This window comes from Centroberyx gerrardi, chromosome 18, assembly GCF_048128805.1.
Source record: "Centroberyx gerrardi isolate f3 chromosome 18, fCenGer3.hap1.cur.20231027, whole genome shotgun sequence".
NCBI lineage: Eukaryota > Metazoa > Chordata > Actinopteri > Beryciformes > Berycidae > Centroberyx > Centroberyx gerrardi.
In genome coordinates this window covers 12,112,969-12,256,475 of record NC_136014.1, presented here as the reverse complement: position 1 = coordinate 12,256,475, position 143,507 = coordinate 12,112,969, and the positions used below count along the sequence as shown (strand labels likewise).

General features: G+C 42.9%; 9 protein-coding genes across 11 annotated transcripts in view; 5 read left to right on the top strand and 4 right to left on the bottom strand.

Moving 5' to 3' along the window:
- LOC139926140 (tyrosine-protein phosphatase non-receptor type 14-like) overlaps positions 1-29,027 on the bottom strand; it is a 38,758-nt gene extending 9,731 nt beyond the window's left edge. The window contains exons 1-14 of the mRNA XM_071917737.2: positions 28,574-29,027; positions 17,137-17,562; positions 14,675-14,850; positions 7,179-7,276; positions 5,859-5,926; positions 4,952-5,022; positions 4,752-4,839; positions 4,012-4,100; positions 3,736-3,823; positions 3,410-3,492; positions 2,897-2,957; positions 2,037-2,115; positions 930-1,399; positions 1-720 (exon numbers count right to left, since the gene is read on the bottom strand). The exon at positions 1-720 is cut by the window's left edge and continues 609 nt beyond it. Of these exons, the coding sequence (XP_071773838.1) occupies positions 1-720; positions 930-1,399; positions 2,037-2,115; positions 2,897-2,957; positions 3,410-3,492; positions 3,736-3,823; positions 4,012-4,100; positions 4,752-4,839; positions 4,952-5,022; positions 5,859-5,926; positions 7,179-7,276; positions 14,675-14,850; positions 17,137-17,310 (2,265 nt within the window). The 5' untranslated portion in view covers positions 17,311-17,562; positions 28,574-29,027. The remainder of the gene's footprint in view (positions 721-929; positions 1,400-2,036; positions 2,116-2,896; positions 2,958-3,409; positions 3,493-3,735; positions 3,824-4,011; positions 4,101-4,751; positions 4,840-4,951; positions 5,023-5,858; positions 5,927-7,178; positions 7,277-14,674; positions 14,851-17,136; positions 17,563-28,573) is intronic.
- An 11,184-nt stretch (positions 29,028-40,211) lies between these two features.
- Positions 40,212-41,071, top strand: LOC139926148 (pro-opiomelanocortin-like). Its single transcript, XM_071917753.1, has 2 exons — positions 40,212-40,331; positions 40,508-41,071. Exons 1-2 carry the CDS (start codon positions 40,212-40,214, stop codon positions 41,069-41,071), a joined length of 684 nt encoding a protein of 227 aa, XP_071773854.1.
- A 974-nt stretch (positions 41,072-42,045) lies between these two features.
- efr3bb (EFR3 homolog Bb (S. cerevisiae)) lies at positions 42,046-84,040 on the bottom strand. 3 transcript variants are annotated; one of them, XM_071917750.2, is made up of 24 exons: positions 83,901-84,040; positions 83,319-83,458; positions 69,660-69,736; positions 67,472-67,599; positions 66,461-66,611; positions 63,350-63,471; positions 62,504-62,653; positions 59,142-59,276; positions 56,942-57,020; positions 56,242-56,377; positions 55,353-55,514; positions 54,814-54,925; positions 54,400-54,451; positions 53,356-53,528; positions 49,169-49,244; positions 48,471-48,632; positions 48,213-48,344; positions 48,054-48,121; positions 47,659-47,786; positions 46,708-46,799; positions 46,447-46,495; positions 45,913-46,019; positions 45,754-45,803; positions 42,046-45,574 (listed from the first exon to the last, which is right to left on the bottom strand). In XM_071917750.2, exons 2-24 carry the CDS (start codon positions 83,323-83,325, stop codon positions 45,469-45,471), a joined length of 2,454 nt encoding a protein of 817 aa, XP_071773851.1. In that variant the 5' UTR covers positions 83,326-83,458; positions 83,901-84,040; the 3' UTR covers positions 42,046-45,468. The 3 variants fall into 3 exon arrangements, with proteins under 3 accessions (XP_071773851.1, XP_071773853.1, XP_071773852.1); XM_071917752.2 differs by lacking the exons at positions 83,319-83,458; positions 83,901-84,040 and adding an exon at positions 82,116-82,209; XM_071917751.2 differs by lacking the exons at positions 83,319-83,458; positions 83,901-84,040 and adding an exon at positions 77,253-77,417.
- Positions 84,041-89,864: 5,824 nt separating this feature from the next.
- On the top strand, positions 89,865-104,437 carry LOC139926162 (adenylate cyclase type 8). Its single transcript, XM_071917773.2, has 20 exons — positions 89,865-90,026; positions 90,829-91,572; positions 92,640-92,789; positions 93,203-93,333; positions 93,707-93,818; positions 94,699-94,826; positions 95,984-96,142; positions 96,701-96,935; positions 97,598-97,777; positions 97,957-98,057; positions 98,941-99,142; positions 99,714-99,821; positions 100,275-100,432; positions 101,308-101,389; positions 101,614-101,772; positions 101,928-102,074; positions 102,328-102,420; positions 102,612-102,726; positions 102,952-103,154; positions 104,222-104,437. The coding sequence occupies exons 1-20, from the start codon at positions 89,871-89,873 to the stop codon at positions 104,435-104,437; spliced, it is 3,579 nt and encodes a 1,192-aa protein (XP_071773874.2). The 5' UTR covers positions 89,865-89,870.
- Positions 104,438-109,623: 5,186 nt separating this feature from the next.
- Positions 109,624-123,666, top strand: parp1 (poly (ADP-ribose) polymerase 1). The gene is made up of 23 exons (XM_071917771.2): positions 109,624-109,811; positions 110,850-111,012; positions 111,795-111,910; positions 112,180-112,394; positions 114,576-114,666; positions 114,815-114,931; positions 115,380-115,556; positions 115,796-115,958; positions 116,221-116,361; positions 116,525-116,764; positions 116,893-116,958; positions 117,120-117,252; positions 117,759-117,954; positions 118,222-118,350; positions 118,941-119,024; positions 119,654-119,776; positions 120,034-120,162; positions 120,338-120,436; positions 120,622-120,774; positions 121,011-121,138; positions 121,269-121,330; positions 121,919-122,033; positions 122,795-123,666. Exons 1-23 carry the CDS (start codon positions 109,689-109,691, stop codon positions 122,874-122,876), a joined length of 3,045 nt encoding a protein of 1,014 aa, XP_071773872.2. The 5' UTR covers positions 109,624-109,688; the 3' UTR covers positions 122,877-123,666.
- adorb1a (adenosine receptor B1a) lies at positions 112,645-113,586 on the bottom strand. Its single transcript, XM_071917742.2, has one exon. It carries the CDS (start codon positions 113,533-113,535, stop codon positions 112,645-112,647), a length of 891 nt encoding a protein of 296 aa, XP_071773843.1. The 5' UTR covers positions 113,536-113,586.
- A 955-nt stretch (positions 123,667-124,621) lies between the features above and the next one.
- Positions 124,622-134,760, top strand: lin9 (lin-9 DREAM MuvB core complex component). Its single transcript, XM_078289823.1, has 15 exons — positions 124,622-124,673; positions 125,652-125,684; positions 126,232-126,323; positions 127,194-127,307; positions 128,089-128,219; positions 128,461-128,586; positions 128,827-128,984; positions 130,543-130,676; positions 131,089-131,217; positions 131,888-131,989; positions 132,091-132,171; positions 132,292-132,417; positions 132,844-133,026; positions 133,413-133,510; positions 133,738-134,760. Exons 1-15 carry the CDS (start codon positions 124,643-124,645, stop codon positions 133,841-133,843), a joined length of 1,644 nt encoding a protein of 547 aa, XP_078145949.1. The 5' UTR covers positions 124,622-124,642; the 3' UTR covers positions 133,844-134,760.
- A 154-nt stretch (positions 134,761-134,914) lies between these two features.
- mixl1 (Mix paired-like homeobox) lies at positions 134,915-136,788 on the bottom strand. Its single transcript, XM_071917732.2, has 5 exons — positions 136,692-136,788; positions 136,216-136,436; positions 135,851-135,962; positions 135,272-135,492; positions 134,915-135,190 (listed from the first exon to the last, which is right to left on the bottom strand). Exons 1-5 carry the CDS (start codon positions 136,786-136,788, stop codon positions 134,915-134,917), a joined length of 927 nt encoding a protein of 308 aa, XP_071773833.2.
- A 3,852-nt stretch (positions 136,789-140,640) lies between these two features.
- Positions 140,641-143,507, top strand: part of acbd3 (acyl-Coenzyme A binding domain containing 3) — a 10,560-nt gene continuing 7,693 nt past the window's right edge. The window contains exons 1-3 of the mRNA XM_071917735.2: positions 140,641-140,943; positions 142,697-142,838; positions 143,448-143,507. The exon at positions 143,448-143,507 is cut by the window's right edge and continues 81 nt beyond it. Of these exons, the coding sequence (XP_071773836.1) occupies positions 140,664-140,943; positions 142,697-142,838; positions 143,448-143,507 (482 nt within the window). The 5' untranslated portion in view covers positions 140,641-140,663. The remainder of the gene's footprint in view (positions 140,944-142,696; positions 142,839-143,447) is intronic.

Genomic DNA, 143,507 nt, shown 5'->3' with positions numbered 1-143,507 from the left:
TTTCTGGGTAGGCATCTGCATGGGCAACTCCTTAGGCTGCTGAGGTGGAGGCTGGGGCTGAGGCTGGGGTTGCGGCTGAGGAGTTTGGGGCTGAGGCTGGGGCTGAGGAATGGGCTGGGGCTGAGGGGGCATCACCTGCTCTCTTAGAGTATTCCTCCGATGGAGAGGAGCATTCATGCCCTTCATCACCAAGCCCTCCATCCCTCCTCCTCCTCCCCCTCTCATGCAAGTGATCACCTCCATGCTGTGTCTCTTGCCCAGGGTGGAGCGGTGCTTCGCAGCTGCCGTTAACGGTTCGCTAACCTCCTGCAGGGACTGGTGCACCACGGCCGAGCTGTCCGGCTGGAAGGTCTTGACCGACAGCTGCACCATGCGGGTGACCAGCTCCGGGCTGCTGCCCCCGATGCAGCGGTGCCGGTGACTGGCCAGGTCCGGCGTGCTGGTGGCCGGGCGGAAGGAGCCGGAAGGGTAAGGTGGCGGGGGGCGCGACATGTGGTTTCTCAGCATGTTTGCCGTAGCCGCGTAGCATCCCGCGTTGGTGCCCTGCTGTTTGGTATTCGCCAGCTCCGGTGTGCTGACAGTGTGAGAGATGGAGCTTCCTACCCCTCCACCCCCACCGCCAACTCCACCTCCATTAACGCAGGCTGACTGACAGGGGCCTTGGCTGCTCGCTGGTCCTCCCTGGTGGGGGCCATGGGACACTGGCTTACTGTAGCTGATCTGCAGGGCGGACACAGTCACAAAAAACAATATGAGATGTAGACAAAGAACAAGATGCTTCAATATCAAACACATAGTACAATTTATCCAAGGCATCTTAGAATCATTTCAAAATAGTGCCAACTAGGCTTTGGCCGATATTGCGATATTTTGTGGATATTGCAATATTTTCCCACGATATCGAATATCTCCCGAATATCCACCAGTACCTGTGGTGTGTAGGGTGCTGGGCTGGGTCCCAGGCCATGATAGGGGCCCCTCTCCCTCATCTCCGGCTGGCTGTACACCAGAGCCTCAGGCTGGCGGTAAGCGTACGCATTACTAATGTTCAGACTGCGCAGTGATTGGCTGTGCAGGTCGTGGTGTGCGGGGAGCATGCGTCGCTTCTGCCGCATGACAGCATCGTACTCGGGCGTGGGCCGGTAGGACGGAGCGATGATGGCGCTGTGGCGGTGGCTGGGGATGTAGTCGGGGCGCATCAGCTCGCTGCCCGGGATGCTGAGGTTGGAGGAGATGGGCGAGGGCTGGACGAAGGTCTGGGAGTGGTTGAGGGAGCTCAGGCTGGGGCTGCTGTACATGCTGCCGTTGGGTACGGTACCGTTACGGAAGCCGAAGTCCACCGGGCAGCGGTCCAGACTGGTCTCCGACTTGTAGTAGGGGTCGTCATGGAAGATACTGTCTGGAGGGGGAAAGAGGGAAGAAGTAAATATAAATAAAGTGGTGAAAAGTGTGTGAGAGAAGTTTCTTTTTTTAAGGATTTTGAACTTTGGGGTTTTGTTCCCACAACCACCAACACAGTGGTATGCATGTTATTCTTCTGACAATTTGACAAGTACAGCATTCTCTCATGTGAAATTATCTCAAACCCACACGCAGGCAGACACACATACTCACAAGTCCACACAAATGGAGTATGATGATTGAGGTCACACTCCAAAATGATCTCACACCCACACATAGTAGCACACCCAGAATGTTTTTCCCCTTGCTCTTTTTTTTTTACTGTCAAGCCATCATGAAGCTCTTTGGATTATAAGGCAGAGTGAGTGTGTGAACAAGTGAATGAAAGAGTGAAACACAAATGAGGTCAGTGTTCTGCACTCCAAGCGTTGAACTCTGATTGGCTGGGAGATCGTTAAAACACAAATAGGCTGTGAGTCACACGCCTGATGGGAAAGGCACAATTAGACCTATTCAAATGTTTCAAACTGTTATTATCAGGGAGACTTTCTTAAATCACACTGTGGTGAAAGCAGTGGGGTGGAGGGGTTGAAACCTAGTGTGTGTGTGTGTGTGTGTCAGTGCTTTACACGTACCTTGAGAGCTCTGTGTGTCCTGATAATGCTCTCCATACTGGGAATGCATTGACTGGAAGTTACAGGACTGGGGCCGCGGCTAAATGAAGACACAGTAGATGCAATACTTCATTATACTTTGCATATTATCATTATCTGCATATATCCTCCATGACTCATGGCAACATGGCTCTACTCAAAATAATCCTACAATGACATACACCCTGAATTTCTTCAAACTAATCCTTTTCTTCATGAATAATATTGTTCCAGAATTTAAATTTTATTTGCCTTACAAAGTAAAATCATGCAAATTGCTCCCATGTGAATTTCAATTTCGTCATTCTCTCTGCAGACATCTACACAGCAGGTGCCTGCCACCAGCCCAGCCTTATTCTAGGGTTATGGTGACTTGTCAACCACCAACGCCTGTGGTTCTCCAGATAGACATCTGAGCGCTACAGCGGACTGACTGAAGAGCTATTGTGCCACATTTAGCCGAGCCATTGTCTGGCCAGCAGGGAGGGAGACGCACAAATCATTGCCTTCATTGTCGCACCGGAAGTCAGACCATGCAACACCCTTACAACTTTCCAACAACACCCACCACACCACCCACGCACATTAAAACCAAGACTGTCAGGCACAATAAAGAGCTGCCCCAAGTGGGAGACCAAGGTCAAATCCCTGACCACGGCCATTTCTGTCCTCCCTCCCAAATTCTCCCTCTGTCTTCTAGCTTGTGGTCTCATGTATACAGGCCAGAGGCATACGGGACTTCAAGTTTGGAGGCTGAAGCTCAAACCGCTGCGCAACAATTTTATACTACAGGTTTGAAATCATAGCAAAGAGAACAAATGCCTCTGAGGGACTGACAGTACCAGAGAGAGGCGGTGGGTCCAGGTGGGTCGCCTCCTGATTGGCGCAGGTGAGTGGGCGGGCCTATGGAGAAACAGACACATAAAGTGACAGTACAGTAGAGGCACAGTGATGCACGAACAAGTAGTTGCAGAATAGAAAGGGGAAGGCACTTCTATGGACAAGCATTACAGAATCCAGATATAAACTGCACAGGAATGGCCTTTTTTTCCTGATCAATCCAAACCAGTGACATTCAATTTCAATTTCAAGTGGGTAAACCATGAACTCCAGACCACAAAAAACACCACTATAAACCAAACAATAAACTCAATTTTCAGAATTGCATTAATTTTCTTGAATTTCTTAATTTACATTAATCTGATTCTACCAACTCTTTGTATTATACTTTTTGTATAGCCTTCAAAAGGTGGGTAAGCTTTATTTGACCAAAAATGGAGGTTAAACTACTTAAACAACTAATATGTGTTCTCCACGGCCTTCAGCTGGCCTGTCTGGGTGGCCTCGAGACTTACTCTGCACAGATCTTGTTCTGTTTGTAGAACTTGTGTCTGGCCGTGAAGAGGCGAGCGATGTACTTGGACATTTCCATATCCTCCTGAGGATAAACACAGAGGAAACAAAAACACAGATATTTCAAAATAACATACCGGTTACACTTGTAGAGAATCAAGAAGGAATTTGTTCATGTGTTTGTCTGGGCGCAGGCATATCTGGTATTGCGTTTGTGCAATTTTTCGTTGCGCTTCCCATCGGAAAAACCTTGTGCAACGCGTGTTTGTGCGTGTTTGTGTGTGCTGCGTTACCTTGGTGCGAGACCATGAGCAGACACAACACTCACCGTGTGAAAGATGATGGTGTCGTCTTTACTTGTTATCTCCACTGTGATGGCCGACTTGTTGTGTGCTATGGTACCAATGTCCTTCCATCTGTCACGCACACAGAAACACAGGCACACACGCACACACACACACACAAAAATACACCCACGGATTAAATTTTCCCACACAAACTAAATTTACATTGTAAGACTTCTCAAGAAGGAAGTCCTAGATCACCAATGAGGTCAAGGGTCATAGAGGCTATGGAAAAAGATAAAGATGAGAGGAAGACTTGCCTGTGGAGCATGATGGATCTGCCGTTTCGGTGTTTGACAAACACTCCAATGAAGGACACGCCAATGAAAATGTCATTGGTGTAGTTGTCCTGTGAAAGAGTTAAAAAAGCAATTGTATGGTCACAATAAAGTCTTCTCACAGTCAAAGGGTTTGGCTGCTCTGCAGAGGTGTAGTTTGCATTTCCAAGTACAGTTTGAGTCTATTTACTAGTTCTAAATAATACTGACTGAATTATTATTTTCGTTTTGCCCCATGATATTTATCTTTTCTGATGGGAATTGGTCCTATTAACAAGGCCGAAGTGGCCATCTAATAGTGTGAACAACTATGACAGGGTTAACCATATGCCAAGGTCTTCTCAATGGCTGTATATGATCCCAATTAAGCATGTAGCATGTACGGGAGATTCTGAAACAGCATCTGAGACAAGGAGATGGAGGGCCCAGATGATCAGTCAAAGTCTGTATGGTGGTTATTAGCATTGACCTTTCCCTCTGCGAGATGAATGGACCCAATCCATTCCAGGAAAAACATCCCCAAACCATTAAAAAGCCACCATCACTGAGGGGAGGAAGTCTTTACATTGGTGTTTCATTTACTTGGATTATCCGGTACAGTATGTTGTGTCGTGTGTGTGTGTGTGTGTGTGTGTGTGTGTGTGTGTGTGTGTGTGTGTGTGTGCGTGTCAGTGGCGGGGGGATGGGGGGTTAAGGGCTGGTGAAGTATGTAATGTATCTACCTTAGCAGCAAAGCTCTCCTGGCCAAAGCCATCCAGTTTCTCCACCTCCTTGATGTACAGCAGCTCTGCTTCAGCGGGCTGCATTCGACTGGAAAGCACAGACACACACCGGGCACTGAGAATCTCTTTCTCTTTCTCTCTCTCTCTTTCAGATGTGCACACACACACACACACACATATAAAGCAAAAGCCTACAGTACCAGTGACTCTTGTGCTCCTCAGCCACTTTCTGAGTCCACTCCTCCAGCACCTCGTCTCCATGAGGCCAGTTCTGAGAGAGAAACCAAAGAGAAAAAGGGGGGAGTGAAGAAGAGTGACGGAGAGGGGATGGAGGAAGAGAGGGATTGGGAGAAAAAGAGATGAAAAAGAAGCAGCGATTAAGAAGAAATGGGGAAGAGAAAGGGAGGGAAGATGGAGGAGGGGTGACGGGGTGAAAGAGAGAGTGAAACGTTAAGTCTCCATGAGAGGGGGAAGGCGGATCAGATGACACTCCAGCTACATCCATACTCCCTCGCTCTCCCCCCCGTCAGCACCCACTCACTCTAGCCCTCCATTAAAACACTCCATCGCTGAAAGAGAGAGATGGCCTGTGAATTAACCTCAGACCTTCTTCCGCTTTCAATATTTCTGCCTCCTCCTCTACCCCTCCCCTACACACTCTCTCTCCAGCAGACTGTCTTAAATAGTTTTTGGAGCTAAACTGTAGCCGGTGACCATGTGTGTCCGTGGTCGTCACGAAGCAAACAACCATGTAACAATTTGATTTTCTGAATATTGTTAGTTTATGTTGTATTACCTCATAAATATTAGATTCTCATCTAACTTATATAAGTGCAATACTACTTGTTCAATGTCACACCTGTATTTTCTATATCCATTTTCTCTTTCTCTTTTTCTCTTTCTGTATGTCTCTCTCTCTGTCTTTCTTTCTCTCTCGTCCGCCTGTCAATCAGGTGCAGAGGGAGGAGGTACACAGGTGACACAAGAATGTATGCCTCCAGGCTACATATGAACACACACACACACACACACACACACACACACACACAAACACACACAAACACGCACATATACAGCCATTTTAGGAGTGAAGGTTTGAGGACTCACCACTGGGAAGAGCACGTACTCCCTGAGGAAGTCCTGAGACATGAACTGAGTGAAGTCTCCAAAGTCAGCTAGAAAACACACACACACACACAGATTTATAATTGAATCTTTCAGACGAAGAGCAAAGCAAGCCCATCTCAAGAAAGCATTTTAACTATGTTTCAGTGTTGTGTACATTCATATTTTAAGACAGTAGAAACTGTATAGTTTCAGGCGATGAACATTCACACTGATATGGATTGACTAAACCTCGGCTATTACATTTGCTGTTCAAAAAACATTTAAAAACACATATAGGCTATGCGGTTCCTCCTCTGAAGGCCTCTGTACATTAACATAATTCATAATTTAACACAAGAAGCTAGCATATGGGCTATTTTGGGTCTGCATGTTCACTTTGTAAGAGTGTAAACAACTTTATCTAAACTTTGATGTGCTAACTAGCTAAAAGCTGGTCGCATATTGTGAAGTTTTTTTCCCTGGCCGTTTTTTTGTGCATTTCTAGCACTTAATTTTTTTTTTTGGCATTTGGCAAAATTGGCAAAATTGGCTGCATAAGGAGACAAAAACTCACAAGATGTTACCAAGTGCTAACGTTAGCTTGTTAGCCATCATTTTATCTTTTTGACGTCACAGCTGTGCGACATAATTCCTGGTCAGGTTAGCACTTTAGTGACCTTGAATAACTGTCGTCTGACAACAGAAACAGTGACACTTTTAACGTAAGTTGCTCTGGATAAGAGCATCAGCTAAATGGCTAAAATGTAAATGCCTCTATCTACAGATAAAGGCTGCAACACAGCCACTGTCTGCCACCTGTGCACCATCTCCATAATACGGTCGGTTCAGGCTTTGGATAGGGCCTGTAAGTGCATCCTTAAGTACTGCTCTGCTGTCTGTCGGACATGGGGAGGTGTAGCGGAGGATCCTCGCCTCCCGACAGATAAGGGTTTTCCTGATGCTGCTAAAGCTAACCTTGGTGGTAGTGATAAGCTAACTGTCTGTTTACATTCCCCCCGGGGACACAGACAGCACCCAAGAGCAAGACTGAGGAGGTGGAGTGTGTGTGTGCGTGTGTGTGTGTGTGTGTGTGTGTACGGACTCTGATACCATAGGAACTCAAGTGGACTGGGCTCTCCTAGTGGTATGCAGCCATATTAGGTAGTGAAGTCAAGATGACCTGAGAAAGTGTGAGTTTGCGCTCTCTCTTGTGCTGTCTGCCTCCCTCTCGTACTTTATTCACATGGGAGTTAATTTGTTCACGTGTGCATGTGTGTGTGTGTGTGCATGTGTGTGTGTGTGTGAGTGTTATCGTGTTACCTTGTACTGCTAGGCCAGCTAGTCTGATCCCCTGCTCTACTGTGCAGTGGAGACGTCCGTCCAACACCTCCTTCTTCACCTGCAGGTAATACTGATACCTAGGCAGAAAGAAAGAAAGAAAGAAAGAAAGTTTAATACAAGTAAACAATGAGGGTTATGCAGAGTTGCCAACTTTTGTCTTCTTGCTGAACAGACTTTTCCAATTTATGCACAAACAGTATATGCCTGCTAAAGTGTGACACTGGCGTTGAAAATTCAATAAAACTATAATAAAACAAACTTTTCCATTTAAAACTGCATGTCAAAGCCTTAAATACCAGCTAAACTGGTATTTACAAAAGAACTGACCAAGTGGGTGGGAGCATTGACACACTCAACAGCCTAAAAAAACACCAGCATTTGTTTGGTGGCTTATGTTTTCCAACATGCCCCACTTTCTTTGAGTGGTAACATAAAATCAGTGCACTTGGAAAACATGATAATTTGAGTTGAACACATTTCTCCAAAGAAAGTAAGAAGTGCTGTGCATCAGAAACTGGAGCGTTGCAAACATGCAGTGAGGCGCCACAGAGAGCCCTATTCTTCTGCCTCTGGTTTGTGCAACAGAAAGTATGCGTCAAGACGTTATTGGCAATAGTATTGCCAGTTAAAACAATGCCAGAGAACCCGGTTACAACATCCAAGTCAGGAATGAGTGAATCACCACCATTTGAAATACTAGTGACTCATTCTTGACTTGAGAGGAATGCCAAATGTATACCAGTAGGGGCTAAACAATATAATTTCACAGTTCTGCAAATGCTCAGCTCAACAGCAGGCAAACTAAATGGAGCTGGATGTGGAGCTGAGGCTAATATGGACTGAGTTTAATCTTGCAAATTCCAAGGTAGGCCTGACACAAGCTGGACAAACGAAGGGGCTGGGTACGGCTTTATAATTGCTATGCTAATGTGAGGCTAAGTGCAGTGTGGTTTTGGCCAGTGTTTTGCCCAGGGTAAGCTGATATGACACTGTTCAGGCTGAGCCCACTGCAGCCTTCACAGATTGCGGTCAAAGTCTCAAAACCAAGTGGCTGAAATATACTGCGCCTCTTAAGGTTTCCAGCTCCTTTTGTCCACTTTTAGCCCTGGTCCAACTGGATGTTTGTCTTTTGAGGGAATGGTGTGGCCACACAGGAGCAGAGAGAGGGAGAGGGAGAGAGAGAGAGAAAGAGAGAGAGAGAGAGGGAAAGAGAGAACTGTCAGGGGGTGACCAGGCTCAGCTGCATAAAACTCACACACCGTTTCCTGTTTGTTGCCATGGTGACCACAGAGTGAGTCTTTCCAATGTGGGCTGCGAGACACCTTTCCTGACGTACACACACACACACACACACACACACACATGGCCAGGAAGACTTCTGAGTGGAAGCACACATCAGACAGCCCATGCCAGAGTACACAAACTTCTATGGAAACCACTGAGCTATACATGCTTAGTCACTCACACACAAAACACACACACACACACACACCAGGTTTGGAGTTAATTCATTCCCACTTCAACCAGGATTTTCTCCTTTACTCCTCTTTCTTCTCTGTGATTTCAAACCTGCTCTCTCCCACTTTTTAGCCCCCTTCATACTTCCATGCCCTCCTTTACCTTCTCCCATCTTTCATGTTCTTGTTCATATTCTCTCTCCCTCTCCCTCGCTTCTTGTTCTTTTCTTTTTTGAGCTCCACTGTGCGTACTCCGGGCCTATAATCTGACCCCGCCCTCCTCCCTCACCCTGTCATTACACCGGTTGGCTGAGCCGCCATTCCGTTCCCGTGGCAACCCTCTAATTAGCCAAACCCAACCACCGCGACTGCAGGGGGGGGAGGAGCTTGATGCGGTCTGGGGGGGGAGGAGCCTAGCGGGACACAAAACCTTCAAATGACTGTGGACTTTTGTTTTTCCTGACTCTCGATGTTCTCCCAGCGTCCTCCAGTTGGGGTCCCGGGAAATGTTGAGGTTGACAGTGGTTGGTTCTCATTCTGAGGCTGAACGGTAACAACATGATGATGTTTATACATATGTGAGGCCCGCGGTGGAGAGGCGGGCGGCAAACTGTTGAAATGACTAAGAACAAGTGAAAGCGAGACTGTGAAAGGTAGTAAAGAGAAGTCTCAGCATGAATGCGGCCACAAAATGTCTTTAAAAAGACATTGTAGGAAGAGCTTTGAATGTACGCTCCCATACATTGTCTCACTGAACATCATGGTCTGCAGTTCGGTCAGCTACTCGCATGGTTATGTATTGTAGCACAACAATAGACGTAGCTTATAACCATACAAATCTAAGCTCAGCCAACTACAATATAAAATCAGATAGGCCTTTAATGGCGCTGCGGGCTTTGGCCGGGGTCTGGAAAATGTTTGTGCATGAATTTATCCGACCCACATATCGTATATGAAACCCACATGTCGCATATAAAAAGGTTTCATTCCAAAAAGCTATACGTCCATTTTGAGAGAAGCCGGTCCCTCAATATTTGAAAAATGAAGACGATCCCATCCTCAAATATGTTCATATTTTGCAGACAGTGTGGTCTTAATATAGCTGGGTTTACGTTCTTGTCAACAGTCAATTTGTAAGTGTAAATGTAATATTTTTATAGTCAGGATTAGTACTCATATGATGTAATAGGCCTGTATTGGTTCCGACTATATTAAAATGGGGCAATAAGCCTGAAGCCTGTAAACAGAATGATCCCCACCCAGTGTACGGACAACATGCATTAACTTGACACAAACACATTCCTCACTTGAGTTTCACAACTTTATGTGTATTACAGTGTGTCCGTCACACAGACTACTATGCTATGCTTGTACGCCTATACACACACAGCCATAAAGACACACCTGGCGTGCGTGCCAGAATGACATCACGATGGTGTAATAACAGGTGAACATACATACACAGACGTGAGGTAGTCCGCTCCTGTGAGTTACTGCTGACTTGTACCATGGCAGAGTGCGCTGCTGGCACTGCAGGCGGCCACACATGCCTGACACAAAGAGCCCTTTATATGCCCACGCATGTTCAGACCCTGCTCAAGACATGCTGCCAGATGTCCGAGTGGCCAGGACAACAAGCCTGTGAGCATGTGTGTGTGTGTGTGTGTGTGTAAATGCCTCAACTCCCCCTCCGCCTCTCCAATGGTACGACCCTGACCACCCCCTCACCCCCAGATGGGTGCAGACGGGTTGCGTGGGTGGCTGGAGGATTTCACTTTGAAATGTGTTGAATCAGCAAGGGGCAGAACAGAGTGCATCTGTGTGTGTGTGTATGTGTGTGTGTGAGTGATAACTAGCTGAACAAAGCTAGGATTTCAAGGCTGTTGGTGCTGGTAGCCTTGGGGTCTGCTGAGGCCAGCTGGCAGCGGTCTGGTCAACAGCTCTCTGTTCGGGTTCCTCACTCTCTCCTGCTCACTCTTCCCCTCCAGCATATCAGGCAGATGGAAGTGACTAGGGACGGGACGATGTGCTTGTGCTCATGATACGATTCAATACGCGATATGGGGTTCACGATTCGATACAACCACGATACGATGTGTTTCTGAGCCACGATAGAATGTAAACAACAATTTTAAAATGTTATTACAAAGCGCAAATAATATACTTTGGATGGAGAGGTTGTGAAATTGTGATGGTCAAGCCGTCTCACGTATTGTCACATTTTTGTATTGCGATATATTGAATTTCGATATATCGTCCCATCCCCTAGAAGTGACACTGACTACACCTCACACCTTCTGCAAGGTCTCTATTCTATGGGAGGAATGGGTAAAGAAAAAAAAATTTAACTATTGTGTTTTAAAGAGAGAGGAGGTGGAGGAGTGAGACGGTAAGCGTTTCGGGAAGGAAGGAAGGAAGAAAAAGGAAAGAGAGAAGGGAGAAGAGAGAGAAAGAAAAAGACAGAATGATGTTTCTCTTTTCTTTGAGGTGATACATGATATCTGGTTGTAAGAACCGTATAGGAGGAAGTCTGGGATTAGTGCAGGCAGCAATTCAGAGGTGAAGCGCTGTGCGGCTGACTGGATGATAAATACACACACACACACACACACACACACACACACACACACACACACACAGAAACTCCTCCCTCTCCCTCACACACTATACAATAAAAGCAAAGTGTCCCCCACACCAACACACTCCAAACACACTGTGTTGACCCTCCAGCACCTTACACACACACACACCCCCCCCCTCCTACCCGTTAGCCCTTGCCCCGGGTAATTTTCACAGCTGCATGGAAGGAGGGAGGGAAGGAGGGAAGGAATGAGGGAGGGATGAATGGATGGAGAGGGAGCGAGAGGGATGTAGTATCAGGTTACACATCAGTCAAACGCTAAACTTCAAAGAGCGGAGCGCGTTAGAAAACTCACATGCATTACTGTCTCCGTCTCTCTTATTTACTGGAGACAGACACATCTCTCTGCTTCTCTTGAAAAAACACAGCTATCAAATGCTGAATGAATATCAGCAAAGTGATATGCAGTGTTGTGGGTAATGCATTACTTTGTGGTATATTAGAGTACTCAGATTACCTTTGTGTGGCAACTAGTAACTAGTTCCTAAATCTACTTCTAAATCTTGCAATCTGTTATTAGTTACTTTTTAAAAATCAGAATATCACTTTAATTTTTCTTTAATATTGTCACATTTTTGTTGGCACAAATAAAAAAACTTACCGTTTACTTATGGAAACCGCAAACAGTGTAACACTGGGCACCACGAGCATTATACTTGTTACTTTTAATTAAGTGAATTACTTTTTAAGGTAAGTAACAAAGTTAAGTAACTATTTACTAAAAGTAACTGATATGTATGTGCTGTCGATGTCTTTGCACTGTATGTGAGGTCTTGTTACCATGCGTCAATATGTACTGTGAAGCTCTTTAAGTTATTATGCCACCAACACAAAATCCTGTACTATTATTAATTTTGTTTCTCTCTCTCTTCTTACTCTGTCTTTACACATATGCATAAACATACTTTTGTATGTAGACAGGTAAATATGCAGGAGTGCAAACACACACGCGCGCACACAGCAAGATAAAACCACATTAATAACAAGGTACAAACCACAAGCCAACTCTTGCTGCCAAACTTTTACTTTCTCTGTCGCCACTTGTCTTTCTCCTTGCCTCCATCATTCTTCCTCTCCATCCTCCCCTCCCCCCTTCACCAGACCAGGTGTGTAGGCGAAGCGATGACACAGGTTGTTGCTATGCAAAACCCCATGACACCAAGGATCTGCTCCGCTGGTTTTGACCCAGATGAACCTTCTAATAAATAATCCACATTTTAAAAGGGGCTTGTCATTCTTCACATTGTCCATTCTCAAACTGATTGAAGGGGATCACAGCAGCAAAAAACGGCTTTTAAAGTGATAAAGTGTGTTTTGATTGTTTTGATTCTGGTTTTGTTCATTTTGGTTTTGCACTCTACCCTCTTATATTTATTCAAAACAAACCGCTGTTGTTGCTTCAGTAAACACCGCATCACTTCCTGTGCAGCAGAGGATTTTTCCCGGGAAAAGAGGGACGCCCTTGCAGATGTTTAGAACAGCGAATGCAAAAGCTTTCAAGAACTGACTGTAGGCTGAATCACTATTGTATGGTATGAACCGGCAATAGAGAGCAGCTATATGAAAAAGTTGCAGATTATTACTTTTAAGATATTTTGATGTGGTAAAAGCCTTGTTCAGGCGTAAGTAATTAAAAAATAAACCTGTGTTTTGACCTATTAAAAAAGTTTTGAAGATTGTATTCCAATCCAACTGAAGTGATTAAACTGGACCGGGGCTGCCTCTGCCTCCGGGACTGTGTATGTTCCTACAATGTAGAGTATTGTGACTAACTCTTCTGACAGGGCTGCAGCTGGCTTCTGAGAGGATTCTTGGGGGCAGGGGGTGTGTGCGAGGTACGTGTGTGTGTGTGTGTGTGTGTGTGTGTGTGTGTGTGTGTGTGTGTGTGTGTTTTGTAAGCCAGACATTGCCCCCCCGTCCCTAGCACTTCTGCTGGGAGGAATGTGTGGTCCGCCTCCTACGCTGGACGGCTGTGCCAACATTCCTGACTAACAGAAAGAGAGAGAGAGAGAGAGAGAGAGAGAGAGAGAGAGAGAGAGAGAGAGAGAGAGAGAGAGAAAATGTGGGGCTGGAGAGATGTGGAGAAATGAAAGGATCTGGGCCCGATAAAAGGAGTAGGGGTAACACTATGTACAGGGATTGAAAGAGAGAGAGAGGAGGCTAGAGAAAAAGAGGGGACCATTGTTCCCTAAACTTGCCCCTAAGGCCCCACCATAACCCCTCCAACCCCACACACACACACACACACACACACACACACACACCGTAAAAGCCCGTAGGGGATTCCTGGAATACCAACCCCTCTACCAGAGCAGACCACGGCCTCTGTGTAACGAACCTGCACACACTCTCTTTCTATCACACACACACACACACACACACACACACACACAGTGAGTGGAGGCTGCTGGTCACTGATACGTGATGATTTTATAAATTCAAATGTAAGCACAGAAATAGCATGTGTAGTCTTATATAGAGGATAGCCTCTTATACAGAAAATACTAACAGAATAAATGGTTAACAAACACACACACACACACACACACACACACACACACACCTAAACCACTGGCTCCAGCGTCAAACGTCAAGCTGTGACCTGCAATCGACCTTTCCCACATCCAGTCAAGCAGCAGCCACAAATTCACCAGCTCAGTGCTAGCAGACCCATGGCGGGAGCACACTGCATGTGTGTGTGTGTGTGTGTGTGTGTGTGTGTGTGTGTGTGTGTGTGTGTGTGTGTGTGTATGAGAGGGAATCTGAGATGGCAGACACCGCTGTCCTGTCTACACACTGACCCCTGGATGCCCTTTTCACAGCTAGCTAACACGCTCACTCAATCTCTCTCTCTCTCTCACGCTCACACACACACACACACCCACACACACACACACACACACACACACACCTTGGTATGGGGAGAAAATGGCTGCCGATGATGTAAATCCACTAGTGTAGTGTGTGACCTGCTATATTCAAAGATCACATATGTTTTGAAAGATGAATCACTAGTCTGATGCATTCTCTTGCTGCAGCACGGCTTCAGGCAGAGCCAGTATGACGCTGTTACCATGACAAATTATCTAGTTCTGACATGATATAAGGTTGTTTTTCCTCAAAAACTACTCATCACAAAAACATTAATTTGAACACAGTATGTTAACAATGCTTTCAACTTGTGTGTGTGTGTAATTTATAACGATGAATCACAAGGAAGAAGAAGCGGAGTTTCACAGTTTCACAGTTTACAACAATAACCAGCTTTTAAAAAAATTCAGTGCAAAATGTTGTTGAGGAAGGGCCTTTTCTACAAAAAAAAGGAACAGTGTGAGGTGTAGGTTTCGGGATGCAGACTGGTGTAGTGTTTTTTTTACCTGGTGGCTTCTTGCTCAAGCCGGGAAACATTGGGCACGTAGAACATGACGCCGAAGAAGAGCAGCGGCTCGTTGCCAAACTTGTCCAGCTGCTTCTTGAGGGGTTTCTCCAGCTCGACCCAGCGCTGCGCCGGGGTCTGGGTCTTTCCCTGGAACCACAGCCCAAAGTAATGGGTCTGCAGCCGGGGGGAGAGATGGAGGGAAGGGATGGAGGAAAAGAAGGTATAGGACAAGGGAAGAAGAAAGTGGAGGTGGGAGTGTGGAGGGAGGAAAGACAAGGGGGGGGAGGGGGTGGAGTGAGAGATGAAGAGGTGGAAAGAATGAGTGGGAGAGAGATGGAGGAGACGGTGGGCAGACAGAGGAGAGAGAGAGAGAGACGGGGTGAGGAGAAAAGAGAGAGACGGATGGGGAATGAGGGAGGAGAACGGAGGAGAGATTAATAAGCAGACAAAACACAGCGAGCAAATATTTCTCCTTCGAATCTGATCAAACCGTTGACGTCAGCAGCGTAACTCTAGCTCCATCGATTACAATCCTGCTGAGAGTCACTTTGTTAAAACATTTGGACTTTTTTAATCAACATACTGCTGATGGTTTAACCAACAGTGTTAGATATCTTGACCACACACTTACTGTTAGACGTGATATGAATGTGATGACAAAGTTGAATGAAACTAAAGCGGATTAAATAATGTAGGTCACAAGAATTCACATTCTTTGGCTTTGTGTGTGTGTGTGTGTGTCACTGGTGTCTCAAAGAAGGTAAGCACACCTGTTTTGACCACATGATTTGACTCTACTGTAATGAAAGTCATAAAGCAGTCCAGGTGCAAGGACATTAACACGCCCATACACTGTGTGTGTGTGTGTGTGTGTGTGTGTGTGTGTGTGTGTGTGTGTGTGTGTGTGTCTAGGCACCCTCAGCATCTCCACCTTTGTCTCTCATGCAAACACACACAGACACACATACAGGGCCTGAGGTGCAACAATAAAAATTAAAAACACAGATGCATATGGACACACACACACACACACACACACACACACACACACACACACAATCCTGAGATAGCGTGCATTCAGGGGGCAGACAGAGGCTGAAGCGGGGGCGTCACACTCCCTTATTTATAACATCACTGACACCTGGCAAATACCACAACACTATGTGAGTACGCACACTCCACCGCCTCTCTCTCTCTCTCTCTCTCTCTCTCCCTCTCTCTATCTCTCTCACTCTGTTAGCAGACAAGCAGTCGAACACACGTATTCGTAAAACTCAATCGCGCTGTCCTCCGCCGTACACACACACATTCCTCCTTTGATCTGTGCTCTAACTAACTGCCCTTTCACACACAAACAACTCCACACATGTGAGTGGTCACAAACAGTAAAAACCCACGGAAAGCTACATGTAGTCTGTGTTTTTACTGGGAAGTTAGCAAACTAATGAGAACAGCAAGGAGAGAAGAAGGAGTACAGCGGTAAGGAAGAGGAGAATAAAGTGAAACGTATGGAGAGAGATATGGAAAAGCATACAGTCATATAAAGAGAAAGAGAGGGGAGAGAACTGAAACAAGAGGAGGAGAGTGACATTATTAATTATTATTATTATTCAATAAGAGAGAAACATGGGAGAGACATAAACAGAAGAGGAGCAGAGAGGGAATGGAGAGGAGGGGTGACAGTGGAACAGGGGGATGAGCAGTATCTCTTTCTTCTGCAGTGAAAAGAGGACAGAGGTACGCCACGCTTCGTTAGAGACAGACAAGGACCCGGCAGGAGAGAGACAGCCGAGGGCAGGGAGACACACACAGGGTCTGGGGAGAGACGCGTGGCACACACACACACACACACACACACGATCTGACTCTCTTCTATGAATGTGAATATTTTTGTGTGTGTATGCGCTATGGTTCTACCGTTACAGGCTTTTGAGGAACGATACTCATGTTTTGGCCGATAGTGAAAGTCGCCGATACCCAATATCTTGTGCCAGTATTCAATATTTTCAAATTTGACCATTTTTATACCCCTAAAATTACAAGGATTCAGTGTTTCCCCCAGAATTGTATTCTTGGCAGGGTGGAAAAGCCAACATTTAGACATTTAGCATAGACACTAATATTCTCCACTGAAACCCAAACAAATTAAATTCTTTTAGGGTTAGCAGCTCTTTAATGCAGGGTGACCCGTGACACCTATTCATGGGAAACTCTGGGATACCTTACTGCATTTAAATAAAGAATTAAATAAAAAAAACTTTTAGATAGGTAGATAGATAGGTTTTAGATAGGATATAGACTTTTTTTTTTGGTCAAGGAGGAACCTCCAACATTTCTGGAGACATTGACTGGCCAATATTTTTAAAAAGCCCAATGTCAGACCATTAAACCTGCAGACCAATATATCGGTCTAACCCAATGGCATGTAGTTGTGTCACATAATGAATGAATTCTCCTCACCTCCCGTAGCTCCAGCCTCTGGGCCACCGCCTCCAGACATTCCTGTCCCGTACTCTCCACCGACAGAGTGCATTCAATCACATTGTTGTCCAGCAGGCGAATCCGCGTCACAAAGTAGTTCTTGCTCAGGACGTTGTAGCGGCGCGTGCGCCGCAGCTTCAGCCGGAAGGGCATGGCTCGCAGGAGGTCACAGTGGGGGTCGCGGCTGAGTCAAAGGTCAAAAGTCACTTGGGAGCGAGCGAGGGAGAGAGAGGGAGGGAGGGGCGGGCTCTACAACCTGGCCGCTGCCCTCCTCACTCTCGCACGACGCCAGCCACACCACCGGGTGGAGAAATGCACCCTGGGCAGGCGCTGGCCCATTCCCAAAGATGTCCGGAGAGGGGGGAGGAGGACGACGACGACGAGGAAGAGGAGGATGAGCGGGTGCTGTAGGGAGAGATGCAAAAGAGGAAGATTAGCTGCTAAACATGGAACTCTCAATTCTCTGCTGAAAACATCTAAAGCCTTCTGGATAAAGAGTTGTCATTACTCCCCTCTTCTTTCAGACGATCTGTTTTAGGAGACGACAATGCAGCGGAATACAGCGGCAGGCGGCAGCAGCACGGTGCTCAAATCAGTAAACACTCCCCATATCAAACCCTCCCACGCCTTTCCCCATATAATCATTCTGCCCAACTCCCACAAACAAGCACAAACAAAAAAAAAAAAACAGACAAGGCAAGCAGAATCACCAGCGACAGCAGCGGCAGCAGCAGTGGTGCTGGTGCGCTGGGAGCAGACAGACAGCTTTATCCTATAGTTGTGGCAGCTGCGCTCCTTCCAGCCCCGTGCGGCCCGGCGTCGGGGGAGCCGGGAGACAGAGGCAGAGATGTGAGGCCGCGGATGAATGGACATCAAACGGCAGAGCGCAGACATCCATCTGAACCCGGCAGCTGGCTTTGAGGAACTAATGGAGCTTCTAAGTCTCATATCTGCCTGTGTGGGAGGCCTTCCCTTTCCTTTTTATCTCCCCTCTCCCTCTCTCTCTGCCCGAGAGGAGCACGGTGCCAGACATTGTACAGTGTAGCAGTGTGTAAGATCACACACGGAGGGCAGCGCGTGCTTACACACACACACATACACAAAAACACATGGGCACTCAGGACAGCCTGATGTTATCTAGTGCCAAAAAACTGGCAATTTGAATAAAGATTGTAAACAAAATACTGTAAATATAACTGTTAATGGCTGCAACTCCACAACATACAGTACAACACTTTAAAGAAGACAGGCAAACGTAAACAAACACACACACACACACACACACACTCTCTGTGGTTTGAAGGTTGAGACAGGTCTTCGGGGAGCCCTTTGAATACATCCCTGGGTTAGTCATCAGTTCTTGGCTTTCATGTCTCTGATGAGTAAAGGGGCTTTGAAGGAGATCATCACACACACACACACACACACACACGCACACACGCACACACACATATATACGCCATATGCACACCTACAGTACATATCCACACCAAAGAGAGGCCAGCCTCAGGCTTTGGAAAAATATTAGCTTTAATCTGAGTGATTTTGCCACCAGTCACTCGGGGATTTCTTTTCTAGCATAATGCTGATGTTGTGAATGGGAATGGAATCGAAATAGCTAAAAGTGGTGTCAGTTTTAGGGAGGTGGCCTCTTGTAGCCTTGTTAGACAGGAACCAGACCACAGATTCAATCAAAAGGCTCCACGCCTCCTCGGCAAGGGAAGAACAACCTCTCTTCCATACCAAAACACAAGCCACTGACAGAACTGGCAACCCTCGACTGGCAACCCGGCACAAAAAACAAAGGGGGGGTGTTCGGTAAGGCCTAATAGAGAGGAAAATGGAGAGCGAGGGAAAGTGCAGGAGGAAAAATAGGAAGTGCAGATTTGAAAGAAACATCAAACATGAAGAAAAAAGGGATGCATGGGAGAGCAGGGAGAGAAAGACACAGAAAAACGGTGTGACAATGCTCCAGTGATCAGGAGAGAGCAGGGTAAGAAAGGGGGAGGAGAAGGAGTAGAGAGGGAGGAGGAGGAGGAGGAGGAGGAGGAGGAGAGGTGGGGTGGATGTGTTGCTTCTTGTCCTGAGTTCTGGCAGTGTGCTGTTGATAGTCAGCTTGGACCCCGGCCCAGATTCCTCTCTACCCTGACTGGAAAAACAGAGCACACCTGACACAAGTATGCACCACAAGGAGGGGAGGGTGTGTGTGTGTGTGTGTGTGTGTGTGTGTGTGTAAGCTGAGTGAGCGAGAGAGAAAGGAGAGAGGGGGGTGGGGGGGGGTGGGGGAGGACTCTTGAATGAAAGGGGGGGCGAGAAGCAGCAAAGCGCTGACTTACAACCGCGATGTTTAGTATGATTCGCATGGCGCTCTCCAAAAGGCTGCCGGCACCTTCGGCCTGACTAAGACTCGCCTTTGTAACAGCCGTTCCCCCTAATGGGGCCTGGAACGCATTCCTCCCTCCTGAATCCCATCTGAGAAAGCACTCTGTAATGTGGCATCATCTTATTCATGTGTTTTTTATTGGGCGTACAGTCATGCACACACACACACAGAGAGAGAGAGAGGGAGAAAGCCACGGCAGAGTGAATAATTAGACTACAATGGGGTGAGTAAATCAGCTTTGTTTCGCGATTGGTGGACTTTGACCTCCGAAGCCGTCACCTGACCTGAACTTGCGGTCTCTCTGGGTCCGCCTACTGGCCTGGGCTTAGGGGAAGTGACATCACAGGCGAAAAAAAACACCCCAGAAAACGTTCTCACGCACACAGTCCCGCTAAATCACTGTCAACAAGTACACAGACACAGACAAACACACACACACACACACACACACACACAAAGACCCAAATAAAGACGCATACTTTCACTGTGTGCCGTACAAACATAGACATGCATGAACACAGCACACCACAGACACACAACACACACACACACAAACACAACACGCCCACCAAGCTCTTCAGGGGTTAGCCAAAGGACCAGACAGCAGTTAGTGCAATTCTAAACTAGCAATCAGTGGCATGGTTGGGAGTGTGTGGTTGAGTAAAACCAGACAGACAGACAATAGGTTGGGACCGAACCCACTCCTCTGCACCGGCTGCAACGCCGAGCGCTGCTGCGACGCTGCCGCAACATTTTCCCTGAACCGTCGTGTTTATTTCCAGCGTGCAAAAACAGCGTATACGTTTATGAATTTGCACGTTGTAATTTTGTGGCGCGGCGAAGAGAGAGGGAAAACTGAGGGAAAGTAAAGTTGTTTTTTTTGTTTTTAATGTAGCGGGGCTGAAATGGATGTGAAAGCGTTCCCATCTTTTCTCGTTTTCCCCTACTCTCTCTCTCCCCCCCCACACACACCATCCATCCATCCCTCCCTCCCTCTCCTGGCTGAGCTCCAGTATACTGGTGGACAGCTGCTGGTCGCTCAATGTGGCGAGGGGCGAGCTGGTGGAAACAAATAAGAGAGAGAGAAGCCTTTATGTTCCTCACTCAACTCTGCGTGTGTGTGTGTGTGTGTGTGTATACGCTTAAACCACATTACCACAAGTGTATCATTTTGTTTATCGTTGCTTGCAGATGGATTCTGTAATGATGAGAAAAAATGAGACAGTAAATCAATCAAGATGGAGGACATTTGTGATGGAGCCGCAAAGTCAGTCCATTAAAGGTGACCACCAATAGAAAATTAGATAACACTATGTAGTTTTATGTGAGTACTGCATTAACAAGTGTGTACTCCCATATGTGACCTGCAGGTAGACAGAGGCAAACAGTGTTGTGAGTTCTGTCAGCCTGGCGTCAGGTTAAGTTTTTTTTTATCAAGATCTTTGTGTTTGTGCGTCATGAAATGTCAACATGACATATTCAAACAAAGTTACTCATTTATTATTCAAGTTGTAATTTGTGATTCGATGTTGCGGTTTGCCGCCTTTGTTTGACACAATGAGACGTCTGTCATCGTAGAAGCTGAGCAGCTTGTCAGCCTGGCAGGCCAGGCCGGCTTTTTTTCAACCTCCAGCTGAGGCGACAAGTGAACAGCTGACACAAGAGAGACGTAGAAAAAGCCCGAAAACAATGTTGACACAAGTTTCCCCCCTCAGGGTGTGATGTTTTTGCAGCCCGCCGCCCCTCTCTCTCCCCACTCAGGTGTGGATTCAGCAGCACACACCACCTGAGAATATTAACCAACCAAAACACGCTGTGACAAACACTGCAGCGAGGTAGTGTTACACAGCCAGGGACAGACAACACTACAACTGCAGGATTTATGAGATGACTGGTTATCAAAATCATGAACGAACACCTAAAATGTTCGGCATTCATCAAACAGCCAACACACACTGGTATTTGGCGTTGGCGCGCTTGATACTAACACATTACTGACAAAAAGTTGTAAACACAACGGCATCCCAATACGCCAACACAGGAGCAGAGCTGCTGATCTGGGTGCAGTGGGTGTTCTCTCTCTCTCTCTCTCTCTCTCTGTCTCTGTCTCTGTCTCCCTCTCTCTCTCTCTCTCTCTCCCTCTCTCGGGGCAGCCAGTCTGTCGCTTTGCTCCATTCACATCCACACAATAGCGGGAACAAAACAGCACTTTGTCGCCTACTGCTAAAACCATTAGACGCAGGCCGCCGAGAGCTGAGGACGCAAGTGTAGCGTGTGTAACTCAATCAATCTGATCTCTGCTGCTTGTCTCTGTCTGCAGCAGCCCCCCCTCCCCCACCCCCCCCCCCCCCCCGTCCTCCTCCTCTCTTGTTACACATGAGCGCTGTAGCAAAACAAACGGGTTAAGTGCTTTACAGCCCATTGCTGCTCTTCCTCCAGTGTCCCCTTTTTACATTCCCGACCAGGCCTGGATCAAATAGTATTTGCAGCCAAGACAAATAATCATATTGTGATTATTTTGCTGAATATTGCCTCTGAGATATGATTACAGTATACAGACACAGATCTTTCAATATTTTAGATTTTTCAGCAGACAAGAAACATTTTTAATCAAAAACGGAGATTTTGTTGCTTAAGATTTGTTCTGTTTGAATACAATGAAACTTTTTCAACAGTGTGCAATTTCATATTTTAGGCCAGAAATTTGTCTCAGCGCCAGAATACCATGTTTAGGAATCCATTTTGAGAAGCCATTACTCTGATCAAATAATTGCAGCCTCTTGCGCTTTGGAAATTGAAGTAGTTCATATTGCAATTTTCAATTTTTTTTTATTAACTGTGCAGCCCTACTGGCTATGTAGAGGGACTTGGACTATTTGACCCTCAGAACGGGGTCAAATAGTATTTCTAAACAGTTCTTTGCACTTTGGGGTTTGGCACTTCAGGACCATTCAGATACTGCAAGATCAGCAGAGTTTCTAATCATCTGTCAAAGCGTCAGTCACTCATTGTCTTGTCCTGTGCAGCAAACCCAACCATCTGGTACTCCAAGCAGGTTAAAACAAACACTAAAGACTCATTTGAAAATACCATTACCCCACGTCTGCTCCGACGCAGCCCGGCTCGGTCTGATGTTTCCCCAAAGCTTCTTAGGACTTTGATCCTCTTTTGCCCCGCTGGCTTACCATGGAGCTAAGACGAGCTGAGCAGTAAGATGTTTTGGGGAAACAGGGCCCTGGGGTCGAGACATTCCTCCAGACCGGCGGCCAAAGCCTGTCAAAGTAGCAGCGCTGATCGCCCAGATCAGAGTTAGTCTTCTCAGACCGAGTGGGAACACAGAGAAGTGATCCTGGGAGCTGACCCAGGATCAGGCTTTATCAGCCTGGTGTGCAGAGCCACACCACTAACCTGACTAACACACTGGCCAGTAAGACACCAACTCTTGTAGTTTTTTATTATTGGAGCAAAACAAGAAAAAGCAGTGTAGCCTAGAATATACACAGGCTAGCTCATGCTGGCACACACACACACACACACACACACACACACACAGCATTGTTCTTCCAGACTGCCTAAGGGACAGCGGGACACACCATCAGGACCCTCTTTGTTATCTGACACTTTGGCCATGTGTGTTTCTGTCTGACTCAGAGGATTGTGTATATGTGTGTACGTGTGTGTGTGTGTGCGTGCTTGTGTGTGTGCGTGTGTACTTTCAGACAATTCGTGTCTGTTTTTTTCAAAGACACATCCAAGGCCACAGAATATTACCGGTGTCACATTCTTCAAACGGGACAATAGACTTTGCTTTTACCTTTCCTCACCTCGAAGCAACAAACATAAATACACACTCCACAATACACATACATATGCGTGCGCGTACACACACACTCTCTCACACACAAACACAAGCAGCTGCAAACAGATGGTGGAGCCAGGCGGCCAGACAGTGTCTCTCTAACAAGCGCATCTGCTTTTTCACTTTCCATCGCTCTTCTTTCCCTCTCTCTCTAGCTCACCCCCTGAGACAAAGACACACACACACACACACACACACACACACACATTCTCTCTGGTGTATGAGAACACAGAGACAGTGACAAACACACAGAGCAGAGCATTCACACAGAGGTGACGTTCAGACAGCGAAGGAGCCTTGTCTGTAACACTACATAGCTCTATATAGTCACACACACTCTCGCACACACATACTCATACGCACACCTTTGCTCAGATTCAGGGGAAGGGGGGGTCATGAGAACTGCACACTGAAGATAAACAACACTGAGAAACTGAAAAATTGTATGTCAAAGTGAGAGTAGAGTTCTGCCACCTCCAGCATTTCAATTTACATTAGATGTTAATATGGCAGCTGATGAGCTGAAGCATGTTTCTGCCTCTGTACATCATTGCCACTACATCACTATATATCAGTATATCAGGTTGAAGGTAGCAGGCATTTAGGACTCAAAAAAAGACTCTGTATACTCACTATCCCACTTCTGAAACTACTGATTCTGATTCCAATCAGGTGACACTATCAATGCTACCCTGTCCTGCTGCACTGGGTCAGTATTCAGATGTTATGTGCATTGGGAATACTATCCCAAGCAATAACATATATATCTGTCCACCTTTTACTGTCTGACTAGATACTGAGTAACATCGAGTTCAAACATGATCTGTAAATAATCATTAGCGTTTGCTTTGGCCTGCTTGGAGTACACTCTCTGTTATATGACAAAATCACGTATTAGGCTGCAAAGTTTGATTTTTGCTTACTATTACCAATACAGAATATATTTGTTAAGCAGATAGAAGGATGTGCAAAGAAGGGATAAATTCCACTTGTACTGCAAAAAATGGGCAATTACATAATCTTCCACCGCTGCATTATTCATAGTAAATGCCCAACAGTACATGTGTGAACTTTGCCTGTCACCAAATACCATAAAGCGTAAGAGGAAAGAGCAACTAGAAGCATGTGTTTTCAAAGAGTGTATAGCGCTGTGCCGCGGGTGACGGTTACAGATAGAGAATGGCCAGTGCTTCAGCCTGGCATAGCCATCTAAACACACTGTCACTTGAACATGGAGAGGAGGAGGAGGATCAAAGAGGGATACAGTGACACTGGCCAGAGACTGGTTTTCCAAACCAGGAGTGACGCAGCGCTGCCGACTCATCCTGTGGCAGAGGAAACAGGAGATTGATGTCATGGAGGGAGAGAGAGGAGGGTGTTATTGAGAGGAATAGGGGGAGAGATAGCAAAGCTTGTGTGCCCGTGTGTGTGTGTGTGTGTGTGTGTGTGTGTGTCATGCACATGCATCAGGGGGGCAGGTGAACCCCCATTTTCCCAGCAACAGATTGAGAAAATAAAGACCTAGATAAGAGAGAATGGGGCGAGAAAGGGAGGAGGGGATGTGACATCGGTCTTTCTCAGGCTCTTATCATGTTGGTACAGTTGGCCAGGGGAAAGGGGGAGAGAGAGAGGGGGGATGAGGGGGAGGATGGAGGGGAAGGAGTGAGGAAACATGGACGGCGAGGCTGATAGCGGCGGCTCTCCACCTCGACAACAGAAGCATGGGACCGTCGGCCCCACGGCCACCATGTCTGCTGCAGCCAAACCGCTGTGCTGTTCACATTTTCCATGCCCCCTCCCCTCCGGGAACCACATCACACACACAAACACACACACACACACAGCTATACACACAGATACAACTATACACACACACACACACACTTACTCCCAACCACCAAAAGCCGCTGACTGCTTTCTCAGCGCTGAGCCCTCAGGCACTAACACAGGAGCTTCAATAGCATCGGGTTTATAGACCAATCAAAGGAGCAACACATTGGTTTTGCTACTGTTTACATCCGGCAGTCTCTAACACGCAACATAATGTTTCTGTGAGGAGCACACACCCAGCGTAGGGAAAACTCACACACTTGAAACACAGCGTTGAACTCGTGTGCGCTCTACTTGACGTTCTTTGAGAAAAACAGAACAGATTTTAAAAATGCATACACACTCATGCAAATACACCTCTTTCTCACAAAAAATGTGTGAGTGTGTGTGCATGTGTGTAGGCCCATATATGAGCATGTTATGGGGCATGTCAGAAAGACATGTCTGTGATGTTTGGGGTGAGCAGAAGGAGGGGGGGGGGGCTGACCTGCCATGGGGGCGGGACAAGCAGTGATTGACAGCTTGTCCGTAGCACCTGGTGGGTGCCTGAGGTGGAGTGTGGGAGAGTTGGGCAGGTTGAGGCATGTTCTCCCCTCTGTTGTTGTCTGCTGGGCCGCCGCAGAGCACAGCACTTACACAACGCAGAGATCCTCTCACATACATCTCTGCAAGGCTGCACACACACACACTACACACACACTACACACACTAGATCAGAGTTACTGCTTACAGTCAGGGATGTAGAGGAGAGTAAACCCCCCTAAACTCAGCTTACCCACCTTTTTATTAGCAGAATAGAGTTTACCTGCTTTTTAAGGCTGGCATACGTCTTTATGACCTGAATTCATAGTACACATCATAGTAAGTGCTATCAAACTTTTTTTTAAAATTATGTTTTCCTGAAAGTCTAGTTTATTTTTGTTCATATTGGTAGTTGCTTGCCTGATTACGGCTGGCCACTGTGGACAAAATTATTATGATAATCATAAGAAATTATTCTAACATCGATACATAATGATATCTGCAAAATCACATATTAAATAATCGAATTGATGTCCAAGGCACTGAACTGCATGGTAATACAAAACTGTTAAACTTTATTTAACATTATTACATTATTTAATTTACTGTACAAGAAGTTAACACAATTAGAAAATGTAGAAGAATGACTGTTTTGATCATAGTTTCACTGTTATCTCTCTACCTACAATACAGATAGTCATGGGATTCTGGACAAAATCATATCTAACAGTAAAAATATTCTCAGATTTGGGTCCGAGAGACAAAATCTAATCAAATGGGGGTTCGTGGCTCTAATGTGTGTTGTAGGCTACAGAACAACAAGGGAACCAGAAGTTAACTTTTAAGGAATTCTATAAATTTCTCTGCCTTTTTGTGTGATCCTTGACAAACATTTACATGCATTGAACACTGGTGCTTTGCATTTTATATTTGTCGAAATAAACAAAACTTCAGTCAAACAGCTGCAGCAGTAACAACAATCACTGCCTCCTAGTTTTCTCCTGCTCCTCCTGTCCTACAGCGCTTGAGTGCTTGAGCAGAATTACAGGAATGTTTGCCCCACATAGCAGATCCACACTTGTCCTTTTACAGTTGTAATCAAATGGCCATCAGAATCAAATGAACACTCACTACACAAACAATAGACACTTTTCCTTATCTAGATCCTCCATATAGTTTGGCTCACGTTATGCGGTAAATACATATTATACCCTTAACATCCTTAACTTAAATGTACAGAAAAGTACAGTAAGACATGCCTTTGTGACTTAACGTTACAGCAGCACCGACAAACTTTCATTTTGTTTTCAGATATGGCTCGAATTCCTCTGAACGTAGGATACAGAGGGCCAGAAACATTGGCACTGGCTGTATGGAAGTAATCAGAAGCAGATATTGGACTTTCACCACTCTGTCTCCACTCACACACATGCAGGCCTGGCCATGAGGTGATGGAGAGCAAGCAGCAAGGCTGCAAAGCTGCAAGGCTGCTGCCATTTTCTAAGTAGCCTACTCTTACTTTTTGTCCTTTAACTTCTCCACCAGTGTTTTAAAGCTGCTGTATACTCCCAAGCCACTTGCTCTGGCACCATATAATTTACACAGCATGCCTTTGAGCTTATAAAGACAGCCAGATGTGTGTGTGTGTGTGTGTGTGTGTGTGTGTGTCTGTGTGTGTGCGTGTATGTGTGTGTGTGTGTGTGTGTGTGTGTATGCGGCCTACGCCTCCTGCAGCTATGCTATATTTGCCCTTACCGTACTCTCCCCTTTTACAGTAATGGTGGTAATCCAAGGTGCGTGCCCAAACAGATCTTTTACACAAACACGCTCATGCACACACACACGCACGCACACACACACATGCACGCAGGGTGTGAGTAGGCCAAACAGTTCAGCAGCAATGTGCTAATGTCATCACCAGGGGAAGTGTTAGACAGAGAGGGCACACACAGGGATCACACACACACACATACACATACATATAAACACACACACCATGCTACCAAGCTCATTTAACCCATCATGTAAAACTGTGTGCACTGCTCTGCCTTGTTTTCAGAGGGGAATTCATAACTGTGTGTTTTCAGTATTAAATGCATGTGTAACTCTCTCTCTCAGTCTCCTTTTCTACCTGGATGACTGATTATCATAGTCCACTGAAATCATAACTAACAGTGCACACACTTTCCACTAGTGCAACAACATACTTAAGTCGTTCTCTGTGTACCTAACAGGTCGTATACAGGCCTAATAGCTGAGTCTGGTCTATGTGGGACTTCAGGTAGACTCAAGACCCCTGGCATGTCCTTGTTTTGCTGGTGGAAAGCTGCTCTAACTGGAATCTGGGGATCCCAAGGGGTCCTTGACAGGTTCCATGGGGAACCCCAGCCAAATTAGGAAGTTTGATTTCACTATTACTTCATAAACTATATAGAAATTTATAGGGATGGCTGTTGTGATCAGAGGTTTAACTCTCCCCACTGCTATCCCACCTATAATTAGTTCTCTATAAAATCATACCCGACAATAAATAATCATCTCAGACAAAACCTCATCAAATGGGGGCTGTGTGGCCTGATGTGTCTATGTGATGGAGTGGGGGCTTTACAATGAAAATGAAAATGTTTGGGATCCCCTGCCCTACGTGGCCAAGGCATATGGCCTTCATTTCAGCCTGGCTTCACTCAGACTGCAATCTACGACTAGAATTAAAAGTGTTTCCCCCCCTAGTTAAGGACTGTTTCAATCGCTCGAAATAATCCTTGCACAAACAAGATCAAAACAACTCTCTGTTATTGAAGCTCTATTGCAAAACAGCTCACCCTTGATCCTGCGCTACATGCCGATGTCTGCTCCTCGCTTGAAGAAACTCTTCACCGCTCGACGGAGTTGAGCCTCAAAATCCTTTAACGGTGATAATCCTCAAACAGTTGTGGGGTTGGTTTTTTTTTAGTTTACGTTCCCATCAGTAAAACGGAACTCGAGACGCTTGAATCATACATACGAAATCAACCTTCTGGACAAAAAAAAAAAGTCGCAAAGGCAAAAGCAGTCGCAACCCCAACCCCTGTGCCTCTTTCAGCTCCCAAGTTTTCTGCCTGTTTTCAGAGGAGCGACCCGTACACGCAAAAGACAAAAGTACAGACGCCGAGGATTTCCAACTTGGCCGTGGATAACAACGACGTGGTCTTCTTCTCTCCCTGGGACCCTTGGTATGTTTGTAGTAGTGGTCCCCCAGTCCAATGGAGGCGTCCAGGACAGAGGAGAGAGGGGCACATGCTGCGTTCAAGTGCTGTCGAACATATTGGAATTACGAGCTGAGGATTCACACGAACGAGCCAACAAAGCGGGGGATTTTCTACGATGCCCGAGTTGTCGCGATATGACCTGTAGGGGCCAGACAGCATAGACGCAGTGTCAGCAGCGGATGGTAAAAGTGATTTATTATACAGTTACTTTGCCTAATAAATGAATCAAAACATCAACTGCATGCCTGATGCGTGTTTTCCCTGTCCATTCGGCCACATCAGCACAAAGTAGTTCTGTGATGCTTTATTTATAAACTAAAACAACAGCTAGTGAAACACTGATTCTGTTATAGTGTCCAGTTTCTGTTATTTGCGATCAAAAGCAGTTGAATGTGCGACAGGTCGTGTTTACGCCTTTAAAGCTCGGAAGTCGTAGCTTTCGCGGGGTCCATGAATGCCTCAGCGGGTCCAGATGCCTCCTGAGTCCCGTCCCCTCTGCTCTGACATCAGACCGGAGGAATCTGAGGAATGCGAGGCTCCTGGGAGAAGTCCTCCTGGTTTAATGGTTTTTCAGGGGCCACAGAGGTGACTAAACGGCGAACAAAGGAGGTCCCCTCAGATATTTATGTCCCCTTTTGCCTTTTGGCCGCGGATGAATTACAGCCTCGCTGCATTTGCATACATTTTTAACATATAGTCAACGTAAAGCATTGGCAAGTATGGAAACCACATATATAAAAAATATTGTCTCTTTTAACCATATAAGCTATTTACGTATATTTATAACATATTGAGGAAATATACGTCAATATTATAAAAATGTATTATTTCAAATATGTTGTGCATGCATTTAAATACATGGTACAGAAATACATGGAATATATTTAGATGTATCTTGTCCCAGGATATGTTATGCAAGAGTGTATTTTGATACATTAGCATATCTCAGGAAACATTATTAATGAATATATGTATTAATATTTAAAATATTTACATATGTGCTCATCCCAGGATACAATAGGTTATACATAAATATATTTACTTACGTTCTGAAATAGCTTGCCAAGATATGGTAGTAATCCTATAATACATTTTCAAAGGAGATTATACAAATATCATAGTAAAATTCTAAATCCCTATGGAAGTATTATAGGAATATTTTAATGATACCTATAGGAGAAATACCCGTAGTACAATAAGGTCACTATAAAGTCACATTGTGTACCACAGAAACACTAAGTGTGGTGATTTTTCACTGGGGATAGTTGTCAGCCACAATAAGGGGGGAAATAAAGGAAAACGTGCTCACTGTAATGGCAGCAGATTATTGTGACCCCTTAAAGTTTTACACTTTAATTCATCCATTCATTGACAAATTCCAAACAAAAGATTAGGGCAAATCATACATAGTTAACATCAATCCTGCTTTTGGATCTATGGTGGACTCATGTAATGACTGAAGCGTAAAGGATGGAGTGGGTTCAGCCTGCAGAGAGAATCAAGAACGATTTGAACTCTCAGCACTATAAAGACAGACCTGCTTTTTTTTTATTTGTGACCAAATTGCGGCCTCTTGTGGCCAGCAGCCAACCTACAACAGCAGCCGTTAGAAAATGCTCAAACAATCTAATAAAAGCAAACATATTATAAATTAAAACAATTTAAAAAAGTAATAATAAAGGGTATAAACAACATAATAGTAAAAAAATAATAGGACAAAAACCATCACATCAAAGCAAGTTATAAAAACAGGCTTTAGAAAGTGATTTAAAAGACAGTTGTGATTGTGCCAACCGAAGCTCCTCAGGCAGGTCGTCACCTTTAATCTGAAGCCTGGACTTTGGAACAGCTAGAATGAAATAATCGAAATAGTCACACATGATGCATTGAATTTGCTGCCTTGAAAATAACCTTAAGGAAGTTATCTTGGGCTGTACGGTGGATGTGTCAAAAATCACTTCAAAGATCTATCTAGGGGGATCAGATGGAGAGTATGGGGTGAGAGAAAGAGCCAGTAGGCCTATTGGAGAATGGAGTGATCAGTGATGTGAAGAGAGTGAAAGGGAAGAAGTGAAGAGAGAGAGACTTTGAAGTTTGATGTTCCTACCCCTGACACACACACATACCACCCAGCCATAAAACACATCTCTACAGAGCATAACGGCCCCGAACGTGCTTGAAAGCCATCACATCATTCCTAAGAGAGCAATAAACATATTCCACCCTAAAGTGTGCAGAGAAATTCAGTAAAACACACATAGATCTCCTATGGGCAATATACACAGGTCCCAAAAATAAACATTTCAAGAGTAAAAACGTGCCCCAATTTATCACAGAGCACCGTTAACAAGGACATTTGCATGTTAGCAGTGAGAAAACACATGAACATCAGTCTCAATTTGACTACAGAAAGGACGTTCATTCCCCGCCTCCAGCTCAACCTGTGATCGCTCTTGGTCCCATGGAATATCCTCCAGAGCAAATGTCCCGACCTCTTAGGGAGTGGTAGCTGAACCTGAACCCTTTTTTTGAGATTCCTGACCTTCACACAGGCTGCATCTTTTACTGCCTGCCTGCCCAAACTGGCCGAGGCTCAGTTTGGTAAAAGACAGCAGTTTCTTGACAGCTTTGACAGTTTCTTGACAGCCTCCACTACAAGGAACTTAGACATAGACTTAGACAACATTTCCCTGGTGAACCCCGTCACCCTGGTCTGTTGTGCAAGCTGTGGAGCACAGATTATATTCAACATAATGCAGGAACATGTAAAAAAACAATTGGATAGTGAATAAAATGAAAAAAACACGTATTCTTTAAGGCAGTTTAGTCCAGGACCCAAATAAGAAGTCCTGACTCATCGTTCAAGAGACTAATTAATATGTAATTCTTTTTAGCCTATAAACATAAGTTGATCTAGTAATAGTGAGGGTATAATGGATATTTCTTCTTCTAGGGTTTTTCCCTAATGATATGCATTTGCCTCTTTTGTACCCATTTGGTACTTTTTCCAATAACTAATCATAGAGTTTTTCTTTGTACTCCTCCAAAAAACAAATAATAAAACTACGACACTGTCCAGAACACTGATTTGTTGTGCCTCTTCATCTGTAGTCCATCTGCAGTTCAACATTGCTGTTCCCTCCTGAGTCAGATTAACACCAACAGAGTCCTGCATCTGTCTCCTCTAGTTGGGCTGGTTTGTGATGTTGCATGTGAACCCTGAAACTAATCCCCGGTCTGTACTGCACTCTGACAGTCTCCTCCTGACAGTCTGCGATCCTCTTCACCCGCCACACAGAGGCACTCCACCATCACAGCTCACAGAGCGAGGCTGCTGTATGAAGTGCTGAGAGAGAGGAGGAGGACACAGAGCCAACACAATCAGTGTCATAATGCCGGTGAATCCACATGGAAGCATAACAACAATAGTAATAATAATTTTCATCAACATCATCATTGGCTGTTGTGGTCAACATGCCTGTTCAGTATCACATGGATTTCAGGAATGGAGAGAGGTGGCGGTCTCCATCTTTAAAGGCAAAATACACCCTAAAACATTTTAAAACGGTGGCAAAAAAATTGCTGATGTACCTTGTATTTCTGTGCCCATTTTGTTGTTTGTCGTTCAACAACAGGCAGAGACGCAAATTTCTCCATCAACCAAAGCCTCAACAGTCCAGAATGCATTGCAGTCACAAGACCCTGCGTTTGAGCCACTGCAGCCCAAGACAGAGAGAACCACCCAAAGCTATAAAAAGTGTGACCGCAAACAGAAATCGAATCACAAATCATACCATCATAAATCAGTGAGTGAACTCCCACCACCAACTGGTCCTGTGCCTGGAGGATACCACCAGCTGCAACACAACATCAAAGTTAAATACCCATCATCTCCTGTCTTAGCAATAAATAGCTTATGTAAATAACATCGCTGTCAGGTGAAAACACTGTATCTCCAAAATGTCAACATTCCAGGAGCTAAGAAAAACAGCATTGTTTTTTGGTTTCGTCAGCCCAAGAGGCCGGAGAATTTTCTCAACCCTCTGAGTGAGCATGTAATCCTTCAACTGAGTGAAAACATGAAAGTCACCAAAATTGGAGTTACATTGTTTTCACAGGACAGCGGTGATTAGTGTTCTACACTGTGTCACAGACCCTAATACCTGTGTGGATCTGCTACACCTGTAGGAATGAGCACCAGCCTCGGGCGCTTCGTTTTCACTCCACATCGTTCTGCCTAAACAATACAGTAGATTGATGTGATGATAATGAAGACATGCACTTAGTTAAATGCTAGTGTCTTTGATAGTCAGTGAGTCACACCCTGCAAAGCGTTGTCAGTTGAGATAAGATAGTTGACAGATAGACAGATAGTTGTTTTGGACTGGTGTGCATTGGATTGTATCATTAACCCTAACCCAAGATAATGAATAAACTCTGTCTATTTTCAACCTTTATTTATTCAGGAAGGGTTTGCTCTTTTCCAGGATCCTGCTGCTTCACATTCATGCAGTGACTCAAATTCACACCTAGCAGCTGCCCAGAACAACCGCAGCCTTCTGCTGTCGGCTGTTACCGACCCGCTGCACTGCAGCTGGGGCTTCAGAAGTTCATGAATGCCTCACCACTGGTTGTTGGGAGAGAGGAGCGTGTTACTCAAACACTTTCAGATTTTCTCAGGCTGTCTGGGGATTCAGACCGTCCACATTCCAGTCACAAGTCTGCTCTTATACTGTTGGGTTTAACCCATGTTGAATCCATCACTGTGGATTAAACATATCATAATCTACAGTATTCTGTGATAAGAAGTAATAAGCAATAAGGAGTGAGCGTACTGTAACTAAATTTAATCTTCTAATATTGTAACAAAGGCCCTTTTCCCTTTTTTTCACTCCATGATGAAGACATCAATCCTCAAAGGTTTTTTCATTTTTCTAGCCTTTCAACAAAAGTTTCCACCTGAACCACCTTAGTTCTTTTTTGTTCCTTTTTCCACTCATTAATTCTATCAGGCCTGCTTCTTTACCTCATTTCTATTATTTTCATCATTCACACTGTCTCATGTCATTATTTCTCTTCAAATACTCTGTGTGGGCGTACTCACAGCAGCCATTTTTCACAGGACAAAATTATTTAGATTAATACAGTATGCAACAAAATAAAACACAAGGAAACACAACAAAGACACAAAAAAGACACAAAATGGCATGTAGGAGAGACATAACAGACCCACTTAACCTATATAGCCTCACTTACCTGGCACCACCAACATTAGACCCTCAGTGAAGTAAAAACTGTCTTATTAGGAAAATCATTAGCAAACCTTATTAGGAATGGACAATAACATGGACAATGACAATAAGATGGTAGTATTTTGTAAAAATGCATTATGACCTATTGGCCATGATTGTGTACTGTTAACCAGACAAGTACCTTGGAAGTTACATAATATAAGAGTAAAAGCTTTAAATATAAAGTTTAAATCTGTCTAAGCATTTCATATATATACATTCAAAAAGGGCACAGTATTTCAAAAGGCAAAAACATCGCAAAAATGACAGTAAGAAATCACAAAATGTAAACAGGACAGTGAGTATTTAAGATATTATTGTGATAATGAGACATTCATTTGATAATACAGTCTTTGCAATATATTTGGATCCCTGTTGCACTTCACTGTGTCACTGCACGTCACCGCAGATCTCAGAGACCCGTCTATTTTTGGCAAAGTTAACAAACATCAATAGGAAAAATTAACAGGTACATCCACATTTTGAAGTGCTGTTGCAGCTCATCAGCAGGGGTGAGATGATGTGAAAGTGGGCGGATAGCTCAGACCTTTGTTTACTTGTTCTCATTTACCCAAACCGTGTACTACATGCAGAGATGGGCAGTATTTCTTACTTGTATTTGAAATACGTATTTCAATTACTTTTGAGTATTTTGTAATTGGTATTTGACGGGGCTGAAAAAATTCAAATGTAATTTGTAACAAGATACTTTAGAGTGGAGTAATTTTATATTTTCAAAATACTCAAAATACTTTCTCCATGATTCATAAAACAAAAAAAAATTAATGTAAATACATCTTACCAACCAGTGCAGTGGACTGTCCGTCAAGGTAAACATTTTATCTGAACTGCAATAACTATATAAAATATATCTTACTTTTTAGAATGTATACATGTTGAACGGCATAGGTAAAGGCTAAAGATGGCTGAGTATTCTCTCTACAGTGTGATTTGTGCGTATCCTTTTTACCCACAGGTTTTATACTGTGCATGTTTGATTGTTAAATTACAGAAGATTAATAAAAAAATGAAGCAGGCAGTTGGCAAAAAAGCTCTGTTGAAGCATTTAATCCAAGTATTCGAACACAGCTTCTTGTTATTTCTAGTGATTTCTTCATTTCAAGTCCAAGAAGAAAGGTTGAACAGTAAAGTGAAATCTGTCTGGCATTTTGGGGATACCGTATACTGTGTGAAAATGGTGTGAGTGTTCTCGTGTGCACGCGTGGATATGTGTGCAAGTGTGTTTATGCCTGGGTAAAATATGTACATGCACAGTACAGGCATATGCATAAACAGTAGCATTCTACTTCCTGTTCTTCCTTCCTGTATGGTTCAAACTCTCACCAGAGCCTTGTGTACATTAGAAAAATCTGAATGTTCTGCCATTTTGTACAAATTCTGAATGCCCAATGTTACAAATGTATTTTCCTGTATTTTGAAAATACAAAATTCATGTATTTTATCTTGATACATTTTCTGGCTCCAGTATTTTTGTATTTTATTTTGATACATTTATTTGAGGGGTATTTTGTATTTTGTAACAAGATACATTTTGATGTATCTTTGCCCATGTCTGACTACATGTTACGTCAGAGCGATTCAGAGCCAAGCACTATTACAGCTGAAATCTCAAGAATTATTCAAATGCAAAACGTCTGGCAGAAGAACCTGAAAATAAGATTCAGTTCAGTGATGTTTATGGACTTCTGACATCAAGAAGTCTTGTTTTTGAATATAATCATGTCGGGATACATTAGACATCCATTGAGTACATAGAGTTCTCTTGATAATCATGATAACAGCCATGATAATGATAATTATGATTACCTTATTGATTACCATATTATGAACAGACATATTTTGACTCTCTTTACATCTTGAATATTCTCTTTCTCTTTAATCCAACACTTCTGTTTCCTCTAATAACACATTATGTTTTCTGCAGGGACACTATAGTGTGCTGAGGCCCTGGTGAGACATGAGATGAGACTGTATTTTCAGAAGAGAGATAAAAAATAACTACTCCCTGCAGGTAGATAAGTTACTGTATGTCATGAGGTATAACAGATGGAATGCTGTAAATAAGGACCTCTGTATAACGGAGCCCACCCTAGTTTTTGACTACTCAAGGCCATACCACTTTCCCTGCAGGTCTGCAATATTAAATACAACAGATGTTTCATAGTCAAAGGACAGCTGGATCATCTGCCTCTTTTATTCAACACTTTGTGAGGTTAAACAATTATGTATTCAAATGGTTTCCCGCTCCTGACATGGAGGAGCAATGTACGAAAAGGTCTATAGTTTCTGACCTATTCATTTTATATGGCTGAAAATACCTGCAAATAACTAAAGTGACACTTTACATTTACTTATTCCAGTGTATTAACCTATGGGAAAGTATTGTAAGTACACAATATTACTGTGTAGGTACTTCTCTCCCTGATATATAATTACATAGTCATTCACAACGGTGTAACAACACTGTTTTAATGAAGCCATTCGAATGGCGTGTTACACCGTTGTACATTATGTATTAGGGAGATTTTTATCAAGTACCTACACAGTAATATTGTGTACTTATAATACCTTCCCATAAGTTATTCATGTGTATAATCTACAATAATCTGTCTCTGTCATTTTACATTCAGAATAATGAAAGTATAGAGTCAAAATCTCAGCCAAGTGTCACTGTCCATATTTATAGGGAGCTCACTGTGAATGGTTTGATTAATCAGTGTCTCTTACAGCACAAATTGTCTACTTTGTCCTCAAAACATCCTCATTTTATCTACTGAAAAATCTATACATCAGTAGAAAAGTGGAAGATGGATGGGTATTGGAAAAAAAGTGAATAGAAAAATGGTTTCCTTTGCAACGGTGTAACCTTTGCATGGGTTAGAGAGCACATTGTGTGCGTCTGTGTGTATCTTCTTGCAGTATTTGAAGTGTAGTAATGACATCTAACCGGTGAGTCAAGCCTTCCTAATGAAGTTTCCGTACATGGGTACAGCCTCACCTTCCAGATGGGAACCCACGGAAAACTATCCAATCAGTTAAATTGATTTGCATGCTTCTCTCCAGATCGCGGATGTGGCTCCCAGTGTTAAGATGTGAAAGATTAGGACTGACCTTTGAGGGATTTACTACAGTTTGACGGTAGATTAACACTCAAACACTGGCCTCTCTAAATGAGTTCTGTCTTGTTTTCAGTACACGGCAATGTAAAGATGCATCCAGGAAAAGCACCTGAGAGACAGACCCACAAACATCTTAACAATCACTCAGCCAAAGCACAGGAGGCTTATAAGTTGTTACCCAACCAGAGGAGGAAGAGGAGGAAGGGAGAGCAGAGGCAGCAACTTAACAGCGAGTCCATTAATGCTTCACTTGTTGTCTGGTGACGTGAGCCGGTCCGTTGATTAAGAAAAGAGTGCGGGGGTGGTCTTTACCTACCATTTACACACTTACACACACACACACACACACACACACACGCAAAGACACATAAACACATGTACAGAGCGCCCCTCCCCATCCAGCAGGCGAGATGGAACAGGAGCCCCCTTACCTCAATCACACCCTGAGGCCTTGAGACTCCAAGCACCGTACTTCATGTGTCTATAAAAAGAGCTCCCAGCACCGAGGAAGCAACAGCAGACCCTCTCCTACAGAGCAACTCATCACAGTGGAGAGAGAAGGCAGGAGAGAGAGAGAGAGAGGGATCACTATCTGAGAGTGTCGGCAGTCTAAAAGATCTGTGGAACAAGACAAGGGGGGGCAAAGAAGACAACAAGAGAGAAGAAGAGAGGTTTTGGAAAAGGTAAGCAATGTTATTAACTTGTCTGTAGATTGTTGCTGTTATTGCATGGATCAGCATTGTGTCTCATTGTTGGCAGCTTCTTGTTTTACTGATTTATTGATTGACTGACTGATCATTTTCTGATGTGTGCAGTTAGATTTGCTCTGTAAAATATCATCCAAGTAGATTTGCATTTCAAAATGTACGTCAGCTTCCAGCTGTCTCACAATAGGTGACATTTGACCATAATTGCTCTCCATTCAGACTTGCATTCACTCATATAGTTTACAGACTCCTTAAATAACTTTATAAAACAGTAACAGATGATAAGGTTTCAATCTATTTTAATTGCTGTTCACAGGCTTCTTTATCATAGTACGTCTGTGGAGAGCAGAGCTCAGCTGAGTGAGTCATACTGTAGGAAGAGTGTAGGCTCGTCTCTGCCAGACTTACAGAGAAGATGGCCCACCAAGGAGTCAGTCATTATGATAATAGAGGGAGCACAATGAGATGTAATTCCTCCTCAAAGGGAAGTAAATGAGCTCATCCTGTATAAATCAGTGGAACGCCAAGATGAAAAGTGTTGACTGGGTATCAATTCTGTCGAGGACACTTCAAACTTTTCAAATGATCTTCTCAGTGAATTCAATGGAATCAAATAACCGGTTGGACATTGAACATTGGACGTTGATTAAGATAAATTGGTCAGTGCTACATCCTAAACTGAGTCATTCAGAACTAATTAGAATGAGATAGGATGCTAATGTTCCTCCGGCAGGATGACTGGAACAGTTCAGCGCCTCTTATATAAAACCCTCTAGAAGTTGTCACTAATTGAATGATTTAGAGGTAATCTTCCTCAGGTAGAGGAGGCGAGAGAGAAGAAGAAGAAGCGGTAATTTGCAGACACACGGCAACAAAGAGGCGAGGGGAGGCGTTTGCCTGGTGGAGATGCGTCATTATTAGAAGAACTCATCGAAGGCTGCCGTCTATTCAAAGCCTTCAATTGCGCATCTTCCTCAGTATTCCATTGAGTGTTTCTGAGTATGCGTGGGATGCGTGAATATCACTTCATCACTATTGTGACTATATGTATGGTGTGTGCATGTGTGTACCATACACATCATTTTGTTTCTACATTGTATGATTGCACCTAAGTACGAAAGTGCATTGATTCGTTTCCCTGAAAGGCCCAGCAGTGGCACAAAAGCTAATGAAGCAGTCATTCAATACAAATCCTCATTGGCCATCACGGCCTCACAAAGCTCTCCGCATCACCTCTCAATAATCGTCTGTACATCCATCTATGAAAGGGCAGTATAGCCGAGGAAATTCAAAACCTTTTCACAGATTTAATGAATGAATAAATTCCACCATCGTCATTGTTGTTGTTTGTCCTTGAGCAGCTTTAAAGGGACTTTTGCTTTTTGTTTCCTGATCATCTTTTTCCAGCAGGGGCTCTGCGTGAAATCCTGCACCCCTTGGCAAAGTGTACCACCAGTACTAAAAAAGCTGCATTAATCCAGACTTTTGGGGGCCTCTAACAGCTTGGGGTCCACTGAAACATGCTCACCTTTTCCCTTGCTTTCAATATCATCTATCACTTTAATTCTGTATAGATGGGGGTGATGATGAACGGGAAAACCTGTTAACGCACACAGATGTTCGCAATGATGCCTCGAAGAGGAATGCTGATTTTTTTGTACCTGGGTTTACAGTCATTGTTCAACCACGGCATGCAGTGACAAATCCACTAATTAACTGACAAAGACACCAGCAGTTATATAAGGAAATAGTGAGAGTGTTATGCAATCGTGATGATCAACAGACATGCATTTCTTCACGCGGCTGTGACAAGCCATTCCTTCCTAATTTGCGTGTGATTAAAGAGGAATTTTTAGCACTATGGTAAAATATGCCACCAGGCCGCATCCAGACCGTACTGATGAGAAACTTAAAGAGAAAACCATAAAAGAAAGTCAGCAAAGGTATATTTCCTTACTGTTTTCATTCCCATGTGCAGTAACACAACAGGAGCAGGGCTTTGTGTGTCACTGCAAGGTTGGCTGATAGTCATGATTGTCTGTGTGTTCCCCCCTGCCACTGTACCAGGCTGAAGATGGTGTGTGTATCCTGGCTGTTAGCGGTGGTGATGGCCTATGTGTGCACCCCTGGGTTTGGGGCGATGTGTTGGGACAGCTCCATCTGCAACGACCTGAGCTCCAAGGACAGGCTACTGGTAGGTCTGACTGTCAGCACCATCATCTTCATTGTCACCTTCTTTGTTTTTAAAATCATTGCCATCATTATCATTCACAAAATAATGAGCGTTATAATGATGTTAATGATCTAGCAATGGACTCAATTACATTGCGTTTCAAACTGTTGCCTGTGTCTCCGTCTCCTTCCGCACAGGACTGCATTCACCTGTGCACATCCGTGTTCCAGGCTGAGTTCCCAGAGCTCGGGTCCTTGTCCCTGGACTCCCAGGAACACGACTTCTTACTGGGCATCCTGCTGTCCACCCTGGCCTCCGGGGAGAGGATCCCGGAGCCCACTCTGAGGGCCCGAAAAGACGAGCCGCGCTCCTACTCAATGGAGCACTTCCGCTGGGGAAAACCCACCGGCCGCAAACGCCGGCCTGTCAAAGTCTTCGCCTCCTCCCTGGAGGGCGGGGACTCTTCTGAGGGTGCTTTCCCCCCACAGGCACGCAGGCAGCTGAGCAACATGGAGGATGAAGAGAGGGACAACCTGGACGTGGAAAGTCACCAAACCCAGGGATTGCAGGGGGTGAGGTTCACCCCCAAACCAGACACCCTGTTGAAGGAAAGGAAAGACGGGACCTATCGGATGAGTCACTTCCGATGGGGGAGCCCACCTACTGCTAAGCGTTATGGCAGTTTTATGAAGCCGTGGGAGAAATCTCAGGGACGCCTGGTCAAGCTCTTCAGGAACGTTATCGTGAAGGACGCTCAGTAGAGGAGAAGGGGATGAAGGGGGGAAGGAAGGAGAAGGGGAGAGGGAGGGTGAAGCCAAGAGAGTCTAATTGCAATTGCATGTCCTTAAAACCCATAGCTCTTCAGTTAAAATTACAGGAACTTGTCAATATCATAAGCATGTTGTTGAGTTTCTTTTTTTGGACCACAAGTAATTTTGATGCGACAACCTTAACTTAAGGTAAACAGATGGTTTAATGTTAAAAAAAACACACTGATGCACCCACCTACTGCTTTGATCTTCATGGCCTTGACTTGAATGCTTTCTGAGGAATATTGTTTCTTGTGGGCGACACACAACGTCATTACTGATCCATTCAATCAAGGAACTGAACACTGAATGCCATTCCAGGGTAGGAGGTGGGTGTGAGGAAGATTATTTCAAAATTAGATTTTTCCTGTTTATTTTCACAGAGGTATATGTTGCAACATTTTGTAATTGAATACAATATTAAAGATCATACTGTTTGTGGCAAACAATAATGGTGACTGTCTGACTGATTTCAGATGATGAGCAAAGTCTGAAGAGCTATTGAGTATAGATGAGATACATCAAGCAGCTTAAACTAGCCACCTTGTCCAAACCTTACAGTCTATGGTCCAAACATGTTACAATTTAATTGTAATACACAACATCCATGAGCAAAAAAAAAAAAAAAAAGTATAAAATATAAAAATATGAATTAAAATTATAGTGGTGATAGCTGGAGAAAGTTCATAGTGACTTATGGTTAATATATGTGATGTGGGACTTAATTGCACTAAACATGCTCCATATACTGGTGGTGAGGAGAGAAACTGACAAAAATGGAGGAAAAAAAAACAGGATGAGACTGAGAAGATAGAAAGCCTGAAGCATAGCACCAGCATTATTGAGTTTCTAAGCTGATGAGTGCTGACAAGTGTTTGGATGCTATACTCTGTTGTCGGCTGCAAAAGGAGGAGAAAAGACACCGCTAAGATAAGTATGTTGAATTTAATTCTGACAAAACATCCAATCGAATGACAGACAGGGGAATGAAAACCAAGAGTAGCAACAGGTGGCAAATACATACACAATACAGGCATTACCCCAAGTAGTGTCTGACAACAACACCCACCACACACTGTCCATTACAGGCAGATAGAGAATACCACTATGACCACTGCGGAGGAGACGAACAACTGCCTCGAATACTGCGGTGAACACTGCAACAGGAATGATTAGCCAGTCATGTGTTTGTGCATGCAGTCGAGTCTGAGACTTTGTGATCCATGACAGTCTCTCTGACAATTAGTTGCCCTGTGTTTAGTTTTGAGTGAATATTTATCTAATACACAGGATGATGATGCTTCCACAGCATTCTGTATCTCATGCAGTTGACTTTTATGTCAATTTTTGTTAGGAGAAACATTTTTTTTTTTTTTACCAGGATTTCAGTATCATCAGTAACAAAATATTCAATTACAATGAACCAAATCAGAATTTAATGGTTACAGACAAGTTTATTCTCACAGATGGTCATAGAACTGTACAGCACAGCAACGTCACTAGCATGCAAAGTCGGGTCTGACACTCATAAGGCATTTTCTCCATGTAAAAGCTGCCTTTGTCACTAGGTAATCCAGTTTTAAAGTGCAAAGTTCACAGAATCAATAGATTTGACCTACAGCACTACATTGTAAACAAATACATTTACCAGACATGTAAAATGACAAAAGTAAGATTGGATTACTGTCCGTTAACATTATGTTACACTATGCAATGACAACAAGCGGATCAATAGATTTACACGTCTTCACTGCCAAGTTGCAAGGTGCTGTAAGACAATTTACAAGTGTGGCATAACATAGGTGTCACTGGAAAGGGTTAGACAGCTGCACATTGCTCTTAAGATACCTTGTTCTTCATCAGAGTGGAGGAAGAAGTCATTGGACTTAACTGTAAACTGTGTTTGAATAGTTTTACTTGGGTAATGATTGAATATGACACACACACACACCATATGCACGTGTGCAAACACATCTGCATGAATGCAACACTTCACATACACACATATATACAAATACACATGCAAACACACACACACACACACACACACACAGATAAAATGAGTAAACATGAATGGTGCTTAAATGCACATGGGTCACTGGGCAATCTGATACACTGGCATGTATGGACGTAAATATACACACACAGGACACTATGGTAACAAACCAATAAAACCAACATAGAGCCAACTGGGCCGTAACACAGGACCATCGGGGACAATCCAGACACCATTACATCCATGACACAGGATGATTATGGCAGCGACACTCGCCACGCCCAATGGAGTTAATTCACAGAAGCACATGAGGGGGGGGGGGGGGGGGTCTCATACAATGTCACAAAACTGAACGGTCACTGCACCATAACAAGAACAGAAGGTACGAATCAAAACACACAAGAGGATCTGCTACCTACACTTGGGCCTAGTTAGCCTGAATGTTATAATCTCTCTCCGCATTGTCCTCACTATCAGTATGCTACCAGAGCAACAAAAACACATCAGGCTAATGCCAATTTATTGCCAATATACTTTTTTATACCTGTGTGTGTGTGAGTGCATGTGCACGCACACACACAAAATGGCTTTGAGATTTATTCAAATCTAGTTGTATGAAACAAATGCACTCCTTGGAGGCTGCAACAGCAGTTAAGGTATAAATACAGAGTGCAAACTCACCCCAGCATGACTAAGGATGTAATCACTAAATGACGACAATAGGGGGGAGGGGGGTTGAAACTATAGATGATTGTGCTAAAAGCTGTCTAAAAAAAATGTGGCTAGTAATGAAGTTGAAAATAGCAGTAAAATTTGTTTTCCTTCCAAGATGATCAGATGGGCTCATTAATATTTTGGAGGGATAGTCAAACCTCACTAGTGGGATCCACTCGCCTCGCAGGCGGGCCATGTTTCGACACAAGTTGCAGATCTCACTCTTATCTTGATCTGATGTCATGCTGGTTAGTTATTTGAGGACAAAATTTTAAAAAAGTATTTTAATACTACGTAAGTAGCTTTCTCCCTTATCTACGGCCAGAATCAGTGCAGTGACGGTCTAAAATTAGATTTAATATATATACACAAAAACACTCCTATACATCAGCTTATAGATTTATACTATATTTCTCTGTATATACACATTTATATGGCAAGGAAAAAAATAAAGGTTCCTTGAATGACTTTCTGCTTGTGTTTGATCTGGTAAACATCATGGTAAACACTTCAGATCATCAAGTGTTTACAGCGGTTATGACTGTGTCTGCCGAGTGTGTTTTAGACTGAACGACACTGCCTCAGTCTACTTTGAACTTGAGTCACCTAATAAGGCACACTCACTTTGGGAGAATAGCACACAGGTCAACAATTATCTTTCTTTTAAATCAAAGCTAAAAAACAAAATACCAATGTGATAATAATATTAATCATAATAATAAAAACGCAGTGGGGGAATGCCCCACATGATACAAAAGCACTTATGGCTAACAACACTAAAAAGGCAAAACAAAACGCTACATTAAAGCATTGAGCACTAAACACACGGTTTAAGAGCTGAGAGATTTGGGTGAAAAAGAAATTAGTTTCCATATATTAATCAATATTACACTCAAACATAATTTACAACATTTTTAGCAGTAGAGTCCACCAAAAATACACTGTCAAGAAAATTAATGCATCTACGCTCTTCCTTTGACCATAAAATCATGACAATAAAAGAAATGCAACATATAATTTCACAAAAAAAAATTATGTTCAATCTACTTTTGAAAAGCCATTGTCAAAAAAAGACGATGTGGTGAATTGTAGTGCCATGAAAGATCATGTTTCCAGTTATAGGGCATGCACCAAGTCAACTCAGCCAGAGAGTGTGGGCCTTAGAATATTTTATCACTCTTTCACTAAATTTCCCCCACAGTTCTTGGCAATGTCTCAATTGAAAATAATCCTAAGAACCAGTTGGTGGAAGTCAAATAGGCATCTAAGGACAACTGAGGGAAATAGGATAAATTAACAGTTTGCGTTGCTGCTGCATTCATTTACATTTGCCAGCTTGTTTTGTCTGCGGTCACAGGGCGAAAGGAAATGTCAATTCAGGCAGTTAGGGAAATGAAAAGGTGGCCCGCTCTTCAGTTGGCTGCACACGCTGCGGTTGTCCCCCCATTCCCTGTGGTTCTTTGATTCAGCGGTGAAGTTGCCTTTAGAGCGCAGAGTAAGGATCAGTTTGCCCCTCCCCGACCCCCATGCCTGACCTCAACCGTTAAGATAGGGAACCTGCAAAACTGACACCTGATCAGTAGCTTTGGGCAACTGCACCTTACACACGTTCAGTGACTTTTGCAGTGAACTCTCTGGGCTAGTAAACGCAAAGGTCAGGAAACTTCATCTCGTAGACGGGCACAGATCGACTCTGGCTCTGGCCGTAACCCGACGAGATGGTTCCAGACGGGCTGGGCGGCGGTCTGCAGGGAGCAAGGGGACAGACCACGAGCAGCATCGTCATTGTCAACACCATCATCATCATCATCAGTGTAATCATCAACGACTTCGAGTCAGCATCACTGTCATCAATGTCATTATCTCCTTTTACCGTAGCATCAAACTCTATTGCCTTCAAATATCTCACAGCACTGTCTCTTACCTGATTGTAATCTCGAAGATCTGATTCAGTTTGCTCTGCAGTAATGTGGCCTGGACAGGACAAAAAGAGTCATGTAAGACAATAGCAACAAGTTGAAACAAGGGAGAAATTTGTTTGAAAAAGAATGTAGATGAGAAGACAATGATGTTTTTGTTGTACCCTGGCACCACAGTGGGCAGCTATCTCCTCGAAGGGGGCCTTCTGGAACTTCTCCACCACTTGCCTCCTGCGCTCCCTCTCCTGCTCCTCCATACCCACACTGTCCACTGGAGGGAGACAGACGTTATTTAATACTTTCATTTCGATGATGCATTAAATGCTTAAAGCTACAATCCGCAATTTGTGTTCAAGTGCACCTTCTCACAGCTGTGCAAGGAATGACAACATTATATATCCCCGTTTTTTTTTGTGTATTTTTCCTGCATTCAAGCACCTGGCAGCTTATTTCCAGCGCAAATCAATTTCATTTCAGTTCGAGAATTTGGAAAAGAATGTTACCTGAACAGGTATGTTACATTATTTTCTTTGGTCTCTGCTACACTAGAGGCGTGGCTGTGGCACTTCGCCTCACCACTGCCTCCAATACAATGTTTACAAAACAAGCACAGAAGTGGAGTGATGCAATGGGTGCAACTTCATCAATCACGGATTGTAGCTTTAAAACCACAAATGCTGATAAGTGAGTTGACATACCGATGGCATTTTTCAGGGTTTCAAATGTAATCTCCTCTGCTGGTGTCCTCTGTAGAGCAACAGAACAATGAGTGCAACAAGTAGATTTATGAAGAAGTTTTGCAAATAGATGAGGTGAATGCAAGTGTGTATTATGTAACATGAGAGAAACAAAGCTTTACACACAAGTGCTAAATTGCCCAAAACAACTGTGCGATAGATATTACAGTTATAGGCCATGATGTTCAAACTCAATGTCATGTCAATGGTTTTAGCGCTCACCTCCTCCTTCTCCGGACTGTTCCGGGACTCCACCTCCACCTGGAGTGAGATGGTTTCTCCGATGCTCTTTCTCTTGGACAGACGGTCCTCATCTGAAAAGACAAAGTTTACAGTGTTCAGCGAATTCCATTTATGTACCCCAAAGGACAACTCATGTAAGATGTGCGGTGTATGTCAAACCACAGATGATTTTTGAACAGGTAACATTCAGGCTGTAGAAGAGGTAACACTTGAGCTTTTGCGGTTTCATTCCTCCAATTTAATGAGATGAAGACTCAAACAGGGCGCAGATTCATAAACAGTACAAATTATCTCTCTCTAAAGACTGAAACTAATTCTATCCAAGCAGATAAACACTGTTTTTCATCAAATTGTGTCATTATATGCCTTCATCAAGGCTGCAGGGTGGCCAAGTGGTTACAACAGCTCTGTAGCAAGCAAGTCACGCAGAGAAATATCTGGATTTTTATGATTACTATTAGTAATTTAACTGGTTGGATTTTTTATTGGTTAAGAATATAAAGCTAGACTAATATTAGTTTTGAAATTTTACTGAAATAATTAAATCTCAAAACACATTTGTTTTTAAAAAGCAAGTGCAAACATTTCCACGCTCACTTGCTGAAGTTTCCTGGAACAAGACACTGAAGCCCTACTAGCTCCAGGGGAGCCCCTCAGTTCTGCACTCTCAAATTACACATGGGACTCAATAAAACATCACATTATGTAATAATAGCACCATGATGAAGGCACAACATAGCTGAAACATGTTGGTGAGTCAAACAGTTCTTTACCTAGAGAAAAGAGCACATTTTTCACTGTTTCTTGAAAGAACTCCCCCACTTGACCACATTTGACCAGTGAACACACAACAGCAACTACTGGCCTTCTGGTTACACCTCCACTAACATTACATTACAATATATGGGGCTCATCATCAGGGCTCCTTACCAGTGTACTGCGGGACATAAGGTGTGGCCAGTCTGTCTGTGTTATACCCACTGCCTCCCAGGACCTCAGTGATCTTCGACTGCAGGAACAACACGTCCCCTTCTACCTTCTCCAGCGAGGAAGGCAGCCTGGGCAGGAAGGGTGTGAGGAGTAATAGGAGACAAAAGTAGGAAAGAGTCAGATAAAGGGGTCGGCCGTGAAGGACCGCTTACTCAGCAATGCATAGAGTACAGAGATCGGAGAGGTCAGCGGAGGAATTTCTTACGAACACATGAATTCCAATCTGCTTCATCAGAACAGCAAAGTTCAGACAGACAAAAGGATAAGACTTGAATGACAGGTGTATAATATCTAGGTTTAGGAAGAATGGAGGACTGAGTGTGGCTGGTACGTACTTTGGGCTCTCTATGAAGACGTCCTCAGGCAAAAGGTAGGGACTCTCTTTCTGTCTCACCTCAATTACCTGAGGGAGAGAGGAGAAAGGCAGTTTATTAAACAGAGTTTCATGATATTCACACACACACACACACACACACACACGCCCAGGCCCTGACCTCGTGTATGTGCTGGCAGAAGGCTGGGACAGTGGTGAGCTGGCAGATGAGGTTGAGGTAGGCGGCAGCGAGGGCATGGACAGCACAGCGGTTATAAACGGGCAGAGACTCGTCCGTTGAGAGTGCCAGGTCCTGCAGCGGAAACACAGGGAGATCAACCGGAGATCAACTAGTGCATGTGTGTCTATGACTCTGTCTTTATATTTGCATGTTCCCATGAGTGTGCGTATGCATGGCTGCATGCCCATGTATGGATACCTGCAGGGCAAGAGCCAGGCGGATGAGGTCCACCACCACCTCCTCGTTGGCCAGCTCCATGCTGAGGAGAGCCAACAGGGTGAAGAGGGTCTCGTAGTGCTGCCGACCGCTGCTCTGCTCCTTACAGCCCAGGTAGATGTGTCGGTACAGCTGCTGACCATGCTGGGGAGGGGAGGATGCACAGGGAGACAAGTGAGTCGAGAGACAGAGAGAGAGACAGAGAGAGAGTCCTATTTCTAATTTTATTTACACTAACTAGTCCAAGTTAGACAAATTTTCTTTAGTGAGAGATTTACATTACATTCTGTGCAAGAGGTTGGGAATTTTTTTTAAAACAGGAAAAGCAGAGAAATGATGACAGTGTAGACAACAGGGCTAGGCATCCAAAGACAATACAGCACCATTTTTTGGTATTGATATTGATATCCATTTCAAAGCATCAAATGGTCTTGAAGGGTATGAAAAAGCTTCAAAATGTTGGGATTATTTCATTCATTTCATTATTTTTCATTGCAAGCAGCATGTATCAATTTAAACAAAAAATAATTTACTCTATTGCATAGCAGAGCATGAGATTACTCAATAAAAAGGTATCAAAAAGTATTGGTTTAATACCAGCACTGAATTTAAAGTTTCAGAATCGGTATCCATGATACCCAGCCCGGACAGAGACGGGGATATGGAGGAAGAGGACATACCTTCTTCATGAATAGGTTGTCCTGTCTGGAGCACTTGTCAACTTTGAGCTTGAGCACAGAGATGTCGGAGATAATGCTGCACAGAAAGACACACACACACCAATTATAACTAAAGTGCAAGTTAGGTTTGGTAAAGCTGACTGGCCCAAGCTGATTACTGAACCGATTACTTGTTTCTACCGTGCCAAAACTCAACCCAACTGACACCCACAAGACCACAGAAACAAAGATGGAAAACCACCCAGGGTCCAAACAGACACAGACAGCCAGACAAACACACACACACTTAATTCCTTTGTTTGAATCCACTAAATTAAATTTGAATTTACATTTATAGTGCATTAAAGCTGCTCTAGACAACTTGATGGCCTCAAAAGGCAATGAGAAGAAACTGTTTGAAATTTGGGGAGTGCATATAATGTGACATCAGTAAGCTGCACACTCCTCAGACCTAAATTTCATCTTCTTTGCTGCTGGGGGTGAAGAGATGGTGAAGTTAATGCTTTACAGCAGGTTAAACATTGCTGGTGAGTCCAGAGCTAAAGCTCTTAAATAAGTTTGGTGATTTTAGACCTGTATATAATTTGTCTCTTACATACCTGTAGTACTTGGACCCACAGAGAATATTGGGTGTTAATTTTTTGGGTGTTTTCCCTGTTGGTTGAAACAGAGAGCTCTGTTGCTAGGCCTCTTGCTGCTAACTAGCAGTCCAAACGGGGTTGAGAATATCTCCAAAAAAGCCAGTCTGTGAAAACGATATGGCGACCAAGCAATGTATTGACAGTGCGAAAACTAAGTGAAAACAAATGTGTAGAAATTTATGTTAAAGCATAAAATTAAAATAATAGAGAAATCTGTTTTGCATAAGCATTCATCCCATTTGCTTTGTTTGGGCTAAATTGCCATACTAGCAAAAAATGTGCTATATATGTCATATAGATTGTATTTAGTGGTTCTGAACAATGTTTTCCATTTAAACTTTTTTAAAATTTGTCTTTCTTGTTAACAAAGCTGAGACCAGGTCCCTTAATGGGACTCGATGGGATTTTAGGGTATAGGATGGACTGTCCACCAGAATGCTGGTTAATTTATGGATGACAGTAGAGAATATAAATCATCCATTTCCAGTCACTATAACTGAAAATCCAGAAGGTACAGTTTCAGTGCAGTTTTCCAGTCCATTTTTACTATGGAAGTTAATGGAAAAATGTGATGGGAGGGTGATGATTTATATTGTCTCTGAAACGTCAAGAACTGGACTCTAATGTCATCCATAAATTAACCATATATCCCAAACTGTTGAAGTATTCTGGTGGACAGTCCATCCTACACCCTAAAATCCCATTGAGTCCCATTAAGGCACCTGGTCTCAGCTTTGTTAGCAAGAAAGACAATTTTTTTTAAAAAGTTTAAATGGAAAACATTGTTCAGAAACACTAAATACCCTATGGAGCCTACAAATGGCTTTTTTGGTGATATTTTGACTCAGGAAACAATATTCTCCACGGGTCCATGTAAGAGACAAATTATACATAATGTCCAAAATCGCCAAACTTGTCCTTTAAGTTTTGATTTGTCACCTCCTGTGGGCGTCTCAGTTAGGGAGGATGGGACGCTCTTCTCTACTGCAGCCCCTTGTATCTTACATACAAATCTTGTCTAGTGTAGCTTTAAATAAAATTCAGATATTGCAGAAGTTCAACATGACTCAATGGCAGCTGCACAAGTTGCAACATCATTTCCGCTGCGCCGCAAAAGTTTTTTGTCACAATAAGTCATCTGAAAGGATAGAGGACACAGGGTGAGTCTGACCCATTATAATAACTTCCCTTCATATGCTTCAATTGTCCCTGCTCTACTAAATAACAAATCTTTTACTTCTCTTCAGGTTTCCCAGACAGATGGGGGTCGGGACCTCCCAGGGGGGGGTCGCAGGATAATTTTGGAGGGTCGCAAGATGATTTATGGGATAGGAAGGAAACATATATCTGCTGTAGAAATTTATTATTGTGTAATTTATGCTCATGTTTTTTTCTAGTGAAATACTGTATAGTTTTCAGCCTGTAGGAGCTCCTCTGATAATCAAATGAAACGACCTGAAAACAGAAAATCATTCTTTTGTTGAACTGTTCACCACTCGGCATATGCAGCCTGTAAAGGGGGTTGCTTTGTTTTAAAGGATCACAGGCCAAAAAGTTTGAGAACCACTGTCTAAATATACAGACCTCCTAAACTGAATAGTGACTTCATTTAATCATTTTCTGAACACCTGGCTGTTATCATGCCTCTATATGATCATATTCTTATTCTTGGTGATTTTAATATCCATGTTTGTTGTTCCTCTCACCCACTTGCCTCAGAGTTTATGTTACTTACTTCAGTCTCTTAAAAGGTACTACACACACGGGACATAGACCTAGTACTGTCTTCAGGTTTTACACCAAAGGATGTGGTAACAACAGATGTTTCTGATCTGAATCAACTTCTACTCTGATCTTCTGCTGTAATTCTGCTAACAGGTTCTGTGAGACCCTAACCCTAACCCTAACCCTTCACTGCTGTAAATAACCAGACTGCTTCTAGGATACCTCCTGGCTCCACTGTTGTGTTAGTTGATGGCTTTAACAGAAACTGCCTCTCCATCTTTGATTCAACTGCTCCCACTGGAGAGAGAAATTTGAAAGTTCAACGCTGGGTCAATGACCATGCACAATCAATTAGGAGACACTGCAGGAAAGCAGAGCGTATCTGGAAAACAAACTAGGAATCTCTCTGGACATTCTTAAAAGCCTTATGACTAAATACCAAAGAGCAGTTTGAGCTACATTATGTTACTTTGTCATGGTAAAATAGAGATATTCAATCTAAATAATGTGTTGGGGCTCACCCAGAGAAAATGCACCCATCAGCGCTTTATGAGACCACTAGTTTGTCCCATTCCAGCCCCTGTGGTCGGGCATGATCAGTGGCGAATTGCACAGGAAGTGATGCATTTTACGCATTAGGTAAACAAGGAAGTGGAATTACACTGATCTGCGGACTATTTTGGACTGTAGTAGGTACGGTGTAGCATGGCAGAGGCAGATCTACACGACTGGCTTCTTTGCCTCTGTGTTCAGCTGTCCAGAAAAAAAAGAATCGGATATTTTGAAAGTCTTCAGGCAAAAAAGGAGAGCAATAAACAGCGCAATAAAACAATAATAATTATCGCCACTGCCTTTACTCAATGGAGAGAACTCAAGGAGCGACAAGGAAAAAGAACCAATGCAACAGCAGAGATAGCTCTTTACTGGATAGGTTAACTCTTATTTATTAGTTATTTATTCACAAATTTTGATTGTTTTAAGCATTAGTGAATATTGGGACTAGGAGGTTACCTCATTAGTGCAGTTTAAATATGGCTATGTCTGTAGCCTAGGCACTAACCATTGTAGTTACCATAAGGATAAATTGTTAGCCTAGTGTTAGCAGTTAACCTGTAGTTACCATGAGTAGAAGATTTTAGCAGCTAAGCAGTACAGTCACCACAAGAGCCAGTTGTTAGCCTAGCAGCAGAAGCCACCACATACTGTTGTTGATATCTGAATGAGTTCCACGTGTTTCCATGTGGAGAGGATGAGCTGCTACAGAGAGAGCTGCTAAAGCTGCAGAAAACATAAACTCCATGCGGTGGCACTGGCTTCTTTATTAATGTTAACCTAGGATAGCCAACGCTAGTTAGTATTTGGGCCCTGCACCTTTTCTCATCTCTGTGTAAGGGTAAGTCCTTATTATTATTATCCTATATATCCTATATACATATAGAGAGAGAAAATTGTCTCTCTCTTATCTGCAGTTAGTACAGAATGCAGCAGCAAGGCTCTTAAGTATATCTAGCAGATGTCACTATATTACCCATATTTTAGCTTCTCTACACTGGTTGCCAGTAGATTTTAGAATTGATTTTAAGATTTTACTGATCACCTTTGTTCTAGCACCTGGCTACACCTCTGACATTTTAATCCTCTATGGGATAAATCACAGCCTGAGATCCTCAGACAGGGCACTGAGATCTAGGCTGAAAATGAATCGGTGATCAGGCATACTCAGTAAGGGTTTGGAAACCTATTAATGCAGAGAATGAACATAATTCTTAAAGCTGTTTGGCACACACACACACATTCATTCACACACGCTCACACACAGACCTTATGGTGGAGAACTTGGGCCTGTTGTCGTGTCGGTCGATGAGGCTGAGGAGGATGGTGAGCACCAGCAGGCGAACCTCTGGATCCTCCGTCAGCGAGAAGGAGAGCAGCGGCTCCAGGAAGGAGCTGGGCAGCGCTGTCAGCATGTTGGTGGTCTGGAAGCCCGCTGTCACCTGACAGACAGATGGACATAAGCAGTATTGGGTGTACAACGTTTCAGGGATGATGAAAATGCAAGTACACGACAGCTGGGTTGCACTTAACGTCTGAGAAACAGCTGTAAAAAACAAATAAATAAATACAGAGGGTTGGGACAGGGCTGTGAATTGTGACCAAAAAGTCCTACTTTTTAATAGATATGCATTTCGAGTAATATACATCAAACTGTGGGAGTTGTAAGAAAAATCACAGCTAAGGTGTGAAGATTTATAGCTAAGGTTTAACATAAAACATTTACTTCCTTTTTTAATTAGAAACTGCTCAATAAAGACCAGACATGATTTGTAGAAAATGATTTTCTCTGTAGTGCTGTACACTGTGATGAAGTTTGATAGGGTACAGCTATGGGTGAAGTGTCTCACCCTGACTGATTGGACTGAATTTGTAGCAGAATGAAAGTAGCAGCACTATTTTATTGATTCCACAGTGGGGATCCTTTACCACTGAAACACCACAGTAACGTACAGTAATGCACAAAGCACTCACCTAGAAAGAACACACTGAAGCAAAACAGAAAATAATCAGTACCTATGCTATGAAATCCCCACAAGCTGTATAGACTTATCTGTCTGTCTCTCTCTCTCTCTCTTTTTGTCTCTCTCTCTCTCACCTCTGATCTGTCTATCTTGTCCCTGCCATCTGCACTGGTTTATAGTTTATCTGGAAAAAGGACAGACTCCAGCACACTATTCTCTCTATTTCACATTTGTGTGAAAATAAAACACTGGTTGAAATCAACACCATCTGAAAAGTTTGTGGTTCCTGCTTCAAAACCCCAAAAAGTTTTGAAACCTTCTAAATAATAACATGAGAATCGAGACTTACCTGGACCAAGGACTTCAGCAGCATGACCTGAATCATCCTGGTACCCTCGGGCCTGGGGATAAAAGACTCAAATTTAAATCCTTTTATTCACCAACCATTTAGGCCTAAAATAGTTTGTTCACAGTGCACTGTTGAGTTGAGGGATGGAACGAGGTAAAGCAGAGAGTTACATAAACACTAACAGTGAAGTGGCATTCAGTTCTGAGAATTGGCATAATAAGATGACGTCAATTGGTTTGTTAGTGTGTGTGTGTGTTGGGCAGATATAAAGAAAACAAAATGGAATATGTGTGTGTGCGCGTGTGTGTGTGTGTGTGTGTGTGTGTGTGTGTGTGTCAGGAAGACATATAGAAAAGGGACTGTGTGTTTGTGTGCGAGCCCATGTGTGCATGTGAACGTGTGTGAGCGTCTCACCCAGAGGCTGTGGAGGCCAGAGCAGGGTGAACCCCGGGGACAGGGATCTTGCCCATGATGAAGAGCATGACCTCTGACCTCTGGTAGGTTGGCAGAGTATTGGCAAACGAACCTGAGAGAGAGAGAGAGAGAGAGAGAGAGATGAGTGACAGAGGGAAAAGAGGAGAATGTAAAAAAGACAAAGAAGGAGAAGAGAAGAATGGGAATGAAGGTGTGCAAGGGGAGAGAAACAAAAAACACACACACACAGTCATGCATATCCAAAACAGGAAAACTCTTGTAGTAATTATTGCAGTTAAAGCAGGCAAGGTAGATACACACACACACACACACACACATTAACTAACTGATAGTCATGCTGACAGCCTCCTGCAGACACACACACAAACGAACTAACTGATAGTCCTGATGACAGCCTCCTGCAGAGACACACACAAACAAACACCACCAACTAACCAATGGTCCTGATGACAGCCTCCTGCAGAGAGAGAGACACACACACACACACACACACACACACATAAACACCACCAACTAACCAATGGTCCTGATGACAGCCTCCTGCAGCTGCCTCTCCTCGTGAGTTTTGATGATCTTGGTGCCGATGTTGCTGCCGGCGTCATAGGAGCCGGTCAGCTCATAGTCCACACTCAGACGGAGCTGCCGCAGCAGGGTGTTGAACACCTCCAGCACTGTGGGGCCTGGACACACACACACACACACACACACACACACACACACACACACACACACACACACAGGGTAAATAAATTAAAGGCACAGTTAACCCCAAAATGAAAAATCTGTCATGTCTGATCCGGTTTACAACTCAACACCCAATTGAGAGTTCTTGGTTGGCTAGTTGTAAACAGAATCATCCCATTTCCTTGTTTCAGCTGCCATACTACACAAGAAGAAGTTACCGTTTCCTCTACCCAGAATAATGCTACATGACGAGGTAAATAAAGGCCTTTTGGACTCTCAGTGCAACTGTGAGTTCAAAACACTTGTACTGTTTAGAGAAATTTGATGGTCATTTTATGCCCTTTTTGTAACTCTACCCAAACAGACCACATTCACTTCAATTGGGGAAGAGCTGAGATGGAACACACACTCGCTGTGTGTTTGATGGTCGTATGAGCTTCAGTGGAGTTTCAATTGACAAAGGGGTGAGTAGATAATAACAGAATTTTCATTTTGTGGTGAAGTGCTCCTTTAACAAGTTGGAAGGAACAGACAGCATTCTCCTGCAGTCACAGTGTTTCACATACGCAGGCAGGAATGCAAATTGAGTATGTCTGCATGTGTGTCTGTAGCTCTGTGTGAGTTTGTGTGGTGTGTGTGTGTGTGTGTGTGTGTGTGTGTGTGTGTGTGTGTGTGTGTGTGTGTGTGTACGTGTGTGTGCATGTTGTGTGCGTGTCTTCTCACCTACAGAACCGCTGGCTGCGATGGCTGCTGCCTCCAGCAGGACTTCCACTATGCCAGCTCGCACTGTGGCTGAGTTCTTGCTGTTGGCGTCCAGATGACCGAGGAGCTGCTGAATCACCAAGTGAGAGTGCTGGGACTAGGAGGAGAGAAGCAAGGAGAGAAAGAAAAAATAATGAATGAACGAGAAAACAAATGAATTCAAGACAGACAGAATGAAATCCCATGACAGAGGCAGAGTGAGAAAGAGAGGGAGAGAAGTGGAGGGCGAGGGTGGTTGGTAAATTAAATCATTCAACCAGGTAGCAAGCTAAAAGCTGGAGGCTGGAAATAAAGCACTTTAGTGTGACTTGCATTTTTCAGTCAGCTCGGAGTTAAGCTAAGGCTGTGAGTAGAAGGGTCGATGAGCAGGCCCGAATGCAATCTGCAAACATTTCATGAGCTTTTTTTGGCTGAAAATCTGTGAGAACTCCATGAATTTTGCAGAGTGTTTCTATCGTCCGCTTCTAAGGCGTGTAACGACCACTTACACTGATGAAAACATGGTTCTGTGTATATGAAAACAAATGTTTCGGGATTTCACAGATTCCATTTGGACCTGGATGTGAAGTTAAAGAGGTGAAAGGGAAAAAAAGGGGGACGAAGAGAGAGAGAGAGAGAGAGAGAGAGAGAGAGAGAGAGATGGAAGCAGTGTGTTCCTTACCTGGATGGAGTACATGACGATCTTGAAGCAACGCACTGCAAAGGTCTTCCCCTCCCATAGAGAGTGGTTATCTAAGTGCCTGCAGGGAGAAAGAGAGGAGAGGGGGATGGAGGGTACAACAGATGTAATTATACAGCGTCAGTGGTGACAGAGAGCAGTGAGAGATAGACAGCAAATACATAGGGGCCCAAAGAGCCACAGAGATCAGGGCTCTGCAAGTAGGTACGTTTTTACATTTAAGAACATTTACTACACAAAAAACAAATGTAGATGTATGATTTGTGAAAAAAACTGCACATATACATACTCTCCATCTCAGCTTGCACATGTGCTTTTTTCTATGTAGTCTGAGCACATTTCTTAGTAGCTTATGTTACAAAAATGTAGGGTTGACCAGTCAATCGTGTATAATGACGTATGATTAATGACATAAGATTCCACAATTACTAATCGTACAATTCAGTGACATAGAAACATTTAATTTTGTCTTCCTTGGAGTTGAAAATACTCAGGTTGTTGGGATAAGATACAAAAAGTACAACAAAATCAACGCTTATGATCGCAATCGCAATATCTAGCAAACAATCAGGTTTATCAATACTGAACTGGTAGCAGTGTGGAGCCCTGCACTGTTGTAGTGTGTGGAGACACAGAGAGAGGCAGGGTTAGAGAGAGATAAATGACTGGTGCATGAAATGGAGAGAAAGAGAGAGACGGTGATGGATGGACAGGGCGAGGTGCTGAAAGAGAGGGTTTCACATGGCACACAACAACAGAGACAAATTGAGGGGAAAAGTGAGACAAAAGTGAAAATGGATAGATCAAGAGTGTTTTAAAGAGAGATCAATTCAATATATAACTGCACAAGAAGAAGGTAACTAGAGATGCATACACAGGGAGTCAGGGCTAAGAAAAAAAAACAGAAAAAAAGCACTAGTGGGTAAAAAATCACCCAATCGTAGATTCTGAATTTAACCATGCATTTTTTGAGTAAACCTAAATCTATTTTGCATTTTTGTTGGCTTGTCATGCTGTTATCCACATAACTTTTTCACATTTGGCTGTGTCTCTTGTCAATAGATTGCATAATGTTATGAATTAATACATTTGTAATGCTAACAGGCTAGCTAGTTTAGATGTATATTGCTGCAAGTATCCAAACAGAATGTGTAATATCTACAGTATTGGCCAACACATTTAATCTACAGTATCTCAACAAAGGTACAGCAGACCTCTGAAACCATTTGCTTTAACGGTCGATGAAAAAAGTGACACTACGGACAGCCAGTGCAGAGATCATTTACAAGTAAAATACTGTAGAGAGCTATTCCCACTGCACCACCACCTTCATGGAAATATAGAGGAATAATTATATACATTGGCTGAGCTGCTGGGGCATGAAGCCAAGAGGGACAAAGGATGGATGGATATACAACAGAGAGAAATAAAAATTAACAGACAGCTCAATAAGGGAAGGGAGCGGCAGAATGTTACAGCTCAGAGAGATACAGACGGATGAACACACTGTGAAAGGGAGAGGCAGAAGACCGATAACTGAATGAATTGCGGAAGGAAAAGCAGAGTTGAACACATTCAAATGAGAGAGAGAAGGAGAAAGCGAGAGATGGATGGAGGGACAGACGGCTGAACAGAAGTAGTTAATCTCACAGAAGTAGTTAATCTCACAGAGTACCAGGGCTCACAGAGAAATCCAAACTTAAATAAATAGTGAAAAAGAGAGGAGTGGACGACAACAAAGATGGCTAGATCAGAGAAGAAGAGAAGATCATGAACAGGAAAAAGCAGGGAAAATGCAGGGAATCTGCAATGTCCTGGAGTTGAATAGGAGTTGTGTGTCCTGAAAAACTACAACTACAAAAACATTACATCCCTGCAAGGCAATGATGCACTCACACCAAATCACTAACAAACATGTCACCTTGTTTTGACCTACAATTGTGGCTCCACCCTTGGGCCAATCAGCGCAATGTTGAAAATCACGCAACGCGACACTGAGATGCATCAGTCCCTGAAGTTTGAGATATCATGCATGACGGACGCACGGACAGACGAACAAACGAATGGACGGAGGAAAAAAAAAAAAAAAAAAGGACAGAAGAGACTAGCAGATGCATAAAAAGAGCAAATCACAGAGAGAAGATAGGCGTCATGCATAGAAGAGTTTGCGGGGCGGTCTCACATTAGCACGGGCGTGACGGCGTTCTTGATGTTGCCGTAGGCGGCGCGTCCCAGCAGCTCCCTGAAGCAGCGCTCCGTCAGCTCCACCGGGCTTTCCTTCTCCTTCTCCGACGCCTGCAGAGGAGAAGGGGAGCGGCTGGTGGGGAAGGATGCAGGTGAGGGAGCAGATGAGGAGGAGGAGGAAGAGGAAGAAAGGAGAGGAGAAGAACAGGGAGGAGGCGAGGAGACGAGAGGGAGGGAGTGGAAGGAGAGATGGGCGATGGGAGGGGGGAAGAGAGAGAGGGGATGAGGGAGAAAGAGAGAGAGAGAAAGAGAAAGAGAAAGAGAGAGAGCACAGGCAGGGGTTTGGAATCAATTTGCGTCAATAACAGCAACATTTCTACACAGGCTCTTTTTGTTACACAAAAACACCCATTGGACTGCTGTGTCACTGCAGCTTTCTGCCTGAGGTGGCTGCTCCCTCTCTGCTGTTTGTTTGCAGTGAGAGTTAAGTGACTGTGGTGGCTGCTGTGTGTGTGAGTGTGTGTTTGTGTACTGCACATCTGTTAGCACTATGCGGAAACATGCCCATGTCTAAGTGTGTATATGTGTGCGTGTGTTCATGTGCTGTCTGCACACACTGGGTCCAGCCTTTCTTTGTTCTCATGCATAGTTAAAGCCTCTGTCATAACTCCATCTTGGCCATGCCTGCCCTCGGGTATCCTCCAATGGCATTATTTATTAACAACCTTACTCTGTCTTCTCGCTTGCCGCTGCTGATGAGGTCATGTGACTTCCTGTCTCTGGGTGGCTGCTTTACTTCAACTCAAAGCCAAACAAGCTACCTGAGATTTAAGGGGCAATGGAAAAATAGCAAACCCAGCTAAATGAAGGATCTACTATACTGGTTTAACTCAATACACAAACATAAACAAAAGTATTCTCACATGATGTTATTCTCACAATGCAGCAGAGAGATGATGTTGGAAAACTCAGGCCAGTCTAGTTCTATGCGAGTTTGATAAGATCAAAGTTAAACTTTCAATCAAGGCTTTTACCAGTGTTTTATACCAGATTATATCAACAGAGCTTTGGCCAATGATTTGGAGTCTCACATGGAGTGTTTAGCATGGGGAGGAAGCAGGATTACCAACAGTTAGGGCTTACTTGGGATCAGCTACAACTAGCTGACCTCGTATCAGCATTTCTGGAGTATTTTAGGGGTGCTGTACAAATTCTGTTTTCTGAAGCAAAAGTATTTAACACATGCTGTCAACTATTGTGATTGTCACAATGGCAGAGAAGTCATACAGATGAAATATTAAGTCTTTGGAGCGTGTGAATACATGTTGGAGGCACAGTCTATTAGATTAGTCCATTTCAGTTAAAAGTTCCTGCTGAGGCAATGTCTGGAGCTAAAGTTGCCAGGGCAACAGAAAGTCTTTGCAAGCCATTACAGATGGAAATAATAATGATAATCAATGCTGGTACTTTTCCTTTAACTGCAACACACAGAACAGTGTTCAGTTTTCCAGTTAGGAAAGAGATTAGGGCTTTAGTCAAACTTTGTAGAAAAATGTGTCAGAACTATCTAATTTAGAGACTTTCCTAAAACTGCGCCTGAAGTTAATCTTTAAATGAACTTGTACATGTGCATGAGGATTAATGTTGAGAGAAAGGCACCATCTGCTAGTTTAATTAGACTCTGTAGTAACTGCTGTGGTCTTTGTGGCCTGAGATAATTGGCTGTGCTCAATGTGAGCAGGTATGGAGGATGCACAGCAGGGGCAGGCCTCATAACGCAGATAGAGGGGAGAGAAGCTGGGATGGCAGTGTGTGTCTCTGTCTGTCTTCGTCTCCGTCTCTCTCTCCATCTGTCTCCCTCTCAATAAGTTCCACTTCCCTGATTCTATCTTGATGGCCCCCCTTCCCGGCGTGCCAATGTTCCTCTCCTTGTTCCCTCCCCCTTTTTTCCCCCTCACCTCCACATCTCGGCACTGACGTCAAAGTAAATCGCAGTATGTGGAGTCTTGCCCAGAGTGGGTGGCTCCAGACTCCGCATTACCCTCTCTCGCTCCATCTCTCTCTCTCTCTCTCTCTCTCTTTCTCCACTGCATTCTTTCCTCACTCTTGCATCCTCTATTTTTCTGTAACTCCCAACCCCTATTATTCTCCTTTTCTCCACTTCTTGCTCTCTTTCCATCTGTTCATGCTCTGCCCCTTTCTCTTGTGTTTTTTCTCTCCATCTCCCACTAACTTTGTCCTTGGATGCTGCGGGTGGGCGGACAGATGCCCATGAGGCGAGCAGGGCTGTCAGTGGATTCACTCAGTGATGACAATGATGATGAATGGCGTGGGTGACGGTTGGCTAGATTGCCAGGACAAACAAGGCCTAACCTAAAAAACGCAGTACCAGTAAGCTACAGTGCAGGGGCTCTGGCCCCTTGCACCGCAACTCCATGACCAAGGCAAGGAGGTTTTAACATGGAGCCTCTATGGGTCATCACACTTCCTAAAGTTATGTTAAATGGCACTGACTGGTCTGTTATGTGAGGGTCACAGACATGCTAACAACTGGGCCTGTTATATTTAGCTACTGATCTGCCTTCAGTGGAAATCATCTGCTTTCCACCATTGGCACATATTGTGGCACAAATAATCTTTATGTTTGTTTTAACCTGCTTGAGTAGTGTTTACCACACAGTTACATAAATAGCTACATTGTAGACTATAGTATACTTTCTGTGATTGACAGCTTACCTGACACTATGGCTATGGTTACACTTGTCATTTCAATATGACTTTTATCGTCCAATGACTTGCATGATGCATCAAGTGACAGGTCTGGGTGCAAAAAAAATAGATTTTTTTCTCACATTGCTAAAATATCAAAACCAAACAGGGTTTGAACCGGAATGAAATGCAACACAGTGGTGAGATGCATCATTCCCACAAATTTCATCAAAACCTGATCTGATCAGTGGTTTCTGAGATAACGCATGGGACGGACCAATGGGCGGATGAGTGAAAGAATGAACCAATAAATGATAAAGACTGATCCATAGTCCCCGCCTGATTCCTTCGTGGGGGACAATAAATAGAGCCACAGGAGACACGTAACAGCCATTTTCAGGCCAAGTGTGGACATACAGTGAAGTGATTTCATAAAATCCGATCTTGAGAATCAGATTTCAAAAGCCATGAGGAAATGCCAAGTATTACTATAGCCCATCTGAACCACCCTGATGTAATAATCCCAACCCATCTGCTGTTGAGAGTAGGTTAAAACAAACACTATCTATTTCCAAACATTATTTGCCCCAGGTCTAATGCACAGCAACATATTTAACCCTATCAATTGTCATTTGCCTGGTGAGCCCTCACCTCTCTGTACCCTCTCCACTCTGCAGGTTGAAGAGCAGAGAGGGGACGATCTTGTCCATGTGCTGGGGGTCCCAGATATTGGCCTGCAGCTCGTCGTTCACCGTCTTCCTCACCACGCCCTGCAGGCCCTTGATTCCTGCCATGCGGATCCTGGAGGAAACAATCACTCACTCAGGATCAATCTGCCAATTTATCAGACAATCAGTGAACAAGATGCATGCATGAACCATTTGTAAAATAATGTAGAATCCTTTGAAGATGGATGGTGGGGGTAATTTGAGTCCATTCCAGGATCAGTTCCAGTAGGTGTTGTAGGTTCAGAATGGCTTTTATTTTGATGTTTATATCCTCATATGTGGGCAATTGTACTATTGTAGTCATATGTTTTCTGGGAAGGCTGAGCAATAAGGACAGATGAGGAATTGTCATTGTATTTACATTTTTCAAGCTGTGGGAACTGACACAGTTATATGAATGTAAAAGAAACACTGTGTTTAATTTCTTCCATGCTCATCCTCGCAGAGTCCAGAATTCAACTGACTGGTAAATTAATCAGTAAAAGGATGAAAAAACTAAAAATAACATATTTAGCAAAACATGTTCTTGTCTATTTTTTAGTTTGTATCCCTTCCAGACCCTGCAAGGTCTCTGCTATATTTAACTGCTCAAAGACTTATAGACGCTTGGTCTATTTTCGGCAAGATATGAAGATTTCACTTTGCTTTGTTAAGAGGATATGAAGGAAATGTCCAGCAGCAGTCTAAAATAAGACTTCTTAAAGTGGTCTAAACTGAGCAGCTTCCTCGTGATTCTGCATCCTGCTCAATCAAGCATCTGTCCACTCACTTGGTGCGGATGTCAGGATCCTCGTAGCTGGAGTGGCACATCTCACTGAAGCGCGACACAAAGAAGTCATAGCTGCGGTGGTACGATGGCGTATCCTCTTCTATGTTGGCAAATTTCACAAACTGAGAATGAAAGGAGAGAAGCGAGAGAGCGAGGCGGAGGGCAGAGAGACATAGAGAGGAGGGAGGAGAATACATTTTCATGTCAACCAGAAAGTCACAGATAATGGGTAAGCCTAAACTCTAGAGGGCTAATATGTCTGCTACTCAAAAGACCAAGAAATGTATTTAGAATTTATCTAAAATGACCCTAAATCTCCATGATGAATATCTCCTAAATGAAATCACAGCCAAACCATAGCATCAAAACATTTCATTAGGAGTGAAAAGCACAGGGCAGAGGCAGGCCCTCCTACTGGGTCAGAAAATGTCACCATTTAAACACGCTGACATTTAGCTTCACACCACTCTCCAATTAATAAATTAACAACTGGCTCTCTCTCCTGCTGTACCTGAAGCGAAAATTATATGATGAACCTTCAGTTAGAAAGCTAATTACATCTATTCTGATTTAAAAAAAACACAGGCTGAATGAATGCAGGCGAGCTAAACACAGGGCTAAAAGGACGAGGGCTTGTGTAGCAACCAGAGATCTGAAGAATCCACTGGAGAATCCATTTCCTCTGTACAAAATGGGTGTTTTGACTGAAACAAAATGAAGTATCCTTGAGTAAATGAAATGAAATGAACTCCCAACTGCCTCTGTGGAGCTGCTCAGCACTCATCACTCCAAGACTGCGGTAATACTGAGCCGCTCCGGTATCGATGTGTCATTGTAACTCTCCCTCCGCCTGCAACTACTCACATCAGCATTTGCAGAAGTATGATTAAAGCCTTGTGTCTCTCCTCATCACGAAGCCATCCTTAAAGGAAACGGTTGAGTTGACTGAAACACTGATTCATTCAGAACGTGAGGCTCGTATTGAACAGCTGGCTCGTGTTGGATGAGGCTCTGCGGCGAGAGGTTTTAGGTCACTGACACAGAGTGTGAGAAAACCTGGCTGGGCTCGAGTCCTGGGGTGATAATCTCTCTTATCCTCTCCTTTCCCCTCTCTCTCTGACACTGGTCTGCTTCAGATGAGCCACGCAGTGCAGGATGAGGAGGATTGAAGCGGGCAGACTGCTGCGAGGTAGTTACTACAGATGCATACCGATGCACACGGAAATACATTGACCTATGTATTCCATGTGTAAGTATGTACAGGGACATATGTGTGTGTGTGCCTGCTGTGTATGTGTGTGCATGTTAGGGCTGCATGATTACGGCAAAAATTATTATTTTGTTCAGTCTTCTAATCTGGGTTATTAATTACGATTATTAGTCTTGATGATTTGAGGAACAAAATTATTTAACTACACCTTTTTCAACATCTTGACTATTTTCAGCTACAACAGGCACTCTAAACGCTTCAATTTTGCAGATAATCTACTATTATTATTTGTGGAAACTAGCATTATGATATAGAATTTATTCACGATTAATTGTACAGCACTAATATATGTGTGTGTGCATGTGTGCATAGTCTTAACATTTGTCTTAAATACACAAGCATGAGTGTGTGCAGGAGGGATTCATAGCAGAAAGATTATGAGCGAGGGGCTGGTGTGTCTCGTCAATCTGTGTAGATGACTAGAGAGCTTTGCCAGTGTGGTCTGCGGCTAATCTGATTTCCTTCATGTGTCCTCCACTGACCCAGCCGATAGCACTGATAGCTGCTTCCCACATCAGAGGAACAGATACTCATCACTCCCTCTCTCTCCGTCTGCCCACCACTCTCTTTCTGTGCTCTGCCTATCTTTGTCAAACACTAACACAGTGTCTCTCTCAATGTCACCATCTCTTGTGCCACAGTTCTAATATCAGCACAGTAAATATGCCCTGTCAACGTTTAATTAGATAATCTTAAATTTCCCCCTAAATCCACTGAAGTGGGTAGCTTTTAAGGAGTTGCTAAAGCACATTCGATACATCAGTGGGTAACAGTTTGAGTGTGTGGGTATTTACCTGAATTTCTATCAGTATAACAAGCCTTATTACCTTTTTTATGATTCTAGTGACAAAATATGATTGTTTGTTGTTGATTGTTTTTCTTTCTAAATTGTATGCAATTTACAATGTTTTCTGTGTTTGGCTTTTGCAGTAAATTGCGACCATTTGTCAAAATTGCAAGTCCTTATAAAGACTATTATATAACTACCTGACATCAAGTTGCACAGACATAAATGCACACACACACACACACACACTCAACTGCCTGCATCTGTCTCTCTCTCCCTCATTTTCACTAAGCCAACAACTCTGTTCCATGACCTAAAAAATTAAATCCACCACTCTTCATTTTTTTTCAATGCTTGCCACCAATTTTAGTACACTAGTCTCTTATCACAGTTGTGTGATTTTGTTGTTATTTGGAAAGTTCAGTCATTCTACTGATGTGCTTTGGGCTTCAGGTGACATGTGAAGACTGCTACTTATCTTTTGCCACAATGTTGCATGGGGTGCCAAACACTTTACCACCACTTTTCTGAAATTGTTTTGGGAAATTGTTTCAGCAGCTGAGAGGTTGTAGAGAACAGTCATGAAAACAACAGATCAACACGCTGACAAGATTAAAGTTGGTTGACGTGTGGTTTGATTGGACTGTTACATGCAGTAGTGTGTAAGTGAAATGGTGATTGGCCAAATTGCAAGCACTCTGTAGAAATTAACCACTAATGTGGCAATATTGCAATGACTGAGCAAAATGTCAAGTTCTTGCAAATATTGAGAATTAGGCTAACAACAGCTGAGGTATTGAAACACGGCCTCTCGAGACACTTTCATAAAACAGTGGTCGTACACCATAGTACTACACTTATTAACTATTATGCAGTCACAGGTGTGCACTTGTCAGATATTCTACAACAGCTTTGAATGTGATGCAGCCAATCAAAAATGAGGACCAAAACTACCTTTTTTTTTTGTTCGTTTGTTTGTTTGTTTTTTTAACCACTGCAAAAGCACAAAATCCTGGAGTTAGTCTTTAGTAGTAATATAATCCTGGATACTCACCGAGTTGGTTCCCAGGATCTGCAGGTTGGGCTTGTCTGACTCCAGCAGCTTGCGCACCATCTTGAGGAAGCTCTCCACAAACAGGTTGATGCTCTGGCAGTGGCAGGCCATCAGCAGCTGGTCCAGGGCCTCCATGGCTATGCACACATACCTGAGTAGAAGGAGAGAGAGAAGCATGGACATCTTAATGACCCCAATTTATACCGGGTGTTAAATGCAATCTGTATCTGGATATCTTATCTGGATAATTAAAAACACACATTAATGCTAAGTGTGACTGTAGACTCTGCCAGACCACCTCCAGAGGCTCGCATTATGATCGGATCTCAACACATTTACACCTGGCAGTCAGTTACAAATGCAATCTGTAGAGTGTGTTCACATGAACAGGAATCACCACAGCGTCTCCTACTAGAGAGTCGCAGAAGACAACCCCTTCTGTGGCAAAGGAAAAGTAACTACAGGCTGGTGACCCTTCACCTGACATGTTTGTTTTTGTTGACAAGAGACAGACTGGCCACCTCCCCACATACTTTGTACTGTGTGCGTGAAAAAAGAGATCCGATCACAAAGCGGACAGAATGCAAACGAGAACGCATAAAAATACCAGGTGTAAATGCAAGGCCGTGATTGGATTGTTCATTATCCAGAGACCATATACAAATTTAGATCGCATTTTAATACCAGGTGCAAATGAGGTGTATATGCTTTAGTAGGATGCATGTAATATGTTAAGTGCCTAACAGCATCTATGAAGCCTGTCACCACCTATTCTAGGTACTACTTTATAGCTACATGGCCTTCATTTTATTAAACCCCGGATCTGCATTACCTTTAACTAAGATTAATCTGATTCAGTTAAGATGATGTGTGGCTTAGAATATATATTTCAGAGAGTAAACTATGAGTGAAGTGTACACACAGTATTTGTCAGGGCAGGGACTTTGGAGCTGAATTGACAGACAGTTTCCCTGAGTCTGTATTGTTTGGCAAGCGACTGGTGATGCTCACCCATATCTGTGTCGGGCCACGTCCCTTGACAATCTCTCAGACAGGTAGGCTCCGATACGGTCCAGCTTCTCTGGAGCTGACAGGGCGTAGAATGTCAGCTTCTCCATGTTGGCCTTCACCAGCCCATCCTATGAGGGTGAGGGAGGGAGAGAAAGAGAGAGACGGAGAGCGAGAAAGAGAAAGAGAGACAAAGAAAATAACAGAATTTCAGGGTCTCATTCACAATTATTTTTTTTACTACCACATTAATAGTTCTGAGCTATCGCAATAGCTTATGCTGCGGTGTGTACGCCTACTTCTGTTCCAAACTCAAAGTATGAGAGTATAACTAGATCACCGAGTTTCAACTCCTCCTTTCCCCCTTGACCCACTTCTCTGCTCTCCAGTCTGGTCAGGGAGAGGACAGAGCTAAAAACATCTAGAGTCCTCTGAGATCCTATTTACATTCAGACAGAGCCGAGCCATGGAATCAGCGAGAGAGAACTCAAGTGTACAGGAGAGAATGGAAAGTCAAGTAAACATCTGAGATACATACGCTCTTAATAGACTAGAAAATGGTAAGATTTGATAACTTAACATTGTTGTAACGGTGGCATAAAGAGGGAGCATCGCTAGCAAGTTAGCTGTTTGTCTGTTCATAGATGTTTATCTATGCAACAAGGCTAAGTGACTATAAAAGTTTAAATTTTGTTACACAGGGTAGAACATCAGTCAGCCATTACAAAATGGAACCAAGCCTACCAGGGAAAACCCTTGATATGCACTTAAGCCTCTTCTTCCTGGCTCTGGGGCTTGTGAATGGGGCCTCATTTTTAAACATGTTCTTTGACTTTACCGTGACACAATCATACAATAAACAATAATTTCAAAGAATACGATTAAAAACGAAGGAAAATAATATATATTGCAGCCATACTTTGGTTAAAGTTAGAAATATGTTTTTTGGTATTAATATCTCAAAGAAGATTGTCGGAAATTGATGTAACCTGCCGATTTTGACATCAAGATCAGATTTCCATACAGTAAATCACGACTTTGGCTTGAATTTGGTCACAAGCTTAAAATTTGTGCGTTAAGAAATGTTCATATATCAGATCCAATGTATCTGTGTGAATAGCATCAAAGGCTATTGATTATCATCTCACACAAGTACACAGCATGCATGCACACACACACACATGCACACATACACGGAGACACACTTCATCCGTATGTGAGTGAATGTTATCAGAGAGCTCCATTATTCCCAAGATGATGGGATTACGTTAGTTACAGTTTATGTGGCAGCAGCTTAGAGCCCAAATTAGAAACCATTTTTGGGAGCACAATGTGCAGGTGCCTATGTACACGCGCGCACACACACACACACACACCAGCATGAAAGTACACAAAGATACGGTAGGGAAATGAGGTCTATGTGTACTGCTGTGTCCAATGTATTGCAGTGCTGGCAACAGATCTGACAGGTAAAGTGGGCTATTGCTGCAACAGAGGGGCACTAATGATGGGTTTTCTCTGAAACAAATCGCCTCCTTCTCCACACTAACTCTCTTTATGACTCATCCATACCAGCTTTCAGCTGATAATTGTGACGTCGTCTTCTCACCTCCACTCCTCCTAAATCTGAGACGCTATGACACTGCACCACGTTGTTACTTTTACCCAGAATTCAGCAAAGCCTTTAGCAAGCTCAAAACAATTTCTATACACTAGTGCAGTGCCCGTTCAAAACGTGCCTGTCCAGAACGGGCCGACTGCTGCTCGCAGCTTTCTCGAGAACCGCTCATGCCCGTACCGCTCGTGCCCGTAGTGCAGCTTTCTCGAGAACCGCGCGTGTCCGTACCGCTTGAGCCCCGCTGCTGCACAGAGCGCTGTCCGCTTGTTTATTCAAAGTTTAGTAATATTGAACATGTCGCGTGTCCAAATTGCACCAAATCCGACACTGCACGTCCTTGGGTCCCCAGCAATACACCCGCCAAGTGTGAAGTCGATCGTACGAACGGTTCTCGAGATATGCGAAGGACACACTCACTCACAGACAGAGATTCCTTGCTTTATAGTATGATAATCCTGCAGATGAAAGAAGGACTAGTTATCAAGCTCTCAGGAGAAACACCACTGTTCATAGGGTTAGGGTGTTGTTAAGGTGTTGCTAAAGTAAACAGGAAGTGTCAGCTGAGCTTCTTACCTCTGGGTCTTCTGGGAAGATGTTGTCTACCAGCCTCTTGTACCGAGGCCTCAGGGCCCCGCAACAACCACACACCCCTGTGGAAGACAAGAGATGGGGAGGGAGGAGGGAGAGAAAGATGGAGAGATGGTTAATCAATTAGATTTGCATGGTATGACTGACAGAAATGCAATAAAAACGGGAAGAAAGAAAAATGACATAAACATGTTGTCCCTCACGTATGATGCAGGTACCCTTTGGGCCAATCAGTAACAAGATGTGATCTGACTGGTGGTGTAGCAGTTATATGGTCTTTCAAAGTTTGAAACTGTGACCTTAAATTATAGAATCCCCATCAGGCCAATACATGTAATTTATCACGTTTGACGGGTGGACAGACGGATGGACACAGCCTGATCCATAGATCTCATTGCATTGGGGGACAAAAAACACAGGAAACATCTGCAAAAACGCATCCTTTGTCAACCACTATGCGAGAACACCAAAGTGTTCCTACATGTTGAATAAAGACCACTGATATCAGCATTGTTGAATAAAGACCACTGATATCAGCATTGGCATGGCAGCATCACCCAGACAGGATTCTGAGATTAAAAACACAAGGACAGATTCATCATCACGAAGCTGTTGGGAGACAGAAGCTTGGCACCTGCTGAGGACTGAGCAGTCTGTCCTTGCACTGGTGTTGACTCTGACAATGAAAGCCTCTATTCCCACACACAGAACTGGGCTGAGAAAAGGTGACTCTGTGCAAAGACATTTGAGGAAGGCAAGATATGGAAAGAATGTGGTCGCAACACAGTCACAGAAATGTCACTCAGATGAGAATACACACACACACAAACTCACAGATGCACACACAATGCAATGTGTGTGCAACGCAATACAAAAACAATCAAGACAGCCTTGAGGAGAGCGGTGTAACGCACAGTGCTTTGTCTGACTTTGCAGTGAGGAGAGAGCTGGCTAGGCAGCCAGTGAGAGCTGGAATCTGATTGGTCGAGGGAATTCAGCAGTGGTGAGTCATAAGGGCACCATGGGAGAATGAGGAAACTGGAGGAGGGGATAACCTCCTAAAAGCCCCAATGATGAATCACTCAACCCTTTTCAGAGCTAAGAGCATAAAATAAAGACAAAATAAGAACTCAGAAGTCATAAAAAATAGCAAAACAAAGTGGGTTACTATACTGTCAGCAATGCAGTAAAGTTTAATGATGGTATGGCAGCCTAATACACTGTGTATGATGTGATTTAGGGCATATTAAAATGAAAAAATCTGCAAAAGAAACTGCTTCCTTCCTTTCTTTCTCCCTTCGTTCCCTTGCTTTCTTCTATTCTCCCTAAGACAAAAAAAATATCCTTGTCTTGGTGTTTGGTGTTACACAGAGAGAAGCCTGTCTCTTTCACTAGTCCTCTGGCATCTTATCAGTGACCTTCACCTTGGAGGAAGGCAGTGCAGCGCAGGCAGGATGTCCTTTCAAAAGCCTTTGAATGGAGTAAAAGCCGTCGTTACCCTCTGTGTCTATCTGACTGGAGCAGGAGCCTTGGTGAATATGGGGTCAGACCGCTCAGGGCCCCAAAAGGCCACGGTGTTTCAAGGCCTCTGTCTGGTCTATAAAAGTTCGGGTAAACTCCGCAGCAGGAGCTCTGCTAGTGCTTCGGCTTATCTCTGAGAGCTCGGAGTCTATTCATAGCCCTGCTCCTCTCTCCTCCATCACTTCAAACACTAATGAGGCCTCTGCTCAACCCCCCCCCCCCCCCCCCCTCCCTTCCCTCCCTCCCTCCCTCCCCTCCCTCCCCTCCCTCCCTCCCTTCTGTCCTCCCTCACTGTCTTTGGCCCGGGGCCTGGGTGCTGGGTGTAGGAGTCACCGATGAATTAATGACAATGCAGTAGGTCCCCGGTGCAGAGAGAAAAGGGGGAGGACGGACAGTGTGACAGAGACAGAGAGAGAGAGAATGAGAAAAAGAGAAAGAGATGGAAGCGGGATGGGGGAGGAGGGTTGTGCTGTGTTGAGTGAGTCACAGATTAGTGCTACTTATTGCATCGTCTCCATCCAGTACAAATCTGTCCTGTCCTCTCTGTCAGGAGTAGGAACAATGGGATCAGATATGTGGGAAGGGGGGGCGGGGATAACATAGTGTGAACTTTTATATCTCTAATGTCCCAAAAACCCTTATGTTCAGTCAATAGTTCATGTCTTTTGTTGGATCGTTATCAAAAATGTAAACAAAAATTTGACAATATCCTCACTGCTGGAGACATACTCAGCAACTTTCAGCCACTTGTAGTTGCCATTTTATAAAAAAAATCAGTTATCTCAAGGAACCCACAGGGAACCTAGGATTTCATGAGAACCAGTATTGAACCCTATAATATAACCCCTGTAGTGATTAGCCTAGGACAGCGTGGGCTATCCAGACTTAATTGTAATAGAATGGAGAGAGGAAATTGCAGTGAACAGGAGGATACTGTCAATTGCTGGCATAGCAGTTTGTGCAGTAATGATGTAGTACTGTTCTTTAACTGTTGGCTACAAATTTTTACTGGCTTATTGAGTCCCCCGTGTTCCTTCCTTGAGAAATAATGGGAAATATCCAGAAGATTTTGTATTAGTTTTATGCTTAAACACTTAAACTCAATGGGTGCAACAATTTACGGATGTCATTTGATGCTCCTATGGTGCACTGCAAGCATCTGCATTTTACCATCTTGATGGGTAAAGTAGGTACTAAATAATATTTTCTTTGGCGTGACCTAAAAAATGTTGCACAGCCTGCTCTGTTTGTTTCTTATCTTTCAAGGCCAGCTGGTAGACCAACTTCACATTACAGTGTTAATACAGATTTTGTCCATACATCTCAACAGTTCTATGCGGCAAGCTAAATTACATGCTTAGTCTGCAGTCATTACCTTTGTAAGTCCATTTACGTCAAAAAAGGAGAGTAGTCCTTGCAGCTCCAGTAACCTCACAAAAAGCAGCCGTTCTAGCGCTCTATTGACGGTCCAAAATTAAGCACATGTTGACGTGTTAAGGTGGTCTGAGGTAAAAAAATTATAATAAATTATTTTCATTGAGGCTACAAGTATGCGACCTCTTCATTCACTCTTGCACCGCTAGCTGTGGTCAGCACCTCTCCAATACTGGTGTGCATCCTCTTCTCTCTCACTTTTGCTGCACATTATAGCATTGAAAACAACTGCCAAATATGAAAACGTGCACATCTGACACTTCCAGTGCGCTTCAGACTTTAAAATGTGTTGCAACAGCATCTTTCCCTTGCACATGGTTCCAATTGCCCCATCGCTGCTCCTAGATAATGCTGTGTACTTTTAGAGTTTCTAAAATCCAAGGAAAATGGAAAAATCACATCCTCTCTCTCTCTTTTGCATATGCAAAGGAGAGTTGTTATGTGTTTTGTGGTGTTAGGTTAGTATGCAAGTAAGGAGAGCAAAGGAGTAAGGGAGAGCAACGAGGTGGGTGGATGAGAATTCGGATGACAGTGGTGAAAACCACAGCATAGCTGGTGGTCTCACGACATCCACCCACTCTGCACAGCAAGCTAACAACACAGTCAGGGACTGGGCTGAATGATGTTCCTCCTCGATCCCGCACACACTCACACAAACACACGACAAGTTGAGGAGAGCGAAATGGAGGGACAATAAGTAAACAAGCTTTAAGTAAATGGGGGAAGAGAAGAAACAGGAAGGGGGCGGCAATCAAATACAGTTTGCCCTGGAGATGACTTTGAGGAGGGATGATACCCGTGGGAGACATGTCGCTCTTCTCTCTGTTATAAAACCATGGAGAGGAGGAAACTGCAACACCCAGAAGTGCAAGGGAAACCCTGTGCTCTGCCACTGACCTTTATGCTAATTAGAGACCCACTAAGGTCTCTGAAACCTACGCCAGAGTTGGTGACCTTTGGCCTCTGTGACCTACCTGCTTGTTTGATTGGATCCTAAAATACACATCCATACAAGATGATTGCGTGTATGAGTGTGTCTGTCTGTGTACACGTGTGAGGGCCCCAGTCCAACACCCCCTCCACCCCAACAACTAAAAATCACCACAGCAAGCAGCCAGCCAATCAAAAAGTTATTTTTAGCCCTGTAACAATGGGTTGGTGCATTAACAGATTACAGTCTCCATTTCCCCCAGGATGTCAGCTTAAAGTTTCCACATTAGGATTGAGAGAGACAGACAGACAGAGAGAGAGAGAAGAAAAAGTGTGGTAATGGGAAGGAAATGAAAGAGAGAAACAGAGGGGTAAACAGAAAAACAATATAAATGTAAAAGACATGTCCGTGCATGATAACACAAAACTCACACAGTGTTAATTGGACTCCTGCCCTCACAGGCTGGACTGGACAACAACACCACAGAACAAAGCTTTCCACCTGAGCACAGGATGAGGGTGGATCAATATCTATCACCATGGGAATCTAGCCAGGGAATATGGTACACAAACAAATTCACACATACACTACAGTTTTACCCCTACATATAGTCACCGACTGGCACCCCACCCCAAATTTGCCCCTACTGCTTTGAAAATATGAAAATAATAAGCAGAACGCACCCAATCTTACTGTCCCGCAATGAACCAAATAAGCAAGGGGACAGTATTTAGAAAGATGCCTCGTACTCTGATATGTCTTCAAGTAGCAACTGCCTCTATGATTGGAAGACACACACATACGCACACACACACAAGCACACTCGACAGCCATTTAAAAACCCTTGATGAAACACTGCTCACGCACAGAAAACCATGTATGCCTGCCCATGTCTTAGTGGGTTTATAATGGTGTGTGTGCTCCCATGTCCCTTAGTCCAGCTAAATGCCTACATACCAACGAGTCTGCCTAAGCAAAAACATAGCCCAATTTTGACTTACACGTACACACACACACACACACACAAAAGGTAGGAGTGTCAGAAGTAGCCCAGCGCTTCTTGCGTGTCATATCTGCACCTGCTGTCCCAAAGCTGCTCTGTTGTTCCCAATGTCACGTGGCGGACAAGTGTGAGTAAATATAGTCCTGACGCCCCGCAAGGAGAATATTAAACACATTTTGGATCTGTGCGTGTGTGTGTGTGTGCGTGTGAGAGATAAAATCATCAATACACATGCACAGCTTGGTTGGCAAGCTCACACACGATAAGTAGATTTATAAGTAGGCTACATTCATACACGCGTACACCACCTAGCTCAGCAAGCAAACAGCATAGGCATACACATACTGTACCTGCGCATGCACACACATACTGTATGCACACATACCTGTGCAAAATACATGAAGCTTCTCGTGATGGTTAAAAAGCGTGGTGCCCTTCAGGGGTATTATTACATAAGGGGGGGGGGGGGGGCACATCCCGCTATTTTTACATCAGCAAAGGAGAGGGACAAAACATCATGAAACTGTAGAATCATGCACTGAAAGGCGAGCACACAACCCACACATACATTCACACTTCGAGACAAGACGCCTGAAATGGGACCACAAAGCCACAAAGTGCAATCACTCAATTTATAAAAGGGAAGGCTGACTAAATATTATGGTTTTTCCCTTGCTAGTTCTGAAGACTTTGGTGTTTGTGTCGATATACAGTACATGTGTGTTGTTTTGCTCTTGAAACAATGTGCGTGTTTGAAATTGTGTGTGTGGAGCAGAGCGTTGCTGGAAAAGAGTATCCGTGCTCAGCCAGCCTACCAACCAATAAGCACAGATGCCAAGGAGCCAGGGAGTTTGAGAAAGCTGGATGGCAGCGGAGGAGAGGAGAGGAGTTTGAATATAGCAGAGGAGAGGCTGATAAAGTCATTAGGGCCAGTGTGACACTCAACCCACACAGAGTGAGACAGAAACATGAACTCCTGTCACTACGACATGCAGGGAATAACTGCCTACAAATACATAACCACCATGCCCATGTAATACTCTCTCTCTGTCCCTATCTCTCTTTCTCCATCATAACTGGCCCTACTTATTAAGCAATAGAAGTGGCTGCTTAAGGCCCCGCGACCAATACAGGGCCCCCCAACAATGATTTTCAGTTTGACTAATTCTGTCTACCACTGTACCAATAGGTGCCAAAAAAAGATTAAACTGGAAAACAAGGAAAAACATCAAGATATATAATATGTATGCCTATTGAGCTGTATTTTTCATCTATTTTGCTGGAGCAGGAAGAAATGACACAATCCAAGCCTAGTGGTTGTTCAATAAACAGCAAGTGTTCTTTAGCATATGGGTCACGGTTGATTAAATAATGTATACCTACCTCCCCCTGAAAATGACTGTGACTTAACTAAGGGACTCACCTGCTTACCTTCCTAGAAGAGCAAAAAGGAAATCAATCAGAAAATCAATGCACCTTTTGGGGAGGTGAAGGGGGCCTCGCAACAAATCTTGCTCAAGGACTCTAAAAGCCTGGGACTGGCCAACTCTCTCTCTCTCTCTCTCTCTCTCTCCCACACACACACATGTAGTGGAGGCAGACAGTTATCTATCTATGTACACCATGTCAGATTCAAAGCACCTACCGATCCAGTGTGGGCGGCAGAGAACATGCCTGATATGACGCGACCAGCACACTGATATACAGACCCACCTGCCAACAAATCCTCATGACACAAGGCCGATCCGACACGCTATGAATCACAGTCAAGCAGGCACCCACGCTGGGGTGCGAAGGACTCAAGACCATAACCATAGCTCAACACAGTACTGTATAGAACGGCCATGCTGAGCTTAATCTTCCAGTGTGCAAATTCATTAGCCTACTATGAATAACCCTTTTTCCATCAATAGTGTGCAAACTCAAAGCAGGGTAAGCCGACTGCACTATTAATTAGGGCTAATCAATGAACAAGATATCAACATGTCCTGGTAATATCAGAGCTCTACAGTAACATTGTACCAAGGAGGACTTTTGCTCATGAATTATTTTAGGAGCACAAGAAAGAAATTTCGGAGCATGTCCATCCCATATTCTGAATTCTGAGTGGCACATAATGCACCTTTTCCAATTTTCTAGGTAGCATAAATCTATTTTTAAGAGCTTATGCAACTCAAAACATTGCACTGAAGAACCATGAATACCACCAAATGATAAGAGAAAGCAAAAGAACTATAAGCTTTCGAACATATCACTGAGTCCATCATTCACAAACAAACAGCTAGCACAGCTCAAACAACAACTAGCTTTATATGCTACAAGTGTACACTATGTCACCAACAGGCTCAAATCCAATACAAGCAAACAATTTAAGTGAGTAAAAACTGTTGGACCAAATAAGCCTCTGCTATTACCGAAAATAAACATCTTCAAAGTGGTGCCTCCTTGTGAAACTGTAATTTAACAGAGCGTTATCCTCATAAGAGTCCAGTTCCCATAATGTGCTTATATGAGACGTTGCACTGGTGAGAGGTGCAGTCTGCCAGAGGAGAGATAAGAGGACATGCAATTTGGAGAATGTAGGAAAACTGGCTGAACGCTGAATGCTTCACATTGCTCACGTGCACACACAGACAAGTGCACACACACACACACACAGAGTGAAATATGATTGTCATTCTTACCGTACATCGATCGTGATGTTGGAGTCTCTCACTATAGACGCCTGCTGCCTCGTTAATGCAGTTTCAGTCGCTCACACAGACGCACACTGCTGTGCCAACAGGCACTGAAAAATGCACACACATACACACACCGCTTACTCTGGGATGAATGCCTGCACGTGTGCTAAAAGCTAAAAGGCACATAAATGCGCGCCGTGATTGGTGCAGAGCCTGGCTCAATGCAATGAATTACACGCTTCCTGACATGCACACACACACAAACACACACACAGGCATGCACACACGCACGAGGGGGCTGAAAGGCAACGTCAGAGAGAAGCGTGCCGTGATGACCTTGGATTTTCCCGTTTGCCTTCTGCAACAGTGCTCCTTCTCAAGAGGGTAGCGCAGATTTCACACACAGACGCACATAAACACATACACACACCTCCCCTCCAATCATCTTCTCACAGCCCGAGAGAGAGAGAGAGAGAGAGAGAGAGAGACGTGCACCACAGGGGTAGAGAGGGAGAAGACCTCCCACCCACGCAATCTCCTTCTCTCCCTCTCCCCGCCCCCTGCAAGCATCACTCTTTCCCATCATTAATCTTTCCATGCCTCCTGCTTTACTTCCTCGCAGTTTCTCCATGTATGCTTAAACCATTTTCTACCATATTTCCTTCCATTTTCATCAAATCAATGGCATTGTTCCTTTTCTTCTCTCTCTAAGAGATGTTAATAATATTGAAAAAGCGTTATTAACCATTGTTGGTCAAACTTAGGTGCTAATGTTAGTAAATACTGATTTCCATGTGCATCAGGGTCTTTTTGAATCAGATCATCGGAAACATCTAACTACTAGCTCATGCACTTTGAGAGGTAAGGTTCATTAGATGCCAATATCAAGCTAGGTTTTCCAATTACCCAAAAGCACTCAGCTTTCATTTCATCAGCAGAGAAAAAGATTAGGCTACTTCAGGGCAGTTTTAATGGAATTAAAGGTTGTGGTTAATTGTTCTCAGTTAGGAAAGCTAAATGAACTATTGAAAACGGATGCAGAGATGCTGTTGGTGTTTAGACTGCAGCCTGGTGCAGAATGTCACTGTCATCCATTGCGTTCATCCACTAATGGCCAGCTGTGCACCTTCACTGTTGCTTGGGGCAGGTTTATTTGCAATACTCTATTGATCCCTGGAAGGGGAAATTCATCTTTTCGCTCGTCCCCCCCTCCATGGAGGTCAAAGGTCAGGGTCAGCAACAGAGCACCCCAGGGGCTGATAGGAATTTCAGTGTCTGACTCAAGGACACGTCAGCAGCGGAGATGCATGCTGTCATAGGGGGACTGAACCCAGACCTTCTGGTTGAAGGATGGTCTCCCTAATCACTACAGCACCCTGCTGCCACCCTTGTAGCTGAAAAGGCCGACTTTCTTTATGTTTATTTTTGGATAATTCAAAGAGCCTTCTCAAACTGCCTACCTATCACTGCTGTCAAATGAAAATCTTGTTCCTTTAAAAAGTAATCTCTTTGGGAATGAGGAAAAGCAGCTCTATTTTCAAGTTGACTGCATGTACTTTTGACATTAAACTCACTCATACCACTGTTTTTGATCTGTGTGTCATGGGCCTAAAGGTCACAAAACTTCCTAAACCCATAAATGACCACGTAAAACCCTCAATTCAGGTACAATACTTTAGCGACATCAGTATTTCTTGCATGTACAACACATGCACGGGAATTTGTCTTGGTGTTAATGGCACAGACTGCAGATACATATTGACAACTTCATAAAACAGCATGCACTGCCACATACGGAAAACAGCACCTCACACACAGTGCAAAAGGACAATGCAAGACATACGATAGGCAGTAAACTATAAACATCACTCAACAAGTATACATTCAGCATTCAATCACATTCTGCACTAAGGCAGCATGGCATTAAGTGGTCTTGCATATTACATTCCACATCATTAATCAGTCCATCTGGCGTTTAAAATGTAATTCAGCAAGTCTGCATGGAAAGATAAGCAGATATACAACACACCACTAAAACCAAGAAAATACCCAAACAAGATTTTTTGCGACAGCAGCACTATGCTCAAAAATCAATGTTAATCAGCCAGACATTTACGCATGCACAGGATCTAATATAGCTATCCCTTCTGCTATTTTTGGTGAGCACCTGCCTATGTAGAAAACTGGTTTGGATGTTACAAAAGGAGCGAGTTTTTGCCATCATGCCAAATGATTTGGATCAAAATTTCATTGATTAGCCTACTTCACCGTAGACAGTGCCGGCGCGTGCCAATCAAGCGCCCTGGGCAAAACTATAAATGCCGCCCATCCTCACGTTTTATCAACTATTTCACGTAGGTTTGCCAACTCAATGTTATTTGGCGGGGGGGTGGGGGGGTTATACAAACTCAAAAACTAATAATAATATGATGCCCATTGTTATTGCCACACAATGACCCACAGCATCAATCAGTTCTCTCTCTCTCTCTCTCTCTCTCTCTCTCTCTCAACACACACATTACCATGCAAAATAGAAAAATAGGATCATCTACTATGAAATTTTGCACTTTACTTCGTTCCTGACATGTATTTTGTTGCCAAATTGCCATATGCTGTCACCATTACGCAATGCCAAATGCCAAAAACGACGTGTCCCTCTCACCATTACGCAATGCCAAATGCGCAACGTGCATGTCCCGTTAACCACCATCACACATTGCCAATTGCTAAATACGCAACCTCCAACCAAGAAAAACAACACAGTAAATATGTAAAAAGCACAGCCCAACAAAAAGTCATGAAAATAAACTGCAAAGGCATCTTACCTTCACCCGACGTACAACATAGGCCTACCCAGCACACACACACATCGCCCTTGATTAATACATTATGCTACATTCAAAACAATTTAGTAAATCCTCCCCAGTTGTGTCTCATGTCACTTAAATCAACTCACGTAGTGCAATATTTATTATTACTTTACTGAAAGAGACTTAAAGCTACTCAAAGCTACTCGTCGGGAGCAGGTTGGGAGATAGACTGGGAGTAGAACTCAACCTGTTGCTGTAACTCAGTCTCAGTAAAACAAGGAGTACAATGTTCCAAAAGCATAGTAGGTTTATTTCTGTTTTTTCTTTCGTTTTAGATCGCGATAAATGTATTTATGCTGTGTCACCCAGTGTCACCCTAGTAACAATCAAATTAAGACAAGTGTGGACAAATTTGGCGCCCCTAGTGGCGTGGCGCCTTGGGCAATTGCCCTGTCTGCCCCGCCCACGCACCAGCACTGACTGTAGAGCTAGTATGTACCTCTCAGTTTACAGGGAGCGCTGCTCTCCAATACAATCAAAAGGGGCAAAGGGAAACTCAAACAGTCAAACCCAAAAGCACCCAAAAACAATTTCAACTAGAAAATGTGCTCAGTAGAGCACAGACCTCCGCCATGTCTGACAACACCCCGCGAGGAAGTTATGCACCTTTTGGTGATCTGCCACGCCCACCACCACGCCCCCTTTTGGCCAATCGACATGAAAAGTTAATCAGTTCTTCTTTGGCCCATAACCAACCTTCATACCAAGTTCTGTGCAAATCCGTGACCAACTTTTTGAGATATCCTGCTAACAGACGGACGGACGGACAAACAGACGCAGGTGAAAACATTACCTCCTTGGCAGAGGTAACAAACTAACACTCACACTGCAATGAGACTTGCATACATCTGATTTTGTGATTATCTATGGTCTGAAACTTGAGTATACTGTGATATTAGATATGTTATCTTAACTAGTGTAAGCTAGTCAGCAAGTAGAAAGTTCAAGTACTCTGATGCCATGTTCACATCATATCAGATTTCCTGTCGAAAAAGTCATGACTTACGAAAATGTGTCAACACCAGCAGTAAACATAGCAGGGAATCCACCAATGTCAGCAGTCCAAGGTATTAAATCAAAATCATCAGTTATTTTCACACTAATACAATTAGCCCTATTCATGAAAAGCAAGCAAATGTTTGCTTCAGTTTGTTTATGGTTGATTTTAAATGTATAAATACAAAAGATTTGTGATGTGGACGTTCCAGTGAGTAAAACACAGGAAGGCTTTCAAGTTGAAACAACAAAATCCTGTTTTTCTGCTTCTTCCAATATGAATGCGGCAGACGTGCAGCAGCCAACAGAGTAAATAAGCAAGTGTGAGTAATGCCAAAAAGTATGAAATGGACCATTAACTGACATGCCATCTGATAATTGTTCAGTCACAGCTATTTAAAGACATGCAAAACTGCAGTGTGAGTGTTATTGTGTTGAAACGCCGTGTTTTAATCACTTTTTGGGTTTGACTGGTCTGAGTTTCCCGCGGCCCCTTTGGATTGTTTTGGCAAGCAATGCTGCCTGCAAACAGAGAGGTGAGACAGACAGTGATGTAGCCTAATTGACAACATTTTGATCAGTCAATCGTCATGATGGCAAAAACTAGGAAAATAAGGTCCAGGTGGAAAATAACCGGAATTATCCTTTAATCAGTGCAGCAACCTTCACCAGTGCCAATCACAAACAGTGTTCCTTTTGATGTAGGCTGTTAGCCTGCTCAAGCTTTCAAGTATCCTCAACAAGCTATGAAATAGGACAAATCCATTTTACAGGGGACAAGGCAATTCTGAACAAGACAAGCTCTTCCAAACAGTAGTTCTGAAAACTCGATATGCAGCTATAGCCTATATATATTTGCCTGACATAATGGAACAACAGAAAACAAAATAACTTCTCAGAAAAAACACTGTTCACTGTTCATATGACTGAGGGGAGAGAGAGAGAGAGAGAGAGAGAGAGAGAGAGGGAGAGAGAGAGAACAGAGGAGGTGGTGATGGCACTTACCCTTGCCAACGCGATGGTCCAGAAGGGTACGACAGTCCAGTGCCAGCCTCCGAGAGGTGGGGACATCAGGAGCAGGCAGAGGCATGACAGGCAAACACACACACACAACAGCCCACACACACACTCAGACACACACTAACCCTCTCACACACACAAAAAACACTCCTGAGCAAAGCCAGAAACACACACAAACACTCATAGACACGTAAGACTACAAACACACTAAAAACCTATAGGCTAGTGTCTTGCCTATACACAAATCAATCCAGCTAGACCGACATACATGAAACATGAAAACCTATCAAGATGTGAGCCTAGCCTACCAACAATACATGCAATTTTCCAATTCCTTGACAAATGAGCTAAAATCCAACGTGCTCACTTGCATATGTTCGATACTACCCACTTTGGCTGCAATAAAACTCTACACACACACACACGCACATGTGAACACACACTTGTCCTCAGTCAAGTCTGTCCAGAAAAGCTAACTCAAACTTGCATGGAAAGTTTCACACAAGCACAAACTCACAAATTCTCTAAGCTCCCTGCTGAAGAACAACTCCTGTGTCCCGGGCTTGAGGCTCAGTCAGATAACTTAGAATGCAGGCTGGATGACCGTATTAACCAAGAGATTAGCGATTAGTCCTTCTGTAGCAGCTCTGCTCTCTCAGTCTCATTAATAAACATCTCACTAACACAATGGAGTTCACTATCCACCCTCCTTCTCTCTGGGGGAGAGAGAGAGAGAGGAGGGGAGAGAGAAACAAGAGGGAGAGAAGGGAACTGAGTGACAGCCATTCAGCCACTTGGCTTAAGGTTCAAGGAGTTCAGCCATCAGCGGACGCCAACACAGGCAAAGCGTCTGGATAGTGATTTCTTTATATGTTCATCCAATACACACTTGGCTGGACAACACACATATGTACACATGTACATATACTTGCAAGGAATACAGATGGAAATCTCAAACATACACACTCTCACATAACATGTGACATGTTGCGTGACATGTCACGTCTCGTGGCAATAATTCATTACGGATTTTGATTAGACAGCTCAGCTTCAGCTACCTCAGCACTTCTGCGGATCTGCAGTACATTCAACTGGGACACCATGTATTATCTCTACAGGTAGTACTGAAGCAGGTGCATCAGAGTATATTGACTATCGGTGACTCGGGAAACGTGTACTATTGCCCACCTGTCATGTTGGATTCTTGCCACAAGGCGGCGGTGCTCTTCCAGGTGCAAAGCGGCTAGGAGATGGGGGGCACTTCAGCCCCAAACTGAGTCTCCTCCCGGGGCTTTGAAAATCAGGAAAACCTCTGGATTATCTTTGGCCTGTGGAACATCCAGCAGTATACCCAAATTAGCTGACGCGCTACTACAAAATTGATGTTGAACCTATCAAAATAACGGACATGCCATTTGCTATCGTTTACCTGACAAGATGACTAACGTTAGAGAGAAATGTGTAACATTTAAACGCATCCGGAGAAAAATCGTAATAATGACAGTTGTCAGTGTATTCATTTAGCGAGGCTAGCGTTTCAGCTAACATTAACTGAATTCTGATGGGTTTTAGACATATGTTTAACGTTAACCAAATTAGATACGCTTGCTTATATTATTCAACAGTAGGCATTATTAAATGAAGTACTGGTAACTCACCAACCAGATAGCTAGCATTCCTCTATGCTATATGCTAACGTTAACTGGCTGACATGGTTAGCTAGCTGGCTAGCACATACATCCTGCTACAGTGTCAACACACATTACTTACCATGAAGTGAACAAAATTAAAATCCCATAAATATGTGGCATACAGGCAGTCAGCTACTTTCACTAAAGTTTTAGGTTATGCTAAGACAGAAGTCATCACTTACACCGGCGTTAGCATTGCTCTAGTTTGCTGCTGGCTATATGGTTTCAGCCTACCACTGGAGTGACTATTAATTATCTGAACACAGGCAGTGCAGGCGCACATACTGTAATCTCATGCTATCCCTAGCTATAGTAATCCTACGATACATTTTGCAACCGTACTATAAAAAAAAATGACAGCAGAACTCTAAAATGTCATACAACTACAGTAAGTCAAATATTATACTACAGAAAATGATATACCATAAGAGATAAGAGTACCGTTAAGTATGATAAGGGCACTAAAGTCGCTGTATGAATATTTAAGTAATATTATGGTGATTTTTCGTTAGGGATGTGGCAGAGCAGAAATCTGAGATGGTGGTTACCATCAAAATCATAACAATGAACATACTATCAAATAAACCCTGATATATGAAAATAGGCATGTCATATTCAAAGAACATAATATCATTCCTTAAAAGAAACCTAACTGTAGCCTGTAACTGTAACCTAACTGTAGGGTCATATTGTTTTCAAAAGAGAAAGACCTCATTACCAAATGTTCAGACAAGGACAGGAGCTCTGTCATTCTCCATTATCCATTTTGGCCCAAGGACATTGTTTTCTCTTTTCCAAATCAATGAATGTTGATTATAATCTGTTGAGACCTTGTCAGTTCATAGGACATTCCTTTTTAACTTGACACAATTCCTATTACTTGTGGAGAATGATTCTGAGGTCACAGAGTTTATTAACTTTTATTAAGGGGTGGCAGTTCAATAAATCTATAGCCTATATACTGTAGTTGTGGATTGGGTAAAGTACCTTCACAACAAATATTTTTTCTACCAATTGGCGGCAGTAATGAGTAAGCAAAATGTGACTATATATATATATATGACATGTTTGTTTGTCTGCAATTTCCTGAGAATAATTAATATTTTGTTACTATTTTGTTATAGTTTAACATTACTTAAACCTGAGTGTTTTGCAGGACAACGACATTATAATTGGTGGACCTCGTGTCACATCATCTGTCACCTTTTTTGTAGTCTAAGCTGGGGGCTTCTCTCTCAGTATACCACTTAGCACGCTTAGCCAACTGCTGCCTAGAGTCTCTTAACTCCACTACGACATGCATCAGGACATGGATGTATTAGCATCACACCCCTGAGTCTATTATGACAGTATTTTTGTCCTCCTATGTCATGCTGCTGTCCCCTCTTTCTCTGTTCAGCCCCCAGTACACGGCTGTTGGCGCGTGACCCCTCCCAATGGGTTAACATGAGCTAGAGGAGTTTACTGCGCTAATGAGGCTCAAATCAACATGGTCAACAGAAAGGGGGTTTGGTAGGTTGTTACTGCACAAGAAATACTAGTAAGTGCTAGTAATTTACTATTGTACTTTACTGCGTGAGTCAAAAATCCTTTGCAGCACTTTGCAGAAAATCTTTAAAGGACAATAGTCTGTGATCTGTGTGTTTGAGGCTGTTTGATGTTTTGCAAATCTGCCAGATGCAGCATATTGAAGATTTAAGAAGTAGGGGGTGGTGGAGTGTGTCAGTAAGTGTTTCAGCAAAATCTCAACTTTGGCATGCGTCTTCCTTTCCCTTTGACCCTGCCTCACCTGTATCCTCCTTCGCTTTCACGTGCATGTGCCACTACAAACAAAAGCTGGCATGCATGCACTGCCCAGCCGTAACCTTTCACCACACACACACACATGCAGACACAGCACCTTTGTGATACACACCAAAAGACAAAAATAGATCTTTGCTTCCGGCATAGGGAGAGAGTGTTTGGCAAGCACGTAGGCTATAGGGTTTAGTCTGGTGCCGATTTGGTTTGAGTGCCTATGGGAATTAGCTGATTACTGGACGGCCAGTGCGTTTAGCCTTAATACTAATTAGCCTCTGGGGTTTTGCCTATAGGGGACTTACCCATCCTAACTCCTCTCTCAGTTGAAGAGGAGTTCAGAAGCACTCCAAAGAGAGTTGTCGCTATGAATTAACAGATTAAATGTGTACTGTTGACATTTTCAGACTTACATACAGACATATCCACTATGGAGTATTACATTAAAGCTTTACTCATGGAATTATTTACTCTCCGTCATTGTTTTTAGGATACAGCCAAACATTCACCTGACATCCCATTAAACACGTTCAAAGGTGCTTTAGCCCTTGCTTGCCAAATGTCAGAGAGCTAATACGAGGTGGTAGCAGTTACAGTAGAAGTAATTGCCTTAGAACTTGTATCTATTTTTAGATGTACAGTGATCAGCAACACACAGTTACGGTGGGACAGATGGGGACTCATCAGATCAGTCTAAGGGGCTTTGTGCGTTGCCTGTTTACAATTAGCAAACTGAGTCTCGGGGGCTTTAACCAGCTTACAACCTCAGGGCTGCTGATGCTGTCAGCCCAGCACAAACTCGTCACCATCTACGCCAAGGTCTGTTTCACCACGTCTATTGTTCCTGCTGACTCTCCTTCTTGGGTTTGTCTCTTTCTCCCTCCGAGTCATCATAAAGCCTTCTCTGGTGTTTTGTCCCCATTCTTTTGACGTAGTCCCTTCTTATGACCTATTCTTTCTCCTGGCCTCCGGAGACCCTTTGTTTATTTGACGTACTTCATCACATGTTCACCCTGTTCCATTAAAAATAAAGTCAATTGACATACAGTATGCTTTATCTTAATTTCATGATCATGTCATGTTTAGGTCAGTGAATGATTATACCATAGACAGGTAGATTCTTCAGTGTATCAGGGTAATCTGGAAAACTGGTGTGTGTGTGTGTGTGTGTGTGTGTGTGTGTGTGTGTGTGTGTGTGTGTGTGTGTGTGTGTGTGTGTGTGTGTGTGTTTGGGCATCCCTTGACAGTCTTGTTGCTGTCCAAGTGGCTAATACATAAACTAATAAGTCCAAACACACAACTGGGGTAGCCTATAACATGTAACAGTACAGTAGCTTACAGTTCCTACATCTGATGCTCAGTGTGTTGCAGTGGGAAATCAACTTCAGCCCAAACGTGAAGTTTAATTAAACAGATGCTGTTTGTGGGAGACCTAATCTTCCTCACTTTCACAGTCGCACCTGGTCCGTGAAATTAATAAGTCAATATTTAGTGTTAAATAAGGTTTCTAACTGTACACAGCCTACACAGTGTTGTGAAAGGACATCCTCACCCTTGTGAATGTGGCGTGTGAAAATGGAGTCAGCGGACGCATATGACATAAACCAGGAGACCAGAGTCAATTAAAGCACAGCACCCCCACTTCCAACATCTATGATCACATCAGAGTAGGGCATAGATTGTGGGCAGAGATTGTGCATTATATGAAAAATATTTTTAAAAGTATGCAACGTGCTTAAGCAGAGTGCAAATAGAGAGATAAAAAGTAGTAGGATGTATAACCAGCTGCCCATATTCTGTAATGCTGCTATTTCATATAAGGGTCAGCTCTGCTTTTAAAACAATTGTCTGACTTGGCCAGAGAGAGAGAGATGATAGTTACATAGAGTGAGAGAGAGCACTGCCTTCTTGTTGGTGTTGTCTTGGAGCCAGTGACTCTGGCTTTATGGGACAGTGAGAGTGGCTGCTGACTAAGTAATCCTCTTTGGACTCCTCACTCCTGCAGCTTTGCTGCTTGGCAATCCCTTGACTTCATTTCCAAACTGCCACAGGTGGTGACCTACAATCTTGCCAGAACAGCTCCACACATCTTGGCAGGACCTCTATCTCTCCCTTAATCATTTTTGGACACTCCATGACAGTGGGGATTGCTTCAGTTTCATTTTCCCTTTTATGGATTATGCCTTAATTTTCATGCTCAGTGTGTGATTCCTGCGCAAAGGAATCAGCAAAAGTGGATTATGAGTCGGTTACCTGTCCTCCGGTCGAATATATCCTATGGCAATTTCCCTTTGGACATGAGGAGTGGATACACAACATGCAAGACAGTGCAGGTCAGTTTTGTAGCTGTAGACTATACTCTTGTTTGCTTCAGAGGTGTTTACTATAAAAAACATAAATAGGGGGAGATTGAATAAAAAAAAACTGAGGTATTATAGAACAGTTTACGAAGGAAACCAGTTATTGTTTCATGAGATGGAAATATTGTTTACTCTTGGGTGTTGCAATTGGTAACATGCCTGGCACAGCAGAGTGACCAGTGATCCGTCCACAGCAATAGACAGAGAAGCTATACTCCTTGCTGTGTGATCAACAACTCAATATAAAAAAAACTGTCATATAATAGCATTCACTATCTGAAGCTGAAAATACAGTATGTTTTGCTCAGCCTCCATGACAAGATCTTTACTTAACAAAGGCCTGCATGTTTTTTTCTCCAAACATCCAGTATTATATAATATCCAGTCTGTGTGCTGTGGATCTGCGGCCCCAGTGAGACTCAGAGTTATGACACGGGACTGTGTGAGTGGGTGGGACAGCGGCCTATAGGGCCAGAAGGGCCATGAGGAGTTTATCTCCAGGCATTAACCAGCTCAGGTCTAAATCTGGCAACCAGCTCATTTTCTGGAAAGCTGCCTCTTTCTTCTGGCACATTTTGTATCCAACACGTGGCGCCAACCAGGTGGCCTTCTGCAGCACATACACACAACACACAACACACAGGACTGCAGTGTGTGCAAAATACTGTCAGAGATTTGAATGATTCAGTCATGTCCACATTAATCATAATATCACAGATTTTTTAGACGATACACCCTCATGTTTATTTTGGTCACAGGTCGGTTTGTAGATCACATCAGGTGCCAAAACACCTACAAAATCAATCACATGCTGTGTATCTACACACACTCAAAATAGTAAAGATTCCCCTGATTCAACATTAGATTTAAAGTTACTGCAGGAATCCTAGTTGCTAATCAGTAGAAGTTAGCTATATTCTAGCAGCAATGCCAGTCATGTAGTTGTAAATAAAAAGGTGGGGAAACATGAGTTTAGGTGGGTTTACCTTCTGACTATGACCCATGTTAGTATTTGGAGTTTGAATAAATACGTAACAAACCAAAGATTCATATGAATATAAATGAACTGATTGAACTCAATTGTTAGCCTGGTAAGACCATCCTGATCACGTGACCGCACATTCTATTTCGCTCCACGGATCAGTCTGGACTTCTAGCCGCCCACATCGATTTCAGTGGGCGGGAGTACTTGCCTTGACAGACAATCTCCTTCAGCCAATCAGCAAATCCAAATTCAAATCCACACGGAAGAACGGCGAAAACGTATTTTCCGTCGAGAAACTCCGGTAGTGCATACTCTTGTTCTTGTTTAATTGTTGTTATTGAGTCTATTTCTGCAATAACTGCACTTATGGCTGTGTTTACTCTACTAACATTAACGTTACCGCTCGTTGCTTCGGGAGACAGCGTTACTGTTTTGCCAGCAGCGGCCTGTATTTCACGTCATCAACTACGACGCAGTCCCTGATTGGCCCGGTTACATTGTAATTTCAGGAAATCGATGTGGGCGGCTAGAAGTCCAGACTGATCCGTGGAGCGAGACAGAATGTGAGGTCACATGATCATGATGGTCTTACCAGGCTACTCAATTGTAGCATGTTGCTGTGGCTAGGTTCCTTTTGAGAAACCAAGATACAACATCAATAGGAATCAAAAGATAGCCAAACAAACTCAAAAAAGTTTTATAGTGTGGGAGAAGCATGTTCTGGGTTGATAAGACATAAAACCCTCTGTCAGTGATCTCACTATTTAGTAATTTATCAGCAAATTAATGTCAAATTAGACTTTAAGCTATGTATTTCTGAATCGAATTATCCTGAAGTGGGTCCTCACTGACCACCCCCTCTTTCCTCCCGCTCCAGACTGCTGCCTTCTCCTGATCTGAGATCGCCATGGTGACCTTCGCCGAGACGTCCCAAATCTCCCCCATGGAGCTGCGTGAGCCCACCTGCCTGACCGCAACCCTGTCCCCCGGGCTGCGGCGCAAGAAGATGCTGTGGCAGAACGCTGTCAAACACATCATCATCCAGCAGGAGCTGAGCGCACAGGTGATGAACACAGTCAGTCAGCAGAATCTGTTGCATTGCTGTGGAGTTGTAGATGTGTACCATCCTGTAAGTGATGTTTTGTACATGTGTTCTCTTTGTGTATCGGAGGTTTTGAGGTCTGTCTGCCTTGGCATTGGCATTTTCACACTCACAAACCAAAGAAAACTGAACTGAACTGTAACTGTGCACTGATATTATGTGTTATTGGGCCAGTGCAGTATGGGTGCAGACTAGCCATGCAGTATGAGATGTCCTAATTCAATTAATAGTAAGTATAGCTGCAAGCAGTGATTAGCGGGGTCCAAGCACTCAGAAGTAGTTTGTATCATTAGAAGTGTGCTTAAGCTTTGTCTCCCCCCCCCCAAGAGCTGATTTCATTCAAATTTTGCACACTGTTACACAGTCGTCAGAAGGACCTACATGTTTGAGACTCTCAAATGGATGCTCAACTTTGATTGGCTGACGATGGTCATGTTTATTTGCTTTAGTTAGCCATAATGTTATGGACAGGAATATGCTGATATGTGTCAATTTGTTCCTTACATTGCTGTCATTCGGCTATCTTTTGATCGATCAACAAAAATGTCGCACAGTAGTTGGGACCATGGATAAACAACAACCACATAGATCAAAAGACAGCTACCTTCTAATTGGGCATCATCAATTTGAATGCTGACACAAGGCCATCATTGTACTACTACAGCCTACTGGTCACTGGTTTGGGGAATATTATGAAATGAGCTGTAGTGAAAGAGATCAAAAACCCCATGATGTTACATGTTTTTCTGTCCTGGTTTGACAGGTGGGTGTGGAGCCGGCACGCCAAATATTTGTGACAGACGCCTACATTGAGGAGATCAACAGACAGATCCGCAACAAGGCCTCGCGCGGGGTTACCAAGCGCCGCTCCTCGGCGTCCCGCATCCACCCTTCCCACAGCCGGGGCTCCACCAGCACGCACGGCAGCATCGGGGGCCCTATGAACGACTTCGGCAGCGACGCCGACTTCTTCGTGCGCTGGGGCCACACGGTGCGCGGCGTCTACATACCCACGTTGAGGCACACCTTCAAGTCGCGCGACCTGGAGAAACTCTACCAGAAGCACTCTTCTCACCAGAGACGCACCTCGCTAGCTGTCACCAACGTCATCGACGCGGTGGCGAAGCTACACGTACTGGTGCTGTACCTGGCGCTAGCCCCTGACGCCGTCCCGGACACTCTGCGCGGCTGCCTGACGGGCTTCTTCATGGTGTTAGCGATAGCGCTGTGCATCCTGGTGCTAACCTGCAGAGACTCCATGTCCCCGCGGTGGCTGCGCTACACCGGCCTCGCTAGCTGGCTGTCTCAGACCGTGCAGGTGCTGGGAGGGCTGGTGTACGGGCTGGAGAAGGACCCGTCCTGGTACGTTCTGTTCACGCTGTTCGCCACCTACACGCTGCTGCCGTTGCCGCTGCTCTGGGCCATGTGCGCCGGCTGCCTCACCTCAGCGCTGCACCTGCTGGTGGAGACGGTGCGCTGCTACAATGACGCCGTGCTTTTGAGAAAGGTGGGAAAATCAGCTGACTTGTTTGTTGTCTGAAGAATGCTTTATCGGGCCTTTAAAAACGTCTCCAGAATAATATTACAATCAGTTATGTCTGAATTTCCTATAACTTAATTTGTAGGCCCATTATCAAAGCAAAATTTTTCATTTATTAGATAACATTATTTAGACTTTAATCTTGACTCTCACTCTCAAACTCATTCTCACTATATAACATTTTAATGTTTCACATTTCAAGTTGGCAAGTCTTTCTATGAAGCTTCCTTTACGACTTTACAAAACTGGCAACAATCCACCTATTAAACCTTTAACTTCCGACACTGCTCCTCTTCCTCCTACACTCGCTGTCCTCTTGCTCTAGCTCTTTAATCTTCTCTTCCTCCGATCTTCCTCCTCTACCACTCCACCCTCTCCTCTTCCTCCTCCGCTCATTCTCAACACATCATCTCAGCTCTACATTATGGAAAAATGTTCTGTGCTTGTAGCATACAACTTAAGGTTTCAGTGAGAGTGGCTGACATTTGTTGAATGTATGAACCCTCTTTGGTTCAGGTTTTGGTCAAATTCAATACAGATAACGATTCTCTCTGACTTGAGCTTCTCTGCGTGTCCTCATATTTATCATGCCCAGGTTTGCTCTTCAGATCCTAATAAATCAGATAGTCTGAGCAAGTGATGCTAGACCTGCACTCCTATTCCACGAGGCTTTATAAAACACTGACCCCTCTGATAATGTGAAACCTCCTGACGTTCATTCCACTCCCCCTTCTCTGTCCACGCATTTTCCAAAGGTGCTCTGTACCTGCAGTGTAAATATTGAATTGCATCTGCTTATTATGCAAATCAACCCATGGTTCATCCACTTGAAATTCACCTCCATCTCTGCTCCTCCTCCACCTCCTCCTCCTGCTATGTCTAGATATTGACTAAAGGCCTACTGTACATATGGAGATTCCCTCTAATTGTGTAAAGCAAGACTCCACACCCCATTTCCAACCCTCCTTTTCAGCCCATATACATTGGATTTCCCTGGTTAAAATGAAGTGAATGAATGTGAAATCCCTCTGCAGGTGTTTGCCAAAGGCCTGCTGTACCTGGGTATGAACACAGCAGGCTTGTTCATTCACTACCTGACGGACCGCGCCCAGAGACAGGCTTTCCTGGAGACCCGACGCTTCATTGAGGGACGTCTCAAACTAGAGCAAGAGAACCAGAGACAGGTATAATATGCTATTGTACTGTTATAGGCTTATAGGAATTTGAAGATTGGGACATATTTTGACCAGATTGGTGACCGCTGAGCATCCTGAATAGTGTGGCATGATTTTTTAACCTCTGCTGTTTTCTCTGTATTGAGACAAAGTCAGATTATGAAGAGAAACAGGACTGCTATCGCTTTTCTGTACCCTTTTTTAAGTGTCCCTCACTCATTTTATCTATTTATGGGATTAAAATAGCTTTGAACGTAGTCACATAGCGACTTTTATTAGAACACGTCTCCTAAATTCCATTCTCTCTTGTCTGTAAACAAGCCTTATTCCGGTTATATCCTACTTTGATCTATGATTATCACATCAGATGTGACTTGTGTGGAAAAGCGGCATCAATGGGAGCTTGTTGTGTCTGGAAACAGGAACGCCTGGTGCTGTCGATCCTGCCTCGCTTTGTTGCCTTGGAGATGATCACTGACATGAGCTCCTTGGAAGATGAGCTCAATCCCCAGGAGTTTCATAAGATCTATATTCACCAGTACAAAGATGTCAGGTAGAGACACACACACATATAAGCAAACACGCAGATTTAGATGGATGGATTTAGAGACTGCTGGGGGAGATATTGCAGTCAAACAGAAGAGAAGGCCTATTATAAAAATGAGGGGCTTAATGGTAAACAATTTTCAACATTCACGCTTACTCACCAGTGTCATTTGTACGTTGATCTGAGAAATTGCATGTTTTTCCGAGAACCACAACATCATGGTGCTGATCAATTATAGGCACAAGCATGAACTGAAATATAGATAGCCCAGTTTTGTTTTTGCAAAAGGTAGACCTCAAATTGATGTTGTGCAGACTTGAGTAAAACAAAAAATGGTAAATGATCATCACAGCTCTTTCTCTTCCCCTCCTCTCCACAGCATCCTGTTTGCAGACATCAAGGGCTTCACTCTGCTGTCCATGAACCTGTCGGCCCAGGAGCTCGTCCGGACCCTCAATGAGCTCTTTGGACGCTTCGACCGACTGGCAGAGGTCAGAACCTGCACATTTTGACCCCTAATTGTCCTGAATAGAGACTGTACATTACTATAATACAACAGTACTTCTCTTTATATGACTTAAAGTCATATGAACAATTTTGCCAGGTTCCCAAAATATGGACGAATAAAGACAAAAATGTATTGAGCCAGATTATGCTGATGGATGAACCATTGCACTTTATATTATGCCTTGTGTGCCTTATATTGATGCTAGTTTCTTTTTTTAAAGAGAACATACAGTATTTTAGGCATGATTTTATAAATCTGCTGCAAAACAAAATATATTCTCTTGTTTTCTAAATGTAATGTCACTTAATTTAAAGACAAAATATACTTATCATCTTATATTTCACCCATAATATCTATGTAAAGGTTGTTTGACACCCTCTACATTACTCCTAGAATCACAGGATGCAGCTCTGACACATTTATAATTTTCCCAAATACATCTCCCTTTCTTATAAATCTAAGGTCTCTACCTTCGAACGGAAATGTTTCTACTATGCGGGGGTGTTACTCTCCAGAAGTCAAGTCAGGTTAAGTTTATTCATAGAGTGCTTTCGACGAACCAGATAGATACAAAGTGCTTTACAGAAAACAAAGCACAGGAAAACAGATAAAAACAAGGATAATAAAAACAAGAGACAGCAAGAGCTGGAAATTTTTGTCTGTTTTATCTGCACTCACTGATTGCCTACATAACCAAATTGCTTATATATACTTTGGAGACAATTCTCTCTTTGTCCATACAATAGATATGGGCATTACCAAGCATAAAAACTGTTCTCAAGCATTATATCTAATCATTTTGTCTCTTCCCCGTTTCCCTTCCATCTTCTCACCCCTTTCCTCTTGTCTCCTTCTCATCCCAGGAGCATCACTGCATGCGGATAAAGATTCTGGGAGACTGTTACTACTGTGTGTCGGGGGTCCCAGAGCCGCAGCCTGCCCATGCCCGTTACTGTGTTGAGATGGGCCTGGCTATGATCAGCACCATACGGTCAGTCTATGTGGCTGCTAGAGCAGTGGTTCCCAAAGTAGGGTCCGGGGACCCCTGGAGGTCCTTGAAGGAGCTCCAGGGAAAAAAGGAATAGTTTCATTTCAGTATTATTTCAGTGTTATAGGAATTTAATTGAAACAGCTGTCCAGTCCAGACTTGACCTGAACTACTAACTGCATTACTCACAGGCATAAAACGGGATAGTAATAATTTACAGGTTATTTACATATGCCATAACTCATTAATACGCTATCACTGGTCAGGCTATGCAGGCATGATTTTGAATTACAGACTTTACACAGATAATTAACTAATGGATATTGTAGATTTCCAAAAGGACACAGCATATGTTTACATCTCTTGATTAAAAAAGTAACTATTTTCTAAAGAACATATTATAGGCCCTCTTCATCAGTATGTGCTCCCATCTACACCCGTGTTTAGGGAGGATCTACTTTCTAAAGTCTGGGACAAAGACTGCTTGTGTGCCGCTAATTAAAGGCAGCACTTAAGCCTATGAGAGACACAATAGATGCCTCATATTTTAAAGGTGGAATGTGATTGCGTGAGAGCGGACAATGTCACTAACAGATGCATTTAACTAGACAGGCTCAATAAAAAACACTTTTCAGTTCTGTAATTATGTCCTCTAGGGAAAAAGTAGCCTATGGAAGGAAACAATGACTGCAGTGTAATACAATCTCCACAGTCAAATGCCAACATAAAAAGTCTGTAGTCTGTAAAAAGGAAATTGGAATTGAAATGTATGTTTGGTGCATGCTGCAGGTAGACAGAGGTATAGCAAAATGCCTTTGGGCTCTGATTTGTTCAATCACACCAAGGCTTTGACCTGCCAGGATGATTTACTAGCAATGCATTAGATTGCAGTTTTCTGACTGTACTGTAATTGTAGATCTTTCTTTAATGTTATGTAATCAGACAGTATCAAAATATAGCAGAGGGTAAATTACAACTTGTTACAGGGAAACTTTAAATTCAGCTAGAAAAAGAGGAACCACAGTATTTACAGTGGTTAATTTCCATAAAGATACAGAAATAAACCTGTGCAAACAAGATCAGATCAGGTCTCGGCCTGTTGGTAGCCACAGAACCAGCTGTGTCAAATTGTTGGATGTCCTGCTACCCGGCACTACCAGGTACGTACGGAAGCAGCTGAACTACGACATGGACATGCGGATCGGGATCCACTCAGGCTCTGTCCTGTGCGGGGTGCTGGGCCTGCAGAAGTGGCAGTTTGACGTGTGGTCCTGGGACGTGGGCATCGCCAACATGCTGGAGGCGGGGGGCATCCCGGGGTGAGTGGGCTGTCTGCACCACAGAACACCTGTTGTGACACAGCCAGGAGGGCATGATTCAACTGGGAAGGGGTTAGCTTACTGGGAAGGCTTTTAGCTTATTTGGTCTCTGTCTGGTTACCACATATTTATTATGTACAGCTCAATGTGTCACCTAACAGCAGCACTTAAAGCCCACTCTTAGGCTTCCATATCACGTTCTTTTTTGTAATATCAATGCAGTGGTGTTGTGACCAAAGAAATCTGTAACTTTATAAAAAGTGTGCAAGTGCTTAAGAAAGTACCAGAATGTACCAGAAAATTATTCTCTGCCAGAGCAATCAGTATGGCACTTTACTATTTCACTATTAAAATTAGCCCTATAGAAAACATACCTTTCTAATCAAGGTGTATGATCTGTTTTCCAAATATTATTGTGTCCTTCTCTACAAAAATGCATATTTATAGGATCTTGTGCACATGTGTGTGCATGCATGTGTGTGTCTGTACCAGTTGTGTGAAAACAATGGACTTTCCTTGCGAATCAACAGTAAACTTCTCTATTTCTCCTTCATCCAGACGGATCCACATCTCCAGGGCAACTCTGGACTGTCTGCAGGGCAGCTACCGGACAGAGGATGGCCACGGCCGAGACAGGAACGAGTTTCTAAGGAAACACAACATCGACACCTTCCTCATCTGCCCCCAGGAGGAGAGGACCACTATCGACCAAATCGAGCCCCACAAAATCCAGAAAACCAGCCGAACCTGGAATCCAGAGCTGCCCTTTGGCAGCATCATTGACATGAACTGTGTAAGTGGGCAGGGATGCAAAGTAGAAGGGAAAGGTGGTATTCCATGTACTGCCAGCATCTTAATGAAAGTAAACATTTCTTGTAGCCCTGACAATGGTGTAGATATGTGCAACATGAGCACAGGGCAGGTTGGACCGACCGGTCAGGTCAGGTCAAGTCAAATTTATTTATCAAAGCGCTTTTCAGAGAGTGCATATAAATACAGAATAAAACAAGAGATAAAAAACAAGACAAAACAAACAATCCTTGGAAAATTGTGATTCATTAAGAGTTTAATTTAGCTAAGAGTGTAATTTCACTCTTATTTTATTTACTAGTTAATACATTCCGGCTGTTATTTCTCAACTTCTAGATCGCAAGAAGTTATACCCCGCTGTAAATCAATGACCATTGTAAAAATGGGAAAAAATATATTTTAATTTAAATTGGTCTGCAGCCAAATGGGTATCTTCAGCAATTCACCCATTTATGTGGGGGATTTCAACCAAAATGTCTATTTGTTGGCCCTAAGTAGGAAAAGGTTTCAACCCCCCACAGCTCCCACACCCCCACCTACAGTATGACGCATATTTTGAGATTATCATCTGAAAATAATCCAATCGTCAAAGGCTCAATGGGAACTCCTGATCGATCTTACACCGTCCGTGATCTATCCTCACAGATCCTGGCCTCCTTCACGAACGGTTCTCTGCCACAGCTGCCCAATTTACGCCAGTCGGCCTCCAAGGAGATCAACAAGCGCATCGAACACGCGATTGTGGTTCGCAGCAGTGAGCGTATGCACAGGGAGCACATCACTCCCCTGACCCTGGTGTTCAAGGACACACACATCGAGGGCAAGGTAAGGCAGGTTCAGAGGACGCTGGGTAGGGGGCAAGGCAGATACAGATAGGCAACCTGTGTGTGATCAAATGGGAGACAAAATGAATCTCCACAGAGCAAACTTTGGTGTGAATGTTTGATGATGTTCTTAACATTGTGATACTCACCATGTATGATGATCTCCTTCTACTGTCCCAGTTCTCCCAGATGAGAGATGAAATGTTCAACTCCAACCTGGTCTGCTCCTTCATCATGCTCCTCTTCCTCATGGCTGCCCAGGCGCTCATCCCCGCCCCCAGGTAGACTGACACCGACAATGTCCAATCAAAGCTCAACACTCATTTTTTACAGTTTGTGTGGGCCTATCGGATTGGTTTTGGGTTATAAAAATGCTCTGACTTTGCCTTTGCCTAAGAATTCCGGTTAAACCAATATATCGGTTTGCCATTATATTATATTTATAGATATAAATATTGATATTGGCCAGTCAATGTCGTCCACCTCTGATATGATGAAGGTTCCTCCCTGACCACAGCTACAGTGCATAAAAACTTTAAAACCTGCAGTGGAATTTTATTTTCTTTGCACATCTGTTTTTTTTTCATTTAATTATTCAATTATGTTTTTTGTAAATTAATTCTTCATTTAAAAATGTTTAACAGGTGGGGTGGAGAGTTTTAGTGTGACACGATGGTCTAAATGCTGTTTCAGAGGCTTTTCCACCCTGGCAAGAATAAAAGTCTGGGGGAAACTATGTATTATATATATATATATATATATATATGTGTGTGTGTGTGTGTGTGTGTGTGTGTGTATAATATTTTTGGAATGAAAATGGTCAGATTTAAAGATACTGAATAAAATCAAACAAAATATCAACAATCAGAGACTTCAGTAAAAATATCGGCATGGTATCAGCCTTCAAAAACTCCTATTAGTCGAACCCTACTAACAGGGTTTGACTGATAGATAATTCATCTTCCATCCTTTTGTCTAACGTAATTGGGCTGATTTCCCTGATCATTTGAAGCTTAATTAAAAACATCTTTGTGTCTCTCAGAGCTATAAACTGTCATTCATTTCCTCTTGTTTTATAATGCTACCCTCGATGAACATTTTCATATCACAACCTCACTCGCATCCTGTTTCCTCCTCTTATCCCTGCTCGTCCCGTCTCTGCAGGCAGTACCCAGCTGTGCTCCAGTTTTCCCTCTTCCTGCTCGCCTACATGCTGCTGCTGCTGCTGGCTCTGGCCGAGGAGTTCAAGCGGACTCCCCCGGCGCTGCAGCAGTTCTGCTGCTGGATCCACGAGAACAACAGCGCCCGCAACCTCCTCACCCTCACCGCCATCACGGTCAACTTCGGCTTGGCCTCCGCTGACATGGTGAGGGCCTGGACATCGACGTGAAGTCTTTTCCCCTTTATCAAGGCTTTATCTGCTTTTCTGTTGTTTACAATGTCCTTACTATCTAATCATTTGATCTGAGGCGGTCCAGGTAGCCGAACTGAAAGAACAGAGCAAACTAATCCTCAGATAGACTACTTAGGAGAGGTGCACTAACTCACTGATTGGCACTTGACTACAAAAATAATCTAAAAGTGTTAAACAAATCAAAACTATCTTATATTCTAGATTCTTTAAAGGAGCCGCCCTTTGCCTTGATGGAAAGGCAAAGGCTTTGGAAAGAAATTCATACATAGGCATCAACTTCACTATTTATATTTGTCTAAGAAACAAATTTTCAAGCATTTAAGCATAAACCTTTAGATCAAAATGGCTTTGAGAGAATGAAAAACATAGAACATTCAATCAGGTGTGTCCAAACTTTTGACTGTCAATCAGAAATGTCATGTGTATCCGTTTCATTGTGATAGTCTCTCGCTCAGCCTATACACTTCAGTTCTCAAGAGTGTTTCTGTCATTTGTACATGCTGTCCTGTGTGCGTTGGTGCAGGTTTGGTGTATTCTGAGGGACAGAGACACAGGAGCGGCTGAGGTAATGGACAGGGTCGTCACAGCTTCACCAAACCAAAGGCCGCTCACCGTCTGCACTTACCCCGAGGTAAGGACTACAGTAATAAGTGGAAAATCCCCTAAGAGTGGTCAGTCCTATGTGTGTCTGGGAAAAACACAATCCAGTCTCCCTGCTCCAAGACTCACACAGAGGCAGAATGCCTCACTCATTCATGCAGTCGTCCACCACACTCATCATTTCATAACCAAATTAAAAAATATCCATCTTAACAAGTCATTTAGTCTAGAATTAATTCAAGAAAATTCTTGTAACAAGTGGATTTGTATTGCAAACAAATGAAGTTATCTCACCCAACTGGCAGATTTTTTCATTTACTTCAAGAAAAATAAGAGTTACTGCTTTAATGTAGATGTTTTTTTCGCATGTGCAACTGTCTCCTCAATATTCAAAGACTAATTCCATCAAATGATATTCATCCTCACTCTCTCTTTCTAATCTCTCCCTTCCCTCCTCCCCTCTGTCTGTCCACCTGGTGAGCAGGTGTTTGTGTTGAGCGGGGTGATCGCCATGGTGACCTGTGCGGTGTTCCTGCGTCTCAACTCGCTGCTGAAGCTGGCGGTGCTGCTGCTGGTGGTGGCTGTCTACTCCTACCTCATCCACCTGGCCTTCCTCACTCTCAGCCACGACATGCTGCACAGGTCCGTGTACAGTAGGCTACACACCTGCGAGCCTGGGCTGAGTGCGCACACCGCGGTTATTAGAGTTTATTAGGTCTTTTTATATTTTTATTTTGAAATTTGATTGCAGCCTCATTCAAATTTGTATTAATCAGTTAGTTATCAGCCAGTCAGTGTCGTTCACCTCCACTACAATGGATATGATACAGCTTGATTACATATTTATTGTATAATTGATCGACATTGCAGTGGTTGTCAAATGGAAGCCTTTAATCTGAACTGATTCTAATGCAATATTTAGTGAGTCTTAGTGCCCCATGGTCTAAATACTGTTTCAAGGTTTTTCCACTATGCTAAAAATAAATCCTGAGAGGAATACTGATGACTGAAAATTGTCTTTGGATGGGCATAATATGTATCATTTTGATAATATATTGATGTTGTATTGGCTGATTGATCAGTGTTTGACTGAGCTCACTGATCCCATTTATTTCTGTGGTCTACTACTATTGATATGGGGAGGGTCAGTAGATTAATGCTGAAAAGAAAAGAGTTTTTGAATTGGCCAAGTTTTCATTCTTATTTTTATTGAGGTTTACTCAAAAAAAAATGTTTAAGTTTCAGTTAACTTCAGTAACCTTGTCACCAACACAAACACACACACATACCCACTCAACTGAAAGCACATACATGTGAGCAGACACACAAACACACACAAACACACACAAACACACACACAAACACACATGCATTTACACGCATGTACGTGTCAGCAAGCACACAAGCACACACACCCTAATACATTCAGTCTGCCTAACATACTTATGATCATTTGACTAAGTGTCACTCATATTTTGAACATCCATCTCTCTTCCTCCTCACATATTTTCACGCAGGTCTCACTATCTCCGGAGAAAAGGAATCTCCATCCTTCTCATGGCCATGTTTCTTGTGGCTATCTTCTACAACGGACGGCAGGTAATGGTACACACAGTCTTACCCAAAGTCTCAAGTTAGTGCAACGTTTAAGATTAGTTTTAAGATTAGAAGTGATCCCAAATGTAATCATTACAGCATCATTTTCCCAGCCTGTATGAGTGTAACGGACTCTGCTGACTGCCAAACAGAGCATGTAGGCAGTGGAGTGCAGCACACAGGCAGGTGACCTCTGATAGACGTTGTATCTGCTCCTTGTTGTCCAGTGGGAAGCCACCGCCAGGCTGGACTTCCTGTGGCGTCTGCAGGCCCAGCAGGAAGTGGAGGACATGAGGGAGCTGCGGGAACACAACGAGTCTCTGCTGCACAACATCCTGCCTGTGCATGTGGCACGACACTTCCTGGACAGGAGCAAGAATGATGAGGTGCAGAAAAGACCATGACACCCCTGACTTTAGAGTACAACATACCAGCTGACCTCTGACCTTTAGATACAGTACGCTAAATATATCAGTCCGACACGTGGGTCTGTGAGAATACCCTGTCAAGTTTAATGTTCATTGTAAAATGTGTGTTTTAGGAGCTTTACTCCCAGTCCTATGATGAAGTGGGAGTTATGTTCGCCTCCATCGCTGGGTTCAATGATTACTACGAGCAGAAAGAGATCAAACACGAAGGGGTGGACTGCCTCCGCCTGCTGAATGAGATCATTGCTGGCTTTGACGAGGTGAGAATGAAGTGTGTTCTGTAGGTTCAGATTATTCATTGGCCCATATGCAGTGTATCAACCATTTGAAAAAAGTGACATACTACATGACATGTAGTTGAAAGGATGGGGTCACACACGATGGAAAGTTACTTTGTTGAGCACTTATTAACTTATTAATTGATCCCCATGGGCGAACATCACCCAGCTGCTATATACATGCTATACATATATCATTTTCTCTCTTTATCTCTCTTTTGCTTCTTCTCGCTAGTTGCTGGAGGAGTCGTACTTCCACTATGTAGAGAAGATCAAGACCATCGGCAGCTGTTACATGGCAGCCTCCGGCCTCGCTCCTGACAAACAGGTGGGACAGCAGGAACACCAAAAGAACCAACAAAGAAGAATGTTGCCATTAAAATTATACTGCATTTGTCCTTCTATCACTTAAACATGTTAAATCTTATTTCTCTCTCTCTCTCTTTCTCTCTCTCTCTCTCTCTCTCTCTCTCTCTCTCTCTCTCGGTCTCACACACACACACACACACACACACACAGGCACGCATGGATGAATGGAATCACCTGAGTGAGCTGGTTCTATTTGCCTTGGCAATGCAGGAGACCTTGAAAGAGATTAATAGGCACTCTGCCAAAAACTTCCAGCTGCGTGTGGGTAAGTGGCTGGCCTCCTACACACACACACACACACACACACACACTCTCTCACAAACACTTAAACAATGAATTGTTGTTGTAAACCTGTCTCTAAGGGTTTGTAGTGTCATACTGAGTAATCATTTGTCTAAAATAAATAGTGGGAACCGTATAAGAAATCAGACTCAATTTTTTCACAATGACACTAAATCCTCCCCTGGCTCTCTCCACTGGCCTGAAACAGGCATCGCCCACGGGCCGGTGGTGGCAGGGGTGATCGGCGCCACCAAGCCGCAGTATGACATCTGGGGGACGACGGTGAACCTGGCCAGCCGCATGGACAGCACCGGGGTGAGCGGACGCATCCAGGTCCCCGAGGCCACCCGCAGGATCCTGGCAGAGTGGGGCTTCGTCCTGGAGCTGCGTGGGGAAATCTTCGTCAAGGGGGTGAGTGGCTGAAAAGCTGCAGCTGACAGGTGAAGGCATGAAGAAGAGCTGAGAAGATTGATTCTGATTGGTTGACTGATTCTAATTGGTTGACTGATTCTGATTGGTTGAATGATTCTAATTGGTCGACTGATTGGTTGACTAATTCTAAGTTGTTGACTGATTCTGATTGGTTGGCTGATTCTGATTGGTTGACTGATTCTAATTTGTTGACTGATTCTGATTGGTTGGCTGATTCTGATTGGTTGACTGATTCTAATTTGTTGACTGATTCTGATTGGTTGGCTGATTCTGATTGGTTGACTGATTCTGATTGGTTGACTGATTCTGATTGGTGACTGATTCTAATTTGTTGTCTGATTCTAATTGGTTGACTGATTCAAATATGTTGACTGGTTCTGATTGGTTGATTGATTTTAATTGGTTGTCTGATTCTGATTGGTTCGCTGATTTAGTTTGTCCTGATTTTTAGTTATTGATGCTGGGGGTTATTTTTTAATGGTATTCGTTATCCAATCTGTTCAATTCAATTTTATTATCATTCTACCTTACACAATTGCACAATGAAACGTGTAATTTCAGGGATCACAGCGCATTCCAAACTAAGAATAAAACAAGAGCAGCATGGACAATACAAAACAAAACAGTGCAAGCATGGACAATATAAGTAGCAGAAAAAGTGACTGGTGGATAGAATTCAATTATTACAGTAATAACAGAGTCCAAGATGGAGGTAAAAAGTGCCTACACACCTGTTCAGAAATTACAGTTTTAACAGAAAGTGACTGGTACATAGTAAGGTTTAAAATTACTGGATCTGATCTGTAATCAGATAGAAATTATGTTGCTGGAAGCGGATAATGTTCAGTAAACTTTGGTAAAGTTCAGTAAAGTAAAGTTCACTGGATTGCGTTGAGAGAGACCTATTCAGGGGGATGTGGTGCAGTTGGAGGGTAATAACTGTTTGTAAACTAGTATTTGTTTAGAAGTCCTGAGTCCTGTGCATATTCATCTTGAGGGTCATCTGGAAAGCATTTCAACCCGTCTGACCGCTGCTGTCATCCTAGGTGAGCGAGCGGCAGGGGAAAGTCCGCACCTATTTCATCAGCACCATGCGCAGTAAGAAAGCCAACGCCGGGACCAACGGGTGCGCGAGGCCGCGGTCAGGAGGCCGCATCACGCTGGCGGGTGTGGTGTTCGGACTGGTTCAGGCCAGACACAAGGAGAAGATGAGAGAGGCCAACGGGGGGTTCAGACTGAAGCCCTGCAGTCTCCAGTGCTGAGGGGTCAGAGTTCAGCCATTTTCTTTCCCTTGGTTTGCCGTGTTGTCTCGTACTTTGACACTTTGCCACTGGTTGTAGGATCCAGTTCTGTCAGAGCCTTCGCTGCTGTTTCTCCCATGTCCTTCTCAGCTTTCCTGTGGTCTCAAAAAAAAAGATAAATGTTAATGGGATTGGACTGCATTGTGCTCTAAATACAGACACACAGGGGAACTCATTTGTTCCTGTGGAGCGTCTACGGACAGATCTCTAGAGTGCTGAAACAGAGCTTTAAATCAGGTTCCAGGGCTGTATTGAGGATCAATGACTGCATGACAGATAGGAATGACCGCCTCTAGTTCACTTTGTGCTGTTTACTGGACTTTGCTTAGAAAGGACCAAACTGTCGCACTGGCCTCTACCAAGTCTGAATAATCAAACTCTGCTTTCCATTTTTTTTTTATTGCCATATCTACCCACCATAAACACTATCTTCAGCCTTCAGGTTCATTTTGTACAAAGGCCAACATATTTTTTGCTGTGATAATCCAGATAAATTAAACATCCTACACTTAACTCACACCAGCGAGTCCTCAGACCTCTAAGCCAAAACGCAGAATACCTCAAGACAACCTCTGCAACCTCTCATAGATTACCAGTGGCCTACAGAATACTAATTAGTTCTTTTGTACTGTATAATCTTGCATCATTCTTATTCTTTTTTTTTATATATCAATTCATCATTTCATATTGTTGTGACTCCTAGCCTGTAGCCACTCTAATTCAAGATGTTCAAGATGTCCATTTAAGAAATCTTTACAGTAAATTAGGTTGTCTTATTATGCTCCATCAGCATAATACAGAGAATAAAAAAATGTCCCATGAATAATTAATTGATTACTGTTAGGTTTGATATTGTGCAGATTTTTTCCTGTGTGTTGCTCCCATGAAAGTGGTACTTCTGTCTATGTCAGTGTCAAAATAATCCATATTGTCCGCATTGGTCTGGATTTCTGAGATTAGTGTCAAAAATCTACATGTGTAAGATAAAGTAGCCAACTCAGTTTTGCCTTGGTTAGGTATTACCATGATCACACTCGTTTTACAGTTACCTGACCTTTCCAACATTCAACAGTGAATTTATCCGCTTTCGTAGAGTTTTTAGTTGTTAACTGTTGAACCAACTTCCTTGCCAAAAGCACAGTTATAATCTGTGGTACTGATCTCACCTCATGTCATTCATGTCATTAGAGCTTAAAATGAAAGGACACACAAGGTTTTTTTACCTATATGTAAAGATTATATTGTAGGCCTGTTGCATATCGTCATTGTCCGGTGAAAACCTTGACTCCAATTTTGGTGATTTTTTTCATGTTTTAACTAATTGAAGGATTACATACTATGGGTCGAGGAAATTCTACAATCCTTGGGTTTATTAAACCCTCTCAAAACTAAATAAACTCAGAAAGCTGAAGAAAGGCTGTTGACATTTGGGAGATAACGAGGTTTTCACCCGACAACAGCGATATATTATAGTAAAATTATGTTATTTAATTTTTCCCAGGTAAGCTGTGTGTTTATTTTTCCATCATTTTTACCAAAAATATTTAATGGTCTGCTTTTTCTGTTAATAAAACCAGTAATGAAAATAAAACTGAGTGATGTCATTTCAGCTAATAGTCTATGTGATTCATTGTCACCATGCATTCATTCCAAATTTGATTTGAGAGAGGCTCATTAGTATTAAACTCAATTCACACTTTTGTGTTAAGGACCACAGAAAAGATCAAATGCATCATGAATAATAATGTGATAACATTAATTGATACCTATTATTCTGATGATGATTATTAGTAATAGTAGCCATAGTAGTAGTAGTAATATTATTAGTAATTGACCAATAATAATAATGTGGTGCCTCTCTTTATGATACAAATTGCTGACCACTAGTCGATGCCAGGAGCTGCTCCCTGTCAAAATCATTTGCTGAGGGACTGAAGGCACAGAGCACATGTATAAGAAAACAACAGACCTGTCAGTGGGCCAAACTGTTTGACAAGGCAGTGTTTGCAGTCTTTTTCAGACCACCATCATGGCAGTGGACTTCGACCTCCAGATAAAGTGTGTGCTGAGATCACAGAGATGCCAAAATCCATAAACTGTTCAGACTGGTTCGCTCAAGGTAGCTGCGGCCCACGCAGCTTCATGTCCAAGCTGAGATGTCTTCCCAAGCTTCAGCAGTGTTATCAGCCCTAAAGTTTAAAACCTTTCCATTGGCTCTGGGAGGCTGTGGTGTTATTGTGGGTTATTGTTTGAATGGGTTTGAGAAGTTGCATTTCCATTGGTGACAGGTCAACATATTGATTCCCTCCATAGGTCCAGCACTGTAAATCTGAAAGCTGTATTTATAAGTTTTAAATAGAAGCATGTGTTCAGAATTGGTTCCTGGCTTGTGTCTTAATAGTTAATTCATTCAATGGCCATGTTTGCATGCAAGGGGAGCAATTAGACTCCAGGTTTGTGAGGAATAGGTTGTTCACACACATTACTGGGGAATCTATAGCCTCTTATGTAGGACAATCCAAACACAGCATTTGATAGCCACTGTTATCCAAATGACATATTAAACACTGAGAGGCCCCAGTGGGATTTGGACCCCTAACACTGCAGTGTTGGTGCCATGCAGCATCGGCACTTATGAAAGTTAAGTTATACCAAAGAAAAGATATGTAAAGGAGCACAGACTCTATGAATCATAGTTCCACTTTAATAACGATGCATGCACAAAACTTGCATACACAACTCCCTGGACAAATCATACCTTGCCAGCCTTCATAAGACACCGGCATTACACTTTCTAAGCAGGTTTTTTTTTTTTTTTTTGCCGGAAAGAAGAACATGATCACATTTCATGGGATTCCTGCATGCACAGTGGAAAGCCCTGGGCATCACATAGGGATGTTTACGCCAGTCCTGTCTCCAGACTGCAGACTGGGCATTTTACCTCTGAACTTAGTCTGCCATCTGGAGGTCTGCACATATCAGTGAAACTCCAACTCCCTCAAGTTGACAGCAAATCCGTGACTGAAATCTCTGAATGAAATTTTGGATTTTACCATTTGATGTTGCACATCCTGTATCCCAGAACTTAAGTAAAGGTTAAACACATGGCACATAGAGGACATTTTGGTAATTTAATGTCATGGAGAAATTGTAAAGTCATAAATCATTAGTCTGATCATGAAACAGCACTGTTAAGAATGTTAACCTGACCAAGCTTCAATGAACAGCTTGATGCTATGTATTAATGAAGATTTGTCATGGTTTTTAACTTGCTGAAACTAAGTTGCAAAAGTGAAGAAGAAGAGGCACAGAAATAACCTTGCTCCCAATGCTCACTTTGGATTCTGTTAAACTTGAAAGAGATTCTAGAGGATTATTTTTGTGATAAGTTTCTATGTTGTATCAAAAACATCTTATTATCCCACAGTGAAAATTGTCTAGCAATTCTAAAAGGATTTTTTTAAATAGAATCAGACCATGCCTAAGTTATTTTGACCAGAAAATGTCTATAAACTAGTAGCAAACCTGAGCTCACATGTTGGCTAAAGGGGGAAACTTCCACTGATTCAAAAACAAAACTCTTTCATCATTTGAAGAAAAAAAAAAAGAAAAAAAAAGACTGCAGCCACGTCACTGAGACACACTCCTGCTGACAATGTGACATTATAAATGGGATTTTCTGGGATTAAGGTATTGCCTGGTGCAAACTGTTAACCTGCAATGTAATAAAAGCTCAAATTAATAATGTGTGAGTAAACAAAGACAGTTTTTTATTCATGCTCAATGATGCAGCCTCAGAAAAATGAGGTTAGTTCTGTTGTTTCTAGCTTTGGGAGAAAGTTGTTATTGAGTGAACTGTCTAAGATCACAGGAAAAGATTATTGCGTTTTTTGTTTGATTTTTGATTTAACTGGAATAGGTTATTCTCTCCTGTATTCACTGGTATGAAGCTCAAAAAGTATGTCGAAATGTTATTTTGGAGGGAGAAGGTGGTTAAAATTCCTGTTAAAAGAAATTATAGAAAGACCATCTTAGTGCGCAATACATTTTAGCGTTTCCATCTTTCAGAATCTGGACGAGTTCTCCCGACTCGATTACTACTGACTGCGACTAGCGCGCGTATTCTGCCGGGCATGCACCAAAGATCGTCTATGTTTTAAAAGATGAATCACTCAAAAATTGCAGTCTCCAAAAGTGGGCGTTAACCCTTATCATGAGCTATTAGATTGTGAAAGGACTATAGACCTTAGAAAACATCAGTCAATCTGATTTCAACTTTGCTTTTAAGAAATCGTTTTAAATTCTACACAACCGACAAGCTTTGGCAAGTTCCCACCAATCAGAGACTTCACCAGAGAATGTTAATTTAAGTTGCAAGTGGTTGGTAGTAGTATGTTAGTCGGCTTGAACCTGTATCAGTGATTGCTGCCACTCCTCCATGTTTTACTGCCAGTCATGACATCTGTTTTTAGGGATGAGGAGAAGAGTGTGCAGGTGTGAAAATCATCAGTAATCATTATAATATTAGGATATTGTAACCTAATATTATTTAGTATCACTGTTGAAAATGAGGGAAAGTAGTTCATTCCCTCTTAAAAAAAAATGTATATACACAGTCTGTCCCTTGCCTTTTTTAATTTTTCATATAAATATATACATATTTTTTTCTGAATCTATTGTTACATACCCATTCATTCAACTGGTAGCTGATTGGTTTGGTTTATAAGAAAACGAATGCGGAATTTGCTTCTGGAGCCACTGAAAAAGGGGGCGGGCACGTTTCAGCTCTATTCATAGTATTCTGTTACATCGCCACACAGCCATCTTGGCAGGAAAATAATAGATGATTGTAATAAATTAACAGGTGATTATAATCAAATGACAGCCACAGCCAATGAGCTGTCTATACTGTAAAGCAGCAAGTGACACCATGGGAATACTATGAATAGAATAACAGTAGAGTCCTGTGGTCCCTAATACATCCATGTGTGGTCCTGTGTTATCTGCATTTTTTCCCGCCGCGCTTCGTGATGACGTTTGTGGTACCCGGAAACAGTGGCAGAGTGAGCCCACTTCGCCTCTCTCTCCTCTCTGCCGTGCACGCACGCGGGCTCTGCTGCTGCATCTGCTTTGATTGTTGTGGCTTCTTGTCATCCGGTGAAAGTTGGCCTCACAGTCAGTTGATTTTATTTTGCTTTAATATTAAGGAATTATGGCAGACACTCAAGAGGACAAGCTCTACAAAGCGGAATATGCTAAAAGTGGCCGCGCATCATGCAAGAAATGCAAGGATAACATCGCTAAAGACTCGCTGCGAATGGCCATCATGGTGCAGGTAACGACGTCTTGAGTCTTCTGCAGAAACCAGTTAGCTACCACAGGGGCTAGCTTGCATGCTATTTGATAACTTGCTTGTTTAGAAAATTAGCTGGCTTGTTCTGCCCCTCTCTTCAGCATTAATCCACCCACTGAAGACTGCGAATGTGTAGTTTACAGTGTGGTTTCAAATGGTTTCAATAGTTTAACGGAAGGCCCTTGTTAGCATTTAAATGGCTAACATTATCTTTTGAATGTGTTGCTCACAAAAGAACCGTTCAGCTTGACTTGATGTGATTCTCTTATCTGGAATTACGCATCCTGTGCCATTAGAAATCACAACAAACAGCGATTCATGGGTTCACGACTTAATGAGGATTACCACGTCATGTAAGCATCCTCAGCCTCATGTTGTGCCTCCTAGTCTAGGACAGTTCAAACAATATGTGTGAATGGGCAACTCTCTTAAAAGCAAGAAATCGGAGAAACAACGTGATCCTATGCTGTTATCAAGATGTAAAATCTGGAGCTGCTCCACAGAGAATGAATTAAGAAACGTTTTAATGGTGATTGCATTTACCACCGTGGGATTATCTGGGGACACGACCCCATTTTGTAGTTCAGGACTGACAATGCTACTGTTGCTTAAAGCTCATTGTAGCAGAGACAGACAGGCCTGCATCATCAGTATGTGCATAAACAAAACCAAAACCAATCTCCTGATTCATCCTCTGTGGAGCAGTTCCAGGTCCTCCATCACTGATTCTGCCTCAGACTGAAAACAGATTGAATCCCTTCTAATCAACATCAGCAAGAGCACAGATTCATCACTTCTGAGCTTGTAGCATTTTTATGAATAGCCCCATTTCAAAAAGCCATGTCTGTCTAATTGTCTGTATTTATGCTTTTCACTGCATTATTAGCCTATATAATTATGAAACCCATTATATTGGTCTTATTCCTGTTTCTTCTAGCAGTATTTCCTTTTTTTCCCTTCATACTAGTGGTTTTCTGTTAACACATGTTGATCCTTTCCTGTCTGCTCTTTGTCCCCCAGTCCCCCATGTTTGATGGGAAGGTTCCCCACTGGCACCACTTTTCCTGTTTCTGGCAGCGGGCAGCAGCTCAGTCCACTGCGGATATCGCTGGGTTTTCTGACCTCCGCTGGGACGACCAGGAAAAGGTCAAAAAGGCCATTGAAAGTGGGGGAGCCACAGGAGGTCAGTGCTCGACCTTTAACATTTGACTTTCCTCCTCTCTAAAGTGATTGGTAAAATATCACGAGTACAGGCACTGCACAGTCCCAATGTGTGTTCATGGCGATGGCCAATCAACCTAATTAATGAGTTTATTGGGATGTGATCTGAGCTCTCTGGCTCTATAGTTGATCATCTGACCTAATCTCATCTATGGAGAATACAGTAAGGCTACTTGGCTTGCTAATTAACGTTAGCAAATAAACCATTAGCAAACATAGCTTATAACATATTACATACACAGAAGCACTGCTTATATAACATGTCTTATTATAAATGCCAGAATAGGGGTCTTCTTATCAAAAATAATGTAACTGTACACATCAGCATACACCACTATAGAGCAAATCACAGGAACCAACAGGTAAATTCTTCCATTGTGAAAATCCTTTTGATATGAGAAGAGGATTGCCAGCTAAGGTGTGAAGACTCATAGTTAAGATTTAACTTTCATAGTAATACAACTTTTACTTCCTTTTATTAATTAAAGAACAGACATGATTTGTAGAAAAAGCATTTAACCACACCGTGTCACCCTGTTTGCCTGACCTGAATTTACCTCTCGATCACCATGGTGCGATGGAAACAGCGCTGTGCTAAAACAATGAACAGTCTGTTGGCTTATTTGTTCCGGTGAATATATTTATAATATGTTCAGAAGGGACTTTGTACATAATATTGCCATGACACTACTGGCAGCTGTTCATTGTCTTGAGATTGACAGTCGAATATTTTTCCTCTCATAGGTAAAGGGGACCAGAAGGGCGGAGCTAAAGGAGAGAAGACACTGAATGACTTTGCGGTGGAGTACGCCAAGTCGAACCGCAGCACGTGCAAAGGCTGTGAGCAGAAAATAGAAAAGGTTAGCAGAGACTTTCATTTGTACACACCAAAACTACTGTTTGGTGTTTGGATACAACAATAAATACCCTGCCTGAACACCTGTACAAAATGTGCATGTAAATGCGTAGAAAATTATGGATTTATTTTATGGATTTTTAATTTTACCCAAATAAAGCACAACCCTGGCTATTAATACTATCAATGTACATGTTATGAACTACATTGTGTATTATGTAAGTCTGATTCCATTGTGTTATTGAGTCTTTGACCCTCTGGTCTCTCCTTCAGGACCAGATTCGTGTGTCCAAGAAGACTGTGGACCCAGAGAAGCCCCAGCTGGGCCTGATAGACCGCTGGTACCACACGGCCTGTTTCGTGGGCCGCAGGGAGGAACTGGCCTTCAAGCCTGAATACAACGCCGCCCAGCTGAAGGGTTTCAACGCACTGCGGGCCGAAGATAAAGAGGATCTTAAGAAGAGGCTTCCCGCTGTCAAATCTGAAGGGTGAGAGGGAGGGTAATCTCTTAAATGGTGCAGGTTGGAATAGTGGTGCTGTTACAGCATAGGTACAAATTACATGGCTGATGTATGAGGAGAGAGTGGATGCTTTGCCTGATGGGTAGCATCATAGTGTTCACAGTATTTACAGTATTTTATGTGTCTAGACTGGTCAAGTTCTAGCCATTTAGGGACCCCAAGTCTGCTCAGGTCTGCGGACAGCGGTTCCCCCTCCATCATCACCCGGGGCCCCCTTCTAAGCCTCTCCGTCACCCATGGTCCTGCAGCACAAGAAGATAGACTTGAAGGTGTCCCGGAAAGCCGTCATCGTGTAGGCGTACAGGAAGGGGTTGACGGCGGAGTTGGCATGTGACAGGATGATGGCGGTGAGCAGCAGCTCCAGCGGCACGGGGCAGTGAGGGCAGAGCAGCAGGAAGCAGTTGATGATGTGGAGCGGGATCCAGCAGACGGTGAACAGGAAAAGAACCAGGAAGAGAGACATAGCCGTCTTCATCTCCCGGCGCATGCAGGCCGCGGCCCTGGCTTGCCCCTCCCCTCCGCTGCCGTGCTCGGCCGCGATGCGCCGCACTTGCCGCTTGACGGTGGCAAAGATCTGGGCGTAGATGAGGAACATGACCACCAGGGGCGCCAGCACGCACGCGAAGAAGTTGAAGTAGACCATGTAGGTCATGTCCACCACGAAGACGAAGAAGCAGTAGCCTGAATCGGGCGGCGTCTTGTGCCAGCCCATCAGCGGCACGAGGCCGATGAGGAAGGCCAGTACCCAGGTGCCCACGATTACCAGCACAGCGTTGCGAGGCGTCATCAGCGCCTGGTAGCGGAAGGGCATGAAGATGGCCACGTAGCGCTCCACAGCCACTGCCAACAGGCTGAAGATGGAGCTCTGGGTCAGCATGATCAAAACACTCAGCATCAGCAGACACAGGTAGAGATTGTGGCGCGGTACGCCCATATCGGTCAGGATGGCACAAGGTATGGCGAGCGCGCCCACGCAGATGTCAGCCACCGCGAGCGATACCAGGAAGTAGTTGGTGACGGTGCGCAGCTTCTTGTTGAGGCACACAGCGGCACAGACCAGCAGGTTGCCCACTGTGGACAGAAAGGCAATGACCAGCTCAGCGGCCATGTATGCCACATTAGGGGAAACCACCAGGTCAGCAGGGGGAGTTGGAGGAGAGAGGGAGGAGGAGGCATAGGAGGAAGAAGAGGTTGAGGAGTTCCAGAGAGGTTGCTGGGAAGGGGAAGGCAGGTGGTATGAGTTTCCAGGTAGGAGGAAAGTGTTGAGGTTCAGCAATGCACTGGTGTTCTCCATAGTTGTCCTAAAGAGAGAAATAAGGCAAAGTCAGAAGTTTCAACCTTGAATGCTGTATGGATATTTCTTCCTCTTGCAGCATGATGATAAAATACTTGAATTACTCACCGAGCTAGCCTGGTTCTTAAACCGAATACAAGTGGTAATATTCACTCTTCACAGTCACTCTTGGAGAGTATCGTTACTCAAGAGCCAAGGCTGCATCGGTGTGATCCTGCAGCCATCCTGGTGAAGTTCTCCTGCCCTCACATTAAAGATCACACACACACACACACACCTCTGTTTAAGTGATGCTGAGTGGCTGGAGGAGGCTGTTTTATAGATTTCCTGACCTCCCCTTGGGTTTTCTGATGAGGGATGTTTGTCATGTTTCTTGCACTCTAAAGGATCAGACAGCCGACTCCTATGGGATGGTCATTAAGTAAAATATGTGTGTTTTTGTCCGTGTGTCTGAGAGAGAGTGTGTATGTGTGTGTGTGTGTGTGTGTGTGTGTGGGTTCAGTGAAAATCTCATGGGGAGCTGATTTATTTTGTTATTATCAGGGCAGGGAGGGTGATATCAATATTGAAGCTTGGGGACATGGAGGCATGCACCAGCTTGTGTGTGCATGTCCATTAACTGATGGGGCTCTAATGAATTTGCTTAATGAATAAAGGTGTCGGATTCGGGCTTGTTTTTCCCTGACCTTGGCTGTTGTCCCGTGTCCCTTCTGGCTTCATTTAGGAAGTTCATTTGGAGGTTTTGTCAAGGGACATCAACTTAATCTATCCACCCTGTTTTCTAGTATCCATGTAAAATTTGTCAAAAACTGGCCTGAAAGAGAACTGTTTTCATTTCCCATTTGCTCTTGCAGAAAGAGGAAGGGTGATGAGATGGACGGAGCATCAAAGAAACAGAAGAAGGCAGAAGAGGAGGAGAAGAAAAAGCTGGAAGAGCAGTTGAAGGTTTGCCCACTTTTTCCCCTTTAAAAAAAAAATATATATATCTATATACGTTTTGACACAATATGTCATGGTAACAGCACATAAGTTTGGTGAACCTGTCTAGAATGATGACTTTCCTAATACATTGTGTGTGTGTGCACATCTACAGGAACAAAGTCAGCTGATATGGGGAATCAAGGACAAGCTGAGGAAGTTCTGTTCCACCAACGACATGAAGGAGCTGCTGATTGCAAACAGTCAGGAGGTTCCTTCAGGAGAGTCCAATGTAAGGAGCCAGCTTTCATTTTCTGTGGATCTAAACTTCTACTGTAAATAATTACTTGGCATTTAACAAAGTCTAGGCAGGCTTGAAATGGTTACTACGTTTACACATGTAGGTAGTCAACTAGTTGAATTATTGTGTATAATCAGCTATGGTTACACTTGTCATTTCAATGTGATTTTCAAGATATTATTCTAAGGCTTGGATTTTATGAGATCACATTGTTTACGTTTGGCCTGATAAATATGATATTCATGAACTTATTCCTTGTATTATACTGATAGAGAGTAAGAAGCTGAGTTTTCTGCTCATGGGAGTTAAACTGGTAGAAGAGTCTTTTATTTGATAAGTCACATTGAAACGACAAGTGTACCCCTAGTCCCTGTTATTCCAGACACTGGTATAGTGACGCTATTCCGTGACCGGCACGCATGTGTTGTTTGATTGACAGGTGGTGGACTGCCTGGCAGACGGCATGGCTTTTGGGGCTCTCGAGCCCTGTAAGGAGTGCAAGGGCCAGCTGGTGTTCAAGGGCGATGCTTATTACTGCACCGGGGACATCTCGGCCTGGACAAAGTGTGTGTTCAAAATTGGGACACCCATTCGTAAAGACTGGGTCATCCCCAAGGTAGGTGACCTCATTCCAGGGCTTCCTTTGCTTCTCTGTATAATATTCCATTACCACACAGAATCACCAGTAGGCAAAAAATTATAATGACAGCCATAGCTAGTGAACAGTAATGCGTCATATTGGAAGGAAATACAATATCCATATAGTTGTTGTACTTTTTATTGGCATTAATTGAGCATGATATTAGGCATAAAACACTAGTAAACATTCTAATTATATTGAGGTTGTCCTTCCAGGAATTCCATGAGGTTCCCTTCCTGAAGAAATTCAAGTTCAAGCGACAGGTCAGGTTGTACCCCAAGGTGGCCCCCACCCCGACCCTGAGCGCAGCCTCAGCCGAACCCCTGGCCAGTGCCTCCAGTGCCCCCACTAGACCGCTGCCAGAGGGAGCACCTGCAGGTGAGTGAAGACACCTTTATGTTTCTGTTGTGCAAATATTAAAATATTATAAGAAATCTGGATTTGAAATCCTCTCTGTATGCAGACTGTTGCTTCATGGACAGAAATCCTATGAAGTATTCTTTTTAGTTTCGTCAAAACTGCAACAATCAGAGGAATTCAAACATGCCAGATATTTGATCAGTTCCCTTATGTTATTATTGATCTGAATTTTGAAAATGGACTGAGTTTGTAATATGTTTGTGTGTTTGTCTCCTTGTAGACAAACCTCTTACTGGTATGAAACTGGTGGCCGTGGGCAAGCTGTCCAAGAACAAGGATGATCTAAAGGCCGTCGTAGAGGAGCTGGGCGGGAAGATAACTAGCACGGCCAATAAGGCCGCTCTCTGCCTCAGCACCAAGAGTGAGTAGCCAATCAACAAGCGAGAGTTAATGTGGGGCAGTAACTGCTACCAATTGGTGTTAAGAGCTTATCTCATGAGCAAAGGTAATATAATGTGTCTTTACAATGTGTACAACAATATTTCCCAGTTCTCTAACATGCACTCTCACTCTTGTTTTCACAGAGGAAGTGGAGAAGATGACTAAGAAGATGGAGGAGGTGAAGGAGGCCGGCGTACGTGTGGTCTCTGAGGATTTCCTCACAGACATCAAGTCGTCGGGCAAGGCCCTCCAGGAACTGGTCTCCCTGCACGTCATCTCACCCTGGGGGGCAGAGGTCAAACTCGAGGCCCAGGCTCCGCCAGTGGCCTCCAAGTCTGGAGCCGTGGCCAGCAAGAGCTCAGGCAGGGTGAAAGAGGAGGAAGGTAAAGGCTGTTGGTTGTTGTTGATGTATATGTAGTGATTTGATAATAAAATAATAGTAATAATCAGAATATGATATCAATAGAATGGAAGGAACTGGATCTCAATAAATGTATCTACACTATTACAGGTGGTAGCAAGTCCAAGAAGATGAAACTGACAGTCAAAGGAGGAGCTGCTGTGGATCCAGACTCGGGTAGGTGTGAGTGAGTGTGAGTGTGTGTGTGCGTGTGTTAGTGTGTGTGTTTGTGCTTGCGTTACCATCTTTTGGCAAATCTAGACTAAGCCGCTAGTTGTCTTGAGTACCTTGCGTGGGTAAATCACCTTCTCTGACTTGTCCTTCTCTTGGTTGCTCAGGTCTGGAGAACAGCGCCCATGTCCTGGAGCAGAGTGGGAAGATGTACAGTGCCACACTGGGTCTTGTGGACATTGTCAGAGGAACTAACTCCTACTACAAGCTGCAGCTGCTGGAGGATGATGTACAGAAACGGTCAGTGTCACTGCAGAAAATCAGGACCTTGATTAACAAATATCTATATAGTATATGGATATTTATGGATATAGAGAAGCACTGATCTGATGGACCAATTTGGCTGCAATAATATAAAAGAGTGATTTGCACTCAAGATGCAGATTCTTGTAGTCAGAACTCCCTCTACTCTATCTTTGACTACTCATGTCAACATCTGAGATAAAATCTCCCTTGTTTTTTGTATGTATAATATTAGAAATGCGTATCTTATACACCAAAAAGCAGTACTTTTTGATTCACAACCCTATTTTACGTGGATTATGGCTGATATTTGCACTTTTCTAATTGGTTTTAACTCACTAGCTGTAGCTTGCAAATTGCACTATGGGACTGTATTTGTTCCTTTCTCATTATTTCCTCCCATTCTTGCCATCTCTCCTCTATCCATAAACTATCCATAAACCATCCATTAATCAATCTAACTAATATTATATGGCTTACACCCCCATCTGTCGTGTGTGTAGGTACTGGGTGTTCAGGTCATGGGGCAGAGTGGGCACCACCATCGGAGGCAACAAGCTGGACAAGTTCCACGACAAGAACTCTGCCATGGACAACTTCCTGGGTGTGTACAAGGAGAAGACGGGCAACGCCTGGGGCTGCACCAACTTCACCAAGTATCCCAATAAGTTCTACCCTCTGGAGATTGACTATGGACAGGTACAGACGCACACACAAAATGCACCAATTAACACAAAACAAATACCTACCTCTTCAGTTTCTAGCTTATGGAGCCTGGGCAGTCGTGGATATACAATATTTTGCGACATGATTATTCTATATGATATATGATTATCTATACATTTGTGTAACAATTTGCCCATTAGTGTGGCCCTTCTGTTACTCTGTTTGTTTTCTATACCTGATTGGTTTTGGGTGTCTTGTTTTATTTACCTGATGGACTGTGGTGCTCATGTTACCGGACAGGATGAGGAGGCAGTGAAGAAGCTGACGGCCTCCGCTGGCACCAAGTCTCACCTGGCCAAACCTGTCCAGGAACTGATCCGGATGATCTTTGACGTGGAGAGCATGAAGAAGGCCATGGTGGAGTTTGAGGTAAGACTTTGAGATTGGTGGCAGTACGTGTGTGAGAAAGAGAACGCCTGAGAGAGGTTTTAATCTCAATTTAGGGCATGTTCATACTGTTCTGCTTTTTCACATACTACCACTTCCTTTTTAATGGAAAAAAACTTGGAAAAAATGCAAAAAACTGCTTTGGAAAAAGAACCGCGTATCACTTGTTTTTTGGCAGAACATTCTTAAGTGGAGAAAAGTTCAGGTTTATTATAAAGAACCATGGCATACAAATATGATACGAGATGCTTTTTACAACAAAATTGTGAAAATGGTCAGCTGTTTAGAGGAGTCCACATGACATGGACCCCTATTATTGAGCCGACCAACTACAATGAAGAGGTGGGATTTTGCTGCTGAATACAGATGTACTGATGTTGTAAAGGAAAGAAGGCATGTCGTGCATGATCCCACTTCTTCATACTAGCAACACAAAATGCAGTTGGGGCAATGCTTTTTCTACAAAAGAGGAATAGTGTTAACACTCCCTTAGTGTGCACAGTGAAGATTTTATTTTTACATGCCACACATCAGTATAATATCTTCCATTATCTCTCTTCTCCTGTCTTCAGATTGACCTCCAGAAGATGCCCCTCGGAAAGCTGAGCAAGAGACAGATCCAGAGCGCCTACGCTCTCCTCAGTGAAGTGCAGCAGGTCAGCATCCAACAGCGCCTCCCAGAGGGACATCCCGATATTGACCTTTCTAGTGTGTCTCCACATTTAACTCTGCTTCAGGAAATGTTAACTGGAGCAAGTCCTCATTTCAACTTACTTAATAATATTCAGATTGTCCACACTTGATATGTGTGGCGGTCATGTCCTCAAGGTTATAGTATGGAAATGAACCGCTACCATTTGCACTCCCAAAAACTAGTGGTGTGTTTTGTTATACTCAATATATGTCACTATGCGCAATATGTAGATCTGGATTTGTGCTATATATTTCTTGATTTATATACTGTGTGTGCGGATGCGGATTTGTGTAATGTTGTTCTTTCTTTCTTGATTCATATAATGGATATAGAGGATATTACATATAATTTCTCATGTTTTTAGTTTACTATGCCAAATGTTGACTTGTATGGGGGCATAGCATTCATTGTAATTGTACATGGGGTGACAACAACACTGTTATTAGCCTGTATTGTAGCATTTGTTATGCTGTTTATTATGTCGCTAGTTGCTGCTGTGACAGTTGAATTTCACACTGGGATAAATAAAGTAACAATCTATGATTCAATCTATTTATCTATAACCTTGAGTTGCCTTCTCTCTCATCCTAGGCTGTGTCAGACTCTGTGCCTGAGTCCCAGATCCTGGACCTGTCCAATCGCTTCTACACCCTCATACCTCACGATTTTGGCATGAAGAAACCTCCACTGCTCAGCAACTTGGACTACATTCAGGTAGGAACACACCTACCTCACTTTATGGTTTTCCCTTTTTTTATCCTCTCACTGATATATACCCATATAGAATTTAGGAATGTAAATGGTCTTATGCTATATGTAAGACATTTGGCTTCTCAACGGTTTCAAATGGGTCTCGTAACACTAGCATACATCACTCAAATGTGCATTCATAAAATAGTCCTAAATGTAGCCAATGCCGGACAATTGGACAAGCATGGAGGGTACTGAACCGTTTCTGTCCCACTGTCCAGGCTAAAGTTCAGATGTTGGACAACCTGTTGGATATCGAAGTGGCCTACAGCCTACTGAGAGGAGGAGCCGAGGACAACGACAGCGATCCCATCGACATCAACTACGAGAAACTCAAAACCAAGATTGAGGTGAAGGGCTTTTCCAGCTGTTTTGTGACCGACTCTTTCATAGTCATGGACAGTGTTTTGTGCAATCCTTCATTGTTTTAGTGAATATAATGTTCAACTAAGTGAATGTAATACTTGCATTGTAACAAAGTTTGTAGAGATTATGTGATATGTTTATTTGTCTATTATCTCACAGGTTGTTGATAAGACCACGATGGAGGCTGACACTATTTTGCAATATGTCAAGAACACACACGCTGCTACGCACAACACCTATACACTGGAAGTAGAAGACGTAAGTTATTAATGGGACAAGCCATGTTTTTAACAAGACAACCACTATATTTCAATATTGTTCTGTGTACATGATTATTATATTGATTCTAGCACAAACCACGTGTTGGTTCTTCTGTGTAGCTCTGTTGCCGGGTGTAAACTCTCACCTGCCTCTGTGTTTCCTGACTTTGTTCCATCTTTCAGATCTTCAAAATTGTTCGGGAGGGAGAGAACCAACGGTTCCGTCCCTTCAGGGACCTGCACAATCGCCAGTTGCTGTGGCACGGATCACGCGCCACCAACTACGCTGGTATTCTGTCTCAGGGTCTCCGCATCGCCCCTCCAGAGGCCCCAGTGGTGAGTCTTGCTATACTGTGATGTGTATATTTGTACTAGATTTTCTAATTATGGTCAGGCTGAGTTAAAGACTGTTTCAAAGGCTGCACCTGCCACTTGCTCTTATGCAACAATGCAATACCTCCCTTTTCATATGTGCTTATGTTCTACAACCAGCTTATGTTTTCAGTGCATTTGCTCATATTCACTTCTGTTTTAATTTAGATGGCATTTGTGTTTCGCTTTACTCTCTCTAGACCGGTTACATGTTTGGCAAAGGTGTGTACTTTGCCGACATGGTGTCCAAGAGTGCCAACTACTGCCACACCTCCCAGTCAGACCCTGTAGGCCTCCTACTGCTGGCAGAGGTTGCCCTCGGCAACATGTGAGTGACAGTGTGAATTCTTCACTGCATGCTGAAATATGGGGGTTCCTTGACTTATTTTTAGTGCTTCTTGACAAAATATATCTCTGTGATGGTGTAAGTGAATGTGTGTCTTGCTGTTTTTTTGCAGGCATGAACTGAAGAAGGCCTCACATATTACAAAAGTACCTAAGGGCAAACACAGTGTTAAAGGTGAGAAACCTTGCATTTTTTTTTATAAAATGGTTCGTTATACAGTATACTTTGTCATAAGTGTCTCATGAAAACTGAAATGGAATTTGGTTTTCATGGCTCGTCACCATGGTACTTGGTATGTGGGTCATTATGTCGTCATGGTGGCATCTGTTTATGTGTAAACACATTCTTGTGAACAAAATAACTCAAGAACAATAGATGAAAAAAATGTCATACTCAAACCACAGGTTCCTCCTACAGAGTAGATGATCTACCGTGCTGCATACATTTGCATATTAACTGTTTTTCTTCAAACTGCTACTAGTAACCCTAACTCCTTAATGCATTAAGATAAAGAGTTCATATTAATATTACCCACATGTTATGTGAAGACAATTACGTTGACATAGAACTGTTTGCTAATTAATGCATTAATTAGCTTAATTAATGACCTTATTTACATAATTGGTTATGTTCAATATACCATAATAATTATGCCGTGACATTTGGCAGCTCAAGTGCTTCTTGTTAATATAATGTTAATGTTTTTCATTCACTCTCCTTCAGACTTTTACTCATTCATGTTTTCTTCTTTCTTGTTTGCAGGTGTGGGTAGAACTGCCCCTGATCCAGGTGCTAGTGTCACTTTAGACGGGGTGCAAGTGCCTCTGGGAAAAGGAGCCAATACTAACATTGATGACACAAGTCTTCTGTACAACGAGTATCCTTTAATTTTCACCACCTGGTTTATGAATTTTAAAGTATTTTTGTCCCTAAATTATTCCATGTTTTTTCTGCTCTGCTATATAATGTATTTTCTGTCTCTAAAAAGTGCAGAGCCGAAAAGGTAGTGACTCAAGTGTATTTTGTAGCTGCCAACCTATAACAAATTGAGCTTTCATTACTGTTTCCAGCTGTCTATTTTGCCAGGTTCTCACTACATGATATTTAGCCTGATTCTAGGCCAGATTTTGGCATTCCGATTTCAAGATTGGGTGGAGTCTTTGCTGACTTAGCAGCAGATATGGGGAAGTCTGCGCTGATAGTCAGCATGGCTATCTTGTCATGTGAGAGGGTTTAAGGACTCTATTGCCTCCGGATCATGCTGTAAACCGGTCTGAGGCACCAATTGAAACCCTGCTGTGTGAGATGGACAAGCACAATATTCTCTGACCGAGACTGGCAGCAGCAGCCACTGAGCGTTGAGCTCAAAACAGGAAAAAAAATACAAACAGGAACTGAGCGAGTTGCTATCTGTCAATGTTTGGTGTTGTACTATCTTGTGCTAACCACAGTCCTGCAAAGGATTTGAATGTTGCAGTGCTCTTTTGGTGGAGTTGTCAAATGTATGATCTCTATATTTAGCTTGTCTAACTTTGTGCATCCCTGAAGTACTGTGCTTTCTATTTTCAATCTGTTTGGACTTTATTAGTCGTATAGTCTGTGGACGGCATTAGTTTTCCTTAACCGTTGCTCCTCCAGGTACATTGTGTATGATGTGGCGCAGGTGAACCTGAAGTATCTCCTGAAGATCAAGTTTAACTACCAGACATCCCTGTGGTGAGAGGGGCTGCAGCTAAACCCTCCTTGATGGATACAAAGAACACTGTTGCCTCCAAATGCCTGGGCTCCATTCTCTGCAACAGAAGATAACGTTTGGCAAAGGACTGATGCTACACCACGCTTTGTATTGGTCGTTGGAAATCCCTAGTCACTTTATTGCTTCCACATCAGGTTCATATACTAGCTGGCAGCCTTCCTTAGTATTGGTATATTGCATTAGGCACTTAAGTACCTAATTCAGACTTGCTCGTAAGACTGGAATTTACAGCTGAACACGGTGGTTGAAGTGAGGTTCATACTGTACGGAAAGATTTTGGTTTTGAAAGAAAACAAGACATGGTTAGCGGTTTTCTGTCTCACTCTAGGTAGTCTTTCATGTTAGAGTGATCTTATTTCTTCATTCTTTAATAAACCTGCGCAGTTAATAAGGCATAGTGCTGCAAGTTTAGAATGTTTTGAGTCATGCAAACAACCAAACTGCAGACATACACAAACCAAGGTTGACGTTTTACTCGGGCTTCCCAGTAATGGAACCACTAAGATTCAGAAGTTTGGTTCAAAGGTTCTGTACGAGGTTTGACATGTACATATTTTGTTTTGTCGTTTGTCTCTCAAGCTGTCTTCCTTGTCAAGAATGACTCTATTAAAAAAAAAAAAAAAGTAGAAAAATGTGGTTAGTGTTTAGGCCAAGTATTCTGTAACAGAAATGATTGCCATTATATGATGTGGTACACTTTTCTTAGTCTTTTTGTTTCTTCGCTTACCTCACCGAATAAAAGCCTTTTGAGAATCCCTGGAAGAGTTTATGCCAAAGTTTGTGTGAATTATTTTTTTATTTTACTATTGTACTGTATATGTGATCGTTATTGGAGCTGATTTCAATCTAACCCAAATCTGTATATCAATATAAAAGGGCAGTACAATTATTTGAAATAGAAAGTAGTAGTGAGACAGTTTAATTCCCTGTGCAGAAACACAGATTGTGTTTTCAGTTGCCCCCCTCCTGTGAGGTCAGAGGTCAGGGTCAGCTACAGAACAGCACCCATTGAGCTGGGAGGGATTGACTTCTCAAGGACACTTCAGCACGGTGGCTGTTTGCTGACACAGGGCTTGAACCCGGGTTGCCTGGTTGAAGAGCTGTTTTTAACCACTAGGCACCCTGCTGCCCAAATATGCTGAAATAGCAGTACTGACTAACGCAATTTCCAAATTGCACAAGGCTGCAAATTTTTCTTAGAGAAAAGGTGTTTCAGATAACTTTTACATGTGGTATTTTGGTGTTGTGTAGAACCCCAGGCATACAAAACAACTTGCACTGGGGAGAAAATCTTATTATAGTCAAATTGAGCAAAGCATTATCAACCCCTACAAATAGTGAAGTGAAAAAAAATATGAAATGAAATCCCAGAAAATATTCAATCTATAGATACTGGCTGTAGCATCTTCAAAACTTTTAGCCATAATAATTGAGAAATGCTTTATGAAACAATGGGAATATGCTTTGTGCCTGTTCTGTCTGACTTGAAATATCCGTTTTATAATATGAAACATTCTGCCAAGGATTTTCCTTCACGCTTTTGTATGCAAAGGTTTCGTTTGTATTAAGTGCATTTGATTGTGTATAGAAATAACTAACACAAAGTGAATTGTCAAACATTGTTTTGTCAAATTATAGGAGTTTTATTTCTCAAATCGCCCTCCAGATAGCGTCCCGACCCAGAATGCATTTTGACAAGGTCTTTGAAAAAGCGGCGCGGCTAATTCAAGATGGCGGAGATGGACCAGCTGTTAGACGAGAGTGAGTAACAACACAAATTCAAGGAGTTTTGTATTGCAAATACGCAACGGCCCTGTGGTTTTGAAACATAGTTTTGGTGATAAACTGTTATTGTTGTTTATTTAATGAATATCACAAGTTTTGGACGGGATGAAAAACTCATTTTTAGACGTAGAGAGATACCGGTATGTCCAAGTCAGCTAACGCTTGTTAGCAAGATGGGCTAACGATAGCTAACGTTGGAGTTGAGCAAGTAACATTAGCCTAGCTGGGTAAACAAATAACGTTAGCTTAGCTAGGAGCTAACGTATGCTAACCTTAGTTCCTCTCCAAAATAATAACACGATTATCATAGCGTTTCTACGTATTGCCTAACTATACATGCTAGCTAGTAGCTAGCTGTTTTGCTGGGCATAGTTTTTTGGTCTTTCGTGACACCTTGGTTGATATTTAGCGCAGGTTAGTTAACGTTACATGTCTCTTAGGTTAAGTCTGTAACGCGTTGTGTATCATTTTGACAAGGTGGTGACGAGAAGCTAAGTTATTTGTCTACTCACAGCTCAAACACTCGTTTGAGTTGATAGTAGTTAATGTTAAGGTTATCTCACGGTTATAAGTTAATGTAACGTTAGCTTGTCTAGCTAATTTCCTAAATTTGGTCTGTCTTGCTGATGTTTTACCCCAGTGCTTGACAGCTCAGATGGGGGTTTAGGCCTAGCTGACTGCGCTAGCAACATTTAACTTGCCTGCTATCAGTGCTTAAAGAGCAGTTAAACAGAAGTCAGCAATTTGCAAACATTTTCTTGTAGGTAAAAAAAAGCAATGTTATCACACCAATTTGCAATTTAACAATAGCCCAGTTGCCTCTTTTCGTCACAGTGGCAGGTTTACTAAAGTGTTTTGCAGCATTTTAGAGGCTGGTCTAACCACTGTTTATGTTGTACCACTGGTGTACTAGCTTGATGTAGCCCAATTTATTTCCCTTTTCTTTCATTTCAGGCTCTTCAGCAGAGGCACTTGTCAGTCTGAAAGGTATTGTACTAAGTAGGCAATTAATGTCTTTTGAATTTGTCTTTTAGTGTGTTGCCCTTAAAATAAAGAACTGAAGACTGCCCATTTCAAGTGGTCAGAAATCTAAAGCCTTCATTGGATTAGAAATCTGTAATACCTAACATAATGACTTACACTGACAACCCACACTACATTTCATGTCATGCATAGAGCTAAATCCTATCCATATAATCTTGAGTTTAGTTAACCTTTTAAGTTACTCTGTCTTATATATGCTGCTGATGTTGAATCTGGGATATAGTGGGAACTGGCTATTCGTCCCCATTAACCCCAAATGTTCTGCCTATGTCACTTAAGATTAAGGTTTGTGTGTTAGAAGACTTTAGACTTGTAACGCACAACTCATCTCCTTTCCAGTCTCACTTGCAAGGGAAAAAAAATCCCCATTCATTGTTCTTTGATTTGAGAATCATATGTTTTTACTGTGACATTTGAGTGAGTATGAATCAGTCGTACTGGGCTCTTTTCTTGTGTTTTGTGTCCTAAGGCTATTTTGTTTTTCCTACAGAGGGCAGTTTGTCCAACACTCTGAATGAGAAGAACAGCTTCCCAAGAGCTCACAACACAAGAGGACGGCATTCGTCCCTGACAATGGACACGGTGAGAGAAATGCCGCTGCTTCAGTTGTGAAGACGAAACAGCAGATAATTTTAGATGGCAGAAATGTATGGGGTGTAAGAAAGAGCACAAACATTTTTGAGTCCCACCCCTGGCTTCTACCAATCTTTGTGAATACACATTCTTCATCATCTGTGTGATGTCCATGGTCGAAGGATTTTGGCCCTGTTTGGCTTGAGGAAGAAATCATTTTAGAAAGCTTCACTGGTTGGCAGGCATATAAAGAACTTAATGTATGTTAAGGTCTCACACATATGCAGCGTTTCATTTACTAATCAAAGTTGAAAATATTAGCCTAACTCAAGTCTTGCTTTGCACAACAACATGTTTGTTTGTCTCTCAAAAAATGGAATTGGATAATTTCACCACTTGTTGACTTTGTTTTGATAGAATGGACACAGTAGAATAATTTACAACAAATTGGCAGTTACTTATCAATGTACATCATCTGCAGTGTACATTTTGTTAAAATGTTTTTTTTAGATAACTAATGTGATTTTAGGAATATGCAGCAGTAGTGATTTATTTTCTTAATTTGTGACATTTCTATATATTTCAATTAGTAGTTAATCTCTCACCAGAATTTATTGAAATGGGGGGCATTGTTTCAGACTTCAAGAGGTTCTTATTTGATGTGTAATTATTGCTCTACTGATTGAATCAGTATAGATTACATGGTCACTGTCCATGGATGATCTTATCAGCTGCAGTCTCAATATGTTTTCTCTACAAAATGCTGTTTCCATCAGACTTGGCCCAGTTGTCATTTACCCAGTTGTCATTCATTGCTGCATTAGTTTTGGAGCTTTAACATCACCTTACATGTACTTACACGTATGTTTGTCTGTCCAGCCCACGCGGAGTTCAAAGAGGAGCCGTTTGTTCCGGGAGGAAGAGGAGCAGCCACAGCAGCGGCTCCCCTCCAGGTCCCCCAGGAGGAGCCAGAGGGTCACCACCACACCACAGGTAAGGAGTACACACTGATTTCAGATTTGCTTTACCTTTAACATTGTTGCTTGCACAGTTCAGAGTGCAACGCCTCATGCAAGTGCTGAAACAAGCACCTCCCACTAGTGTCTACTTCAGTCATTCAAGATTTTAGTTGTGGATATATGACATGCTTGACATGCTTATAAACACTCCTCCACAGAGTTCTAAGCATGTGCACAAAGCAGGAGAGAAGAAAATGCTAGAAATATCCTAAAAAAATGCAATGCAATTCTTTTTTTTGGGCTGTTGCCGGTGCACTGGACAGCATTCCACTAGTGGCAGGCTGTGCTTAATAACAGTCTTTTTTTTTAATTCTATGCTAGTAAATGGAGAATATACATGGCCTGTGCATTAGCAGGTGTGGTCAAATGTGACTCTGTGAAGGCTGAGTCGCACAGTTGTGATTGTTTTCAGTGCTGTCTAAATGCAAAAAATCAGATTCCAATGAACAGATCAAATCTCTGTCACGGGTGGAAAGAAGGGTAGATGAGAAGATGGTAAACTACAGTTGCATGTCTAAACAAGGTGACACATTTGTTACTGGTTGGCCCAGAGGGGGACTGCATCATTTGGGCGGGACGACATGTTTACAGTTGCTTTGTATAATAGGATAACAAGGAAGAAGTGATTAGGATGAGAATATCCAGTGATTTTTTTTATTTATTTATTTTTTAAATTGTTACTTGAGGACTTTTTTCAGACTGTGTATGGACCTAACTGCTGACCGACTGTTGTTTTTCATGTATTTTCCTTGCAGAAGTTTGCTAATGTGACGACACCAGATAAGAAAGCATCTCAGAAAATTGGGCTGAGATTAAGAAACCTCCTCAAGCTACCCAAAGCTCACAAATGGTGCATCTACGAATGGTTCTATTCCAATATCGACAGGTAAAACCCCACTCACACCAGGCCTCCAGTAGATTCATGGACATTGATTCGTTTTACGTAGACACACACAAAATGCAAGATATAAGAAATCACGGTGGCCAAGAGAGAGGTCTGACCCTGCACTTCGACCTCCTTGTGGCGTGCAGTCAATCATCGGAGTCAATCACAAATCAATCGTGTATGTAGAGAAGTGTTGTTGCCTAACAAAATTTAAGATTATTCTAATTTATTTCTCTTCTAGACCTCTCTTTGAGGGCGACAATGACTTCTGCCTGTGTCTGAAGGAGTCTTTCCCCAACCTGAAAACCAGAAAGCTGACTCGGGTGGAGTGGGGAACAATCAGGAGACTGATGGGCAAACCACGGCGGTATGCTACATCACACTGGGCACTTTTATGCCCCTCCACAGCACTTTCATTCATCTTTTTGTTTATATCAAGGCTCAGTCATTTTGAAGGATGTAGGAACTTTGTCAATGCATGCTGGAGTGCTTTGTCCTTCTCTATGTTTCATAACACGCTGTTCCTTCACACAAGGTGTTTTTGCGTAGAAACCAAGGCCAATGCTGATATATTTTGAACAGCAGTGTGCTCTATTTTCTGGTTCAGGTGTTCATCGGCATTCTTTGCTGAAGAGCGAACGGCACTGAGACAGAAGAGGCAGAAGATGCGGCTGCTGCAGCAGAGGAAACTGTCTGACGTGTCACACTGCAAAGACCTTCCCGACGAAATCCCCCTGCCACTCATCATAGGAACCAAAGTCACTGGTGAGATGACTGAAACAGACACACACCACTGTCGGTAGTTACAACATCCTGCCAGCTGTGGTGAAAAGTCAGCTGACTATTGACATTGCAACCAAATGACCTGCAACCAATTTACATTTATTTGCATTTTAGCTATTTGGTGTCTGATGCCTTCTTATCTAGAGCAATTTACAATGAGTGCAACAGTAGAGTAAACTTACATTTCTAGATTACGAAAATTATGAGCAACCAATAGTAAGGAATACATGGGTCAGACCCAGAGTGCTCTGACAATATTTCTGTGACCACTGAATGATCAACTAAGAGAATTGCTAGGGGGGGAGGGGATGAAATAAGAGTCCAGGATAGAATTGGAAGGTGTTTTTCTTATTCTCGTTATCAAATTGATTTTACCCCCGCATCTTCTCAGACTAGGAAATGTAGCTCTTATGAATTACTGTTCAACCTACGCCTTTAATAATTATTAAGGGCTAAAGCCAATAGAAAGTTTAGCCATTTTGAATAACTTGAAAATGATTTACATCACAGTTGTTTAAAAGGCCATAATTCTCACACCATAAGTCACACTGTCAAAGAATCTCTTTCCTTCTTTTTAATCCTGTCTCTATGGTTTGGAATTAAATGGGTTGTCATGGGAAATTATTTCTTCAGTCTATTCAGACTGTATGCTATTAGACTTTGGCTACTTGATATATTATTTAAAGTTGTTAAATTCATATCTTTGAATGTACTGAACCAAATGTCAACTAATGGGTGCCACATGCCAACTAAATTTATTTTCAGCTTCAGTTTCTTCAGCTTGCTCGTTGCGCTTTGACCCCTACCTGGTTTGCAGATATATCATCCATTTGAATCTGCCAAAGTTATTAGTTTTAAATATAGTTACCATCTAATTGTCATAAATAAAATTGTGTTGTACTGTGTTTATGTCACTACATTTGGAAAATGATGGATATTGTTGGTGACTCAAGAAATATCTAATGCCACATGCCAGATGGTGGCGCTATAATTGAATAAATACACACATTACATATAGGAGGCCATAACCCTCACAACATGAGTCAGATTGACACCAAACTTCAATCACGTATGCAATCAGATGTTCTCTACAACTTAATTGGACCATATGTACATTTTTGGCTTTTTTGACAGCTTAACTTTTGACAATTTCGAATTTCCACCAAATTTCGCAGAAACCATCTACAGACAGACCTGATCAAAAATTGCATTTGGTGTTTTGATATCTTGCATGGTTTGGCTGATATTAGCCAGTGAAGTTTCTAGCAGGCATTATCACAAAATTAGCCTTAAGTCATTGACCATGAGTCCAATCTTCACAAAACTTGGTACATATGTGGCTCAGTGGGCTAAGGTGTGTACTTCGTGAGAGCCCATCCTGTGTTCTAATCTGGTCCAGGACCTTTGTCACATGTCATCCATCCCCCTCTCTCCCAATCTTTCCTGTCTCTCTCTACTTTGAACTGTCTTATTAAGACAAAAATGCAAAAAACAAATCTGTTATCTAGTTGTTTCTTATGGGCCTCTCTGTGTTCACCAGCTCGACTCCGAGGTGTCCATGATGGCCTGTTCACAGGGCAGATTGATGCAGTGGACACCAGTGCTGCCACCTACCGTGTCACCTTTGACCGCAACGGCCTGGGCACACACACTGTGCCCGACTATGAAGTCCTGGTAAGATTTGCCTGTTGGCGTGCTATGTCCATACCATGGTCACAGCCTCTCTGTGTATGTGTTTGAGATTACTTAGACATGTAATGACGTCAGTCGGTCTTTGTACAGCACATATCATACACAAAATATAATTTGAAGGAATTTAAGAATACACAAAATATAATTTAAGGGTTTTAAGAACATACATCTAAGAAGAAATTATCAAAATAAGGAATGAGGTAAAACAAAGTAAGAAGTTCAAATGAAAGGTTAAAATGGGTAAAGGCAATGCTTAAAAGGTGTGTCTTGTAACAAAGTCTGCATCTAAACACAAGATGGGTGGCTAGACAACCTTCACATTCACTGTATCAAAGAAATTTTATATGTCTCCAACAAACTGAGCATCTAATGATGATTGTGTTTTTCTTTCCAGAGCAACGAGCCCAATGAGACCATGCCCATTTCAGCCTTTGCCCAGAAGCACCGGGCTGCACGCTACCTGCAGAACCTAATGACTCCGCCCAGAGGGCCTTACCCGTCCGCTACCACTCCTGTCCTCATGGTACTTTGACCAGCGTGGAATGACAGCTGTACATCCGCGGTGCCACCACCACACACACACACATACATGCATGACCTGGGTCATGCAAAAATGATCAGAAAGTTCTCTTCTGTTCTAAAAATCTAGTACAAGTAGTGCAGTAAAAGTAGTGCGACAAATGTAAAAGTAAGAATTTCTAGATGTGCCAACCACTATGACCACAAAAAATCTGAATCCCTGGTGGGATTTACTCAGGACTTTAATCAGGACTGTTCAGGCAGCCTCAGGTAAGTCGTCACAGAAAAGAAGACTAAACTGACTTGTAAACAGTTTATTATAATTATCTAGACTTCCTGGCACTCATTGCGTCATCTTAGTGGGCAAACCCCACCCATCTGACACCTAACTGGGTTACATAAAACCGTAAAAAGTATTTATAAATACTGTTTGGTCTAGGTGTGACAGACATGCAAACCATAGTGTGGTAGGTTGCAAGGAAGGAGGACTGGAAAAAACCTCACATGGACACAGGATCATAGTCAAATGTGTGATTAGTGGGCTCTCTGAGCACTGTACTTCTGTCACTGTTTGGACATCAGTCAGTCAGAATGGGGCTTTAAAAACCTGTGAACCTCTTTCTCTTGATTGCTTATGAAGATGAATCACTCCATTGTCCTCCATTTCATCACAGGACAATGACCCTCTCATCAGCCAGTCTCCATGGAAGAACAAACTGCCCGGCGCCGAGGGAGACACACTGGGAGGGTTTCCTGTCAAGTTCCTGGTCCAAGTGGTAACTGCTTCCTGTATAATGGAATACTAAAAGTTGACATTCTATCACTTCTGTCCTAGTCGAACCGCTAACTCTTTCTCTTTTGTCTTTCCCATGTCTAGACGAGGCTGTCCAAGATCCTCATGATCAAGAAGGAGCACATCAAGCACTTGAAAGATATGAACACAGAGGCTGAGAAACTGGTACAATCATCTTCATTGTCAAATATTCACTTTTGCTCCAGAACACATTGAATATTACAGAGATGCAAGTGTCCAAATGCCAGATAAGCTTGAACTAAATTTGTGTGTTTCTTTGTTCAGAAGTCATACTCGATGCCCATTGGCCTGGACTTCCAGAAGCGGTATGCCACCACAGTGCTGGAGCTGGAGCAGCTCAATAAAGACCTCAACAAGGTGCTGCACGAAGTCCAGCAGTTCTGCTGTGAGGTAAGTGGATAGATGCGCGCACACACACACACACACACACACACACACACACACACACACACACACACACACACACACACACACACAGTCCTTTACCCCTGTTAGGGAGTGTGTTCATAGTAGTCTGCAAAGATGTTTTTTTTTTTTACTTACATCCCTGTCAGAAGCCTCAGATGTTTGTTAAATATACACTTCCTTATCTGTCCATTAGAGTTTCTTTAAAATAAGTGACTGCCATGTAACTAAGCATCAGTTAAATCATTCATTATTGCCCTAAGAGCTAAGTAGATTAGTGTGGGATATTTCATGCCATGCTGTGATATTTCTTTCAGCTCACTTCGTTGTATATCTTCACCAATCTAAAAAATAACGCTAAAATACTGAGGCATCATTTAAAATGTATATCGCCCATGTGTGTCTATCCAGCTTGCTCCGGATCAGGGTATGGCTCCAGCTGACCGTCCAACAGAGCTGCGGCGGCGATGTGAAGAGGAGGCCCAGGAGATGGTGCAGCAGAGCCACTCTCTGCGGGACGGACAGCAGATCGTGACCAACCCCAGCCTCACACAGCTCGTCTCACGCCTCACCGCCCTGCTGCTACAGATCAAGGTAGAAGGATATACAAACACTCGAGTGATGCCTGCTTAAGAATTGCCTACCTTACAGGATCGCACTTAATGCATTAAGTTGCGTTACTCTCCAATGGAAGTTCATTCTGTTTCAGATTCATTGAGATGCAACTGTTGGAGCTGTTAAATTTATTTTAATGTACATTTTTAAAGTCATTAATTTAACCTAAAATATCATGTTGTGCCCCAATTTTTACTTTCTATTTTAAATTGTTGTGTCAGTGATCAAGATCTGCACATAGTTGGCAGCAACATGAATGTTTTATGGATAAAGTGTGATCCCAGATCCACACACACAATGTTGATGTAACAGAGTGATACTTTGATCCCCTTTTTATTTATCCATTTTCCCTGGTTTTGTTGCAGTGTCTGGCAGACGGAGGTGACCTGAACTCATTTGAGTTCAAATCTCTAACTGACTCCCTTAACGACATCAAGTCATCAATAGACCCCTCCAACCTCAGGTGAAGACACTTTACATTGCACATCCTACTCTGTTGTACTCTCGTTGTATTGGATGAGATGGCTGACAGTTATAAGTGTGTATAAAGGGTGTATCTGAGCCATTAAGTAGTCGTTTGTTGCTATATACAAGTCATTTTCACAATCAATGACAAAATCATCCAGTCAGCTTCTAACTATTGAATATGAGGATGTATGTGTTTCATGACTGTCCTCTCTGTGTCTCCAGTTGCTTCCAGAACAATGTAGAGATCCACGTGGCCCACATCCAGAGTGGCCTAAGTCAGCTGGGCAATCTGCATGCGTTCGCTGCCAACAACACCAACGCAGTCTGAATGCCCGCGTCATCCTCACCATACACAGGTGCATGCACACAGAGAGGTGTGGTCCGTGAAAATGTCTTTTGAGATGGTGCTTTCACCTGAACTATCTTAATGACTGCAAAGAAAAAAGCCCATATGGCCGTTGTGGACCACTACACAACCTGAATTTGGACGTCCAAGTGAAACGGCCCAGAATTCTGTCCGGATTCCTGAAGCTTTATGGTGAAGACGGAGAGGGAGGATGTGGTTAGTGTGTTACCCACCCGTTTTATTGTATGAAAATGTTCTGCGCACCCAACTGAACACAAACCTGAAAGAGTCTCTAACTATTGCTACAAATCTCACTTCTCCAAACTCCTGACGGTTATCCTTTGGTTTCATGTGCCAAACATTCATTCTTGCAGTTTTTATAGTCCATATTTATTTATTTTTTTGAGTAGGTGTGTGTGGTTACAAAACAATATTTTGCTATCTCTAAAGGTTCCCTCTGTAAGTGTTGTGTTCCCTTACTCCGCTGATAGTAAGCACAGGGGAGGCTAAAGAATGTTTTGTAAAATTGTTTATTGTAGATATTTGTACAATACCTCTGATTATTAGGACTATCGTCAACATTTCTGTTATGTATTCAGAAATGGCTTTTGTAATTTTGTGTGCACTGAAAAGAGATTTTGGTATTTTTATAAAGGAGAACTCTGGGGTTTTGATGCCTTTTGACTCCCCAAGATGAAATTAGCTTTTCAAAATTTGGCATGGCTGTTGCTGCAACCTCACACTAAGCCTACATCACTGATGTAACCCTAAAGTCAAGACAAACGTTTTTCCTAGAGAATCTCCACTTTCAGTTTTGTAAAGTTGTATATGAGAGTGCCTCAGGGCAAGTGTATATAAATGTTGCCGTCTTTTTATATTAAACATATGGCAAAGCAAGATTTGGTCTTGTAGTTTTGGTACTTATTAACAACTGATGCAGATGAAATCGTCAATGAAATGTTTATTAATATTTTACAATAAATAAGCATTTTCCTTTTAAGCAAACTTACAACTGTATACCAACTCTTTTATGATACATGCAGGGGATTGAAGTCACATAAAGCCACCAAAGCCAGCCATGGCTCCGTTCTCCCAGTCAGAGTCTGAGTCAGAAAAGTCCTGTGCCTCGGTGGCGTGGATCGGGGAGAAGTGGCTGAACTTGTCCGCTGCGGCTCTCACCTGAGGATACTGGACCTGGCACCCAGCATCCTTCGGTGACGACCTGCTGAAGTTATTCTGGGTTGGGATGGGAGGGATAACAACTTTCATCTCTGGTCCGATGGTTTTGTTGGGTGGGAAGTTGTCATATTCCACCAGAACCTTTGGGCCCTGGTTGCCGCTCACGCTGGGGTGCACCTTGGGGTGCTGCCTGTTTTCCTTGTGGTAAAGATGGACGTTACAGCAAGGGACCTTCACACTCAGCTCATCCCGTTTTAGCTGCTCGGGCTTCACCCCGGTTCCCTCCTTATCGTAGATGCAGGGGACAGAGGTGTGTTCGTAGCTGCTGGGTTTGGTGGGTAGACTGGTCCTGTGTGTGTCCTCTGTGTTTTTGCACAACGCAGGTCTGAAGCTGTCCTCCAGTGCGTAACTTCCCATTCTGTGCGTCTCAACTCCAAGGTTATTATCATAAACTGAAATAAAAATGAAAGATTAAAGTTAAATTTACATCACTTGGTTCCAAAATGAGCTAGACCCAGACATAGTTTGGAGAGAGCAGTAATTTCTGTCAAATTATTTAAGGGAATCATATTTAGTACTGTAAAAATAAAACGGAAGTAACATTTATATCTGCTAATTGACCTTAAATGGAACGACTAAAATGCAAAACAAAAAATTAGGTTGGAAAAACTAAAGCCAACTCAAACTAGAATACTATGAATAAACACATTCTGAAGCCTAAACTGTTGAATTGAAATTGAAATCGAATTGATACTAGGCTACAACAGAAATAAAGTAAATGCACGACTTAACACCAACCTTGCTCGGGGCCCATCCTGCTTTGGAGCTGGGTAAACGGTCCTGTTGGAGAGTTGCTGGCTTTCATGGACACTGATGATCCAACTTGGCGACGAGACTTGGCCCTTCTGTTCTGGAACCACACCTGAAATTTGGAAAACAAGAAAATTGTGAGAACAATTGAAACCACTTAGTCACAATTTATTAGTCCTATAAAAGTCTGACATTATTTTCGGTTAGGACAATAACAGGCCTATATGAATTAACTGTAAATAAAAACAGTTCTTCCGCCAGACGATATAGTTCTTTAACAGTAGCTAACAGTACCAATATGCCTGGTGATTTAAGGTTAGCGCATGAATATTAAAATGTTATGTGGCATCTGAACTACACGTTACCTGGATTCTGGACTCCGGTAGACCAGTCAGAGCCTCCAGCCGCTCTCGTAGGTAGATATCGGGATATTTAGTGTCGGAGTAAACTTTCTCCAGCACCTCAATCTGCTGCTGGGTGAAGTTGGTCCTCTTCCTCCTGTGGGTGAGTAGTGCCATGCATTTGTCCGTCCTCGGTACCGAGTTTGTAGAGCTGAAGTAGTTTGCCGTGTCTGAGGCTCCGTAATCTGTACAAAACAATGAAATCAATTATTGAATTATCAAAAAAAAAAAAAAAAAGCCAATAACCCACCACCATCCCTCAATTAGTTTCTCTTGTAAATTAAACACACACACACAGATATCCAGATTTTTGAGGAAACAAGCCAATTTTGGGTGACTAAAAAGTGATATAATGTAACGAGTAGTGTCGCGAATTTCTGCTCTTCTTGGGGAGGATTAAGCCAAATAACATTAATTCTGAAATGAGTAAGAAGCCCAACCTGTGGTCACCATGCTGTTGATCTGCAGAGGCCCTTCGTGATACATCTGAAAGTGACTCAGGTCCCCGACACGCAGGTTTCCATGAACTGCAGACATGTTGTTCACCTCGTTATTTCCAGCCTGTGAATGACTTTGAAAGCCTGTGTGCTCGGCCGTCTTATATCCTCCCCTCAGCGGCCTGTGATCAAAGCTGCTCCGGTGTGGATGTGTGAATGGGCGAGCCATCGGCCTCGGCTGGCACTGGAACAGCCGTGCGGCCGCTTCAGACGTCTGCGGGCCGCCCGGAGGTGTGAAGGCCTGACACCCGGGACGGTGCAACGGCCGCAGGTCGCTGTAAAGAGGTTTTAATGGAATCTGCAAGCTCAATACACATCGCTAGAGAAAACATTTATCCGCTTTGGAATGGATGAAGCAATAACGGACCAGTAGCCATCAAAGGGAGACGGGCTGAAAGCTGCCATTTCCTCCAGGGGTCAGAGGCCCACAGAGTTTGCGGTGTCTGCTAGAGCTGAATGAGAAAAATACGAGTTTTTTTGCTGTTTCTGATAATCTCCAGTGAAGTTTTACTCTATTTTGCATAACCCATATGCAGAAAAATATATTTGCCTAGATTTTAACAACTAATTTTATTATATAGGCTATATATTTGGAGATAGGGAGGAAATGGTCACTTTTATGTATGTTCTATATAAATTTACATTATGTACATGACAGAAATATATTTGAAATAGAGAAGGTGGGAAACCGTATATTTTGAGCATTATACGGTTTCCCACCTTCTCTATGGTATTTCATATTTCTCTGACCCATTGAGAACCGATTTTTTTCCACTGCCTTTTTGTGTGGATTCACAGAAATATATTTGACATTAAATATTTTTAAATGTAGTTTATATCAGGGTAGGCTATATTAAATTTGAAATTGAGCTAATCCCAAGATTAATTTGCTGATATTTCAAAATATATGTGGTCATCCCAGGATATTTTATACCTAAATATATTTACTTATATTTTCAAATATCTTATAGGATTTATTATTCAAATTATATTTGTTTATATTTTCACATATCTTTCAGGATATATTATTCAGAATAAATTTACAAATATCTAAAATACACCTCAGAAATATAGCTCTGACTGTGTGTATGATCTTGTACGGCCATTTATTTGTTTTGCATATGAGAACACTATGCTTTGATGATGCCATCTTTCAGTTAGGCCCATTAGTCAAAGAACGTAAGCTATATGTTTTGTAAATCCTCAAGTCTTCTGAAGTCTGCTCCTCAACACTAATTTATAAAGGAAATGATGCATCCTACCCCATTCAGTGGCAACAAAGTCAACCTCAATACACAAACCTCAATTCAAAAGCATTCAGGAGTGGGCACTTGTTATTGAATGGCTTGCCTCCATTTGATTCAGAGGGGGGTCAAGTCAAGAGGTCAGGCAGCAGCACAGACAGACAGGCTAATTTGCTCATATGCATTTGCACAAGATTTGCAGGAATAAGCCTTCGATCCCAGAAGTAACACTTTTTACCCCAACAATAAACACAATTCATTTTTACTTGACTGAATTTTACAGTGACCTCTGAGTATTTAGTTTCAATGCATTGATGTTTTGACTCATATTCTAACACATTGGTTGTGGGATGACATGATGACTATAATATAAATTCAGGGCATATTTAAGTATTTGGCCAGATTCAGATTACATTCAATAGTCATTTTTAGAAAGTAGCCTAGTCAAAATTCTTTCTGCACAACTTCTGTATCACGATTTTTTTTTTGTATTTTCAGTAAATCTTGAAGGATTTAGAGGATTTAGCTGTAACTGGGTTTAAGGCATTGAGGAGTAGACTGTATGTTTGGCTAAATGAGTCTAAGTCATTCAGGGTCTGAGTTATTAATCAGTCTCAAACTATCATGGTCCTGCAAGATACCTTAAACATAGACTTGACAAATATTAATGATTGTTTATCCCTAGTAATTTCCCCTTGCATCTGTATGGGGAAATTACTATGGAGAAACAACTGTAGTCATTATGTCATTTTACATCCATAAATAATACTTATTGATCTCACCTTGACACATAAAGTATTCTCCTATTGGGTGTGTTTCTATAAGATAAAGGCATTCACAGTTCACAGGTTGCTTTGTCTGTCTGAAGGCCTTAACTCCATTTAGCTATTGCCTATGTGCACAGACCAGAGTGCTAACATCAGGCTGCTGAAGTTCCTGATCTTGTGTAATGGCCTGTGACAGTTCTCCTGAGGGCTACATGCTGATTGTAAAATGCACAGTATACTCATTTATCCATCTCTAGCCACAAAGCACATGAGTCATGGACTATGAAAACCAGGCACTCTGCAAAGTGTTGAAAAGCGTTGTTTCTACTTGATGAAACAGATATGCATTTAATTTAGTGCTAATTTGTTCATAACTGGCATTATCCAATATTGATTTGCACATGATACTGTTTGATATTTTAATTAGATTAAAAGGAGAGGGCAGTTCTAAGTTGATTAATGCAGATATTGTGGTTCACAGGCTGCACTTTCAAACATCAAACAGTAAAACCACCTGGGGATTTGTACTGGCCATCTCCAGTACAAGGCAACTGCCTCTTTGTAGACAAACATAGGCATATTCACACCTTTAAAGGCAGCCTGGCCACTATCCATTTAGCCCACAGACAGACAGGGAAGTTATCCTCAGAAGTTTGCAGGGATATGTCAAAATGTCAACCATCTTATGAGTTCAGTGTTTGTGTATTTGAAAGATCTTATAAAGGAACTACAAACGTTACATTTTCCTAAGAGAATGTGATTGCTCAGTTAATATGAAAGTGGTAAAGCATATGAAGTAGTGTAACCATGACCATGAAGACCATGAAGTAAGTATATAGTCTGCCATGCATTTTATTGGGAAAGACAACACAACCTGCATACAAAATACAACAAGGACCACAAAATGTAGGCTACTGGCAAAAGTACTGAATTACAATTGAATTATTTGAATAATCCATCACCTGTTTTGTGCTTGTTTTGATTCAGAAGTAGGTTGCTTTTTGTTCTTTTGCTTGTGTATTTTTCACTCAGCACTGAGTTATGTATTTATTTATCTGGCTTTTGTATTGTCTGGGTTGAAAAAATAATTAAATTATCATTATTTTATAAATAGTTTATAAGCAATATGTATCATTAATGTTAAATTGATTGCAAAACATTTGTTATTGATTATTCTTTACAGAAATGCTAGAGGAAAATCAACAATTGATCCATCCCCACCCCCCTCCACCAACAGGATAAAATGAACAGATGACACATTGAAGTGAAAAATCAGTTTTAAAACTTGCTGAGCTGTTCTCTTTTCTGATGAGCCAATGTTCCTACATTCACATGGCAAAGCTTTGTGAAGGGTTTGTGAAGCAGTAAATGAGTACAGTCTGAAAATCACAACTTAGTACTTAGTCATTATCTTAGTCCAAAATACAAAACCTCTCAAGAATAGATTAAATTTGAGAACATAGTATGAGCTTTTGAAAATTGGCCCGAGACCTCAATGCTGTCACTGAGAAATGAGTGGAAACAAGGACATTCCCTGAGACAATTGTTGCCTCAAAGTGAGCATGTAGTATATGGGGTACGAGAAAAATGGGGGAGACAGAATAGAAATACTCAGTACATTATGTAGTGTCTAGTGTGTATGAGAGAGAGAGAGAGAGAGAGAGAGAGAGAGAGAGAGAGAGAGAGGGGGGTGGGGGGTGGGGGGTGTAGTTGCATTTTTTTGTTAGTGTTAATTTGTGTGGTGGACCAGCACATGGAAATAATTACATTAAATCCTGTTTCCTCGGCTACAGCAGTATATCTACGTCATTATTTACATCCGAAACGAAAAAAAAAAAAATCTCCCGGAACTTCCGCTAAATTGAACGGAAGTAGGTACGTGGCCGCTTCAGCTGACATTCTGCATGATGGCGACAGAGGTTCAGAGCGGCGACCTCGACAATGGCACTTCTAGCCGGCTCGAAGTCTCCATCGACGGCCTCACCCTCAGTCCCGATCCGGAGGGCGAGCAGGGACAGGTGGGCGAACCGGACCCCGAGCCCGCGGGACCCGAGACCGGCGAGCCGGGTGCCGCCGCGGGCGAAGAAGATGGGGAGGAAGGCGAGACTGCCAAATCTACGATAGAGAGGAAATGGGGCTTTGCTTTGCAAGAGCTTTACGGAATGGCCCTGAAATTTTTTAAAGGTATTTTATATTGGCGATCACCGTAAAGGCTTACCGCATATGGCTAGATGGGTTTGAATGGTACGTTAACGTTACATTATGAGATGAATCGCTCGCTAGCTGAGGTTGGGATAGCTAGCGGTTTGCTAGCTGCTGTCACCGCCGGGCTCCTGTTGTCATGCGAGCCGCAGCATTAGCTACTAGCCAATGTAGCCAGCAATGCTAACAAGCTGCTAGCAGGCTGTCTAAAGCTAAATCAATGCTTTGATGACGGCAGTTAGCCACACATATAGATAAGTTACACGATCAAGGTATCCGCACCGCTGCTTGCCTTGGCTGTGGCCTGAGCGCATATTCACCCAGACTGTTGGCTGTACTCTGGGTTTAGCCAGGGTAACTTGACATGTCATGAGTCAGTAAGTCATGCGACTGCTCTACATAGTTAGTAATCTATGAAGCTCACCTTCCTGAATGAATAGGGACTCGGTGATTTGTTTGGGAAATTTACGTTGACAGAAACACACAATCCGCTGCCATTCATTGCCCCGTTGGCTGCGACTGAAGGGGGGTGTGCATGTAACTCATTAGACACCGACAAGTCCCTGCTCTAGCTGTAGTAACGTTAGTTCCTAGGAGAAATGTGTACACATGAGCAGTGTAAGTCCCAGCTCAACTTGTTAAAAACGGTTTCCAGTGCTCTCTCAGGCCGGGCTGTGCAGTGCTCACAGGGCTTAGTTACTACTCGCCTGTGTTTTACAACCTAATTGCCTCCTGTCTACACTACTCCCATGCTGCTACTGCTCTTGGCAGAAAATCAAAGAAAAAGTGCAAGTGGATCACTTCTTTTTGTGATCTGCATGCATTCAAACTGGTAGGCCATTCCACCTGGAAAGTCTGAGCTAACAGCATCACTTCAGATTTTCTATTCACATATACTACAGTCATACAATTTTGCATGCTGTGCATTCAGTACACATCTTGAAGAATTTATGCTTGCAATACATCACTATATTTGAGTTTATTTGAGTTCTTTTCATCTCACTCAGATTTGACAGTGAAGACTAGGTTATTAAAGCAGCACAGCTTAACCAACATGTAGCAATTACTCTGATCTAAACCTACTAGCTTGTCAGCCTTAGAGGAAGTTTGCTAAATGACAATCATGCCTTTCTTGCCCCGCCTTACCTGTAGAGGAAAAGGCCAAGTAATTCTCCAACAGAAGGTGTATTCAACGGTCACTTTGCAAACATCCTGAGGTTCATGAGTCAGCCATTTTGCACACTGGCCATTTTTATTGTTTTTATTATAAGAGCAGAGTACTTCAGATGACATGAGACTATGCAAACAGGTTCTGCACCTGGTTGCCTCCCTGTGCAATAGTAATCTGTGCATTGTATTTTTAGCTGGCTAGGGTTTGGCCTTCTGCCTTGTGTTGTATCGACATATCTTACCTCATTCGATCTAGTTTGAATAGAGGCTTCACTCTGGGCAAAGTGATCTTGGCATATTGATTGTTGTTAAATTTAATGCTTGTCTGTGGAGGCATAGAGTGTCTAGGCTTGCTTCAAAGAGCACAAGAAAAAGTGTAGTTGTTGTTATGTACCCTGTAGTCTGGGAACAAACAGAGTATGAAACCTTATATGCTACAAATGTTGCAGCTTCTACATTGTACAAAGAAAGGTGTAGGCTAGGATATAAGCATTCACTAGCATTTCCCACTGCATAAACTCTTTCACTGACATACAAATGAATGTTTCCATGTTCCTGTTCTCAGATAAAGATGGAAAGGCCTTCCACCCGACCTACGAGGAGAAGCTTCGGCTGGTGGCTCTGCACAAACAGGTGTTACTGGGCCCTTACAACCCAGACGCCTCGCCGGAGGTGGGCTTCTTTGATGTCCTGGGCAACGACCGCAGGTAACCTGAGCTGACAGCTCTCTGTGTGGGCGTGTGTGTCCGTGCGCGTGACCTTTGAACTCTGGCAGGCCATCCAGCCTCAGCGCTCCGCTGTGTTTCAGTAAACAGGAAACGGCATAGAGCAGAGCTTTCTCTCTCTTGCTCTGTCCCTCTTTCATTCATTAGCTCGCTCGCTCTCTCTCTCTCTCACTAACTCACTCACACACACACACGCCTGCCCATTCAGTCCATTTCAGAAGGCATGAGCAAACCTTTGACATCTGTTATTCCTGCCACGCACTCACTAATTTTCATTTGTAAAAGGTTCACTTGTGCACAATGTTGTTCTCTTTGTGCACAACTCAAAATTGTTTTTTATGGAAAATTGGTGGTGATTGCTAAAATCATCACGTTTACATAGATTTTCTCTAATGTTCTGGGATTAATTAAAAGCTAAAACTAATTTCTATCATTATGTTAGGTATGACTGCTTCAGACATAATTTCCCCTTGTTTTTATCTATTCTTTGAAAAAAAAAACCCAAGTCAAAGAACATTCTGACAACTGCGACCCAGTGTGTCCAGCTGCCTCTCTTGTCTGTCCTCACCTCCCACCTCACTCTGTCTGTAGGAAAGAGTGGGCCGCCCTGGGGAACATGGAGAAGGAGGAGGCCATGGTGGAGTTTGTGAA

Bases quoted from the DNA above. Each gene is read 5' to 3' on its own strand.
- LOC139926148 (XM_071917753.1), top strand. From the start codon at position 40,212: ATGGTGTGTGTATCCTGGCTGTTAGCGGTGGTGATGGCCTATGTGTGC. The intron at 40,332-40,507 runs GTAGGTCTGACT...CCTTCCGCACAG, and splicing joins GCTCCAAGGACAGGCTACTG to GACTGCATTCACCTGTGCAC.
- efr3bb (XM_071917752.2), bottom strand. From the start codon at position 82,200: ATGCCTCTGCCTGCTCCTGATGTCCCCACCTCTCGGAGGCTGGCACTG. The intron at 67,600-69,659 runs GTAAGAAGCTCA...TCACCCTCATAG, and splicing joins TCTTCCCAGAAGACCCAGAG to GATGGGCTGGTGAAGGCCAA. The intron at 56,378-56,941 runs GTAAGGAACACA...CTCTCCTCCTAG, and splicing joins TCGTCATGTACTCCATCCAG to TCCCAGCACTCTCACTTGGT.
- LOC139926162 (XM_071917773.2), top strand. From the start codon at position 89,871: ATGGTGACCTTCGCCGAGACGTCCCAAATCTCCCCCATGGAGCTGCGT. The intron at 92,790-93,202 runs GTATAATATGCT...GTCTGGAAACAG, and splicing joins AGCAAGAGAACCAGAGACAG to GAACGCCTGGTGCTGTCGAT. The intron at 103,155-104,221 runs GTGAGTGGCTGA...CTGTCATCCTAG, and splicing joins GGGAAATCTTCGTCAAGGGG to GTGAGCGAGCGGCAGGGGAA.
- parp1 (XM_071917771.2), top strand. From the start codon at position 109,689: ATGGCAGACACTCAAGAGGACAAGCTCTACAAAGCGGAATATGCTAAA. The intron at 114,667-114,814 runs GTTTGCCCACTT...GCACATCTACAG, and splicing joins AGCTGGAAGAGCAGTTGAAG to GAACAAAGTCAGCTGATATG. The intron at 117,253-117,758 runs GTCAGTGTCACT...TCGTGTGTGTAG, and splicing joins GAGGATGATGTACAGAAACG to GTACTGGGTGTTCAGGTCAT.
- adorb1a (XM_071917742.2), bottom strand. From the start codon at position 113,535: ATGGCCGCTGAGCTGGTCATTGCCTTTCTGTCCACAGTGGGCAACCTG.
- lin9 (XM_078289823.1), top strand. From the start codon at position 124,643: ATGGCGGAGATGGACCAGCTGTTAGACGAGA. The intron at 124,674-125,651 runs GTGAGTAACAAC...CTTTCATTTCAG, and splicing joins GGACCAGCTGTTAGACGAGA to GCTCTTCAGCAGAGGCACTT. The intron at 133,027-133,412 runs GTAGAAGGATAT...GTTTTGTTGCAG, and splicing joins CCCTGCTGCTACAGATCAAG to TGTCTGGCAGACGGAGGTGA.
- mixl1 (XM_071917732.2), bottom strand. From the start codon at position 136,788: ATGTCTGCAGTTCATGGAAACCTGCGTGTCGGGGACCTGAGTCACTTT. The intron at 136,437-136,691 runs GTTGGGCTTCTT...TGTTTTGTACAG, and splicing joins CAACAGCATGGTGACCACAG to ATTACGGAGCCTCAGACACG. The intron at 135,963-136,215 runs GTAACGTGTAGT...TCCAAATTTCAG, and splicing joins TACCGGAGTCCAGAATCCAG to GTGTGGTTCCAGAACAGAAG.